The sequence below is a fragment of the Myotis daubentonii genome, chromosome 18 (genome assembly GCF_963259705.1).
Source record: "Myotis daubentonii chromosome 18, mMyoDau2.1, whole genome shotgun sequence".
Classification (NCBI taxonomy): domain Eukaryota; kingdom Metazoa; phylum Chordata; class Mammalia; order Chiroptera; family Vespertilionidae; genus Myotis; species Myotis daubentonii.
The window spans coordinates 24,149,645-24,293,823 of NC_081857.1; the positions used below are offsets into that span (position 1 = coordinate 24,149,645).

The 144,179-nt window shown below is 39.9% G+C and overlaps 2 protein-coding genes and 1 non-coding gene across 7 annotated transcripts; 2 read left to right on the plus strand and 1 right to left on the minus strand.

The window, feature by feature from the left end:
* The first annotated feature begins 6,501 nt into the window (after positions 1 to 6,501).
* COP1 (COP1 E3 ubiquitin ligase) lies at positions 6,502 to 110,974 on the plus strand. 5 transcript variants are annotated; one of them, XR_009449833.1, is made up of 21 exons: positions 6,502 to 7,167; positions 14,753 to 14,812; positions 16,890 to 16,987; positions 22,568 to 22,644; positions 23,596 to 23,715; positions 28,053 to 28,121; positions 43,148 to 43,207; positions 45,235 to 45,311; positions 52,198 to 52,255; positions 59,169 to 59,283; positions 62,876 to 63,011; positions 70,518 to 70,661; positions 73,221 to 73,329; positions 73,700 to 73,781; positions 75,455 to 75,571; positions 86,020 to 86,137; positions 88,455 to 88,579; positions 89,799 to 89,959; positions 96,987 to 97,030; positions 104,960 to 105,004; positions 106,788 to 110,974. XR_009449833.1 is itself a non-coding variant. In XM_059673962.1 (20 exons), the coding sequence occupies exons 1-20, from the start codon at positions 6,752 to 6,754 to the stop codon at positions 106,803 to 106,805; spliced, it is 2,205 nt and encodes a 734-aa protein (XP_059529945.1). In that variant the 5' UTR covers positions 6,503 to 6,751; the 3' UTR covers positions 106,806 to 110,974. The 5 variants fall into 5 exon arrangements, 4 of the variants coding, with proteins under 4 accessions (XP_059529948.1, XP_059529949.1, XP_059529945.1 ...); XM_059673962.1 differs by lacking the exon at positions 96,987 to 97,030 and having other exon boundaries at positions 6,503 to 7,167; XM_059673963.1 differs by lacking the exon at positions 96,987 to 97,030 and having other exon boundaries at positions 6,503 to 7,167; positions 22,568 to 22,632.
* LOC132221457 (small Cajal body-specific RNA 3) lies at positions 98,133 to 98,271 on the plus strand. The gene has a single exon (XR_009449999.1). It is a non-coding gene; the product is annotated as a small Cajal body-specific RNA 3 (non-coding RNA).
* A 27,770-nt stretch (positions 110,975 to 138,744) lies between the features above and the next one.
* On the minus strand, positions 138,745 to 139,316 carry LOC132221104 (large ribosomal subunit protein uL15-like). Its single transcript, XM_059675027.1, has one exon. The coding sequence runs from the start codon at positions 139,314 to 139,316 to the stop codon at positions 138,783 to 138,785; it is 534 nt and encodes a 177-aa protein (XP_059531010.1). The 3' UTR covers positions 138,745 to 138,782.
* Between the last annotated feature and the right edge of the window lie 4,863 nt (positions 139,317 to 144,179).

Sequence of the window (144,179 nt, forward strand, 5' to 3'; positions counted from 1 at the left end):
TCCAAAGGTATGTTATCTTAGATGCAAAGAGACAATAGATAGGCTCATTTAAAGTGAAGATTGACCTTTGTTAAGGAAGCTACAGATCTAGGATGTTGTTACCTGCCATGATTCACTTTTAGTTAGGAATTTTATGTTTAGATCATTTTATGTGGTTACTTTCGGTCTTTTGAGTTTGTAGGCCCTGCCATGCTGGCCTCCCCTGATCTTGTCAGGTTTAGATGTGGCTTTTTTTTGTGTCCACAAACGAAGAAATGAACAAACAAATGAGTAAACAAATGGGTAACATCAACCTGGGGTTGTGTTCCTTCCCAAGAGGGAAGAAGGCAAACAAGGAGTTCCAAAGCAAATTGCTACTTGGGCTTCTGCTCTGAGATGACATATAGTATATGAGCTGACAAGGATGAAAATATGAATCTTGAGTATATTTTTGAAACTTCGGTTGCTATGGGGGTGTAACAAATGTATCACCCACCTAAAATATGGAGTCATGATGCTAAAAAAAAAATATTTGTGAGTTCTCTGTGAGTCATGCATTAACTCTAGACTAGAAAATATCTTTATGATGTTGTGAAAAGTCAAAATCACATAGGGAAATTGAATTGGTCTCTAAGGCATCTTTAAAACATGAGAGCATCTTCATTCAACATTGATTTAGTAAAATATATGAGCCTTGCCCTCTATATATCAGGTACTTTGCCAGATGCTGGGAATAGACCAGAAAAGAAATAGTCATTGCAATCAAGAATCTGGCAGTCTAGAAGAAAGAACTGACAATTACAATGCTAAGTGTAATAACAGGAGTATGGAATTTATTGTCTGTATAACTAAATATTTTGGGTTAATGCTGCTATTGAGAGAAGTTAGCTTGACAGGCAGGCAGACAGGGCAGGGGTCCAGGAAAACAAAGGCAGGTGGAACATAGGTAGGGGCAGACAGGGCAATTTGAGCTAGCCTAATTACAGAAACCAACTATTGGCACTGTAGTGAATAATACCAATACTAATTCAGATCTCCAATATGGAATTCAGCTTCTAACTTCTTCATACAGCAAAGGAAGGAAGAATGAACACTAGTGTATGACATTTAATTTTTATTTGTAACTTTGATTTAATTGACTCAAAACTAATACTAGTATATGCTCTTGTATCAGTTGAATTATTGTCAAACAGATTCAGTAAACTTCAATTGATTTGGCCAGCAGTTTACTGCTTTGACCTAATTTTTCCAAACTGAAGATGAGATAATACAAGTTTCTACAATAAATTGACAGGTGCAAATGCAGTTGATGAACTGGTTTAATAGGAGACGCCCAAAGCTCTTTGTGGGAGGACTCAATGGGGTGAGAAAAGAAATACCTGTCATATCTGCGTAAAGCAAATTTAGAATATAAGAATTACCATACAGACTCAGAGAATAAGAGGAAACATTGTCAGAAAGAATACTTACTTTACTTTACATCACCTTCAAAGGTTAAGAATAGGCTCCCAAACTAAATTCTCTTCCAACTGGGTATAAATCTAATTATAATTATTACATCCAAATACTATTCAATCTTTATTCTAAGTTGTTTAGACAAGTTCACAATTTAGTGCTACTTTAGCATTCCCAGTTTCTTATAGAATTCAATGCGTGTAATGAATTCAAATCAACTAATTAGCTAATTCACTGAGAGGAGTGGGTTTTGGAGGTGATGTCATAGATGATTTGCCAGTAATTACATCTGAATACCCAGGGTAGTAGGCAGAAAGAAGTATCATTCACAATCTAGGGAGGAGACTTGATGCAAACTACAATGGACAATGTACTGTTTTAAACATTTCTTGATTCTAGCTTACTTTCCCAGATCACTTAATTATACCACTTAATTAAATGCATGGGTAGTCAAATCCCCCCTGCTCTTTAATATTACCTGGTCTCCATCTCATGATGACACCAATTGCTCTGTTTTTTTGCAGAATTCATTAGACCTTATTTTGTTTCTGCTTACGATCTTCAAATGGATCTAAACATACCCACAGTAACAAAATATGTATACATTCACCATATAATACAAGTAAATGTTTTTCTAGTCAATGTTGCTTTTTCCCAATGTTGATTTTTGTTTTGTTGTAGTTTTTTTGTGTGTTTTTTTTTGTAGTAAGTTTCTATTAGTTTATTTGAGCCAAACTGAGGACATATATTGGGGAGCAAGATCTCAAATACTACTTGTTTTATATGTGTGTGTGTGTGTGTGTGTGTGTGTGTGTGTGTGTGTGTGTATGCACGCACGCGCGCGCGAGCATTCGCATACATACAACTCCTCCTATATAAATCCTTCATTGTTACAATACTTTGACCAGCCAGCCTGGGCCATATTTTACAACTACGTTGGCTAAAACTGCTTAACAGTAACTTGCAAAAGAAGTGCTCTAATAAAGGGAATTAACTTCTTTTACTATGACTGACTTACCAAGTTATTAGTGCTATTAATTTATCTTCTCTAAAATGTGCTTGTAATTTTACACAGGAAGACTGGGAGAGGAATAAAAGCTAATGATGCAATTCTAACAATGAAAACAGTGTCAGAGCCATTTTGGGGAAAGAGATTGTCCTCAGATAATAACTCTAAGAAATTATAGTTCTCTATAGGTAAGTGTCTACTTCCAAATTTTAATGTGCAAGTTGGAGCTTTTCATTTTACCTGTATATTATGGATAATTTTCTGCTGGATGCCTCATTATGCTATCAGGTTACAGAAGCTTTTCTATTTCTTTCACACTGACTGAAAATTTTTTTCTCCTTTCTCTTCTCAATTTAGGCCCCCGATCCCCCCCCCTTTTTTTTTAAATAAGACAAACACATTACATTAAAAAAAATGAACAGGAACCTATTATTTACTGAGAAATTTGATGATTTGGTCAAATAGCAACAGGGCTAACAGGTAGCAAACCCTTCAGGTGAGTCAGGTAAATATAGTTTTTTAGGGAGGATCTTTTTGGGAGATTGGCTACCAAAGGGCAGGGTTAGCTGGAGATGAAAACTAGTAGCCCCATTTCCCTAAAATATTTGGATATTTCTAAGACACCTTAGAAATATGTCTGGGAAGTTCAATTCTCTAGGTAGTTCCATTTCATCTTAACTCAATTAGATTTTATTTCAGTAGCAGTGTTTTTGTGGAGGACTTTGGACTTCGTCTTGTCATTTTTGTCACTCAAAGGATCCCTGTATTTAACAACATAATGGACTTCTTTTAATTATTAGAGCTTAGTTTTTATTTTATATTTACTTTCATTTTTCACTAATGCTTTCTTCCCTTCTATTTGCTACTTCTCCGGAGTTGTCTGACTTCCTTTTTGTGTTTTGCCAAGCTTCCTCTTTTCTCTTCTGCTTCCCTAGATCTTGCCAGTAAAAACTAGTAAGGACGGTGTACTTTCAGATTAGTCCTTATACGTTTATCTGGTATTTACCAAAGTATTACAAAAGTGGCAATACTAAGAATCGATGATTTTTCCTCGGAGACTTCTAAGCTGGAGTCATATTACTTTCTGTCCTCTGAATAAAGCAACCTAAAAGAGACTATTTTATGTATTTCTCTTACATTACCTACAGTATCAATCACAGTGTTTCTCCAAGGGTTAGTCACCTGCATCAGATTCACCAGGGTGCTGGTAAGAATGCATATTCATAGGCCTGACACCAGACCTGTAGTGTCAGAATTTGGAGGCAGAGCTCAGGAATCTGCAGTTTTATTTCTCTCGTGTGCTCAACTTTTCCTGTGCCTTGGCCTGAATTTTCAATCATTGCCTGGATATGCTCACTTGAATGTATTTTCATCCCACACTTTACACGACACATCCAAAACTAAACCACCCTTGGCTGTTTCCAATTCTGTCCTCATGCTAGTATCCCTGAAGTCATTTTTGGAATCACTTCTCTTTGCATTCCATCATTTTTACTTAATCAGTTTGTTGGCCTTTGTGCCAAGCACTGGAAAAGACAGTAATGAACACAGACATGGGTCATGTCCTCAAAGACGGTAAAGATTCTTTCAGAGAGTAACGTACTCCTACAGATTCTTTTGTTTTTCTCAGGCTATTCCCTTACTTTCCTTGTCAACACCCTAATCTAAAATCTCACCACTTATGCTTGGACTGCTATTTTTTCCTAATTAGTCTCTTTGCCCCTAATCTTCCATCTCTTCTGAAAGATTAATCTGCTGAAAACTTAATCTTCAAAACAACACTTTGAATATAGCTTACCCCCACTTAAGGTCTTCATTGTTCCCAATTGCTTACAGGCTATTTTCCAAAGTGATTTCAAGGCTGTTTACAATCTGCCCCACAAGTGAATTTTTCCTGAACAAATTCTATCCCTATCAATTAGACAGCTGAACTTGATGTAGGTTATTTTTACTTATTTATTTTCTGAACTCATGACTTTAATTACATTTTCTGATCGACCAGACCATAACTTTTGCCTCTTAAGGCCAAACTTTCCCCCCCACCAGCATGGCTGACCCTCAGCACTTGTTCTTGCTTCAGCCCCTATGGCGATTCTCTACTTTCTTCATTAAACACTCTGCATATGCTCCTTGGTACTGTTACTTAACTTTTTTATATATTTTTCTAATGCTTCAATTATTTCATAAACTTCCTGAATGTAGGAGTAATGTTTTATATACTTCATTTATTTATGCACTCCATCAAAAAATTGGTTGGCCAATGTGAACCAATATGGTCCTGTTTTTCAAAGAGTTGACAATTCAGTTGTAAAGGCACACCTTCAGCAAATAATTAAAATGAGATCAACTGCTTTATTCATTTGTTAGTCAAGAAATATTTGATAAGCATCAATCATAGGCCACGTATTGTGTTACATGCTGAGAATACAAAGTTAAAGCTGATAGGCTGGTGGTGGTAGAGAATCATATATAAATCATGAAAATACAATGTTTTAAGTGCAAACAAAAAATCCTAGGAGCACATATGAAGGTGAAACTCTCTCTGCCAGAGTCAGTGAGGCTCACATTTCAGGTGCGTCTGTTTGTGTTTTTTGTCGTTCTTTCATTTACTTATTTTTTTGTTTGATTTCTGGTGTGGGTTTTTTTTGGCATTTTTTTGTTTTTGTTTTATATTTTCAGGTGGGTCTTGAAAGTGATTATAAACATGCATTGGATAATGCAGTGTTCATACACGGAGAGTGGTTCTTGGAAATCTGATAAGGCCATGCCTATATTATTTTGCCGAGTAGGAACCTGAGCTGGGCATAGAGGGTTAGCAGCTAAGGCCGAGTTGAGGAGGATGGCGGCCTTATGATGGCTCACCGCCCAGGAGAATGGCGAGGTCTTGTTGCTGGGCCTTCATCTGGCCCCCTCCCTGGTCCTGCTCCCTCAGCATGGACAGATGTGTCTAGGGAAAGGCCCTTGCTGCCCCTAGTCTCCAAAGCTTGTGAAAATTAAGCCACGGATCTTTCCTTCTAAGAATCATACAATGATAGAGTTAGAAAGAGTACCAAACACCAACCAGTTCGGTTGTTTCTAATTTATGTCCCCGAGAATATTAGGGATTTTCAAAAAGGCAAAGGAAAATCTGCAATCAATTTTTTTTTTTTTTGGTAATCAATTCTTACTATTCTAAAACGCCTACCAGAAAGTGCAAATTTTCTGGTAGCTTAAAATGCCAGATTTACTTGGTTTGTGCTAGGATTATATCAGATCCACATTAAACCGGGGTTCTGACTGAGCTGTGTTCCGATTAGGTCTAATTTGTTTTCCACTGTTGATATGCTTCATTTGGTAAATAACTTTTCAAAATGCCAAAGTGAACTGAAGGTCGAACGCATACAATTGGTAACGCCTGCTACCACGTTTTCCACTTACAAAGCATTGTTGACTGACTTCATCTTATTTTATTCCTCGGGATACTGTGGAATGGCTTCAAACAGTAGAACGTGGAGTCCCTGCCTCCCGGCCAGTGCTTCCGACTGCTCGGAGCTTCTGGGTCCTTCCTGTGAGGCCCAGTCTCCAGGGCCTTCCATTCCCTATTCGGAAGCACCTGTCGCGCCTTCGCCTCTGCGTTGCGCCGCCTGCCTCTCAGGCGACAGCCACCGCTCCCTCTCCCCATTCGGGAATGCGGCTCTCCCACACGCATGCGTGGTTCCGCGACTGCGCGCCGACACGGCTCCGGGGCCTGGAGCGGGGACCCTGGGTAACCCAGGGCGCGCGTGCGCAGTCGCTGTTTGAGCGCTTCCCCCTCCTCTAGTTAGTCCGCCACCCGGACCATTCATTCCGCTCTCCTCCGCCTTGTCGCCCATTATGAAGGCCTGCCCTCCGGTACGTCACGAACGAAAACAGCTCTCGTAAACAGCCGCTGTCGTTACTAGGCCACCGCCGTCACCGGAGGCGCGCCGTGCGTGCCTGAGCACCACCCGGTCGGCGTCTGAAGTCGTATTCCCCTGCCGCTCCCGCCCCTTCCGCCGCTCGCGCACGCGCACGCGCACGGCCGCTCCTCGGCGCGCCGGGGTTGGCTGCGGCGGCGGCGGCGGCGGCCTGGAGGGCGGTAGTGGTTTTCACTCTGCGCGATTAGTTTCCTCCGCCCCCTCCCGTTGGACGCTGTTGTGTGGTCGCCTTAAAAAAATCAACTTTATTGTTCATCGGCCCCACCTCCCGCCGCGGAGCGCATCCTCAGGATGCACTGAGGCGGAGGGTAGGGGCGGGGGCGGGTCGCGGTCCCTCTCCTCCGAGAGCCCGGCCGGAGGGGAGGGAGTCACGATGTCCGGGAGCCGCCAGGCCGGGTCGGGCTCCGCTGGGACCAGCCCTGGCTCCTCGGCGGCCTCCTCGGTGACTTCCGCCTCCTCGTCCTTATCCTCTTCCCCGTCGCCCCCTTCCGTGGCGGCTTCGGCCGCGGCGCTGGGGTCCGGAGGTGCAGCCCAGGCCGCGGGCTCCGGCGGCCTCGGGGGCCCGGGGCGGCCTGTGTTGGTGGCGGCCGCCGTGTCCGGCAGCGGCGGCGGCGGCGGCGGGGTGGTGTCCGCGGGCCTGTCCCGACTTAGCTGCCCGGCCCGGCCCAGCGCCGGCGGAGGAGGCGGCAGCTCCAGCCTCGGCAGCGGCAGCAGAAAGCGACCTCTGCTCGCCCCCCTCTGCAACGGGCTCATCAACTCTTACGAGGACAAAAGCAACGACTTTGTCTGGTGGGTGTGAAGAGCAGCCCCCTTGTCGCTCAGGTCTGAGCTGCTGTTCGGGCTGGTGGGTCCGGGGGAGGTGGCTGTTCGGTGCTGCTGGGGGATTCGAGCTGGTGGTTGGGGCTAAGAAGCGGGGATGTTGGGGGTCCCGAGCCGGGTGTCGTACTCACGAGGTAAGTGCTGGTGGGGACGTAAATGAAGGATGTTTAGGGAATAAGAAATAAGGGGGGACGAGATGGGCAGTCACATAAATGGGTGTGCACCAAAGAAGAAAGGTGGGCCTTGAGTTTTCTGGCTGCCTGGTGCATTAGGCATCCTATCAGTCCGATTGCTTGTCAAAGTGGATTAAACTTGTAAAGGAAGAGGGTTAAGCTTCCCGGGTTGCTCGAGGGTTGGAAGTGTTGGCTGGAGTTTGCTTATGGAGACTGTGGTAGATGGTGCTCCAAAGCATAGGTATGGCTGTTTTAAGGAGAAGTAGTATTTCATGTAAGTATCCGTCCTATTTCCAAGGGCGGGCCCCTTTTCAATCTACTGTTGAGGCAAGAAAGTCTGTTTCAAAAAAGAAATTTCACCTCTCAATGTCTTGAAAGAGGGAACCACATTTACTAAATCTCATCCTTGTATCAGATGTTACTGGTGTAATGCATGCAGTGGTTCTCAACCTTCCTAATGCCGCGACCCTTTAATACAGTTCCTCATGTTGTGGTGACCCCCAATTTCATTGTTACAAACTGAACATAATTAAAGCATAGTGATTAGTCACAAAAACAATATGTAATTATATGTGTGTTTTCCGATGGTCTTAGGCGACCCCTCCCCCAAAGGGGTCCCGACCCGCAGGTTGAGAACCGCTGCTTAGAGTGTCCTGGCACTTGTGCTTTGAGAGACAGTAGGTATTAGACGTTTTGTCATCATAGTTGGCATCATGAATGAAACACCGTCGTGTTTAGTTATGATATTTGGAATAGAGGGTATAGTTAGCTGTCCATAAGTGAAAGATTTAGTTCATTGTATTGTTGAGAGTGTTTTGGAATTTTCATTGGATTTGTACCCGAAATGCAGTCTAAATGGTAGACTTGTGAGGAAGGAATTGCATTTAGCTGAGTGAGAACTGGTAGGATTTTGTGCTTGTTATCTGGAGAAAATTGTATGTAGACTTAGACTATTAGTGATATAGGAAGTTGGCTTGCACTCTCATAGGGGAAGTTGATTCACTTCAGGGTCGAAGATGATCTGGGTTGGTGTCATTACAGTTGGCCATTGAACCACAGGGGTTTGAAGTGCCTAGTCCATATATACGTGGATTGTTTTCAATAAATACAGTCGGCCCTTGTTCCGTGGTTTTGCATCTATGAATTCAACCAACACTGAACAAAAACAGTATTTTCATATACTTTACCTCAGATAGAAAATAATGTTTTCCATTCCCGATTGGTTGAATCCACCATTCGAAGGGCCAACTGTAGAGTCAGAAGTTATAAGTGGATTTTCAACTGTGGGGTCAGTGCCTCTAGCCCCTGAGTTATTTAAGGGTCAGTAATAATAAATATAATAGGAAGTTATTATTTTTTTTTAAATATATTTTATTGATTTTTTACAGAGAAGAAGGGAGAGGGATAGAGAGTTAGAAACATCGATGAGAGAGATCGATCAGCTGCCTCCTGCACCCCCATACTGGGGATGTGCCCGCAACCAAGGTACATGCCCTTGACCGGAATCGAACCCGGGACCCCTCAGTCCGTAGGCCGACGCTCTATCCACTGAGCCAAACCGGTTCGGCAGGAAGTTATTGATTAGACTTACAATGTCCAGTTCTTGCAGTTAATGTCTGTTCATATTTTTGCTTTTGTCTTAAATACATCTGGATTCAGAATTAATTCATTTTTAATTGAAATTGGGCTATAAATGTGATTGTTACTTATAAATAACGGAAGTAGCTTATTATTGGGTCTAAGAGGTGTTTGTGCCCATACTCAGTAGAGAGCATCATGTGGTAAAGTAGAAGCTAATGAAACAAAGTGAGGGTTTGCAGGATTCAATTATCTTATTGATTGATTGCATGGTTTTGTTTCATCTATTTTTATTGATTTTACAGAGAGAGGAAGGGAGAGGGAAGAGAGAGATAGAAACATTGATGCTAGAGAAACATCAATTGGCTGCCTCTTGCACACCCTCTACTGGGGAAGGATCCTAAAACCTGGGCATGTGCCCTGACTGAAATTGAACCAGTAACCTCTTGGTGCATAGGACGAAGCTCAGTCCACTGAATAACACCTACTGGGCTGATTGAATGATTTTAGAGATATGAAAGACAGACAGATATCAATTGGTTGCTCTACTTATCCATGCACTCACTGGTTGATTCCCTTATGTGCCTTGTCTAGGGATCAAACCAATTGTTTTTTTTAGCCACCATTTGCATTTCACTTTTCAGTAGGCTAAAGGAACACATGCCAGCATCCAAATAAGTACACTATGTGAGAAATAAGGGAATCAAGCATTCATTCAGCAGATATTTATTTGGCACTTACTGTCTGCCAGGCACTGTATGAGTTTCATTGTACTAACTAACAGCTATTTTATAGGAAACTAGAGGCCTGGTGCATGAAATTCGTGCACGGGTAGGGTCCCTAGGCCTGGCCAGCGATCAGGGCCGATTGGGGCCTTCGGGCTGCTAGCCGGAGCCTTCCTTCCTGGTGGTCAGCGCACATCATAGCGAGTGGTCGAACTCCTGGTCAGTTGAACTCCTGAGGGGACAATTTGCATATTAGCCTTTTATTATATAGGATTGGAGAGGGATGGGGAGTATAAATAGCTGGCACTTTTTTTATTTTTTAGGAGTAAGGTTATTTCTGGTGAAGTTGACTATTCAGAAGAATTCATTAATGGGAATCTAGTTTCCCGATTCTCAAGTTAGATTTGATTTGGCCAGTCTTTTGGAGTAGGAAGATATGGATTAGGCAAGGCTCAAAGGATCCTTTTCATTTCTAATTGACTTTGGGTGTGGTTGGTCTTGTCTTGTATGCTTCACAGTCAAACTGAGTCAATCCCAATTACTCTATGCTTTTACATCTAAATGAGAGTGAAGTTTGACAATTCCTTATTCATTACATTTTAAAGATGTTTATACTTCACATTGTATTTGATCTTTAGAGCAATTCTGTGAAGTTATCTAGACTTCCAATTTTAATATAATACTAATATAATTATATTTCTATTGAGGTACAAAAATGTTAAGTAACTTTGTTTCAAATTGGACAGCTAAGGGACAAAATCAGAACTCAGATCTCATAATTCTTGACCTAGTGCTTTCTTTGTATGGAATAAGACTACAGATCCTTAGGTTTGAGTACATGTATTGATCCTAGTGGTTTTTAAATGTGGTAGATTGGAGGGAAATAACTGTTCTATAATCACATGAGATAAATGTTTTTAATCCCTAACCTCTTCCTCTCCATGCCTGTCTGCCTGCTTACCTCCAGAATTGGAGGCTGGAGTGGGCAGTCTAGTTCGAAAAAGCTACTCTGGTGATAATGACATGTTGTCATCTTCTTGAGAATAATTGATTTAAAGTCAAATGCCTAATTTTCAGTAATACATGTTGGCCTCTCATATATTTTAAAAAGTTTATTTTTAATTGCAAAATTGAACATTTAGGGATTTATAGTTTCCACACAAAGGATCAAAAGAATATATTATCAAATTGCAGGTCATTTTAACTGATTTATAGACAGAATTTGTAGTACAGGAGAGTAGTATTTAGCTTGAAGTTGGAAAAATCGTTGACATTCAAAGGAAGTCTTTGTTCCTTTCATTTTTCCAATTTTTCTTACATGATCCATTTAATTAAAGCTACTTGAGTCTAGCCTGTATTTGAAAGATGACTTCTTTTATTCTTTCACATTACTACTGCCTCTGCATTAGCTTTTCAACTACCTGAAATGCTCTTTTCTACCTCTGCAAGACCCAGTTATTCTCTAAGTTGCAGCAGAAATAAATGTTTTCAAGTAGCTAGCCCCTTGTGGGAAGATTAACTCTAGTCATCTGTCTGATAAGAAGTAGGTAGGATCTACATTTAACAGATCTGACACTTATTAAATATGTCATTGCCTCTCAAGTCAAACTATTAATAATAGACTATCCTAAAAAAAGACTTTTTAATCACATAATTGTGTCATATCCTGGCATTATTACTTCACTTAGATGTTAAATGTTTCTGAATTCAGATGTTATCTCACTGCATTGCACCTTAGGCAGCCATTATCTATAAATCATACTTAGCACTGAAGATGAAACCTGTGACCACATTGCTACAGTTTTCCAAACAATTAAAAAGTGTTTTTAAGAGATGTTAAAGCATATTCAACTACTGAAATAAGCTAGAATTCATTACATTGTTGTTATAGCAATATCAGTCAAGAACTTCCTTGAATCTGTACAACAAAACTTGGCCCTGGCCAGTGTGGCTCATTTGGTTGGAGTGTGGTCCCATACACCAAAAGGCTTCAGGTTTGATTTCGGTCAGGGCACATGCCCAGGTTGTGGGTTTGTTCCCATGTATGGGCTTGTGCAGGAGGCAGCCTATCAAGGTTTCTCTCTCACATCAATATTTCTCTCTTTCCCCCTCTCCCTTTCTTCCCCTCTCACTCCCTCCTCTCTCTAAGATCAGTACAAACAGTTATTAAAAACAAAGCAAAAAATTTTTATTTTTATTGTTGAGGGTATTACAAATGTCCCCCACATCCCACCCCCTTTGCTCCCTCCGCCCAGATCCTGCCCCAACCTAGGCCATTACTGCACTATTGTCTGTGTCCATAGGCTGTGCATATATGCATATAACTTCTTTGGTTAATCTCTTCCACATCCCCTCTTTTGTGCCCGCTTCCCTCTGAGATCTGTCAGTCTATTCCATGTTTCCATGTCTCTGGACCTATTTACTCATCAGTTTATTTTGTTATTAAAAACAACAACACCTTGATTCTTTTGTTTTATAATACATATGCTTGTTGGATGACAATGATGATGAAAGATACTCTGCAGAAGATGATATCAAGTTATAGCAGTTCATTATGGTTCTTTTATCAGCATCAGTGTCAACATAAGATTTAGGTGCATCAAATGGCAGAGAAAATGAGGTGATTATGAAGCAGGATATAAAAGACTACTATTAACTTGAATTCAGGTCTATAAATTGAGAGGGAGGTACTTGTACAGTAGTAGTTTATTACCAAAGAGTGTGCTGATTGGAGACTACCTTTTCCCTTTACAAACCTTTCCTAATAACAGACCAGTCAATATTCCTTAGGTGACCATATTCCTTCTAAGAATTGTTAAGATAACTATAACCTTAAACCTTGTTGCTCATTTTTTCTCCTTGCATATGCATGTTTGTTCTTGATGGTTATAGAACTGGTAACCTCTTGGTTCATGGGTTGATACTCAACCCCTGAGCCACTCCAGCCAAGCTATTTCTTCGTATTTTAAATAAGTTTAAGCTGCAACCCTTTATCCCAGTGGTTCTCAACCTTCCTAATGCCGCGACCCTTTCATACAGTTCCTCATGTTGTGGTGACCCCCAACCATAAAATTATTTTCGTTGCTACCTCATAACTGTAATTTTGCTACTGTTATGAATCATAATGTAAATATCTGATATGCAGGATGTATTTTCATTGTTACAAATTGAACATAATTAAAGCATAGTGATTAATCACAAAAACAGTATGTAATTATATATGTGTTTTCCGATGGTCTTAGGCGACCCCTGTGAAAGGGTCGTTCGACCCCCACAGGGTTCGCGACCCACAGGTTGAGAACCGCTGCTTTATCCTCAAAGCTTCTCTAGCTTGGGAGGAAGGCTTTCTTCTTTTTCCTGTTAAAATTTGTATTATACAAAATTTGTATTAAACAAAATTAAAATGATTCTTGACTTGTTTTTAACATATGTTGTTTCCCCATGTTGGCCTTTCACCTTGTTTGTTCTTTGCCCTCTGCCTTTCTTCATATATGTATGTATCAAGTTCTATTTATATAGGTCCCTACTATCTCAATATTTTCATTGAGTAACATGTTTTCTGTTCATATTCTCATATATAAGTTAATTGTCCTTTCATTTTTCAAAATTAAATTTAATGAACTGATTTTTGTCTCTATTTCTATGTAGAGAGAAAGGTGGATTGTAATAGATGGTCTGATTTCTGTTTATCGTATTTCTGATTTTATCTTTGGGAATCCATCCCTCTCTCTTCCTAGTCTGTGTACTTTGGGGTGGGAGCTCTTTGTCCCCAAATTCAGAATTGGAACACGTGATCCTAGGCCCAAGTAATCTAGTCATTGAATACATTGCCTTTTGTTTCTGACTTCTTCAATTTGGCATAATAATATTTTTGAGATTCACATTAAACTGTGATAAATGTATATACATAGGTGTATATGTATTTATGTATATAAATGTGTTTCTTAATGTATTCATTTTAGAGAGAGAGAGATGAAGGGAGAGGTAGAGAGAAAGAAACATCGATTGTCTACCTCTTGCATGCTCCCTACTGGGGATCGGGAATCAAACCTGTGACCTCTCAGTGCGTGGGATGATGCTCAAGCAACTGAGCCACACTGGCGAGGGCTGTGTGGTTATTTTTTAACTTATCTTGTGGAGTTTTACTCTGGACATGTATGAGTAGTATTCAGCAATGGACTTGATGAGAACCCTGTATAGAGTTGTAGAATTCTTTCTCCTTTTAGCTCCTTCTGGTGTCCATCCTGTCCTGTGAATTCTTTCCCTTTTGTCTTTCCTAGACTCAGCAAGATTGTTGTATTATGCTTGTGTTCTCTTTCATTGGGCCTGTGAATCTTTCTGTGAAAACAGAAAACTGGGTCTGTGATAGTGCTCACTTATTTATTTATTCATCTTCCATCAAAGATATCAATACTGTGCTGAGTAGTGTCCAATGCCTGAAAGCAGTTGTTTCATTTACCCCCGCCTCAATTTTCTAAGTATATGTAGTACGAATGTACGTCTAGTAATAGGTACCTACCAACACTGTGCTGTTGAAAGTATTAAGTGGGTTAATATATGTCATTGTTTTAATGGATATAGTTTGTGCTGTTTTGAGTATTAACTATCATTATCATCTTCATTACCTAGAAGAGTTATTGAAATTGGAATTGTAAATTTATCTTTCAGGAAATTAGTTTTTTTTGAGATAGTAAATAAAAGCACATTTGGTTTAGTAGATCTAGGTAGATGTTTTTTAGTACGGATGATCAAAGAAGATGATAGAACTTTCTTAAGGACTCTTGTGATTGCATTGCACTATTAAAAATTATGGGTGAGTTAAAGTATTGGGGCCATTTTAATATACTTATTTAATTCATTTTAGAGCTTGATGGCCATTAGTGCCATCTTGAACAAATTGTCATTTGACCTGCAATCCCCTGAAGTTTATTCAGCTCAAGAGAAATTTCATCTCTCATTGATAAGATGTTTGGAGATTGCAGTGTATGGAAATAGGATTTTGTTGTATTGTTGCTGACCTTTTCTAATTTGAAATCCCTCTACTTTAAAAGTATCAATTATTTTCTATTTTCTTTTTAGCCCTATCTGCTTTGATATGATCGAGGAAGCATACATGACGAAATGTGGCCACAGCTTTTGGTAAGATGATTTTACTTAGCAAAATTGCCTTTTGGTATTCTTAAATCTGTGTAAATGTAGCTAGTGAGAGTTTTTTTTTTTTTTTTAAGTAATTTTGGTTATCTTGTAATCATATTATTTTTTTGATATATTTTTATAGGTTCTTTGGCTCAAGGCAGTAAGCATATGGTTGGTGCATAATATCTGTGAAATAGTTAGGTTTACGATAGGCTTTACAGGTAGATTTTAAAACTTTTGGGTTTATTAATTGTTAAAGAGCTTTTAACTGCTCTTTTAGAAAATTGGGGTGTGGTTCTGGGTAATCAGTACAAAGCACCTTTAACTCACTTGCTGGAATAGGTATGAGGCCCAGTAAAATAGGCTAAACGGACTTTGGAAAAGAATATAGAGGATTAAAAACTTCTGTGTTCTTTTTAACACGTCTATCAGTGTCATTAATATGTGTATATTTTGTAAAATTTAGTTGTGGTAAAATACACATAATAAAATTTACCATCCTAAACACTTTTAAGTTCAGTAATGTTAAGTATATGTGCACATTGTTGTGTTCATTCAATATCCAGAACTTTTTCTTGCAAAACAGCTACTACATCCAATGGCTAGTTTTAGCCAATAGAAACATTTCTTAATCCCATCATTTATAACACATAACCCAATTTTCAGAGATGCCAAAGTGTAAAGCAGCAGTTCTCAACCTGTGGGTCGTGACCCCTTTGGGGGTCGAATGACCCTTTCACAGGGGTCGCCTAAGACCATTGGAAAACACATATATAATTACATATTGTTTTTGTGATTAATCACTATGCTTTAATTATGTTCAATTTGTAACAATGAAAATACATCCTGCATATCAGATATTTACATTACGACTCATAACAGTAGCAAAATTACAGTTATGAAGTAGCAACGAAAATAATTTTATGATTGGGGGTCACCACAACATGAGGAACTGTATTAAAGTGTTGCGGCATTAGGAAGGTTCAGAACCACTGGTTTAAAGGAAGAAAAAAATGTTCAATTCAGAAGAAAAGAAATATAACAAAGTAAAACAAAGCGAGAGAGGAGCCTTGGATAGGCCAGTGGATAAAGTAAAACACAATGAACTCACTCTACACTTGAGATAAAAATTTAACTACAAGCAGACGTACAGGAACTCTATACCTATTAAACAACTCCTCCTTTTCCCTTTCCCCAGCCTCTGTCAATTGCCATTTAACTTTCTATCTCTGTAAATTTGACTATTCTAGACCTCATATAGGTGGAGTCAAGTAGTACTTGTCTTTTTTGTGACTAGCTTATTTTACTTAGCATAATGTTCTCAAGTTTCATTAATATTGTAGCATGTGTCAAAACTTCCTTTCCTTTTAAGGCTGAATAATATCCCATTGCATGTATCTATTATATTTTGTCTATTCATCTGTCAGTGGACTCTTGGATTACTTTCATCTCTTAACTGTTGTTAATAATGCTACTTTGAACATTGGTATATAAATATCTCCTTGAGACACTGCTTTTAGTTCTTTTGGTTATATATCCATAGTGGAATTGCTGGATTATAGGTAATACTATGATTATTTTTTTTGAGGAATAGCCATACTACTTTCTATATATAGTTGCAGTACCATTTTATGTTCCCATCAACAGTGCATAAAGGTTCCAATTTTTCCACATCCTTGCCAACACTTGTTGATTTTTGCCTTTTTTTTTTTTTTTTTAAATAGTAGCCATGTTAATGGGTATGTGGGTATGTAATCTGTGTATGTTTAATTCCTGTTGTTTATTTTTTTGTTTGGGAGTAGTATATTCTACTTTCAGTTAATCATCTTTTTAAATTTTATATTCAGTAGATTTGTTATTTGAATTTATTTTTCAATAACTTTGTATACTATTGTCTAATAAATGCCCTATGTATCTTCTTTATGATATACACATATAAGCTGGAATAAATTGGATAAACTGTTTGATTGCTTAAGTTGAAAATGAGGAATAGAAAACTAATAGACATTATTTTGTGACCAGTTTATTAATCTATCGCTGACTTAATCAAACCTATTTTATTGTTTTTCTCTGCTAATAGCTACAAGTGTATTCATCAGAGTTTGGAGGACAATAATAGATGTCCCAAGTGTAACTATGTTGTGGATAATATTGACCATCTGTATCCTAATTTCTTAGGTGAGTCTTTGGAATGATTTTTTATTTTTAAAATATTTTCCCCCCCAAAGTGTATGCTAGCATTTAATTTATTCAGAAAACATAGCTTTGACTAAGCAAGTCTCTCTTTTCTACTCACCAGATGCTTTCCCCAGTCTTACCTGGGTTGTGACAGATTCCATACCTTATCATATTTTTAATTTTTTAAAAAAATTTGATTGACACTACTCTTAGATTCTTGCATAGATGGCTGGACAGAATGTGAGGCTAAAGGAGAATGCCAGATGTCCAGAATTCTTGTCTCTTTATATGGTGTTTTGTATTCCTGCTGTTTCTGCTTCAGGGGCAGAAGTAAAAAACATGGAAAAAAGGATTAAGGTAGAGGGGGGAGGACAAAAAAAAAAGCCATGAACATTCCTGCATGGGGGCAGAGAGTCTGTGACCTGGGAGGCAATAGAAAAGTAAGAAGTAGGGAAGGAAGATATGGATGTAGAATTTTTGAGAGAGGAATGGTAGCTGGAGAAGAGAGACAAAATAGGAAATGCTTAGGGTAAATAGTAAATGGTTGATAAAAATGTCTAGTCAGAGACAAGATATTATCAAGATATTCGTGAATATATAAGAACTAGGAGCCCGGTGCACGAATTTCGTGCACTGGGTGTGGGGCGGGGGGGGGGGGGGAGTATCCCTCAGCCCAGCCTGCCCCCTCCCTCTCACATACTGGGAGCCCTCAGGTGTTGACCCCCATCACACTCCAATCGCAGGATCGGCCCCTTGCCCAGGCCTGACGCCTCTGGCCTAGGCGTCCGGCCCGGGCAGCGGGGACCCACAGCTGCAGCGGCCCCGCGATCGTGGGCTCCACTTTAGGCCCAGGCAAGGGACCCCTAGCTCCCGGGACTGCCAGCTTCGACCGTGTCCACCTCCCATCGCTGGCTCCACCCCTACTTCCTGCTATCACTGGCCAGGGCGGCAAAGGCGCCTGATTCTCCGATCATGGCTGGGGGGCAGGGCAAAGGCGGCCCCAGGGCCACCTTTGCCCTGCCCCCCTGCTCTTAGCTCCCCCCTGGGTTTCCGATCACTGTCAGTGGCAGGGGGCTTCTTCCTGCTTTCCCTTTCGCCTCCCTGCATTGTGCCTACATATGCAAATTAACCGCCATCTTGTTGGCAGTTAACTGCCAATCTTAGTTGGCAGTTAACTGCCAATCTTAGTTGGCAGTTAATTTGCATATAGCCCTGATTAGCCAATGAAAAGGGTATCGTCGTACGCCAATTACCATTTTTCTCTTTTATTAGTGTAGATTCTACTTGTTGAATAGCCTAAGGTTTGTTGGAAATCTTTAGATTGAGTTTTTAGGAATGAAGATTAATTTTCCAAAGATTAATTTTTAGATATGGGTAGGCATGAAGTAGAGTACTACTGTGTATATTAGTCAAAAGTTTAATGCTTCATTCTAAAGAGTAACATACTCAGAGTTATAGTGTGATGTTTACTTGCATATTAAATTCTGACTTGCCAGTGCTCCAGTTGCAGTTTGACTTTCTCAGCTCAATGTTGGTTTATAATAAACCATGAATTTGAACCTTTTCAGCTATGGCTTTCATTTTTATCTCTGCTCTAAAATTGCATTGGCTACAATTCTTTTTTTCTCTACCATTTAGTAATTTTTCATTAAGGAAAATGATTAGATGATTGCATAGCAGAAAGGAACCTTGGAAGAAATATTGCGAAGGTTTTCTATTGGAATATCAAATTCTTCTACATAGATAGAGTTTTATGATAAACTTGGATAAGGAACTTAGGAAATGAGGAAATATAAGTGGTTTGATATTCTGCAGGACTGGACTTCATGGGCTAGGTTAAATAAAAGGGAAAACAAATCCTTCAAAGCAGAAGCCTTTAGGTTCCTGAACTTGGATTAATGCTGCCGTGTGGGCTCTAGAATCACTTTTCTATCAGTTGCATAACTTTGGAAAACTATTTCTTTTGAAATGATTAAATACGGAAGGGAATCAAATGTTCTGAAAATTTGGAGATTTACTAAATTTTTTAAACAGTATTCCTTAGTAAGTCTATAAGTTAGAAATTCTGTTATGTGACTTTCTAAATGGTGAGAGAGAGAGAGAGAGAGAGAGAGACAGAGAGAGAGAGAGGGAATGCGAATGCTATACACCAGTATGGAAGGAATGTAAAAATGTTGGAAAGTAATTTCATACTATAAATACAGTGTTCTATATGTTAGTGTGTGTGTGTGTGTGTGTGTGTGTGTGTGTGTGTGTGTTCACTAGTGAATATTGAAGTCACAGTTACTGATTTTCTAAGCTAGAAATTATCCTGGTGATGATATAGTTTTTAAACTCTTTTTGTGGATAGAAATTTTTGATTTTGAGTAATTGGAATGTAAATATTTTTGAAGTCTTAATTACAGTGCAGAGATTTTTTATGCCAGCCATGGAAATAACATTTTATCCTGATATATCTATTTCTGTTTTTCTGCCCATCTTCAGCCTTTACCTTTGTATAGTGATGGTCAGACTCTTAGGTTTCCTCACAGTAAGTAAATAGGGATTATATTTCTTATGCACTCAGGATACCACTGAGATCTCTTTCTAAAGTGGAATACCACATGTTTTTTTCTATGCTGAAAAACTCTTCTTAAGTTATTTACTTACATTATTTCAGCTCTCAGAGCTCTCTCTCTTGATCCTAGAAGGCTCATGTGGGGTTAGGGCGTTGGGTGGCAGTGTCTCATCCAACTATTCCACTTCTGCAATTCTGCATTTGTTCTCCATTCCTGCAAGGCTTCCTCACTAGTCTCCCTGTTCCTTCCTGTGTAAGATCTCTCTTTAGCTGCCCCATCCTTTCGCGGTCTCTCTTTCTCTTTTTCCCTCCTTTTGTCCCTTCCTCTTTCCCTCCCTTTCTCTCTCTTAGTTTCCTCTGTCTATAGATAAAAATTATAAATTAATTTTTAAATCTTCCTAATGAATGGCCCTCTTTTTATTTATTTATTTTTTGAATATATTTTATTGATCTTTTTTACAGAGAGGAAAGGAGAGGGATAGAGAATTAGAAACATCGACGAGAGAGAAACATCGATCAGCTGCCTCCTGCACACCCCCTACTGGGGATATGCCCACAACCAGGGTACATGCCCTTGACTGGGATCGAACCCGGGACCCCTCAGTCCGCGGGCCAACGCTCTATCCACTGAGCCAAACCAGTCAGGGCGAATGGCCCTCCTTTTAAAGTAAAGGACAACATGAATGCAAAGTTTAAAATCCCTGTGGTTGTTTTTTTTTAAGTAGCATAATGCATGTAACATCCTTACTACTGTCCTAAGTGCTTTATGTATGTTAACGCATTTAATTATCATTTGTCATCTTCATTTCTCAGGTGAGGAAAGTAAGGCAGAATTTAACTGCATAAAAGTTATTCAGCCAGTAAGTGGCAGAATAGGGATTTGGTCCTAAGCAGTCTGGCTCAAGAGTCTGTGCTTTTACTACACTATCCTGCATCTAAAGACAGTTGCTAAAAAGGAAAATTTAGCAGTAGAAATGCATTATTTATTCTTAGTACTATGGGTGTTATAAGAATCTATAAAATTATAATTATGAATATAGATTATCCTTCAGTTTCAGTGGTATATGAGATTTCTTGGTCAAATGCAATGTAATATATATGTAAAGTATTACAGTTATTTAACTCACAGTTTTTAAAAAATATATTTTATTGATTTTTTTACAGAAAGGAAGGGAGAGGGATAGAGAGTTAGAAACATCGATGAGAGAGAAACATCGATCAGCTGCCTCCTGTACCCCCTACTGGGGATGTGCCCGCAACCAAGGTACATGCCCTTGACAGGAATCGAACCTGGGACCCTTCAGTCCGAAGGCTGACGCTCTATCCACTGAGCCAAACCGGTTAGGGCTAACTCACATTTTATTCAAATGGGTAATTCTATAACTGAAACATTAAACACTTATTTACACACTCCTCTTTATTTCCCAGTACTACATTATTTTAAGCTCTCTTCGTTATCTTCCTTTGGTTATAATGATAACTTTACTTGTGAAATACATACCAGCTTCTTCAGAATCTGGCTCCAATCTAGCTACATTTCCAATCTTAGTTCTTAGCCCCTGTTAATCATTAACAAAATCACTGTGACCCTGTGTTACAGCCATATTGATTTTAAATCACTTTATCTTCTGTTGTCTTATGACTTTGTCCCTTGCCTCCCCTTCCTCTATCTGAATTTTTTCCACTTAGTTAATCTCTGTGTTCCTGTTTTGGCTCAATTCTAATGTCACCTTCTACTGGAAGCCTATTTCTTAAATTTTGATTACTCCTCTTCTGTGTTCTTTGCAAATCTGTTTCAATGATAACACTGATTTTTTACATTATGTTACAACTACTGCATCATATACATTTGTCTTCCTACTCTGAGCTGCTTGAGTCTTGGATTGAGTGTTACTTAGATTTAGTCTTACTCACTTTTAAAGTTTGGATATCTAGTGTGGGCTTGATACCTCTCTTGTTTGTTAGGAAATATTTGTAGTTGGATTGTGGTGTAGTGGAAATTTTAGATAATTGGGTTTGTATCCCAACCCTCTTATGTACTGTGTGTCATGCTCTCTAATATTCCCTCATCTTTAAATAGGAAGAACAACCAATGGGATAATGTCTGTAAATTAAAGCACCTACCTAGCCTAGTGCTAGTTTCCCTTTATCATTTTTTTAAATCAGCTAGCTGTTAAAGACAGAATAATCCAATTAAAAGTGGCTTAACCATTAAGGAAAATGTATTGATTCCCATAAAAAGAATTTCTAGAACTAGTTAATTCTGTGGTTCTGTAACATTATCAAGTTCTTTCCATCTTTTTGTTCCTCCATCCCCAGCATATGTATTGGTCTTAGGCTAGATCCCCTCAAGACTGCAGAATGGCTCTAAGCATTTCCAGATATTATCCATTCATGATGGCAGGGAATGAACTCGTTTTTCTCCTCTACTTCTCTTTCTGAAAGACAGCATTCCCCTCATTGGTCAAAACTAGGTCACAAACTTAACACCATGTCAGTCACTGGCAAGAGTATAAATGACTAAATACCATGGACCTGAGGAAGGGTCTAGCGCCTCTGAAAGTATGTGGTAATCTGACACTTGGAAAAAATCTGCTGTTATTTAAATAAAAGATGGATGGTTTGTGGATAGGTAACTGACATTGTCTGCCAGGATATTTATAGAGGAGTCAAATAAACAAAAAGAAAAAATATAATCTTTAGTATCTACCTCATAGACTCAACCAGTTACCATGGAGAGCATGGTACAATCTCACACAGTGAAGAATTGTCTCTCTCCAAGTGCCAAGCAGTGACATTATTGAAACGTGTAAGAGTAGGTACATATTCTGAGAAGAATTCTGAGTAATAATAGTAATAGTTTTACCAGTAGTAGCCTGTGACAAAACTGTTTTTAATTTGAAATTTCTGCTTAGCATCATTTTAATTTGAAGCTTTGTAAACTTAAAATACAGTTCATCTAAACAGAACAATTAGATGATACATTTAACACAATTATGCATGATTCTTGTTTTTATTTTCAGTGAATGAGCTCATTCTCAAACAGAAGCAAAGGTTTGAGGAAAAGAGGTTCAAATTGGACCACTCAGTGAGTAGCACCGTATGTTTCAACTCTTATTACTATTTTTAATACATTTTAATTCATTGTTTTTATTGCTTTAATATTAGATATTCAAATTTTAGTATATTGTTGATTTTTCTTAAAGGAAATTTGTTTACCATTGTTTTGTTTAATAAAGAACTTTCTTAACTGCATTGTTTAAAATTTACTCTAGTGATCATCTTTTGGAAGGTCTGGTGGGATCACATTTAGGTAGTTTGCTTGTAATACGTGACAGTTGAAAGATTATACGGCACAGTAAAACTATGTGTGGTAATTTGGGAAAAACTGTTGAAAGAGTCTCAATTTAAGAGGATTAGCCCCAAATTATTGAGGCAAGTGAGCTTAAATTAAGACCTTACAACTAAATACCAAGTTGAAAATATGGCTAGAAAAAGAATTAAAACTCAGGCAATTATTCTGAAAGGAATTACACCTTTAGAGATGCTGACTCAACATTTGTCTTGAATATGCCTTTCATGTCTGTTATCTAAATAAATTTAAGGGGAAAGGAGTATTTAAATGATCATGAGAAGGCAGTGGGAAGCCACTAGCTGGGGAAAAATAGGTTGGAACAATATAGTGTACTAGAGGCCCAGTGCACAAAATTCAGGCACGGGTAGGGTCCCTAGGCCTGGCTGGCGATCAGGGCCAATCTGCGGGGTGACAGGCGGGGCAATCGGGGGGGCCCCCTGCTGGCACCTGCCTTGGCTGGCCTGGGGCCTGAGGGCTGGGGGAGCTCCTGCATTGAATGTCTGCCCCCTGGTGGTCAGTGCGCCTCATAGTGACCAGTTGTTCTGCTGTTCGGTCGATTTGCATATTAGGCTTTTATTATATAGGGTTTTTGTTATCTGTGTAATAATCATATTAGGAAGTAGCAGTTAAACATTTGTTTTAGACACTAAAACAGTCTTCTTAGAAAGTTATTGTGTTTCTTTTCCTTATTTTTAGAATGGCCACAGGTGGCAAATCTTTCAAGATTTACTGGGAACTGACCAAGATAACCTTGATTTGGCCAACGTCAACCTCATGTTGGAATTACTAGTGCAGAAGAAGAAACAACTGGAAGCAGTAAGTGGTAGCTGAACTTAAAAAAACATTGATTTAAATGGTGCTGTTTATTCCATTGTAAAAGATCTAGAAATGTTTATAAATAATAGGATAGTGTCACTTAATTCATCCAATTTTATTCAGCTAGAAACATCTTCAAGGTGTCACTTATAACAGATTCCCCTTTTTCAAATAAGAGAAAGAACAAAATATTTGTAATATAACTTAGAGTGGCCAGTTTGTAGTAACAAAAGTTGAGTGTTAAGAAAGATCATGAGAAAGTACAATTTTATTTTAATATTGGTTGTCTTTCTTCTAATGAATATCTTCTTTGCCATATTGTCCCCTCTTTACATACAAGATTTGAAGGAGAAAATAGAGATTATTTTTATCTACATAAAGTACTCCCAAAAGGTCTCCATTGGTATAGTAGTAGTATATTGCTTAACTAAGTGCATTTAGAAAGATGGGAACTGGAACTGAATATATCCAGTTTGATGTAATGAAATGTAGATAAATAGAAAATTGCATTTATTTCATGTAAAAATGTAAAATGTGAATTTGCACGTATTAGGAATTGAATATGATTCATGATAAGCAATGCACCCCTTAAGCAAATACCCACTCCGAACTAGCTTAAGAAGCAGATATTTATTGATAGGATAAGGGAGTGAGTAGTTCATATACATTAAAAGGGAAGAGCTTATCAACCAAACATTAGAAAGATTGGAACCATGAATCTGTCTTTGGGCTTCCTCTTTGTGTGTGTGTGTGCTCGCTCGTGCGTGAGAGAGAGAGAAAAACAGGTATGATTGTCTTTTCTAAGATTTTTATCACATGGTAGATGATAGGTTCACTTGTACTTCCAACTTCAGTTTAAAATTTTCTGTGGATAGATTCTGATTAACATAGCTTGATCTGGATCACAGAATGGGAATATTTTAGTGGGAGAAAGGAGTAGGTGAAGTTAAGGTGACCAAAATGAGTTTCCCATTCTGTGTCTTTTCGGGGGGGACAGGGTTGTTGCAGATTTGTCCTGTTTTTATTTTTAAGGGGGCCTTAATCTTAGTGTATCTATATCTATCTATCTATATATATTCATTCTGTATTTCTCACTACATTTTAGCCAGATATAGAAGTTCAATTTGTATGCTTTTGGTCTGTTGAAAAAAAAATTTTTCAACTATATTTTATTGGTTTCAGAGAGGAAGGGAGAGGGAGAGAGAGATAGGAACATCAATGATGATAGAAAATCATTGCTCAGCTCCCTTCCGCATGCTCCACACTGGGGACTGACTCCACAACCCAGGCATGTGCCCTTGACCGGAATCAAACCTAAGACCCCTCAGTCCGCAGGCCGATGCTCCATCCACTGAACCAAACCAGCTAGGGCTGATCTGTTGAAATTTATTGTGGTTTTCATTATATGGTATATGGTCTATTTTGTTAAATGATAACTTGCTATTGAAAACAGTATTGCTCTTTGTTGTAATGCTTTTATAAAATTGATTATGTAGTTTGTTAATATTATTCAATCTTTTTTCCCTCCTAGCTCTGTCAGTTACTGATAAGGATATGTTAAAAATATAATTTAGATTTTCCATTTTTCACTGTTTTCTGTGATTTTTGCTTCGTGTATTTTGAAGCTCCTCATTAAGTGTAGATGTCCCCCCAAAAATGTATACATGTCTAGGATTGTTATGTCTTCTGGATGAATTGTTCCATTTATCATTATGAATTGTATTTGATTATCACTTGAAATATTCCTTGTTCTGAAGGTGGTTATAGTTAATCATACTACCAGAAGTGCATATCCTTTACCATTTTATTGATAGTAGATTTAAGGAAAAGAATGTATTGATATAGAGAAAATTAACCACCTAAATCATAGTAACAATTACACAAGACATGGCAAAGTGACTCTTGATTTGTGAAATGTTACCTGCTTATTTTATAGATAGGGACTTAGGCCAAGTAGGGGAAGCACTCAAAAGTTTTACAAGATTTTTAGGTTAGAATCCTTTCTCTAATACCTAAAATTTAAGTCTTGTTTTGTCTTCTCTTCTGTCTACCCCACCTCCTCCCCCTCTTGCTTTTCTTTTCTCTTCCCTTTTCTTAAAATCCAAGTAATAAATAGTACTCCTAATTTACAAAGTCAAATGATATTCCAAGATCAAAGGAAAAGTGTTATTGTTGTTTTTATCATAAAGTTTGTGGTGCTCTCCCCCTTTTTTACAAATCAGTAGCATTCTTAACCTGTTTACATGTCCTAGTTGATAGACAGAAATGAAGTTTCAAACTTACTATTTTGAAGATAGTTTGTACACTTTTTTTGCAAATGAACTGTATTTTTTATTAGCAGTCTTGGTAGTGCATGTTTCTTTTTGTATAAAGATGTGATCTTGACTCTCTAGCCATTAATAATCTGTAGACAGTTGTAAATAATCAGTGTGAAGAATTCCAAGAAAGAGTCCCAATGTATCCTGGGATACAATGTCATATTGTTGGGACACAGAGCACCTGTTTGTTCTTTAGGATAGTTTAACTTTTCAGGAATGTGTCTCAGGTTCAATAAATGCCAGTTTGTTATGCAAGAAAAACTTCACTTTAAAATCTCATCACACCATGCTTTACAAATGTATGTATTTATTTTTATTTTGAGAGTATGTTTATTAAAGTTGGGGACAGTGAAAGAAGAAAGGACTTAGGATAGAAAACCCACAGGAGAGACTAGGAAGGGCTGCTTTTGCTCTCTAGAAACATTATGGGAAAGAAGTGAACCAAGGTGGGGCTGCTGTCAGTTCACTGGAGGGTCAGAGAAAAGGGGACCTTGGGGACAGATTTAGGGTTAGCCCAGGAGGAGCTGCCTCTGCCCATTGCTCCTCTGGTCACAAGTCTTCTCTGGTCCGTTAGAGCTTAGGAGATACATGCCTGTGGGGGGTAAAGAAGAGAAAGGGAAATGTGTGGCCTTGCTCCCAGGAGGGAGAGCACACTTACTTAGTTGTGATATATTAATTCAGTTGTGTTTGTTAATTGGAATATCCTAATGTGATTATCAGTTCAGATTTGCCTCCTTTGTCCTTTTTTGTCTTGGCTTAAACATTTCATTGATCTCTTTTGCCTCTTATTCTTTAAAATGCCTTTTAAAGAATATCCCCAAAGGGGATATACTCTGGGAATGGAGGTGAAGTGGCCATGCTCTTTTGTAGTACATGTAATATCTTAGTGATTCTTCAAATTTTGATGGGCTTATTCTTATTATCTGGGGAATTGTTAAATATATGTATTCCTAGAATCTTTTCTAAAGTAATAGAATGAGGTAAAACCTGCCCCAGTGTTTATTTTAACAACTGGCTCCTATGATTCTGTTGCATAGCCAGGTAAATGCAAGTTTTATTAACCCTTTGTATGCCATAAGCATCTATAGAGGCAAGAGGGATGGTTTACGTTTTGGACACATGGCAGTTAACTGGTTAATCTCTCTTATTTATTTATTTTTGTTTGTTTTGGAAGTGTTCCACTGGGCATTTTTTATCTATTTTTCAAATATATATGAAAAATCATAATTATATTTGTTCATAAACTATCCCATTGAAATTCCATTTTTACCTTTTGATTTTCTTTGTACATATATGTATTGATTCACTTGCAATTCCTTAATTCTTTATGTGAATTTTAACATTAAAATATATATTTTTTGTGATTGTATTTTTTGATACCCAAGAAATGTTAAGCTTATAATAATCATTTATCTGTTAAATTTTTGTTTGTTACCAAGTTGGGTTATTTACCCCTTCCTTCAGTTGATGATATTAAAATTTTGTTTTTAAGTGTTTGATTTTGACTGAAATCTTTTATAAGACTGTATTAATTGTCACATCTGTGATTAGGTAATAATCAGAAATAGTAAATTTGACTTCTGATATATGGACTTCTTTTCATGTATCATGCTTCTTACTCCCCTGCAAATAAAATTTTTATGAGGAAAATTGTGTTAGTGTATAGAATCTCTACTCTGTTAGTTCTACCATGATTTTTTTTCTTCATGTTGTATTGGCATGATTGGAAATAGGAAGGCAAGACAGATAGCAGAATTGCCACTTACCATGAGTAGTTTTTTAGCAAGGTAGATGAGGAATGTAATTTAAGGCACCTTTTTCTTAAAATTAGTTTTAGTTTTGGGGAAAATGGTTTGCTTTTTAAAATTCCAATTAGCAAATGGGAAAACTGAATAGAAGTAATAGACTGACTTAAATGGATGCATTAAGTTGTTTCCTACTGATTATATTGTGGTATTAAAGAAAACGTTGATCTCATAGTTATATTTTTATAAGAACAATTATAATTTTCTATTATAGGAATCACATGCAGCCCAACTACAGATCCTTATGGAATTCCTCAAGGTTGCAAGAAGAAATAAGAGAGAGGTATATTATTTTGTGTATTTTACATAATGTTTTATTTACTGTTGTTGACTATTCCCATTTCTCCCCTATTTTTGTAAAGGCATATCAGGTTAAAAAAATTTTTTTTAATATTTAAAAACCATTTGAGTTTTCTTAAGCTTTGTTATTTTAATTTCTTTTACCTTTACAACTTGATTCTTTAAAAATCCCTTTTTTGGAGATGTGCATAGGATTGCATGCAGTGAGTTACCTCAAAGCTGAAAGAATATAAAACAGAATTCTTGAATGACAGCCCACCCTTCACCCTGAAAGAAAATTTAGGTAATAGAACCTTAGGTAGAAAGGGTTACAATTTTTGTAATGATAAAAATGCATGATGGGGTGAAAACAAGTAAAAACATAGCTACCTATTTAGAACTTAAAAGATGTAAGTCATGCAGGATAGCTAGAAGATAATTTTTATTAACAATTTTATAACTGGAATGTTCTAATTTAACACTTATAAAATTCCTTAGTCATATTGCACTTGTACTAAGTATAGAAAAATCAAAGGGAAAATCCTATGCCTTTGGTAGCATGCTAAAATAACTTTGAAAGTTGTTTTATATTTAAATTCCTATCTCAAATCTTATGTATTTTTATTTTGAGTTGTCTAATTAGGATACTTTTTACTCATTAAGAAATATGATCACCTATTATGTGCTAGGTCCTTGGCTATCTTTTATTATTTTTGAAAATTAAAAGATGAGAAATGTCTCTATTTTGATGAAATACTTTGTGCATTGCTAGAACCTTATATTATCTTAATTTGATAACTCCCCTTTTTTGATTATTCATGATCTGTATTTTTAACTTTTTAGATAAAAGCTTTGTATTATGCTAGTGCTTATAGCTAATATTTTTTACATGGCTTATGACTATATTTTTCTTATCCTTAACTTTTGTTAACAATTTTTATTTTAATGTCTGTTATCAGAAACACTATCTTCATTATAAATTTAAGATTTATTTATTCCTTTTTTTGTGGGTACTTCTTAAACTTTAATATGCATGAGGATCTTGTTAGAATTCAAGTTCTGATTAAGGGTGTGTGTGTCAGATTTTGGTAATCTACATTTCTAGCAAGCTTCAGTTGATAATGCTCTTGGTCCTTGGACCACACTTTGAATAACAAAGTTGAAAATTTTATAACATATAGAAATAAAATTATTAATTAAATATGTACACTCAACATTTTTTCTATAGAAAATTCTTTGGAAGAGTGATAATTTTCCATATTCCATACAATACCCTAGTTTTAAAACAGAATGTGCAATTGTTTTGCAGTAGTTGTACATGTTTCTTCTTGCCTTAAACTTTGAACTTATTGAGACTAAGATTCAGTACATAGGAAATTGCCTGATAATGAATGACTAAATGAAATCAGTTAAGTATCTGGGCATTAAACGAAATGGCTGGTCATTGTCTGTATCCTGAGTTATTTAAGGTTTTCATTAGCCCCTGAGGTTTTTTAGTGCTTCTCTAGGGGTCTATTAATGCTTACAATAAATTGTTAGATTTGAAATTGTTTCAGGTAATGAGAACATAGCATAATACTGTTAAAAAAGCTGTAAGGGTTCTGAGGTTTTTAATCTTACCAGCAAGTTAACAAGTTAGCCTGTTACAGTTTATAGGTGCTGGCAGCAGACGTGTGACTCCTGGGTTGGAGATAAAGCACTTAATTATATCAATCTGGCAGCATCAGCCTCTTATTTGCATCAGTTCCTTGTGACCCCCAAGTTTTACAGGGGCAATGTAGAGATGGATCCAGGTTGACACTACACATACATGGATTTATATTACAACTAAGGAAACCTGAACTTAGGAAACCCTAGTCTTTTAAAGGGGTCTGCTAGCAAATCTGTCCAACCTTGATGCAGGGACACACTTCTTATTATATTGATCAGAAAATAAATCTGCCCTGTTTCCTGGAAGAAGCACTGTTTCTGTCTTGCCGGGACATTCTTTATCCATAATTGAAAAGATAATTTAGAACAATATCTATCACAAGATGAGCAGAAGTGTGTGAGATCAATGGAGAATTGGTTCTTAACAGTAACTCTTTCTTGTGATCCTAATTTGTCCTCTCTCTAATTTGGTGTTTCTCTATGTTTGTTATTAAATGTCTGGGGTAATAGTGCTGTAGAATTTTTCAGCTTAACTTAATTTGAAGTAATGTGATCTTGTGAATGATTCATTTTGGTTTTCTTTGGTCCATATTTTATCATGGTAAGCAGTTTAACCAAGAGACATACTACTGTAGTTCCAGGTACTTCTGAATATTGGTTGCCTCTTCTGTGCACTGATTATATTGTCAATAATACATTTTGGTTTTCTTGTGTTCGGTGTATTCATCATTCAGTGATTTTTGAGTATTTCAAGCTTAATTACACATGGGACTTTGAGGACTAGGTCAGTGATGGCGAACCTATGGCACGCGTGCCAGAGGTGACACGTGAACTCATTTTTTTGGTTGATTTTTCTTTGTTAAATGGCACTGAAATATATAAAATAAATATCAAAAATATAAGTCTTTGTTTTACTATGGTTGCAAATATCAAAAAATTTCTATATGTGACACGGCAACAGAGTTAAGTTAGGGTTTTTCAAAATGCTGACACGCCGAGCTCAAAAGATTCGCCATCACTGAGCTAGGTTAACAAATTTTAAACATTTGAAAATTTGGAGCTAGGTTAACATACTTTACCTGTTTTATTACATTTCATAAATTTCTTCATGATTGGAGTTGGGTACAGTAGTGATTTGTAATCATAATAAACTTTAGTCTAGAAAATATAGTCGAATAATACTTCAAGATATAGTGTAGATGGAATAAAGTCAGTGGTTATATTTTTTGCATGTATTATAAAGTATATTTTCATATTTAATCCTCAAAATGAATATGATTGTAAAAAGTCTTATCTCTAGTAGTATAATTTGTACTTGGAGTTAACTCAAGTAAAATACAGAATGATCATGAGGCAAAGTACTGCTTTTGAATTTATTTTCCTAAGATTAGCATTCAGATTTTTTAAAAAATATATTGATTTTTTACAGAGAGGAAGGGAGGGGGATAGAGAGTTAGAAACATCTATGAGAGAGAAACATCAATCATCTGCCTCCTGCACACCCCCCACCGGGGATGTGCCTGCAACCAAGGTACATGCCCTTGATTAGAATCGAACCTGGGACCCTTCAGTCCACAGGCTGACGCTCTATCCACTGAGCCAAACTGGTCAGGGCAGCATTCAGATTTTGAAAATTAACTTTGATTTCTTATTTATTCATTCATTCCTTCCTTTTTCCCTCCCCATTTTCTCCCCTCCCTCCCTCCCCGCAAGGGTATGTTTAGAATATGTTTAGAAAGAGGAAGAGAGAGGGAGAGGTCGGGAGAGAGAGAAAAACAGAGAAACATTGATTGGTTGCCTCCCGTACTCTTCTGGGCCAGAATGGAGCCCAAAACCTTTCGGTGTAGAGGACAATGCTCCAACCAACTGAGCCACCTGGCCAGGGCTATACTTAACTTTTAATTGGGGTTATGATGAGTCTTGGTTTAGACATCGATGTATACCAAAAAGAAGTAAAATCTGCCTTTCAGATTTAACATAATAATTTCAATGTCACATCTTCCTAGTATCTTAGGGTATTAGGATCCTATATTTAATTTTCATTTTTTACTTATTTTACCCTACTGACTCTTTCAAATATTAAGAGACGGGATTGTGCACTTAGTAGACCTCTGAATTAGTTATCTATTGCTGTGTAACAAGCTACCCTCAAATTTAATGGCTTCAAACATCAAACATTTAATATCCTGGGTGCAGTGTAACTGAGTGTCTTGGCTCAGGGTTTCTTACTAAGCTACAGTCAAACTGTTGGCCAGGATGGCAGTTATCTCAAGGTCCCACTGGGATAGGAACCATTCCAAGCTCACTCACTGGCTCTTGGAAAGAAATGCCAATTTCTTGCCACAAGGACTTCTCCATAGGATAGCTTCCTACATGACAGCTGGCTTCCCTTAGGAAGCACGTGAGAAAACAAGAGAGGTTTTGAAAACAGCACATACTTTTGTAAATGAATCTGGGAAGTGACATCCCAACATGGGTACTGTTTTCTGTTCATTAAAAGCAAATAAGTAGTTCCAGCCCACAAGAAGAGAGGGAATTTAGAAGGGTATGAATACTAAGAGGTGGAGATATTTGGAAGCTATCTTAGAGCCTGTCTACCACAGCATTTAATCAGTTTATAATTGAACATGTTATTCGTCATATTCAGATTAAACAATCAGGCTTTTGTTTCCATATAAAAGCCAGTCTCATCTGTGCAAATTTGTACTAGCATTTGAACAGTTGCTTTATATTTTGTTTTATTTCATTTTTAAATGTACTTTTGGACATTTATGATACCTGTTTAATTTACTGTAACAGAACAGTTTTGATGAGTCCTGGTTTCTTTTTGGTTTGTTTGGAATGTTAATGAATTGAATTTTTCAGTGTTTTTATATAAAGTAAAACACAGGAAAGTTTATTAAGCAAATTTACCGTTTAAGAATCATAGTAGAGTGACCATCCATGTACCACCATCCTGATTAATTTGATTTGTTTTTGTTGTATTCTATTAAATGAATATACCCCATTTTTGTTGCTGATGGACTATTGAGTTTTTGGTTTGTGACTATTCACAAAAGGCTACTATTTTACATATGTAACCAGATGTATATTAGCATATATATCTGAATGGGATGCATGTAGAAGTGGAATTAATGAGTCAAGATATGTACAAACTGTTTTACTAAGCACTTGTGTTACTTAGTTACACTTCCTAGGGGCATTGTATGAGTATTCCTATCACATTGAACTTCTGGCAATACTTGGTATCAATAGAGTTTTCAGCTTAGTTGATCTTTGGGGTATATATTGCTCTAACTCTTTATGGTTTTAATTTGCATTATCCTGATGACTAATTTGGTTGAGCACCTGTGCTATGTTTATTGGTCATTTAAATTTTTTGTGTATGTGTGAAATACTTGCTTAAGGCTTTTTGCATATTTTCTGTTTAGTTAGTTGATTTTCTTAATGTTTTGTTGTTTGTATATAAGATAAAAATTCTTTGTCTTTCTTATCTGCCTGCCTATCTCTCTATCTACCTATAGCAAATATTGCCCCTCTAATTGTCTTAATTGATGCCATTTGATGAGCACAAGTTTCTATCTTTACTAGAGTCAAATTTATTCGTCTTTCCTGTTACAATTAGTATCTTTTGTGTCAGGTAAAGAATAATTTTCCATTGGAGGTCATGAAGACATTTTTGCTGTATTGTCTATTTGAAACTTTAATTCTTTATTTTTCACTTTCAGATGTATAATATTCTTGGAAATTGATTGTGTATAATGTGAGGGATAGGGAACTTTTCATATGGATAACCAGTTGTCTAAGCATCCTTAACTAAGGAGTTAATCATTTCCCCATTGCTCTGATGTACCATCTTTGTCATACATAATGTGTCCATATATGTGTGGGTGTGTTTCTCGTCTCCTTCATATACGTCTATTTGTCTTTTTTTTTTTTTGCAAAACAACATTGTATTAAATACTAGAACTTTAAAGTAAACTTCTGTTCTTCTTCAGGAATGTCTCAAGTATTCATGGGCCTTTATATTTCTACTAGAGGCCTGGTGCACAAAAATTTGTGCACTTGGGGGGAGGGGTGGGGGGCCCCTCAGCCGACCTGTGCCCTCTCGCAGTCTGGGACCCCTCAGGGGATGACCACCTGCTGGCATAGGCCCGCTCCCCAGGGGATTGGGCCTAAGATGGCAATCAGACATCCCTCTGGCAGCCCGGCAGCCCTTGGGGGATGTCCACTTGCCAGCGGGGAGCAGACGTAAACTGCAGTCGGACATCCTTAGCACTGCTGAGAAGGCGGAAGAGGCTCCCACCACCACCACTGTATGGGCAGCCATCAGCCTGGCTTATGGCTGAGCAGAGCTCCTCCCATGTGAGAGCGCCCTGACCACAAGAGGGCAGCTCCTGCATTGAGCGTCTGGCCCCTGGTGGTCAGTGTGTGTCATAGTGACCAGTTATTCCTAGTCCTGCTGTTAGGGTCAGTTTGCATATTACCCTTTTACTATATAGGATAGAGGCCTGGTGCACGGGTGGGGGCCGGCTGGTTTACCCTGAAGGGTGTCCCGGATCAGGGTGGGGGTCCTGCTTGGGTGCCTGGCCAGCCTGGATGAGGGGATGATGGCTATTTGCAGCTAGTCACACCCCCTTCAGGGTGGGGGTCCCCTCTGGGGTGTCTGGCCAGACTGGGTGAGGGGCTGAGGGCCGTTTTCAGGCTGGCAGGCGACTGAAGCTCCCAACCTCTCTTTTTTTTTCTTCTTTTTTTTCTTCTGGGATTTATTTACCTTCTATAGCTGTCACTGGAGCTGAGAGCCGGTTTTAGCTCTGAGGCTCGGCTCCAGCTCTGAGACCTCAGCTGCTGAAAGCAGGTATCTGGGTTTGTTTGGCTTCTGTAATTGAAACACTGTTGCAGCTCCAGCTCTGAGGCCTGGCTGGCTGAAAGCAGGTTTCTGGGGTTTGTTTAGCTTCTATAATTGCAACATTGTTTTTTAGAATGCAGCTCAGAGGCCGGCAGCGGCAGGCGGGGAACCTTGGCTTCCTCCAACACTGGAGCAAGCAAGCCTCCTGTTTGCTTCAGCTGCCTGGCTGCCGGCCGCCATCTTGGTTGCCAGTTAATTTGCATATAACCCTGATTAGCCAATGGAAAGTGTGTCAGAGGTACAGTTAATTACCATGTTTGTCTATTATTAGATAGTATATAAATTTTAGAACCGGCTGGTATATTTCTGTGATATACCTGTGATTTTTATTAGAATTACTCTGTAGATCAGTCTAGGAGACTATATCGTTACAATATTGAGTCTTCTAACCCATAAACATGGTATTTCTCTCCATAGAGTTGGGTCCTTAAGAATATCCTACAAAATTTTGATATGTTTCAGGGTAATATTCTTATACATTTTAATTTTAGATTTGTTCTTAGTTCTTCAATCATTTTTTATGCTATTGTAAATGAAGTCCATGTCTTTAATTTCAGTTTTCTTACTGTTGCTGGTATATAGAAATATAGTAGATTTTTACACAGACATGTTTTTGCATCCAGCAACCTTGTTAAACTGTCATTAATTCTAATAATTTGTAGATTCTTTTCTGTTTTCTGTGTACACATCATCATCTGAAAATAACAGTTTAGTTTCTTTCTTTATGATTCTTATATCTTTTATTTATTTTTCTTGTCTTACTCTGCTGGCTAGGACATCCGGTACAATGATGAATAGAAGTGGTGATAGCGGGGCATCCTAGTCTTGGTGCTGATCTCAAAGTGAAAGCTTTCGGCGTGTCACCATTAGGTATGATGTTTTCTATAGGTTTTTCCTAGGTACATTTTATCATTCAAGGAAGTAAATTTTTATTCACAGTTTCCCAAGAGGATCTTTTTTTTTTTTTTAATCATAGTGGGTGTTCATTGTACAGTCTAATCATTAGTTTGATTTAACATTAAAAAGTAAATAAACTTTGCACAAGGAGACCAACTGTCCTGATTTGCTCAGGAATAGTTTTATCACAGAATGTTCTGCATTCTAGGGAACCCCACCAGGACGGTTGTTCACCTTATTTGCATCCCTTATGTAAACCAAACTTGGTCATGATGTATGTCCTTTTATAGGTTGTTTGGTATGGTAATATTTTGTTTTGGATTTTTGCATCTTATATACATTGGTGGATTGTCATAATTATTTTTATACTGGTCTTGCCCAGTTTTGCTATAAATATTTTTTGTTTTATCAAATGAGTTATTAGGGAATAAATCCTCTACTGTTTTCTGGAAGAATTTGTGTAGTCTCTAGGAAGGCTATCTTGATTGAATGTTTAAAGATCTTAATGGAGAAGCTATCTGGACCTGTTTGTTTGCAGGTTTAAACTGTTGATTCAGTTGCTTCAATAGTTATATGCCTATTCAGGTTTTTGTTTTAGATGTCACTTTTGATATGTTATAAAGTCTCCAGAGTTTTTAGTGATGTCCTTCATTCCTGACTCTGCTGATTAGTGCTATGTCTTCCCCTCTTTTTTTATTGATTGGTTCTTGCCAGGGATGTATCAGTTTTGAGTCTTATCTAAAAACCAAGTTTTGGCTTTATATTCTCTAAGTTTTGCTTTCTATTTTATTAATGCTCTTTATAATTTCCATCCTTCTACCTTTTTTTGGTTCTTTTTCTAATTTGTTAACTTGGTTGTACATATGCAGACTTTTTTCTAACACATTGTTTGCGGGTAGTTTTTATCGCGCGCTAACAGGTGGCGCGGGCCATTTTTGCAGTTGAATAGATTGATTACCGTTATACCTGAAAGTACATACATAATTCACCATTGTATGTGTTAGAGACCCAAATTTTGTCCTTTGGAATTCGTATATCTGCATGTTAGCATCCTTTTAGAGCAATAAAAAGGTATAAAAATAAACATATTTATACGTTACCTGCATTCTACCGCTAGTCTATAAAAAAACGTATTAATACGTGTCCCGCGCTCTACTACCAGTCAACGTAAAACGTATAAATACCTTTCCTCCATACAATGTGCTAACATAGCATTTAAGGCCAATTTTTTAAAAAATACATATTTTATTGATTTCTTACAGAGAGGAAGGGAGAGGGATAGAGAGTTAGAAACATCAATGAGAGAGAAACATTGACCAGCTGCCTCCTGCACACTCCCTACTAGGCATGTGCCCGCAACCAAGGTAAATGCCCTTGACTGGAATCAAACCTGGGAGCCTTGAGTCTGCAGGCGGACGCTCTATCCACTGAGCCAAACCTGTTAGGGCAGGCCAAATTTTTTTTAAAAGCTAAACTTAATGATTTTTGTATGTCATTTTGTTTGTTATTCCTTAGTTCAAAATAGTTTCTAATTTTTATTGTAGTTTTCCTTAGGCCAGTGAGTTATTTTATAAATAAATTACTTATTACTTGGACATGGAGATTTTCTTGTTTTTTTGTTATAGATTTCTGTTATAATTTTTTTATCAGAAAATGTTTTTTTTTTAATTCATTTGAATGTTTGTGCTCCAAAAGAATGTGTTTTTTTGCAATTGCATGGTGCAATGTAAAGTTTGTTGAATATAAGGTGCCTAGAGGCCCACTGCATGAATTCGTGCACCGTGAAAGAAGCTGTGGGCTGTGAGGCTGCAGTGGGCACAGGGGTGAGTCTCAGCCCATCCTCCATGCTCCCACCTAGCCTCCTGCTGCAGCCTCCAGTCCCCTGTCTGCCGGCAGCCCCACTCCTGCCGCCGCTGCTCCCATGTGCTGACGGCGCTGGCCCCACTCACACCCGCTGACGGCTTAGAGCAATTTGGGCTGGTGCTGTCAGTGGGTACAATCGGCTGCTGCTGCCCTGATCGTCCCTCAAGAGCAGGGGGAGGTGAGAAGCCCTGAGAGGTGATTGGGTCTGGCAGCCTCCGCTCACACTCGCTGATGGCCCTGAGCAATCAGGGCCGATGCCAGGCACTGGCAGTGGGTATGAGCGGCGACTCAGGCACCAGCAGTGGGTGCAAGTGGAGCCAGTGCCAGCAGCAAGTGTGAGCGCCATGTGGGACCGTGGTGCGTGGGAGCAAAGAATTTTCAGTAACCACCAGAGATGCTCATCCCAGTGACATTGACCGGTGCCCCGTCTTGGTCTGGTGCCCCCACTCACCTGCTCCGCCATCCCGTCACAGCCAACGCCCACCATGTTTTGCGCTCTTCTGCTTGCTGCTGACGCCCGCCATGTTCCATGTGTGCCTCCTGGTGGTCAGCACACGTCATAGCGACTGGTTGTTAGGTCTATTTGCATATTAGGGTTATATATATTTATATATATATATGTATATATATAAAGTTTTCTGCATTCTTATTGATTCTTTGTTTCCTTGTTACATCAATTACTGAATCATATTCTAGGGGAGTTTCTTATACAGAAGAGGTTTGTGTCCTTTCTGCCAGAGTTCTTTTTTCTGTGTGTTTTTTTTTTGTTGTTGTTGTTGTTACTTGTTTATTTTTTTTTTGTTTTTCTCCTTATGGGTTACTTGGATGTTTTTAGTTATTGTTTTAAAAAATAGGTTTTGCCCTAACTAGTTTGGCTCAGTGGATAGAGCGTCAGCCTGTGGACTCAAGGGTCCCAGGTTCGATTCCGGTTAAGGGCATGTACCTTGGTTGCGGGCACATACCTAGTAGGGGGTGTGCAGGAGGCAGCTGATCGATGTTTCTCTCTCATTGATGTTTCTAACTCTCTATCCCTCTCCCTTCCTCTCTGTAAAAACCAATAAAATATATTTAAAAAAAATAAAATAGGTTTTTACTGATTTCAGAGAGAGAGAAGAGAATCATCCTTTGGATGCCTCCAGCATGCCCCCTACTGGGGATCAAGCTCACAACTTGGGCATGTGCCCTGACTGGGAATTGAATTGTGACCTCTTGATTCATGGGTTGATGCTTATCCACTGACCACACTGGTCTGAGCTACTTGGATGTTTTTATTTTTATTTTTTAATTTTTTTGGGGGGGAGGGGAATAAATGGAATTCTTTATTTGCAGAGTATTGTATTCCAGCGTGGTCCACAGACAAAATGAGCAGTAGTGCACTTTTAGTTTCACATTTTTATGGATCAGGACTTTAACACTCTTTAAGTCTTTTTTTTTTTTTTTTATTGTCTAAAGTTTTACATTTGTCTCCTTTTTCCCCGCTTGACTCCCCCCGACCTCAACCCCCCAGCCATTCCCACCCCGGGTAAGCCCCCACTGCCCCAGTGTCTGTGTCCATTGGTTATGCTAATATTCATGCATATAAGTCCTTGGTTGCTCTCTAACCTCCCCCTACCATTTGTCTCTGGGTCTATTCTTGTTCATCAAATTATGTTGATCACTAGAGGCCCGGTGCACGAAATTTGTGCACGGTGTGTGTGTACGTGTGTGTGTCCCTCAGCCCAGCCTACACCCTCTCCAATCTGGGACATCCCTCTCACAATCCAGGACTGCTGGCTCCCAACCACTCACCTGCCTGCCTGCCTGATTGTCCCTAACCGCTTCTGCCTGCCAGCCTGATCACCCCCTAACCACTCCCCTGCCAGCCTGGTTGCCCCTAACTGCCCTCCCCTGCAGGCCTGGTTGCCCCCAACTGCCCTCCCCTGCTGGCCCGATCACCCCTAACTTCCCTCCCTTGCCAGCCTTGTTGCCCCTAACTGCCCTCCCCTGCTGGCCCGATCACCCCTAACTTCCCTCCCTTCCCAGCCTGGTCACCCCTAACTGCCCTCCCCTGCTGGCCTGATTGCCCCTAATTGCCCTACCCTGCCGGCCTGGTCACCCCCAACTGCCCTCTCCTGCAGGCCTGGGTCTCTCCCAACTGCCCTCTCCTGCAGGCCTGATCGCCCCCAACTGCCCTCCCTTTCAGGCCTGGTCCCTCCCAACTGCCTTCCCCTGCCGGCCATCTTGTGTACACATGGGGTGGCCATTTTGTGTGTTGGAGTGATGGTCAATTTGCATATTACTCTTTTATTAGATAGGATTATATCCAACATATGAGTGAGATCATGTGATATTTATCTTTCTCTGACTGGCTTATTTCGCTTAGCATAATGCTCTCCAGGTCCATCCATGCTGTTGCAAATGCTAAAAGTTCCTTTTTTATAGTGGCGTAGTATTCCCTTGTGTAGATGTACCACAACTTTTTAATCTACTCATCTGCTGATGGGCACTTAGGCTGTTTCCAAATCTTAGCTATTGTAAATTGTGCTGCTATGAACATAGGGGTGCATATATCCTTTCTGATCGGTGTTTCTGGTTTCTTGGGATATAGTCCTAGAAGTGGGATCACTGGGTCAAATGGGAGTTCCACTTTTAACTTTCTGAGGAAAGTCCGTACTGTCTTACACAGTGGCTGCACCAGTCTGCATTCCCACCAGCAGTGCAGGAGGGTTCCTTTTTTTCTGCATCCTCTCCAGCACTTGTCATTTATTGATTTGTTGATGATAGCCATTCTTACAGGTGTGAGATGGTTTCTCACTGTTGTTTTGATTTGCATCTCTCAGATGATTAGAGTAGTTTTAAACTTGGTTGTTTTTTTTTCACTGCAAATTGAGAGGAAGGTACAGAGATTTCCCATGTACCTTCTGCTCTCACATATGCATAGCCTCCTCCTCCTCAACATTCCTCACCAGAGGGAACATTTGTTGTAGAACCTACACTGACTCATCATAATCACCCAAAGTCCATAGTTCACTTTAGGGTTTATTCTTAGTTTTATACATTATGTGGATTTAAAATGTATAATTACATGTATGTATCATTTTACTGTTATACAGAGTATTTTCACTGCCCTAAAATTTCTCTATACTCTACCTATTCATCCCTTTCCATACTCCCAAATCCTGGTAACCACTGATTTTTACTGTCTCCATAGTTTTGCCTCTTCCAAAATATCAGAGAGTTGGAATCATGCAGTTTATTGATTTTTATTTTATTTTGTTTATTTTTTCTTAGTTTAGAACCTTTTGGATTTGCTTTTTTAAATGTAGTAATATGCATTAATTTGATTTTCCTCCATGTCTTTTCAGGCTTGACAGCTCATTTTTTCTTAGCACTGAATAATAGTCCATTGTCTGGATGTAACACTGTTTATCCATTTACTTTCTGAAAGATGTGTTGATTGGCAATTATGAATAAAACTGCTATAAACATGTTTTTCTGTGGTCATAAGTTTTCAGTTCCTTTGAGTAAATACTAAGGAGCGTAATTACTATATCATATGAAAGAGTATGTTTGATTTTTTTTTTTTTAAGAAACTGCTACACTGTTTTTCAAAGTGGCTATACCATTTTGCATTCCTACCACAGAAAATGAGAGTTTCTGTTGCTCCACATTTTCTTCATCGTTTGGTGTTGTCAGTGTTCTGGATTTTGGATATCTAATAGGTGTGCAATGGTTATCTCATTCCTATTTTTATATATTAAGTTTTGCTGCTCTTTTTTTAAACCAGCTATTTTCTGAAAATGTACCAGTATTCTTTTGTTCAGTTTTGAACGCCATCTGATTGAAGTAATCTTGGAGTATTATAAAAAAAACTTAGGGTGGAGGAAAGTTTATTAGATGGAAGAGTTGAAAACATATGACAGTGCTAATTGCTTTTTTTTACACCCCACTTCAAGTTTCTAGTATGCATCTATACTAGTTTCATGGCTACCACTTTGCCCTTGATAGTTATGCAGGGTCTCCCTTTCCTTTGCCCATCTCTTAAACATTGGTGTTCCCTACTATCCAGTTCTTGTTCTCATCTCTTCTGGTTATGCTGGTTGACATTAGGGGATTTTGTTCATTGTCCTAACTTCAAATTTATTATTCCTCAGAGCTTTTTTTCTCATAGCTTTTGTATGTATTATTATTTACGCTGCTTATTCTCTATTTCCCAACTGTTTTCTACCTGGGAAAATTCTATTAGTCCTTCAAGGCTCAGCCTTTCATTTAATTTCAGATTTTCTTTCACTTATCCAGTTACCTGTCCTCTGCCCCTGAGTTTTCCATCTAGCTTAGGAGCAACCTATGTTCCTTTAATTGTGTGCATACCATCCTCCTCATGCTTACTGTGCTATAACTAATTGGTTACTTGTTTGCTGTCTCCCCTAGCCTGAGTTCTATGAGGGCAAGGGCTATAGTTTCTAAATACTGTTCTTCCCAGGGCTTAGCAAAATGCTTAGGATTGGTAAATATTTGAATAATAAGTTATCAATTATATTAGCAACCATGTATGTACTGTCACAGAAGAGACTGGTCCTAATATTAATAAACTGTAAAAGACTGTTTAACCTTACCAAACATTAAGGAAGTGAAAGTTAAATAATAAGGTACTGCTTTCAAGAAGTAGTATAGTATAGTGGTTAACAGCATGAATTCTGGAGCAAGAAGGCTGTCTTGATTTGAGCTCCAGTTCTGCCACTTGCTGAATTAAGAATAAGACAGCAACTTATATATTGGTGATAGAATTTGAAACGTATTGTACTTCTGGAAGGCTGTTTTGTTTTATATAGTGAAGAATTGCCTACTCTTTATTTTCTAATTTCATTTTTAATAATTTCTTAATAAAACTTAATTCAGAATCAAGTTTCAGATACTTATGATAGTTTGCAATAAAAACTTGGTGAGAGGGGAATGGTTAAATGTATTGAATGTGATTCAACAATTAAAATATTTGCATTTAAATGGCATGGGAAAAGCTTATGAAGCAATAGGTTACAATAGCAAAGGTAAGACATCTTAACTATGTCTTAAAGCTTTTAAGAAGGAAATGTTAAGATGCTATCTTGTGATTGATTTTGGATTGCTTTGTGAGGCTAATTTTTATTTTATTTATTTATTTATTTATTTATTTATTTTTAAATATATTTCTTTATTGATTTCAGAGAGGAAGGGAGAAGGAGAGATAGAAACATCAATGATGAGAGAGAATCATTGATCGGCTGCCTCTTGCACGCCCCCTACTGGGGATCGAGCCCGCAACCCAGGCATGTGCCCTTGGCTGGAATCAAACCTGGGACCCTTCAGTCCGCAGGCTGACGCTCTATCCACTGAGCCAAGCCGGCGAGGGCTAATTTTTATTTTTGAAATGGGTTAACAAGTGACATGCTGACATTACTTGCTGACATTGAAATGAGGTTCTTTGGGTGTCTTGTATTTTTAGTAAGTCGCATTGTCGTTTATCTTTTTATTACAAAGTCAATTCTTACATTTAAAAAGTACATTTTGTTTTCTTATGTATTAAGTCTCTTCATTTACATTTTAACATAATACTTATAGATCCTTTTGTCTACAATTTACCAATAGTGCTTACTTTTCTAGAAATCATTTTTCAAATGTGGAAGTTATTATATAATCTTGGTGCTGTCAAGTATGGTTTGGTTTAGGCTTCTTTTTTTCTCTTTTATCTGCAGCAACTGGAACAGATCCAGAAGGAGCTGAGTGTTTTGGAAGAGGATATTAAAAGAGTGGAAGTAAGATATCAAGAATTTCTCTGGCAATTTTTCAATTTCATGAAATTATCACTTTTCCTTTAAATTGTTGCATTAAATTTATGGGATTGAGCTTCATTATATAAAAAGTAACAGATGTTACTTTAATTCAGCGGTTCACAACCTGCGGGTTGCGACCCCTTTGGGGGTCGAACGACCCTTTCACAGGGGTCGCCTAAGACAAGGGAAAACACATATATAATTACATATTGTTTTTGTGATTAATCACTATGCTTTAATTATGTTCAATTTATAACAATGAAAATACATCCTGCATATCAGATATTTACATTACAATTCATAACAGTAGCAAAATTACAGTTATGAGGTAGCAACGAAAATAATTTTATGGTTGGGGGTTACCACAACATGAGGAACTGTATGAAAGGGTCGCGGCATTAGGAAGGTTGAGAACCACTGTTTTAATTTTAATTGAAAGTGCATTTTTTATAGAAAAAGCATCACTTTTTTGATGATAAATGTATTCTAAATTTGTTTTCACTGCTTTTTATTACGATAATTATTTTGGGGCAGGTTGAAAAAAATTATTCAACTTTATTGTGTGCCTTCATATTAACTTAACTCCCACAAAACCCTCAATTATTAATGTTAAAAGATGTCACAATTCCATTCTTTTACTAAGTAAATATTTTTTAGATATATCTACTGTGCCTTTCTAGGACTAGCATTAATTTAAAGAAAAGATATGAGAATATGTTACCAATAATCTTAAGAATTTATAGTATGCTGGTTTACTTATAGGAATCCATGCGAGGATCTTTGAGAGGCTCATTATCTTTAGCTGTATTTAAATGTACTGTATGTTTTTAATTATTCACAGATGTTATACTTTTCTTTTGCTGATACATGTTAATTGACCTTGAGTTGTACTATCAGTGGAATTTCAGTTTCCATGCGGCATTAACCTATATTGATGTCCCTTGCTTGGCTATATGATTGAACTGAGTTTGGATCAGTCAGAAAAAATTCTGCTTGACTGGATCTTTAGTGGCATTTTAAAATTTGCTATATTTCTATGAATCAATATAGGACATAAAAAGGAAGCCAGGTTGGTATGATTCAGAGGCATAATTTATGCAATAATATTTGATTGGGTGGGGGGTCCTTTTCTTCTGGGTTAATGATCAAAACATAGAGTTTAAGTCTTTATTAAACAAAGCTAAATTGAGTCAAGTGTTACTTTTTGTAATGTTTGCGGAGGATATTTTTAAAGAAGAGACTGACACATTCTGTTCTTTTGCACTTCAGACAATTGAACCTAATGACCCAGTTACCATACTGGCATATTTACTTTAAAATTATCTATAGGTACTCACCTGGATCAGTGGTTAGCCAGGTCACTGTTCACATAATGTACTGTACATCTCATTTAAAATACTGTTGACCCTTGAATATAGATTTGAACAGCACAGATCCACTCACATGCAGGGTTTTCTTTTCAATAAATACTATAAACGTGTTTTCTCTTCCTTGTGATTTTCTTAACAGTTTCTTTTCTCTAGGTTACTTTATTGTAAGACTACAGTATATGATACACAAAATATGTGTTAAATGACTGTTTATGTTATCAGTCAGGCTTCTGGTCACTAGTAGGCTATTATTAGTGACATTTTTAAGGAGTCAAAAGTTATAGCAGTTACATAGGGTGCTTGAGGGTTGGTGCCCCTAACCCCCATGTTGTTCAAGGGTCAACTATATTTACATTTGTCTTTTTTTTTTTTTTTTTTGCATTGGTGGCTTTATTAGTGATAAGTAATATTTATTAAAGAGTATCTAGTTTTTAAAGAATGTGTATCATAGAAAAGGCTTATCTTTTAACTTTTTAGGATACTCTTGCTTTCGCACAGGAAGCCTTGAGAAAGTTGGATGTTGATACAAAAAGTGACTGATAAAAACCTGGGGTTGAAAAATAATATAATATATCTGATTTTGATTTTTACATCTTATGTTTGGAGTACCTACTATAACTCAAATAATTATGCTTTCAGGAAATGAGTGGCTTATACTCTCCTGTCAGTGAGGATAGCACAGTGCCTCAATTTGAAGCTCCTTCACCATCACACAGGTATAAAACTTCAAACTTATAATTGTATAGGATTTATGTTTCAAAATGCACATATGGTACTAGTCCTTGGGAGCCTTTTCCATGTAATGTACGAAATCCCAGAGAAATTACTTTTGGTCATGATCTAGAAATGAGATTCAGATTACCCACCTGTTTCTTTAGTGCTTTGAATTTTCATGCCAGGTACAGTCACTGAGTAGACTATTGTTATATTACGAATTCACTGTTGGATTAAAGGTTTGGTGGATTTCTTAAAATAATGGTAGTTTTAAATATTTTGGAATAAAGTAAAACCTTAAGCTTTTCCATAACTTACTGAATTTTCTTGGGTAGATCACTTCCCCAGATTTAAAATGAGTGCACTAGATAAATTGGTGAGTTTAGATCTCTGTGGCATCTTCTCATAACTCTGTTACTAAGTTAATTAAGTATTCTTTTCTGTATACTCTTTTAGAGCAGGGCTTATATTTGTCTAGCTTGCAACTATTTCCCTAGGTTTTTGAGTGGCTGGCCTCGTTCACTATTTGTGAGGTACAGAAAATATCTGGTTCCTTCTAAAATTCTAGTTGATGAAATAAGTATGACCTAAATTTTTTGCTTGAAATACTTAAAGTAAGAGCAATTTTATCTGTTTTCAACTTGCTAATCCATTTAGGTAAAGGTCCAATAGAAGCTTTTTATTTTATTTTAAAGACTTTTTTATTGATTTTTTTTTTTTTTTTCCTTAGAGAGAGGGGGGGAGACAATGAGCCTGCCACCTGGGCATGTGCCCTGACTGGGAATTGAACCTGCAACCTTTCAGTGCATGCCCAACCCACTGAGGCACATAGGCCAAGGCCAATGGAAACTTTTTAGACAAAGAGTTTAAGGATAACGTGGGTTATCATGCAGGCTAATGCCAATATAAAAGATTATATGAGCCTTCAGAACCTGTCAATTTAGGAAAGCTATTGTAGGTCTAGTTTGGTACGATATGTGGGGAAGGGTACAGGGGATGTTCTAGTTAAAGGGCATTCTGGGATATTTGCTATTTTCCCCATTAACAATTTTATGGAGAGCCTTGTGAATTCTAGTTATTTAGGGGTCTCTTTAGCTATGTAATTCAGATTATTTTTCTCCCAGCTTATTTCAAACTCTTGGGAATGACTCAGTTTCTGTTTTTTTTAAGCTTAGCTTTCACTTTCTAATATACATGGGATCTTTGTCCATGGAATGTTTACTATGTTAGTACATGCAGGAAGGCAAAAGTTGTCATATCCTGAAATATTCACTAATAAACTAATAGTTCCCATTATCATACCCCTCTCCCTCTAATAGTAGCATGTCTTTATATCTATTGTGTTTTCATAGATTTAATGTTAAACCCATGTTACTCAGTCTTTGTTACTCAGTCTCTCACTGATGGCTTTTATTAACATCTAACAAGATAATACATTCATGTAACTGGCTCTGTTCAGTGCTTCTGATGTGCTTGACACTGTTAGATGTTGAATCTAGTTGGCAAAATCCTCCCCTTATGATATTTACCTTTTGGGGGAGTATATGTGTGGAGGTTGGGGAAGATACTAAATAAGCAAATTTATAATGTAGAAGTAGTAGATAACATGTAAGTAGAGCCTCAGGAGGTAAAATTAGGCATACTAGGGATTTGCAAAGATTCTGTTTTAGTTTGGAAAGTCGAGCTTCTCCGAAGAGCTGGCATTTAAGGTGACAAATGATGAAGTGTAAATATGATTGAAAGTCATGGGAGAGTTTTGAGCATGATGTGGTTTAGATGTTAAAATGTGTACTGAGGTTTCCATGTGGAGGTTAGAGAAAAGTTGTGTCGCTTTCAGTCCCCTGCCATTGGAAGCCGGGAGGAAAGTTAGGAAGCATTGCAACAGTCCAGAAGAGAGGAGATGATGGCCTGGATTAGGATTTTAATGGTAGAAGAGATGAAAAGTCGTTGTATTGTAAAATAAAGTAGCATATCTTATAAAAGATATAGGGCTTTCATTAAATTTATGAAAACATTGTTGAAAAATTTGTAAACTAGTATTTAAAGCTATCATCAAAAGCGATTCTGGCAGACTTAAACTGGTGAACAGTTGAAGAAGGGAAAATAGTCCAACATAATATTTTCTTCAAAAGAGTGTTTTGACATTTTATTAAAACAAGTAGTTTTAATATTCTTCAGAGTTTGAGAAAGGCATTTGGAAAAAATGATGTTGCTCTGAAATACTCTTGGAAAATGACCTTTAAGTTTGGGATGTGAAATTGAACATGCTGAGAAGAATGTCTTGTTATACTGTCAATAGTTGATTTTTCCTTATTTTTAAGAAATAATCTGTAATTGCAATTATAACTTTCCCTCATAATTATTAGCTTTATTATTTGCCGCAGTTTTAATTTTTATTTCTCACTCTAATGTTTTGATTTCTTTTAAGCAGGTTTATTATTTTAAAGTCCTGTTTATAGATTCTTTTATTTCTATACTAAGGACCTTCTTTATATGCCAGGTCATTGAATTCTCTATATGATAGATTCTGAGTTTGTAATTAGATTATATATTTAAATGAAAAAAAGAGAAAGACAAGTAGTGGACCTCCTACCCCCAGGATTTTGTATTCTATATACTGTGATCAGCTATAATTACCATATCCAGTCAATTCTCTTCCTACTGCCTTGTTTAAACTCAATATCTCATGGAGTCCAGCAATGATTTTTAACCATCCCCCAAAGCATATTGCCAGAAATTTGATTATGTTTCTTTTCTGTTTAAAATTCTTCGGTGGCTTTCCATTGTATGTAAATTGGTTTAGATCCAGCTCTGTTGCATGGTCTTTTACACTCACCTGTACTCTGCCTACTATTTTTATGGATTAGAATTTAATTCTCAAAACAGGATATTAGGTTACCTTTACATATACTGTTCCTTTTGCCTAGAAGAGCCGTGGGCAAACTACAGCCCGCTTGAAATGAATAAAACTAAAAAAAAAAAAAAAAGACCGTACCCTTTTATGTAATGATGTTTACTTTGAATTTATATTAGTTCACACAAACACTCCATCCATGCTTTTGTTCCGGCCCTCCGGTCCAGTTTAAGAACCCATTGTGGCCCTCGAGTCAAAAAGTTTGCCCACCCCTGGCCTAGAAGCTTCATGGAATCATCTCTTAGGTAGCTTTTCCCCAAGGTTAGATTATTATAAACATATCTTAAGAAATATCTGCTACACCTGCACGGAGAACTTTTGAACACAAATGATGTTTTGCTGTATTTAAAAATATATATTTTTATTGATTTCAGGGAGGGAGAGAGAGATAGAAACATCAATGATGAGAGAGAATCATTGATTGGCTGCCTCCTGCACGCCCCCTACTGAGGATCGAGCCCACAACCCGAACACGTGCCCTTGACCGCTATTAAACTCGGGACCCTTCAGTCCGCAGGCCAACGCTCTATCCAGTGAGCCAAACCAGCTACGGCATGTTTTGCTGTATTTTAATGAAGTTTATTGTGTGGGAAAGTAGTAAAACCAGTTGATTGTTTTATTGTTGGGAGTACATGGGATATTCACCTTAACTCTAACCCTGTACTATGCAAACGTGTTGAATTTGGTGTTATAGGCGATGGAGGATCATTTAAGAATTTTACAGAAATTTTAACTTGAGCTAAAACAAAAACACAAAACACAGAAATCAAACTTCCTTGGCAACAATAGAGAGGTTACTCTTCCTATATCTGTAATTTCTCATTAAATTGATAGGTAATAGGCATATATAGCAAGTTATGAAAACCATTTTGAACCAGTACACTTTCTTTATTTAGAATATTTGAAGAATTTATTCTTAGTCACTCAGCCAGTTTTGGGATTGTATCAGACATGTATAAAACACTGTTTTAGGCACTGGGAATACAGTTGTGAATATGACAGACCTAGAACCCTGCTATCATAGTTCCACAGCTTATAGAATGGAAAATAAGTTATGCTGGCAAATCAATTATTCTGCTTAAAATATGGTATAAATAGACTTTCAGTTTCAAGAGTTAAAATAATCAAAATGACTTTAGCTAAAACTTTAGTAATCATATTTGATTAATAGGCATTTCAGGATTTTTAAAAAACTTCTTTAGGTTCTTGCCCTAACTGGTTTGGCTCGGTGGATAGAGCGTCGGCCTACGGACTGAAGGGTACCAGGTTTGATTCCGGTCAAGGGCATGTACCTTGGTTGCGGGCATATCTCCAATAGGGGGTGTGCAGGAGGCAGCTGATCGATGTTTCTCTCTCATCGATGTTTCTAACTCTATCCCTCTCCCTTCCTCTCGGTAAACAATCAATAAAATATATTAAAAAACAAACAAACAAACAACTTCTTTAGGTTCTTGTTATAAGCTGGAATTGACACTGGTCAATGAAGCTATTGACAATTCCTTCCAATTCTGAATTCTGAGGTATGAATAGGCCATATTTCAATAAACATGTCCTCAGGGAGGATTAAAAAAAAAGGGGGCAGAATTAGGTTTATTTTTCAGATTTCTTCTGTCACAGTCTGTATGCAATAATAAAATTTTCTTAGTGAATAAAAGTAAAACGATATAAAAATAAATTTCAAACTGCAGATATTACTACTAAAGTACCATTTAAAACTTGTAATATCAATACCTCAACAAATTGATGAATATTTTTTAACTGAATTTATTGGGGTGACATTGGTTAATAAAATTATATAGGTTTCAAGTGTACAATTCTCTAATACATCATCTGTATATTGTGTTCACCACTCCAAGTCAAATCTCTATCACCATTTATCCCCTGCTTACTCTCTTCTACCTGCCCTCACCTCCCTTGTTCCTCTAGTAATCACCATACTGTTGTCTGTGTCAGATGAATATTTTTTATACACACTAATATATCAGTATCATTGTTCAGATTTGTGGTCAAAGAAATCTGAATTATAACACCATAAAAAGTCACATCTAGAAATTTCTCTGTTCTTTTGACCTCTACATACACAGCTACATGATTTTATTAATGTTTATACAAATGCTAGGGGAATGGATTTTATTAGTAAAAGTAACATTTTTGAATGCCTGGCATATCCTTATTTTTAGCCCTATTAGCCCTGGATGGAGTATACTGAAAATAGCATGTGATCTTGTCATACTCTGTGCAAGGAATGTGGACATGAATTATATTTCATCAAAAGAAACCCATTTTGAGAGAACCCATTATGTGTTAATTCTTCAATTTTTAGTGTAAGTGCTTAGAAGGCTCTTTCTTGTATAATTAAGTCTTACTATAGAAACAGTTAACACAATGAATTAAGATCTAGTAATATGTGTTGCTTTTGAAAAAGACTACTGTGAAGACAGTTCCATCTGATTTATTATATTTTTTTAAATGTGAGGTTCAATGTTATTGACTAATTTTATTACTAGAGGGTAAAATTAATTAAATTTTTACCATTTTTTGGCATTGCACTGAGAACTTAACATATTTATTTAAATCTCATATCTCTCTGAAGTGTCTAACTCATTTAATAGATAGAGAAACTAGAGACCAAATTAACATTAGTAACTTACCCAGAGTCATTTAGCTGGTATGGGATGAAATTCAAACCCACTTTGTGCTCTTAAGAGTGCCTCTTATGTTACAACCTTTGAGGTTATTTGAGTACTAACCTAAAATAATGATTATGTGTATTTGTGCAGAGAGAACCATTTTAATACCCTCAATTGCTTAAATTTATTAGAGTAGACAAGAATGTAAATATTTTTATAGTAGAAATAAGGAAGAAGAGTTTTTAAAATGTAAATAACTATTGGTTTATGATGGCTGGTATATATGTTGTGCCATTTTCAGGTGCTAATAGTTTTCATAAGCTAGTTTATTTTGTTTAAAGATAGGAAGGGAGTGAAAGTAATGAAGTGATAAGATAGAAATGGCAAGATAGTCTGGACTTCTAGAGGTTTTTCTTGTGTTAAGTAAGAGAATGCACACACCATATAACCAAATGTAAAGAACCAATGCAGAAAGCAAATTATGTTTGGCCAGAGCAGAGAAAACTGGTGCGTAGGTTTTGGGTACGAACGAAAGATTATTGGTATTCTACCATTTATTTTATTCTTTTGATAGCTTTCTTTCATGTGAGATGATTATAACATTTTGGACCTGGAAAGGGACTATATATGTAATAAAGATAAGTTAGTTCCCACTCATCTCACTTTGTAGATAGGAAACTGAGTGGTTTCTTCTTTTTATTTTTTAAATAGTTTTATTGATTTCAGAGAGGAAGCAAGAGGGAGAGAGAGGTAGAAACAAATAAAGTGAGCTAATCTTCAATTAGCTGCCTCTTGCATGCCCCACACTGGGGATCGAGCCTGCAACCCAGGCATGTGCCCTGACTAGGAATCGAACAGTGACCTCCTGATCCACACAGGTGGATGCTCTACCACTGAGTCACGCCATCAGGCAAAACTGAATGGTTTTAAAGTACTTGTCGAAGGACACATAGCTCTTTACTGCATAGCAGTATCTGTTTACCATCGCTTTTGATCACGTGCTTGTGCTCTTTTCCCAATACTCTTCTGTACATGGGGTTTCAAACAACTTATTAACATCTGAAAACCAAATTGAAGCAATTACATCTGTGTATGCACCTGTCCTCTGATTATTTTTTATTGATATTCCTTCATGGTGTGCATGTTTAAGGTGGTGGGGTAAAGGGATAACTTGTTTAAATATTTGCTGATTTTTTTGTTTGCTTAGTCTAATTAAATTATTGGCAATAGATATTTTATTTGCTTAGAAATTATAAATGTTGGATTCACATATTTTAGTTTTGCTTTTTTTCTTGATAAAATAATATAAACACTGAAATCACATTTTTTCTCTTTTTTTTGCAGTAGTATTATTGATTCCACGGAATACAGCCAACCTCCAGGTTTCAGTGGCAGTTCTCAGGTAAATTATACGCTTACAAATATGTTTTGGTGGTACTATGAATATAATAATTTGAATTGTAAAATCATATTGGTTTACTGTAATGTCCTGTCATAAAGATTTCTGTTTTGAATGCTGTGACATTGATTGGGACTTGAATAGGTCTGATGCATAATCAGCTATTTATTTGCTCATCAGTGATGAGTTAAAAATATATTTTTTTAACATGCTGGTAATGGTAACATCAGACCTTGAGAAGAATTAAATACTGTAAGAGGAAATTATGAATAATTAGGATATTGTTTCTCTCAGAGATAAGAAAGTAATCTGTTGATGAATTGCTCATCATTAAGTTGAAACCTTATACTTTTCTGTGGAAAGTAAACTACAGGTTTAAGTAAAATACACTCTAGCTTCACCTCTTTTCTAATTAACTAGAGGCTTGGTGCATGAAAATTCATGCACTGGAGGGGGGTTCCCCTCAGCCCTGCCTGCCCCCTCTCACAGTCTGGGAGCCCTCAGGGGCAGGAGACGACCCGGTGATCAGGGGAAGATGACGCCCCATCACACCTCTGCTGCTGCCACTGCTGGCAGCAGGAGCCTTGGCTGGCCCTGGTTACCTGAGCCTCGTGCGGGCTGGGCAGCCAACATCCGAAGCTTGCCTGCGCCTCGGGCCGGCCCTGGGTGGCTGGGGTACTGAGGGAACTGGGGGACTCTGGAGGCAGGCAGGCGGAGCGTGGGCCCTCCTGCGGGCGGGCTTGGCCTTGCCACATGCCTGCCGCCCTGGTGGGGTTGAGGGGACCTGGCGTCACCATCTTGTGGCTGTGGGCACCGCCATCTTTGAGGTCATGGCAGTAAATTAGCGTATTCCCTCAATTAGATAGGATTGTTATGATCATTTAGACACTTTAGTCTCTTCATCTGTGACTTAGGAATGCTGATATTTGTCAAATCTAATTTTGAGGCCAGATCTTTTTTTAAAAAAGTTTCTGTATTAAAATAATTTTAGACTTAGAGAAAAGTTACAAGAGTGATAAAAAAGCATTCCTTTATATTCTTTATCCAGGTTATCCAAATGTTAATATTTAATTACATTTGTTTTATTCTCATTCTGTCTTACTACATACACATATAATTTTTGTGTGGATTGTTTGAACAAGGTACAGACATAATGTTCCTTTGCCTCTAAATACTTCAGTGTGTATTTCCTCAAATCAAGTATATTGTCTCATGATTATAATATAATTTTAAAATTCAGGAAGTTGGCATTGATATAGAGTTATTATCTAACTTCTATATTTTATTCAGATTTTAAAAATGGTCTTAATATTATCCTTTTAGTAAGAGCAAAAAATGAGGTGTTTTTAAATTTGTGTTCATTTGTATATTCACTTTATGTAATAATGTAGTTATTTTTATCATAGTGAAAAGCAAATCTTTTGGATCATCTTTTTCCATTACTTAGATAACTACCTTTGTGTAACTACTCTGCACTTCTTGTATTATCTTCATATGCATGCATGTATTTGGCCTATTCTTTTTTTCTAGTAAGTTTATACATTGGTTTGTATCTATTCTTGAACAACCATGAAAACACCAGATTTGGATGTAACCATTGGAATTTATGTAAAGCAAAACTGTAAGAAACTTTAAAAAATTGATTAAAACTTAAACATGGGTGTGTGATTTAAAAATTTAGTTCAAGAAGTAATTAAAGTAGTAATAATAGTAGCTAGGTAATGTTTATTTTTGTACTTGCTATTCATGGACACTGCTCAAAGTACTTTACATGTATTAACTAATCCTTAGAACTTCCTATAAGATAAGTACTATTCCTATTATTTCCTATTTTATTTAGGAGGAAACTGGGGCACAAAGAAGTTAATAGATAGCCTAAGGTTACATAACTAATAAGAGGAGGAAACTGAGATTTTTAACTCAAGCATTATGGCTTTAGAGCCTATGCTTTCAAATACGCATTTATCCAACCAACAGATTTTTTATTTTTATTTTTTTGAGTACCTGCTATTTATCAGGCACTATTTTAGGTTCTGGGGATGCATTGTTGAACAAAAACGAAACAGATAAAAATCTTGAGTAACCAAGTTTCCAATCTAGTTGGAGAGATACTAATAAGTTATCCTTGAACAAAGAGAAGGTGAGGGAGCAAGCTCCATGCTTAACGCTGAGAAGTTCCAGGCAGAGAGATAATGAGTAAATAAGCCCTGAGGTAGGAGAATGCCTGACATCGTCCAGAAGTGAACAAGGGAGAGAAAAGTAGAAATGAGGTAAAAATATAACAAAGTTCCACTTGGTGCATGACTTCTCATGCATTATAAAGACTTGATTTTTCATTGAGTTAGATCAGTTAAATGGGCACTTGTCTCACTTTTTACTTTGCATGAAAGGATTATCTACACTAAAAGAGAAACATGCAAATTGGTGTCACTCTGATACACCCACCAGCCAATCAGGATGAGCATGCAAATCAACCCAACAAAGATGGCGGTTAATTTGCATATGCAGGCACAGAGTGAAGACTGAAGGCTCCGCCTGAGCGAAGACTGAAGACAAGACGACTGAAGACTGAAGAGGCTTGGCTTCTCTGCTGCGGTTGGAGTGGAGAAGCCTCAAGGTCTGGCTTCTCTGCTGCGGCTGGAGCGAAGACCTGGGTTCCGGGTGCCGGAGGAAACTGGGGCCGGAAGCCAGGGGATGGAAAGCCTATTGCACGAATCTCTTCGTGCAATGAGCCTCTAGTCCTATATAATAAAAGGCTAGTATGCAAACTGACTGAACGGCGGAATGACCAGTCACTATGACACTCACTGAACACCAGGGGGCAGACGCTCAATGCAAGAGCTGCTCCCTGGTGGTCAGTGCGCTACCCCAGGGGGAGCAACGCTCAGCCAGAAGCCCAGCTCACGGCTGATGAGCGCAGTAGCAGTGGTGGGAGCCCCACCTGCCTCCACGGCAGCATTAAGGATGTCCGACTGCTGGCTTAGGCCCACTCCCCTGAGGACTCATGGACTGCGAGAGGGCGCAGGTTGGGTTGAGGGGGGGACCCCCCCCCCCGAGTGCACAAATTTCATGCACTGGGCCTCTAGTAAATTGATAATATTTCTGTAGCATTTAGAAAAATGGATTGACTGCATTTTCTATATTCAAACCCTAAATAAATACTATTTAGACAGAGACAGACAACTTGGAAGTGAGTAAACGAAATACTTTCCTAAATGCCTTTGTGTCAAAGAGTAGTTTTAGATGCTTGCTACAAACAGTTAGAAAAATAGTGCTAGTGAAAATACTGAATATCAAAATTTATGAAATGTGATCAGAATTGTCCTCAAAAATTTACATCCTTAAATGGATTCTTTTTTTCTTCTTCTTTTTAATGAATGAAAGTAAATGAACTAGGCTTTCAACTCAAGAAGCTGGGAAAGGCTACAGATGGTAAAAACAGAGCAAAATACAAAAAGAGCTCAAATACAGTAAAATGTTTTGTGTGGGTTTTTAAATATGTTTTTATTGATTTCAGAGAGAGGATGGGAGAAGGGGAGAGAGAACCATCAATGATGAGAGAGAATCATTGTTCGGCTGCCTCTTGCATACTCCATACTGGATCGAGCCTGCAATGCAGTCATGTGCCAGGAATGGAACCAGGAATGGAACCATGGAATGGAACCATGACCACCTGGTTCATGGGTTGATGCTCAACCACTGAGACACATCAGCCGGGCTTCAGTAAAATGTTTTTTATTTTTTTAAATATATTTTTATTGATTTTTTACAGAGAGGAAGGGAGAGGGATAGAGGGTTAGAAACATCGATGAGAGAGAAACATTGATCAGCTGCCTCCTGCACACTCCCCACTGGGTATGTGCCCGCAACCAAGGTACATGCCCTTGACTGGAATCGAACCTGGGACCCTTCAGTCCGCAGGCCGACGCTCCATCCACTGAGCCAAACCGGTCAGGGCTTCTTTTTTTTTTTTTTTTAAAGTAAAATGTTTTAATACATAATTGAAGTTGGCTATTATAATATTGAGCAGATTAAAATAATTTAATGCTGAAGCTAATAAAATTCCAACCTTAAATGTATAATTTTAAATAAAATAAAATAAATAGATTTAAAAATATTATAGAACTACTAGAGACCCAACGCATGAAATTCATGTGTGGGTACAGTCCCTAGGCCTGGCCTGTGATCAGGGCCATCTTCCCCAGCAGCCAGCCCCGTACCCCGCTGCCACCCACCCCCCAGTTCCCCATTCACCATTGGGCAATCGGAACCTGCCAGCTGGGTGGAGGGACCAAGAGGTAGGCCATTCCCACCCGCTCGCCAGCCCCACCCTTCGCGCGTCGCTCTCTGTGTGTGGGGTGACCGGCGGGGTCGGGGCCTTGGCCTGGCACCACCCACATCCCCCGCCACCCACCCCTGGATCCCCATTCACATCAGAGATCGGAGCCTGCTGGTCGGCGGGGAGGGACCAAGAGGTGGTCAGTGCGCCTCATAGCAACTGGTCGAGCAGTCATTCTGCCTGTTCCACCATTCAGTCGATTTGCATATTACTCTTTTATAAAAATAGACTTGAATATACCAGTTACTGTAAGTATTAATTTAGTGCAATTGGATAAAAAAAATCTCAAGAATATTTTTAAGGGTGTGCAGAGTGACCAACTGACTAATTAATTGATAGAATGAATGATTCAGAGGAATAATTATGATGGCATTCATCCAATAAGTTATTAAATGTATTCTGAGACTGCTATAGCCAAATGAGCACAAAAGAAATTTGAATGCCAACTGAAAGGTAATTAAGAGTTTAGCCTGTGGTGAAGGTTGGTCAGTGCAGATTAGTGGTGAAATGGAAGATGACTGATCAGCTCCCCCTACACGCCCCACACTGGGAATCAAGCCCAAACCCTGGGCATGTGCCTGACTGGGAATCAAACTGTGACTTCCTGGTTCATAGGTTGACGCTCAGCCACTGAGCCATGCACGCCGGGCTCATATTTTTGATGAAAGTTCCAAATGGGGTAAAATAAAATAGCCAAAGAACAACAAAGCTAGAGTTGTCACACTTCCTGATTTGAAACTTTGATATTACAAAGCTACAAGTAATCAGAAGAGTATGATATTAGCATAAAAGCAGATACATAGATCAAACATTGATGTGTATGCCAAATGACCCTCACTTCCTCTCCTAGGTATAAAATCTAGAGAAGCTCTCGCACCTATGCATCAAGAGACATACAAAGATGCCCTTAAAAGCAAAAACAAAAACCATAGAAATATATCAAATGTATATAAAATGAACGACTGATTCAAGCACTGCTTTAAAATATGATTGTTACCTACCATCTAATTTGAGCAAGGGTTCATGTTAGTGTTTTATTCATAATAATGCCTTAATATTTCTTAATACATTTGCAGTTGTGGCATAGTTATTGGTGAACTTATGTCATCTCTCAAGGTCTGATGTTTCTTATGTCTGTATTTGTTTCTTTGCCTCAAGCATAATTGATAATAACCACTGTGGAAGAATTGTCTTATTCTTTCAGTTAACATGGTTTAGGTAATATTATATATAGTTGACCCTTGAACAATGCGGGGGACCACACATTTTATGTTATTATATACTAAAGGCCTGGTGCACAAATTCATGCACCAGTCGGGTCCTTTGGGCTGGCCTGTGGGATTGGGCCGAAACTGGCTCTCCGACAATCCCCAAGAGTTCCTGGATTGTGAGAGGGCGCAGGCCAGGTCGAGGGACTCCACTGGTGCACAATCAGGGTCAGGGAAGGATGCGGGAGGTTGGTCAGCCAGGGAGGGATTGTGGGAGGGCTCCAGGGCGTGTCCGGCTCGTCTCACTCAGTCCTGATTGGCCAGACCCCAGCAGCAAGCTAACCTACCAGTCGGAGTGTCTGCCCCCTGGTGGTCAGTGCATGTCATAGTGAGCGGTTGAGCAACCTTAGCATATCATTAGCATATTACGTTTTAATTGGTTGAACGGACGACAGGACACTTAACATATAGGCTTTTATTATATAAGATATTATATACTATATTCTTACAATAAAGTAAGGTAGAAAAAAGAAAATATTCTACAAAAATCATAGGAAAGAGAAAATACATTTACAATATTTATTGGCGGGGAAATTTGCATTTAAGTGAATCTGTGCAGTTCAAGCCTGTGTTGTTCAAGGGTCAACTGTATTTTTTATAGGAATTATATGCCAATATATTTCAGGTTTGTTGTCTTTGTCTATATATATGTGTTTTAGTCTGATTTTCTAAAATATATGTCAAACTATTTAGTGCATGCATATTACTGCCCCTTACTCATATTCAATTTTAACTTAAATACATATTCTGTACAGTCAAGCACTGTTCCTGTTTTTCAAAGGGTTAAAGGCTACAACATAGGGATGATGGAAAATAGTTTTCTTTTGATGATTGTCTTCTAACAATTTCTACATATTAAAATTCGTAAAATTCTAAATTTTAGAATGGCAGTTATAATGGATTTTATCTTTACTTATTTTGGAGAACTGAAAGAAGCTTCTTGTCTTACATAATAATAAAAGCATAATATGCTAATTAGAGTGTCCTTCCGGATGACCTTCCGGACGAAGCTGGGGCTGCAAGGGAAGCTTGGGTCCCAGATGCCAGAGGGAAGCTGATGCCGGCAGCCAGGAGAAGGAAGACCCACTCTTGCATGAATTTTGTGCATAGGGCCTCCAGTATTTTTTATAAAATTGGCCTTAAGAACCTATATTTTCACTTTAAGTAAAAAAATTAGAAAATGTGTAAGAACTATGGGTTTTTACCATTAGTAATTATTTTAATGTGATGAACTTTTGAAGTTAGTTATTCTGTGCAGAAAGTATGTTTTTTTCTGAGTTATGAATGTATTTTCTTGTTATCACCTTAGACTAAGAAACAGCCTTGGTATAACAGCACTTTAGCTTCAAGACGAAAACGACTCACTGCTCATTTTGAAGACTTAGAGCAATGTTACTTTTCTACAAGGATGTCTCGTATCTCAGGTACAAATTCAGGACTTCATTAATTTTTAAACTTTTAATTATATTTTTTATATTTTTATACACCCCAGTGACCAGACATTCCAAATTAAATACATAATCATCCCAATAAAATATCTCAAATTTAAATTTCAGATCCATCTTTACCTTCCTGTTCTGGATTTAAGGAAAGTCCTATTTATAAAGCAAAAGTGTGTATTTTTGACATAGGTTATCAGAGCGTTGTAAAGGTTCTTAGAGATTTTGGAGACCATTGCTTTCCCGTAGCTAGTTTTGTTCTCTTTCTGTATTTGGAATTTTTAATCTTTATATAGTGAACTATATAAAGTTAAAAAAAACACAGCCATATATATGTAGATAGCAAAAATAAGTTCCATTCAGTTGCCTTTATTATTCAACATTTATTAAATTCTAAGCACTGTCTTCTGTGCTAAGAATGAAAAGCTGTAAGAACGGTTTTATTGTCAAGGAGTAGTTTAAATGTAGTGGGAGAATGCAACAGGTAAATTGTATGGGATAATGTATGTTATATAAATATGCAAAGGGTATTATGAGAAGAGAGAAGAGTATCTCTCCCAGCTTTGGTATTGGGAAAATGTAAGAGGGAATAATTGCTGTAGGGATTTCTGAAGAGTTGTATTTAGTCCAGGCTAGTATTAATTAATTAAAAAAGGTAAGCAAAAACATGTTCAAAGTAGAGGAAATAACTTATGCAAAGACATGGATGTGATAGTATAAGATATTTTATTGCTTATTGTTAGCTCTCTGATCTTTAGCTTTTCTTGGCATCTTTGCTCACCAATTAAGTTGGGCCATTAATACCAGTCCTACGGGTTTTTGTTTTGTTTTTCAGTTTTTAAGTGAGGTATATAATTTACAGTGATCGGTGATAAGTTGGATGCTCAGTTAATTCATGTCATTTGTGGTACACCTGCTCAAGTTGAGAGCCACTAAGGATACAAATGTCCGCTATTTTATTAGTTGTTAAAAATTTGGCCTTGGTTTTCTCTTGAATGGGCATGTTTGTATTATAATTTGCACATTACTTCAAGCATATGTTCCTTTGGACAAATATGCCTCAGGATTGATGGTAGAGGAAAAAAATACTAGATTTATATAGGATTTTTCCTATGAAAAGTAAGGGGAAGCCAAACTCTGTTGATAAGTATGTTTGAAATTAACAATCAATTAATATACAGGTGGAAAAATTTTATTTTCTTGCCTCAAAATTGAGTCCTTTATTGAGCCTCTGTAATTCTATATAATCCTATACAATAAAAGGCTAATATGTAAATCAACCGAATGGCAAAACGACTGGTTACTATGATGCACACCTGGCCACCAGAGGGCAGACTCTCAACATGGGAACTGCCCCCTGGTGGTCAGTGTGCTCCCACAGGGGGAGCACCGCTCAGCCAGAAGCCCTGAGCCAGGCTCATGGCTGGGAAGCGCACAACAGTGGCAGGAACCTCTCCCACCTCTGCGGCACTGCTAAGGATGTCCGACTGATGGCCTAGGCCCAACTGTCATCATCACCGTGGCATCGCCCTAAGCTGTCCGTCGGACATCTCCTTAGGGCTCCCAGACTGTGAGAGGGTGCAGGCCGGGCTGAGGGACCTACCTGAGTGCACGAATTTCGTGCAGCGGGCCTCTAGTAGTCTATAAATTGCAACAGGTAGCTGTTAATTTGAAAGTGTTTTGAGACTTACATTCTGATTGACAGAAGGAAGGTTCATGTTAGCCCTTTCAGATGGCAAGTGGCAGACATTAAAAAAAAGATCAGAAAGATTGGGCTAGGCCAGTGGTCGGCAAACCGCGGCTTGGCAAACCACAGCTAGCAAGCCACATGCGGCTCTTTGGCCCCTTGAGTGTGGCTCTTCCACAAAATACCGGCTCTTCCACAAAATACCAACTTCTAGGCCTGGGCCACAAAGTTTCAGTCACACTTTACGTGCGCGCCTGCACGTGGTATTTTGTGGAAGAGCCACACTCAGGGGGCCAAAGAGCCACATGTGGCTCACGAGCCGCAGTTTGCCAACCACGGGGCTAGGCTATTGCTATTAATAATTTTTAACTAATTAGCAGCATAGGCATGCTGTAGGATGGTAAAGGTAATCACAAACCAATTTAATTTATTTTGGGGATTTAAGTAGAATGATAAGTGAAGACCAAGAGGAAGGTTAGATTTTTATTTTTGTGAACATGGTGTATTATACCTAATACACATTGTCTTTAGTTTTTAGGAATCTCAAGCTTATCTTGTCAGATGTGCACATTGACTACACTAATCATATTGGTGAATATGAAGTTCCTTTTAGGGTACTTAAAAGTTTGGTTGTTCTTTTGTATATTTTCAAATGAGAATCCGTCCTACATCCCTTTTCCCCACTTTTTATTTTCACCTATGAAAATGAAAGATCAAGATTAAGAAATTAATGCCTTGGTTCTCAATTGTAATTGAAAGAGGAGGTAAATTATAAAGCATTAGAAGAGGTAAAAGAGACACTGAATAGATACACTTTTATAAAATAACCTGTAATTAAGACAGGAGAGGTGATATGCTAGCAGATATGTATGGATGTTCATAAGCCAATCAAGGAAATAAAATTCTACCTTTTTATAACCACATAAGTAAAATTTAATTCCTATACTTTCATATACAGAAATGACTATTTTTAGTATTTTCTTTATTCGGTTGAAAATACGTGTTAATGTAATTAATGATGGCATGATGCAACCCTAGAAAAGGATTATGGTCTTCAACAGAACACACATTCTATTTTTTTAAAAATATTTTTATTAATTTCGGAGAGGAAGGAAGAGGGAGAGAGGGATAGAAACATCAAAGATGAGAGAGAATCATTGATTGGCTGCCTCCTGCACACCCCACACTGGTGATCAAGCCCTGACCCAGAATTGAACTGTGACCTCCTGGTTCATAAATCAATGATCAACCACTGAGCCATGTCTGCTGGGCAGAATACACATTCTTAAATACTTGTGAATTTTATGTACTTAGGGATTGATGTAAAATGAGAAAGAATAGATTAGCATTAAAATAAATTTTAAATGAACAAAGTAACTGCCTTCCCAGTATTTATTACATCATTCACAATAATAGGATTATATATGAAAAGAACTAATTAACTGTTACATCTAAACCGCTTTATGATAATTGATTTTTTTTGAGAACCAATTAACTGTACCTTCAAACCACTTTGTAGTACAGTTGATTTTTTTTTTTACAATAACCTATGTTTTACTTATAATTTGTTAAATTTCCTGAGGATAATTTTTGTGTAGCAGGAGCCTTATCTCAATAACATTATGATATTTCATGCTAGTTTGTTCCTTTTGCTGTTTTTAGAATATAAATACTACAAATTGGACCCTTTTAATGTAGATTGTTAATGAATTGGCTAAGTTTTAAATCTTTAAAGGGTTATTAAAATTGAAAGATCAGCTAAGTTTTCAATCTCTTTAGCCCTCAGTCTCTTCATCTCAAGAATGGGAAGAATTGTTGTATTTAAAATATTATTCTTAATTTGTGACTATTGCTCTTGGATGTTGCAGTTATTTTATTTTATTTATATAGATGACAGTCGAACAGCAAGCCAGTTGGATGAATTTCAGGAATGTTTGTCCAAGTTTACTCGATATAATTCAGTACGACCTTTGGCTACTCTGTCATATGCTAGTGATCTCTATAATGGTTCCAGCATAGTCTCTAGGTAAGTACTGGGCATCACTCCACTATTTATTTCCTTTTGCAAGAGTATCTAGAATTTAATTGAATTTGAGAAGCGGTTATAGTGTTATGGTTAAGACTCTTATGTTCTGCAGTCAATTGCCTGCCAATTTTTAGTTCTTTGGTCTTAGGCCAGTTTTCACTCTCTTTAACCATTAGTTTCTTCATCTCAAGAATGGGATGATTAATAGTATTCACCGCATAGGGTTGCAGTTGTGTTCTTATAATGTCCTTGACTGGTTTGGTGAGAAGGTATGCTGTCCTCATAAGTGCTTCCTCTTATTCAGTTTTCTGGACATGTTTGTAAAGAATTGGTATTATTTCTTCCTTATATTTGAGAATTCTCCAGTGAAGCAATCTTGGCCTTGAGTTTTCTCTGGGGGAAAACTTTTAAATACAAATTTAATTTTTAATATATGTAGGGCTAACCAAATATCCATTTCTTCTTGATTGAGCATATTTTTAGTTTGTCTTTTAAGGAATTTGTCCATTTCACTTAGGTTGTTGAATTTGTTTGTGAACAAGTGTTTATAATATTCCTTTATTATCCTTTTAATATCTTTAAATTCTGTAATGATGCTCACCTCTCATTCCTGGTATTGGAAATTTGTCTCACCCACCCCGCCCCTCACTTAGTAGTCTGGTTTAGAAGTTTATTAATTTTATTTATCTTCTTCAGGAGCCAGCTCTTGGTTTATTGATACCCTCTATTTTTCTGCTCTCTGTTTTATCGATTTCTACTCTTTATTGCCTTTTTTGCTTTCTTTAGGTTTAATTTGCCCTTATCTTTTTGTTTCTTTATTGTAGATAATTTGTGCCGGGGTTCTTGTCCCAGCATCAAGAAGGGTTCAGGAATTTGGAGAAGGCTGTGCGTAGATTTTAAATAAGAGTCCAGAGACGAAGTATAATTTTGAAAGGCATTTGGGGGTCAGAGGAGCTTAGCTAAAGGAGCTAACATCCAAGATCTAAATTCTCAGGTCTCCTCATCCCAGGGCCCCATGCTTTTTATTCACACAATATGTCCTGAGGCGAGGCAGTGATATACACTTCAAAGGGTCAGGGTTTCAGTACAGAGTCCATTGTCAGAATGGGGGAATTAGCCTAAGGCTGTTCAGGTGTTTGGCTAGTAGGAGGCAATAACATGTAGATTAAGATGCCCTTTAAGTGTCTGTCAGCCAAGAATCAATTTAATGTATCCTATTCATGTTTGGGGAAATGCCTTCAGCCATTCCCAGATGCAGCCCTGCTGTCTTGCTGGAATTTGTCTCCAGCAATTTGTTACAAATTTTCCTACTAGCACTGCATTGGCTGCATGCCACAGATTTTGATGTGATATCTCTTTTCTCCAAAATATTTTTATTATGGTAAATACACATACCACAAAATTTGCCATCTTAACAAGTTACTATTCAGTGATATTAAATACATTCCTAACTAATACTGTGCTACTGTCACCACCATCCATCTCCTTAATACTTGACATGTAAAACTGAAAGTCGGGGCCCATTGAAAAAATAACTCCTCATTTTCCCCATTCACCAGTCTTGACAACCACCATTCTACTTTCTGTCTCTCTGATTTTGACTAAGTATCCCATATAAGTATAATTAGGCAATATTTTTAATAACATTTCTGAAAGAAAAATTTCCAATATTCAAGCTTTATTATGCAGGACAGATGAAGACTAGTTAGTAGCAACAAAGGAAAATAGTATCTAAGTAGTAATTGAAGGGACTTGGAAACTCATAGAACAAATGATTTTTTTTGCTTTTCCTACTTTCTCACATTCAAATGCATTATTGGTAATAAGTGTGTTTTAAAGGGTTTTAATTCCTCTCAAAATAGGACCTTTAATGAATTTCTTTTGGGCCTGGCTGGGTGGCTCAGTTGGTTGGAGCATTGTCCTGTACACCAAAAGGTCACGGGTTCAATTTCCGGTCAGGGCACGTACCTAGGTTGCAGGTTTGATCCCCTCTCAGGACGCATACAGGAGGCAACCAATTGATATTTATCTCACATTGTTGTTTCTCTCTCTCTCTCTCTCTCTCTCTCTCTCTCTCTCTCTCTCTCTTTCTCTTAAAAATTAATAAACACATATCTTCAGGTGAGGATTTTTTTTAAAAAATTTTTGGGGGGGAAGTGTGGTAAGACATGTTAGAGATGACATTGAATTTGGTATATTTCATTATGTTGTAGAAGAAATTATTCTTACTGTAAAATTGTAAGAAATATATCTACCCTTGGTCACTTATTGCAGTGAGAATCTCACTGAGAGAAAAAGCTGAACCAGAAACTTTGCTTTTACATTTTTCTTCCCTTATAGGTAATTTTGAGTTAATACCACACTCATAAATCCACAAGGTGGCAGCATTTGTTCATTTTGACAGTATCTCAGCTAATTAAATAGCAGACAGGTATGGAAATTAGTGCTTACAGTGAAGGTCATAGAGAGCTCATCTTACACATAGCAGTAATGTCACTTTTCCACTTTTCCTTAAATTAGGTATTGAGTAGCCACCAGAGAGGAATGGTTTTAAAGCATAGTTTAAACTTTGACTACATAATAGCAATGGCTCTAGGACTAGGTTCTTGATTCTGGTTTGATTTTTACATACCTAGATTGTTATGTTTAAAATTACTATACATTGCACTTATAGTTTAGAGATTTAATATTTTTGCTTTATGTTTTCTCAAATTTTGTAAATAGAATGTCATCAGATATTAGTAAATTCATAAGAAGAGTATGGTTACATATTATGGCATTCTTTGTTGCTAGATCAGTCACTACACTGATGATGTGGTATTTGATTACTTTTTTTTTTTTTTTTTTTGGTTTGCTGGGGGGCGGGGGGAGACAGAGAGCGCGCTGCCTAAGGAAGGAAGGGGTGGGGAAAGGCCTGATTACTTTTTTTTAGACACCATTGTAAATATTTTACATGACATTGTAAGTGCTTCATTGACTCATTTAATTTTTTATAAACCCAGTGGAGTAAGGCATTGCTGTTAATTCCACTCTACAGGTAAGGAATTGAGGTGAAGAGAAATTTTCTAACTTGTCTAAGGTCAGTGCAATGCTAATCAGTGACAGATCTAAGATTTGAACTAGTTTTAGGATAAAGATTGATTTGGGAGAAAGTTGGATAACATTAGTTTTAATTTCCTTTGCCCCTTTGCCTGTGTTTATATTCTTTAAAGATCTGCCCCCTTCTTTTCACTAAAATGGCCAATTTCTCGACCTTTCTTTGTTTCCTTGAAGTTATAGTTACCACAGTCTCTTGAGGCATATTATCATGGTAATGAATTAGACCTTTAACAACTGTGTTCACTTTATGTAATTTTTGATAAATTGGATTCTAGTGTTCAGGGTTATGAATCTGCCTTGTTTGTCCATACCTGTTTTATAATTGCAAAAAATATGACAAGCTGTGGGAACAAAATTACCTTCTTGTTATATTGACGTCTTTGCATTGCTTTGTGCCACACTGTACTGGAAGTGTGCATTAATCAGCTATCCTGTGTGATCTGTGGCCTTGTTGCTTAATCACTTGACTGATAGCCCTTTTGACAAAGAATATAACCAGTTTCCTACATCTGAATTACATTTTTTAAAAAATATATTTTATTGATTTTCACAGAGAGGAAGGGAGAGGGATAGAGAGTTAGAAACATCGATGAGAGAGAAACATCGATCAGCTGCCTCCTGCACACTCCCCACTGGGGATGTGCCCGCAACCCAGGTACATGCCCTTGACCGGAATTGAACCTGGGACCCTTCAGTCCGCAGGCCGACACTCTATCCACTGAGCCTAGCCGGTTAGGGCTGAATTACATTTTATAACTATTTTAAATACATCACTTTTTTAAAACAGTTGACACATTTGAAGTGTGAAAGAAAATTACAATTTATTTCCATGTTTAAAGTAAGTCTCCATTAATACTATTTTTCAAGGAAAATGTTTGTATTTTAAAATTTAAAACATTTTATGAAATTGAATTTGTGATTGCAATAAACTTTCATAAACCACTTGTTTTAAGAATTACTGATGATAGTGGATAGCAGAAATGAATTTTATATAAAAAGCAAGATTTCTTACAATTCTCTTGAATTTAATTGCACAAGCAGGTATGTTTCAGTTAATTTGTTTACCTTTTACTTTGTTTTTGTTTTAGCCAAACCGATCATTGTTTACATTTCATAATTAAAGCAGTTGAAATATTATATTGTGAAATAAGAGATCATCTATTTTGGATAAGCTCTGAAAAGCTCTCTAAAAACTTCATTGTTCACTTGAATTATTTCATAATCTATTTTACATCCTAATTATGTTTATGTTTGGGAACAGATATGCTTAAATCTGTCTAAGATTGGGGACAAATGACTCAGTGTTTAAAAGAACTGTACTTAAATATCTAGTTTCAGTTATGTGGAAGTACTTGCATATTTTAAAAAGGCAGATGTTTGTGTTTCTATTTTAATCGAAATTTACTAGAAATAATAGTATTCTTTATATATTTTGGTCAGTAATCCTATTAAAATCTTATTGATTTAAACTATAAAGAACCTCAATAGTCCAGAATATAAAAAGGATATTCTGTACAGTAGTACAGGTCCTTTAGATCCCATTATATTAAGAACAAAACATAACTAGAATGTAAGAAATAATAGCAGTGGAGTCAAACCAAAAAGTTATTTTTTCAGTAAAGAATGAGCAAATGTAGATAATCTTTGTAGGAAAAGATAGCTGTCTTGTGTAATGGGGTAGCGACAGAAGAAATAATAGACTTACATCATCATATCAATTCTTTTGACAGGTAGCATTTTTATTTATATGTCAGTTTTCTCCCTGCAGTGTCTTTGGACAGTTGTTTTGATAAGTCAGTGTTTAAACTTTTTTTTTTTAAACTATAGTTTGAAAAGGGTACATTAACTTTTACTGGTACAACTTTAGAATGCTATTGATTTATTAGCCATGTATGTTTGTAGGTGGAGGAAAAGTATTTAGAGATAATATAATGGATTCTCCCATGGAGTCTGAGCTATACCAAAACTTGAATAGGATTTCAACTTCAATAACTGCCTTTTGCCAGACGCAGTAACATTTTTTCTTCAGTGGCATGAGGTTGTGGGTATAGAATGAGTCGGGATAGTTGAATAGTTGTCATTGATATAGTTATGTTGCATTAGAATCCATAGGATAGTAGCTGAGATAGCGGTCCAGTTGAAGTTGTTCACAAATAAACCTATTGCATTGCTACATAGTCCTGTTTTATTGGAGGGAACATTTGCTGAATTGTGATGTAGTCAATAGCATTTAATGAAATTCCTTTAAAATTTTTATAAAATTAAGAATTTAAAACTATAATGAAAAGTGAGACTCTCAACAAGTTTTTATGGGAAATATTTTTAATGTGTACTTATTTTCCTTATTCATCTCATCATTAGCTCAGCAAAGCTTCTTACTAAATTATTAACTATCCATTAACTGTTTTTGTGAAAGAATATCACAGGTAATCCATAAAATGACGAATCCTTCCTCATTCCCACTATTCACACATCTGTTGATATATCTGGTAAATTCAAGTGATATTCCTCTGGTTTTAAATAAGGCTGTTACTCCCAGACTGCATTTTTTTAACCATTCAGAGCCCCTTTACCTCCTCCCAGAGAGGCTTCCTTGACATCAGGGAAGCCTGCTCTTCCACTTACCCTTTTGCCTCCCTGTATGTGTCAAAGCCTGTGAAGACCAATACAAGTCTCAAGTCCTCCATCTCAGTGGTCGCCAACCGGTGGTCCGTGAGGTCCGAAAGGTTGGCGATCGCTGGCTTAAGGAAACCTTTGGAGCAGCCATCGCCAACCGGTGGTCCACAGACCACTGGTGATCCGTGAGGTCTCAAAGGTTAGCCACTGCTGCTCATCTGATTATCCAACCAGGAGGAAGTTTGCCTCGAGGTGTTCCTTAAAAGGGAAGGACAAAGAGTGTCCTTGACCAGTCCTGCAATGACTGAAAACTCAATACTGTACCGTATTTGCAGAAGGATTTAAGTTTACGAAATACTGTCACATTATCTTTGTTGGGCCACCCATCCACTCTAGGAGGAAGGTAAAGTCATTCAATAATGAAGTAATATCACCACCCACATTTTGCAGGATGAGAATACAAATAAAAAAGCAATTAAGAGCCCTGTCTGGTGTCACACAACTAATAAATGGTACAGATCTCCAGAGAGCCTTGAACTTGAGCTTTATCTTGCAGGCAGCCAGTCAGTTCATCAGCTCAGATGGTAGGGGAAGAAGCTGGCCCAATGCCAGCTCTTTTCCCAGGGCCTACTGCCTCTGATATTGGGATTATGCCTTAGTTCTGGTGGGAAAACCATTGTTTTGGATGTCCTCTCGGCCATCTGTTATGCAGTCATTTTTGTTGGGGTTCACCATCCATCATCAATCTGCTCCCATCAGCTTCATCTCATCATCTTGTGGCATCCTTGTCTGGTTTTGGTATTGAGTAATGCTGGCCTCATAAAATGAGTTCGGAAGAATTTGGAAGCGTTCCCTTCTATTCTAATTTTTGAGAAGGATTGGTATTAATTCTTCTTTGGATGTTTGGTAGAATCTACCAGTGAAGCCATCTGATCCTGGACTTTGTTGGGAGGATTTTTGTTTATTTGTTTTGTGGGGTTTTTTGTTTATTTTTTAAAAGATATTTTTATTGATTTCAGAGAGAAAGGGAATGGGGGAGAAAGACAGAAACATCAAAGATGAGAGAGAATCATTGATCGGCTGCCTCCTGCATACCCTGCACTTGGGGATCGAGCCCGAAACCCAGGCATGTGCTCTGACTGGGAATCAAACCGTGATGGCCTGGTTCACAGGTTGCTGCTCAACCACTGGCCAAGATGGCTGGCCTGTAATGATAATTTAATGATTCAACTTTTATGTGTGTTTTATCCTTTTATCTGCTTCAGTAATTCCTCTTGTATTCTAATTTATTTATTAAACTGACATTAAATAGTGTGAAATTCTATCTTGCCCACACAATGGTAGGAAGAAGAGTAGCTAGAACTTATGAAAAGATTAATTGATAATTCTCTTTTTACTTATTTTTAATATTGCAAATCATTTAAACTTTCCTCACTACTTTTACAGCATAACTTGTTAGCCTTTACCGTTGGGTAGGTTGTATTATGGTTATTAAAACAAATGAAAAAATATTCTAAGTTTTTACTAACAAAAGAACCATCTATAAACAGAATTATGTAGCTATGCACATTTCACCACCACTTATAATTTGATGTCTTGATCATGATTTAATCTGGACATAGGGCCTGGTACAATCTGAGGGCCTTTCAAGTAGATCTCTTATCATTGTAGACAGAATCACTTCAGAAATAGAATAAACCAAATTCTGAATAGTTGTCATTATAAATGTCACAAGTATAGATAAATAGTCTTACTGACCACATATATATGTGGGTTTTTTTTTCCCCTCAGTATTGAATTTGACCGGGATTGTGACTATTTTGCAATTGCTGGGGTTACAAAGAAGATTAAAGTCTATGAATATGGCACAGTCATTCAGGATGCGGTGGATATTCATTACCCTGAAAATGAAATGACCTGCAATTCCAAAATCAGGTACCTACATTATTTTCTTGGCATAATGCAGTGTATATGTAATGATTGGTATCTATAATTAGAATGAGTTTGTTATTTTGCTTTTCTATGAAACTCCTTACTTATTCATGGTGAACACTATAATTGCCTACAGAGGATACATCAGAATATCTTTCTTAATAGATATTGGTTGCTTTCCCTCTATAGTTATTGCTTTTCAGTTTGTCAAATGAAAGCTATTTTTCTTTCACTTAATCAATTAAAGGTCTTTGTTGAGATGGCCTTTCATTAGGTGTTGAATAAAGGATTACTGTAGACTATGAATATGTCTGAAAGTCAGGAATTTTTCCCCTAGCATGCACATCTCTAAATATTATAATATTTTATAGTTTTAAGAATTCTTTTTTTAAAAAATATATATTTTATTGATTTTTTACAGAGAGGAGGGAGAGGGATAGAGAATTAGAAACATTGATAAGAGAGAAACATCGATCAGCCGCCTCCTGCACCCTCCCCACTGGGGATGTGCTTGCAATCAAGGTACATGCCCTTGACCGGAACCGAACCTGGGACCCCTGAGTCCACAGGCTGACGCTCTATCCACTGAGCCAAACCGGTCAGGGCAAGAATTCTTTTCATAAGAACATTCTGCTTCTTTTCATTGAGGGCATAATATTTAAGTTTCCTGTACTAGGGTTTAGAGTTCATGAGTATGGTAAAATACTGCATTTTTAACGGTATTCAAACCTGGGATACTGTTCAAAATTGAGGAACTAGGCACAATTTCTGATTTGCAACCCAAAAATTTTAGAGGAGTCCTGGAATCTGCATTTTAAAAATAAGCTTCCTAAGCTGGTCACATGGGCACTGGGCTTAAAAGGTGATGATATACGGAAATCATCTAATAATAAATTATTTAGAACTTTGAACCTTTCCCAGTCATCTTTGTACCTTTTTTATTTAAATTAATGATATATATAGTATGTGTATGTTTAATAATGTTAATTATATAGCAAGTATTACAGTCTTTATATAATTATAGCTTTATTTTTTTGTTTCCTAATTCATTCATAAAAATGGTAGACTCGTAATTTGTGAGTCTACTCATTTATCAGTGGTGCTTATTGAGAATCCATTATAGTTTTTGTCCTAAGTCCAATATGAGTAAGAAATAATTTTAGTGAATTCTTCTTACATGGCAGACATTGTCTTAAGTGCTTTGTCTTAGCAGACCAATGAGATAGTTACCTTTATTGCCCTATTTTATATACAAGGAGGCCGAAGCACAGAAGAGTTAATGAACTTGCTTCAGATTACACAGCTAGGACTTGTAGGTACCAGGATTCAAACAGGTAGTTTGGTTCTAGAGTCTGTGCTCTTAACCATTTCATGTTCTTCGTTTATAACATGGAGAACAAAGAGTAATACCTATTTTATTAGATTGCACTTTAAATAAATACACATAATGCACTCAGTACAATATTTGGCCCATCTCAAGAATTCATATTAAATGTGACTGTATTGAAAATGTGGATTAGAGAGTTTACCCTTTCTTAACACGTAAAAACATGGCAATACTTTCGGTACCTTGGAGTAAATGGAGGATGCTTTTCAAGATAGGACGTCATGGACTTGGGACTGAAAGAATCAGTTTGTAAGCATGCCTGCAACCAATTTGGAGTACGGCAATAGTGAAAGTGAAGTAAATTACCCATAGCCACAGCTAGTCAGGGCAGATCTGGAATTTGAGCTCAGGTCTATCTGAATCAAATTTAGCTCTTAACTGTTCCATGTAATTTCACACAGAAATTCAAGTAAGTATATTTAAACATATAAATTAATTCTTCCAGTCTCTGAGATTTAGCATGAATGCAGCTAGTAGAGAGCAAAAGATTTTATTATGTTCATATGCTTGGAACTCATTTAGGCTAATTGCTCTCAAAGTGGCTTCTTCCTTAATATACTATTTGCTTTACTCTATGCATGATTCACATCTGTGTCTCACCAAAAATATACATTTTTAGATGTTGCATTTTTAATTTTGGAGTGGTTGAGAATAGCTGAAAACATAAATGTTAAAAGTTTAATTCTCATTGTTAAATGCTTTTGATTGGATTTTCAGCCACAAGATTCTGTTGAGATATAAACTAAAACTTAATTTAAACTAGTTTATTTGCTTTTATGATTTGGCACAACTGGGTTCAGGGACCTAAACAGTCTGATTAGATCTCTGCTATTCTGCCCTGCCATGCTTTGTGCCCCCTTGGCCTCTATTCTCCCGTAGGCATACTTTTTTCATGTATTCAAGATGGCCAGTGGCAGCTTTAGGTGCATATTCATCTTTCAGCTAGTGATAAGGGTGCAAAGTGGTATGGGTCATTACTTGGTAGTTTCAATAGAAAAATATGGGAATTACTTGATATCTTTCCTTCCCAGATGTGTTATGAGCAGGAAAAAGATGGTGAACTTATGTAGAACATTTCAAAAGGTTCTAATGTTTCTGGACATATAAAAATCCTTTCTCTCTATTGTTAATTACTTTTACATAAAGTACAGCTTAAATATATTGCTTTTTTTCAGCTGTATCAGTTGGAGTAGTTACCATAAGAACCTGTTAGCAAGCAGTGATTATGAAGGCACCGTCATCCTGTGGGATGGATTTACAGGACAAAGGTCAAAGGTCTATCAGGTAATTAAGGATACTAATTTGTTTTGAGAATTAAATTTTTACTTTCTTAATAATTATAAAGCTTCATATACTTCATAATTAAAATTTTAAAGGCACTATTTAGTATTTTTTTATACCTATGTAATACTAAATCATGCTTTTAAAAGCATTTTCTTAGACTTTCGCATTTTTAGAGTGTATCTCATTTTAGTAAATGTATATTATATATTAAAAGTTTCGGAACTACTTTACATCTCTTGTTTTTATAGCCTGTTCTCTCTCCCTCCCACAATAGCAGTAAATTAGTATCAAGTTTTTTTGTTGTTTTTGCTTTATTTATTTTAAGATCTATATTCTATCTGAGACTACTTTGTCTTCCTCCTACATCCAGGAGCATGAGAAGAGGTGTTGGAGTGTTGACTTTAATTTGATGGATCCTAAACTCTTGGCTTCAGGTTCTGATGATGCAAAAGGTACTATTTGAATCACCTCTCTTTCCCTCCCACCCCCTTTATTCCTTTTACTAGCAGAAACACAGATATTTATTGAAATTTATAGCAATCTTTTGTGATTACTGATTGTTCCAAAAATAACTGAACTCCAAAAATCTCTATTTCTTTTGGAATGAAAGAAAAATGGATATACTACTTCTTCATTATTATATTTTCTGGGTACATGCCACATGGTGAAATTTTTGTAACCAATTCCTTTATATATACACCACTGAATGAACTTTTTTTTCTGAAGCATTTAGACATTTTTGCATTCTGAATTATATTAAATTTCCAGTGTACGCTAAAATATTTGAGTACAGTTAATCCTGTTTTAAGGCAAAAATTCTACATCTCTTTCTGTCAATTTAATCGACCTCTTCTATTTTTTCTTGTATATTTATCTTTATTATTCTTTTCTGTTGTCCATACTGTCCTGTTTGGCCTGGTTTTTCTCACCATTAGATTTATAAGATCATATTAACAGTTATATTATCTTAGAGTTAGAAGCCTTAATTTCTTTGTGTGTTTTTTCCTACATGTAACTTATAGAAGTGGTAGTTGTTGGGACCACTTTTACTTCTTTTTATTTCTGTTTATAAGTTACTGTATTAGTATTCCTAAAAAGATTCTAAAATTTTACTATGCCTTCATTCTTAGTACTGGTTTTCAACCCCAAATGCACATCGGAATCACCCAGAGAGCTTTTTAAAAAACACTAATACCTGGACCTTTTTTTTTTCTTAAATCACCCTTTTTATTTTATTTTATTTTATTTATTTATTTATTTATTTATTTATTTATTTATTTATTTATTTATTTATTTATTTTAAAATATATTTTATTGATTTTTTACAGAGAGGAAGGGAGAGAGACAGAGAGCTAGAAACATCGATGAGAGAGAAACATCGATCAGCTGCCTCCTGCACACTCCCCACTGGGGATGTGCCCGAAACCCAGGTACATGCCCTTGACCGGAATCGAACCTGGGACCCTTCAGTCCGCAGGCCGACGCTCTATCCACTGAGCCAAACCGGCTTCGACATCTGGACCTTTTTAAAAAACACTAATACCTACCTCATCTTGGTATTGTCCTGGGTGGGACACTGAGACCAATCAAAAGATGGATGGGAAGGTTTTGTTTTTGTTATTGTTATTGTTTGTTTTAATTCTATTATGCAACCAGCATTGTGACCTATATCCTGAAAATATATTTTGTATATGTATTCTGGTGTCTACTAAGACATTTTTGTTTAAAAATAACATGATGGTTGCTGTAGTACCTCACAGGACAACAGCTCACCTTTCTGCTTGTGCTTTCAGATCTGACCTGCTCTGATCAGTCAGCTTTCTTTCTTCTCCCCATCATTACAAATCTCAGTATAAATCACTAGAATGAACTTAGTTATGGGATCATGTTACCACTCATTTTACATTGAATATCTGTTTGTTTTCTGACTTTGAAACTAAGCTCTCTTGGTTTCAATATACTGTTCTATTATTACGTTGTTTAAAATTTTTGGTCCCAGTAAATCAGAATGCTTTAGATTAACTAAAAAACCCAAAAAAACAAAACAGCTGTTTCTAGGTTACAGAAGCATTTGCTAATGATTATTTATTTTTGTTTGTTTGTTTTTATTTTCCTTTATTCTTAGTGAAGCTGTGGTCTACCAACCTAGACAATTCAGTGGCAAGCATTGAGGCAAAGGCTAATGTGTGCTGTGTTAAATTTAGCCCCTCTTCTAGATACCATTTAGCTTTCGGCTGTGCAGGTAAGAAATACAAGCAGATTGGTCATTTGATGTTGGTTGAGAATCATGTCTAAGATAAAAGTTTTAAAAATGAGTAACTTTTTTTGTAGGTTTAAATTGTGTTTTCATTGTTAAACTCTAAATTAGAAGTATGCAGTATGCCATCATTACTCATCTGTTGCTGTACCTTCATTTCAGTATTTTGTCACTAATATACAATACATAGAGAGTGTCACTAATATTCAATACATAGAGAGGAGTTTGTTGATAATTTTTGTCATTGTTCCTCTAAGTCTTTCTATGCATGAACTAATGCTTACTTATTCAAAAACTTGGGTCAATAATGATGTTTAAACTATTCAGTTATATTGTATAGACACAGGAATTTTTTTTCCTATAGGAAACCAATTAATTCAGCAATTACTTATTGAGTGTCTACTATGTACAAATTACCTATTTAGGGACAGTGAATAAAACAAAGTCTTGTATCTTGGAGTGCTTGCTAATATAGTAAGTACTCATAAAAATGTTTGCTATTTTAATAATAGCAAAGAATTTTTTGCTAAAGTATTTTTTTTAAACTAGGGTGACGGAATGTCTGTTTGCCTGAGTCAGTGCAAGTTTATACTTGTACCAATATAATTATTACTAGTAAGTTATTTTTTCATTGTCAGAAGTGTTATGGGGCAGGCAGGTTACTTATAGGAGTCACTATTAATTACTTTGTCTTCTATATCTGTTTTCTTCCCTTGAATATTTATTAAAAGAGTAAACATCTATAGTTTAATTTCTGCATTGTGAAATTTCTTTGGTTCTTTTTTTAATGATAATATCAGTGTGTGTGTTTTTTAATATTAGCTAACACCATATCACAATAAGCACAATTAACACTTTTAAAAGAGAAAAGCACAGTTTAAATCTTAATTTGTCATTACACGTTTTCCTTATTTCAACTTATTTCACTTGGATACTGACATAATTTCATAGTTAAACTCAAGAAGGATATGGACTAACATGTATGGGTGGGTAAAATTCCCTATTTTTATTATATAGACTTTTTTTCTTTATTAAGTGTTATTCTTTTTCATTTGAACTTCTCCCTTATTTAAATTTCTGTTTTGTTACTGCTTGATATGTAGCCTTAAACAAGTTGATTTACTTTTCTCCCCAAGCTTCTTATTCTTAAAATAGAGATAGCCCTTTGGGGCTCTTATGAGGATTATGAAAGAAAAATGCTATGTGTAAAGCTCTAATAGTATAGAATTCAATCATTGTTTAGTTATTAACATTTTATTAAGTTAAAATAGTTTATTGAATTTTAAAGTTCTATTTTATAAACATACTAACCATTGGCCATCATTTAAGAATAGACATAATTGTCAGTCTTTAACACAAATGCCAGATATGAGTATCTTCAAAAGTTCTCCTTTCTGGAAAAGGAAAGCCTACTTTTAAAATGTTTCAGCTATCTGGCAGGCAGTTTTGTCCCCACTGCTTTAAATTTTCATAGTTAATTTTTGCACTTACTTTTCCATGTAAGCTTTTTATTCTCATCTTAATTACATTATATTTATTTGTTAATTTTGGGAACATTGACATTATTAAGGTAGTGTGTCTTCCCACATATTTATATGAGATATTTTTCTAAAGTAAAATTTTATACTTTACTTCATTTAGGCCCTAGGCCTTTCTGGTTATTTTTTTCCTAAGTATGCTATAATTTTGTTATTTTAAATAAAATATTTTTCATTCTTATTTTAGGTACTGTTTGCTAAGAGTAGATAAAAACTGTGGGTATTTGGATATTTGTATCATATCAAGGCACTTTGTATATTTATCTTACTAAATCTGGGAGTTTTTTAGTAGAATCTTTTTGATTATCTATTTATAGTTGGTAGTGGCCAGAAATGATGTTTGTGTTTCTTCTTTTCCAATGATTTATTACACTCTATTCTTATAAGGCAGTATCATATCATACTAGTGATGGTTACTTCCCACTTCTATTTAATTGAGTGCACAGTAGTATTTTGCTATTTTGGATATCTAATTTTGGAAAACAGTCTTACTAAATTCAAATTAATTATTTTACTATTTCTTAGGAGCAACTTTAGTACTTTATCAAGTACCTTTTCAGCATCAATTGGTTTAATTTGTTGACATAATGAATTATGCTATACATTTTCTGTTATTCAATTTTGTTTGTCTCTAGATTAAGCCCTGCTTGAGCTTAATGTGGAATTCTTTTTTTTTTTTAAATATAATTTATTGATTTTTTACAGAGAGGAAGGGAGAGGGATAGAGAGTTAGAAACATCGATGAGAGAGAAACATATCAGCTGCCTCCTGCACGCTCCCTACTGAGGATGTGCCCACAACCAAGGTACATGCCCTTGACCGGAATCGAACCCGGGACCCTTCAGTCCACAGGCTGATGCTCTATCCACTGAGCCAAACCGGTCAGGGCTGGAATTCTTTTGATAAATTTTTACATTTCATTGCTGATATTTTTACATCTATATCAATAATTGACCTGTAATTCTCTTAACCATTTTTAATATCATTATTTTACTATTTTCAGTATACAAGTCTTAAATTTCTCTTTTTAAATTTATTTTTAAGTATTTTAGTACTTTTAGTCCTTTGTGAATAGAATTGTTTTCTTAATTTAAATTTTAGAGTTTTTGTTGCTAATGTATGCAATCAGTTTTTGTATATTGATTTTACATACTGCAGTCTTGCTACTTTTGTATTTTCTCATAGTTTTATGGTGCATTACTTCAGATTTTCTACATTTAAGATAGTGTCATCTGTGAATTAAAACACTTTTATTTTTTCATTTATTATGTTAATGCCTTTTTGCTTTATTGTGTGAGCTAAAAACTTACGTGAGATGTTGAATGTAGTAGAAGGGACTTCCTTTTCTTAGGGAGAAAGCATTTACTTCTTTACAGTTAAGTGGGATATTAGCTGTAGGTTTTTTGTAGACAACCTTTATCAACTAAGTAAGTTTCCACGTATTACTGGTTAGCTAAGAGTATTTATTATGAATGAGTGTTGGATTTTGTGAAATGTTTTTTCCTGCCTCTAGTAAGATAATCTCGTGGTTTATGTCCTTTATTGTAATAATATAGCATCTTTCTTTCTTTCCTTTTTATTTTATTTTATTTTATTTTTTTACCATAGATCACCCTTCCATTCAGGAGAAAAATCTCTCAGCCATAAGCTAAGATCCTATTTATAAGTTACTGGATTTGGTTTGCTGTAGCCTTCTTTTCTTATGCTGTTTTCTGGCTTTGATAGCCAATTACGAATGGCCTCATAGAATGAGTTTCAAAGTGTTTCTTTATTTACTGAATGAGTTTGTGAAGGATAGGTATTATTTCACCTTTATAAACTTCATCAGTGAAACCATCTAGATTTGGACTTTCCTTTGTGGGAAGGTTTTACATTTTGAATTCAGCTTCTGTACTTCCTGTAAGTCTATTTAGGTTTTCTATTTCTTCTTGAAGTTGGTTTTGATAGTTATTGTCTTTCTAGACATTTATACATTTATTTTTTTAAATTGTTGGCATTAAGTTGTTTATAACATTCTCTTGTAATTTTTTTAATTTCCATAGTGTCAGTTAATGTCCCTTCCTTTATTCCTGACTGATCATTTGTGTCTTCTCTCTTTTTTCTTGGTCAGTCCAGTTAAATATCTGTCAGTTTCTTTCTTTCTTTTTTTTAATATATTTTATTGATTTTTTACAGAGAGGAAGGGAGAGAGATAGAGAGTTAGAAACATCGATGGGAGAGAAACATCGATCAGCTGCCTCCTGCACACTCCCTACTGTGGATGTGCCCGCAACCAAGCAAGGTACATGCCCTTGACCGGAATCGAACCTGGGACCCTTGAGTCCGCAGGCCGACGCTCTATCCACTGAGCCAAACCGGTTAGGGCATCTGTCAGTTTCTTAGGTGTATTTGTATGTGTAGGTAGGGAAGGTGCTTCAGGCCAGAACACCACATATGCTCTTACCCAAATTTACTTGTTTTGGAAGGGTTGGAGATGTGTAGGCTGAACCTTTTGTAATGACTATTAGCTCACCATGAGTACCGATAGGCTAAAAGAACTGTTATTTCTTTCTCAGCCATTAGAACTATTGAAATCAAAATGCCCTTGCTGTAATCAAGGGCTCAGAAATCTTTCACTATATCTGCCACAGAGATAGAGACTAGACACTGGAACACTTCAACAGAGAACCTCCACATCTTTACAATGATGCTTGCAACAGAAATATCCAAAGCAAAATGACCACAAAATCTCTACCTTTCAAATCTTACATCCCACTGGTGGAACCTAAGTCACATCCAGGAGCATAACTGCAAGGGGATCTGAGCAATATAATTTTTAACTTTCTATCTTCCATAAGCTAAAAATAGCATAAGGTGGTGGGAAATGGATGCTGAGTTTCATTGACCCTAGCCAGCACAATGAGATTTGATATGAATTAAAGACTTATTTTTTGGCAGTGAAATAGGTTAATATCAGAACAGGCATTAATGAAACAGAAGGTCTTACTTTACTCACTGCCTTTATTTGTACTTTCCACTTACTGAAGCCCCATTAATCATAAGAAAAATCTTTACTACTAGAAAACAATGACTCTTGTTGAATCATCTTCATTTAGAATTGAAATATTTCTTAAAATGCAGACTATTATCTAAATGTTTCTTTTTAAACTGTAAAACATCATTCTCTCTAGCTGTACCATTTATTTTACCACTGAGAACAGTACAAGAGTTATATTCACAAGGTTGCTTATTAAATACCATTTGTAATGAAGAATTTGACATTAGGAATGGGTTATACATCTAGTTGATCTTTTTGTTGTTGATTTTTTTTTTTACATGAAAAGTTTCTCAAGATGGACTAGAAATTCACAAGCGTTTCTGTTAAAATCAAATCCTAAGTTGTAGTGCACTTGAAAATAATAGGTTAAAGAACCTTTTTGTGATTAATATTGAGAGAAAGACTTTATAAACCATGTAAAATCTATTCCTAAACCCTGAGATTATTCAAAATGTGCTTTTCAAAAGGAGAGGATAATATTTTCTTTCTTCCTTCCTTTTTTTTTTTTTAAGAGAAGGGCTTTTTTTTAAAAATTATATTTTATTGACTTTTTACAGAAAGGAAGGGAGAGGGATAGTCAGAAACATCCATGAGAGAGAAACACCGATCAGCTGCCTCCTGCACACCCCCCACTGGGGATGTGCCCGCAACCACGGTACGTGCCCTTGACTGGAATCAAACCTGGGACCCTTCAGTCTATAGGCTGAGGCTCTATCCACTGAGCCAAACCATTTAGGGCGAGGATAATATTTTCAACATAATGGTAAAGGTCTTTATTAAGTGTCTGTTATTTGTTTAACAAGGACATTTTTAAAAAATATTTTTATTGATTTTAGAGAGTAAGGGAGAGGAAGAGAGAGACAAAAACATCAATGATGAGAGAGAATCATTGATTGGCTGCCTCCTGCACGCTCCCTACTGGAGATTGAGCCTGCAATCCAACCATCTGCCCTGATCTGGAATTGAACCCTGTGACCTCCTGGTTCATAGGTTGACACTCAACCACTGAGCCACATCAACCTGGCAAGGACATATTCTTATTGTGTAGAAAAAGATAGAAAACCATTTTTCCTCCAGTTTATCTTCTCTAAAGCCAATTTGGGAGAGCATTGTAAGACTAAAGTAAATAGAACTAGCAATCTGTGGCTTTAATATGATATTAGAGTTGCTTGCATGCTAACTTGAAGCATCTTGTAATTTTTAAAGTTGTAATTAGTATAACAGATAGGAAATATGGGTATTTTTAAGGTTATTTTCTTTGAAATAATAATAGTTCTCCCCGCCCCAAAATTAGTGATATAAGTCAAAGATAAAATTAGTTTTATTCTGTTTCAGAAGTGGCATTTATGTTAACAACATATTCACTGGGAAGAAATAATGTCCCTAGAACAAATAAACAGGAATTCTGAAATATTCTATTTAACTGCGTTATCAATAAACATTTTTAATTTTGGTTACTGTGAACTCTGTTATTCTCACTAATCAGTTCACATACATAAGCACCATTTGTTTTCCCATTTTCCATACTTTCTAATTGTTATTTGGCATTTGATGATTCTTAGTCTTCAAAAGAAAAAAGTAACCTTTTAAGGGTTTGGGAGGATTTATTAATTTATTTCCCCTACTTGAATACTTTTGGAAGCTTCTCATTGCCTAAAGAATAAATACAGATAATATTGCTTTCTGTTCTACTAGTAGGCCTTTCATGATCAGCTTCAATATTTCTTATATGTGACTCATGTTGTGTGTTTTTTAACATATTCAGTAAAAATAATTTTTATAAAGGTTCTTCTTGATTCTCAGTAAAGCTGTCTGGGCTATCGTACATTTGCGGCTTAAAAATATCTACATTTAAAATTGTTTATATTTAATTAAACAAATAGTATAAGATTATGTCCTCATTCTCAACTTTCATTTGTTACAAAGTTTAAATTCCCCTTGATCAAACATTATTAAACTACCTCCTCAAAGGTACTACTGTTAATAGTTTTAAAGGTATCTTTCCATAAATACATAGCATTTCTTGAGGAGGAGGCCAATAAGTAGTTTTCTTTATTTGGAAATATGTATGATTTTAAACGAGGGTGGATTATAAAAGATGAACATCTGTACTATACAAAACTCAAATTTAGAATATTTCAGACCTCTACAGTCAATTTATGGACTACCTTCTACTTTCCTCTTATTTTCCCAACATCCCTGTCACCAAAATATAATTAGTTCCTTTCAGGTTGAAAACCTTGGTGTTTAAGGATCTATGGTACCTAATTTAATTCACAATATAGAGTTAACATGGAGAAACTTGAGTAAGGTAGATATGTAATTGCTCAGGGGACTTTTACTATATTTTCCTGTCTTATCTAAGTAATGGGAAGCATTTTCAATTTGTTAAGTTTATAAATCTGCCTTGTCTTTTATACAGCAGTTGCCAGTGGAGATGATGTCTTTTCCTTCATGTTTAAATGAATTGAATGTCTGAATATTTAATAAATCTTGATTAATATCGCAACATTCATAAACATGTGTTTCAGTTATCTATACTACCTAGATTATGAGGGTGTATGACTGTGAAGGACATTTTATTTTCAAGTTTCCAAGTAATTTGAGTAAACTCAAATGGAAGTGGCAAGCATAAAGCCAGTATTCACAAAACAAATTATTCTATTACTTTGTAATAAATAAAATCTATTTTTTAGAGTGCTAGAACCTAAAAACAACTTTGAAGCACCCAATAAATCTCTTATCTATTTATGCCTGTCTTGCCTTTCAGCCTGTAATTAGCACTCTAGCTAGATCTTTTAAAAAATGAGCTTCACAAGAAATTTTATATTTATATTAAGTGCAGAGATATTTTAAAGTCAGGCATCTTTTACTCAACTGTTACTAAAATTGAGTAATCACTACAAACATTTGGAAAGTATGAAATGCATGATACGATGTCAAGGGAAATCATTAAAATACTAGAACCAAAGAACAAAATTCAAACTGTTATTAGGGTAAGGGGGAAGGAGTACAATATTTGGCTAATCCAAAAGCAAGCAAACAAGAAAGGGGAGGTGGGGAAGCATAGAAAACTTGGGTTAATTAAAAAAAAAAAAAAAGCTCATAGATAGAAATTCAAATATATCTAATTATAGTAAATGGAAATGGATTTAATAGGTCCAAATAAAAGGCAGGGATTAACAGGCTAGTTAAAAATGTTCAGAATGCAATTCTATATTCTTTATAAGAGACACATTTAAAACAAGGATAAGGAAAAGTAAATAAAAAGTTTTATTGGGTGCAGTAGAAGATACCTGACAAAGATTATATTGCATAGGAGTTTGGAAAATATGGAATTTTTAGACAATTGGTATGGGAAAACGACAGTGTAATTCTAACTCATGAAATACACAAAACTAATTCCAGATGATCAAATGACCTAAATATGAGCAGCAAAACTATAAACTGTTTATAAGACAGCATAAGAAAGAATATCTTCACAATCTTGATTCAGGGAATGCTTTAAGATACCAGAACTGTAAACTTTAAATGAAAGGTGGGTAAATTTGGCTATTATAAAATACTAGGGGCCCGGTGCACGAAATTCGTGCACTGGGTGTGTGTGGGGAGGGGAGTGTCCCTCAGCCCAGCCTGCCCCCTCTTACATACTGGGAGCCCTCAGGCGTTGACCCCCATCACCCTCCAATCGCAGGATCGGCCCCTTGCCCAGGCCTGACGCCTCCGCCAGAGGTGTCAGGCTTGGACAGGGGACCCCCATCTCCCCCCGATCACTGGCTCTGGCCCCCGCCCAGGCCTGAGGCCTCTGGCCCAGGAATCATGCCTGGGCAGGGGACCCCCATCTCCCTCTGATCGCTTGCTCCACCCCCCGCCCAAGCCTGACGCCTCTGACCCAGGCTTCAGGCCTGGGCAAGGGGACCATCATATCCCCCCAACCCCTGGCTCCGCCCCCCGCCCAGGCCTGATGCCTCGGCCAGAGGAGTTGACCCTCATCACCCTCCGATCACCAACCACCGGATCGGCCCCTTGCCCAGGCCTGACGCCTCCACCAGAAGTGTCAGGCTTGGACAGGGGACCCCCAGCTCCCCGCGGTTGCAGGCTCCGCCCCTGCCCAGGCCTAACGCCTCTGGCTGAGGCGTCCGGCTCGGGCAGCGGGGACCCGCAGCTGCAGCGGCCCCGCGATCGTGGGCTCCGCTTTAGGCCCAGGCAAGGGACCCCTAGCTCCCGGGACTGCCAGCTTCGACCGTGCCCAGCTCCCATCACTGGCTCCACCCCTACTTCCTGCTATCACTGGCCAGGGCGGCAAAGGCGCCTGATTCTCCCATCATGGCTGGGGGGCAGGGCAAAGGCGGCCCCAGGGCCGCCTTTGCCCTGCCCCCCAGCTCTTAGCTCCCCCCTGGGTTACCGATCACTGTCAGTGGCAGGGGGCTTCTTCCTGCTTTCCCTTTCGCCTCCCTGCATTGTGCCTACATATGCAAATTAACCGCCATCTTGTTGGCAGTTAACTGCCAATCATAGTTGGCAGTTAACTGCCAATCATAGTTGGCAGTTAATTTGCATATAGCCCTGATTAGCCAATGAAAAGGGTATCGTCGTACGCCAATTACCATTTTTCTCTTTTATTAGATAGGATAATACTTTGGTTCATCAAATAACACCTGGAATAAATAATTTTTAAAAAGTCATTAATTGGGGTGAGATATTTAGGACACATATTCAGAATACATGAAAAACGCTTTCAAGTAAATAAGAAAATAATAAATATGCTCTACAACCTTGTTACTCAAAGTGTAGTCTGCCCAGTGGAACAACGTGAGCGCCCAGAAACAAACCCAAAACAATCACGTGTTGTAAAATGGTACAGTCAATAGTTTGTCAGTTTCTTTAAAAGTTAAACACAAAATTATTACATTTCCCAGTAATTACATTTTATAGGTAGCTCCTCAATACCTGAACATATGGCCACAGAAAGACTTGAATGTGATTGTTGATAGCAGCATTATACATGATAACCAAAAAAAAAAAAGGGGAAGCAAATATCTATCTACTGGTAAGTGGATAAACAAAATTGGTATATCCATACAGTGGATACTCTTCCACAATAAAAATGAATACGCTGCTGACACATGTTAAAACATGGATGAACTTAAAATACATTATGTGAAGTGTAAGAAACCATGCAGGGGAACCAAGTATTATAATGATTCCATTTATATAAATTGTCCAGAAAAGACAAATTTTTAGATCGGTAGGTATAGTGATTACATAGGGCAATGGTTGATAGATGGGCTTGAGAGATCTTACTGGATGAGGAAAACGTTCTAAAACATTTATGGTGATGGTTGCACCACTGGGTAAATTTAGTGAAAATCACTGAATATTGTACTTAAAATTTTTATGTAGTGTCTCTCAAGAAAGTGTTTTTACAAAAGCAAATGTAGGATATATAAAATTATATAGCATTATGTTTAGCCAGAATGTCAAAATATTTATATTACCTTTTTAATAAAGCCATCAAAATTTAGAGATTTATTTTTAAATTTCCAGTTATTTTGAACCTTTAATTCTCTATTTCTGGAGCCAGGATCACAGGAATTGTCAGTGGAACTCTCTTTCACACTGACATTCCCATATGTTTAATTTTTTAATGCAACCTTATTTTCTTAGATTCATAAAAGAAAACCTGTTATATCTATCTAATCATTTTGAGTCATAGCCCTTCATATTCTGGCTATTAACAGGTTGACATTACCAGTATCTGTGAAACATTTGATGAAAAAAACCAAAACCAATTAAAATTAACTTTGCTTTCTATTTCTTCATTTACTGCATTTTTTCTCTGTTTTGTTTTGTTTTAGATCACTGTGTCCACTACTATGATCTTCGTAACACTAAACAGCCAATTATGGTATTCAAAGGACACCGAAAAGCTGTTTCTTATGCAAAGTTTGTGAGTGGTGAGGAAATTGTCTCTGCGTGAGTATTACTCTTTTCAGAGGTTGAACTGAACACAGCTCTGTCATCCTTTACCATTTTGTAATGTTACCCCTGCATATATATATAAATAATAACACTGTGGTGGTATGTGTACTTTTAAATTAATTTTTTATAACATCTGATTAAAATGCATGCATATTCTGATCTGTATTACTCACTTTAATATGTTAGTTGTGAATAAAATCCTGATTATACTAATTTTTAATGTCTCCCCCTTAAATATTTGAACTTCAGATTGAGTTTCAGCCACTGCTTCTCCATAAGAAGAGACACATAGTTGAGGGAATAAAATGCGAAGTGTTTTGTTTAATTCAACTAATGTTATTCTATATATATCTACATTGCAGTACTGTAGTGTATTTATTTCAAGTTATATTTGATTGACTTTTGATTATATGTTATTTGATCTCCTTATGATTTCATGGTGAGTTTTACATGTGCTTTGAAGAGAACTTTCCAACTATGAATACTTATACCCAACAAATATCCTTTTAGAAGCTTCTGACCTAGAGAGTCATAGTATAGCTTTTAGTTGTCTTTTAAGAGGTCAACCAGATACATAAATCTCATCTGCCAAAATATTGTTGACAAAGTTTTTCTGCTAACAGAAGCAGTTCCTTCTTTCTGTGATCCATTTTATAGTTCTCTTCATTTTATATTAACCTAGTAAATACCCATTCTTTAGTTCTTTCTTTTTCATATCTATTATTATCAAGGTAAATGATATATTGTTTTCTTTTCTTCACTTAGCTTCTAATCTCTCAGGAGATTTTTAATGCCACGGATTTCTGCTTGGTATTTCTCACCACATCTACCTTCATGCCGGTTGCCCTCGATAAGAATTTGGCAATTTGAATTGAGTTACAAAGAAGGGAACAAAAGAAAGTAGGAACTGAGCTTTAGAAGGGCAAGTAGTATAGGTCATTGGTTCACAAATATGAATTAAGTAGTTACAAGTCAAAAAGTATCCTACTCCCACTTTTCTAGTACTACCTAAAGAAAAGATTGGTCCAAATCTTTGACCAATCTAAATATAGAGTTAAAAACACAGGATGGGTTGATATTATAAATCAAGATGACTTTTCTCTTGCACATTTTGGAGTTTAGAAGTATTTAGAATAAATTTATTCACAAGTATATTTAGAAATATTGAAAAGTAAAATTAAAATACACACATTGTTGCAACCTCTGAATTGTTGGCCAGTTTAAAAATGTGTGTGTGTTCATATATATATAAAGGGATATTCACTGCAACACTATTGAACAAAAAAAAAATTTAAGACAACATCAATACTGAAGAATAGATGTTATGTTGAAAAATGATGAGAAGCAATAGAGAAGTATTTCAAGAGTTTGATGGCATTTGGCCTCTGAAATAAAGATTCAGTCTTGACTCTACTGTTTACTAACTGTGGTACCTTGAAAATGTCCTCAACCTCCTGAATCTCAGTTTGTTCATCTCTAAATAATAGTACTAATCTTTAAATAAAATAATGTATGTAAAATACTTACCATGGTGGTCTAGTCTATGAATGTTAGAGTAAATAAAAAGATTTATTATGTAGTCATTAATAAAGGTACAGAAATGAGTTATTTTACAGACAACAATGTAACACAAATTTATGAATGGTGGAGAATCAGTTTACAAAATAATGTACATGTTATGATCCAATTTTTTAACAGAAAGAGAAAAAACATGTAGTTTTAAGTCCCAGACTGTCTCTATATAATAATTACCAGTGATTTATATAATTACTTTTTGGTAAATAACTGTGTCTGCATATTATTTCAGTAAGATAAACTACTTTATATAGATCATTCAACTATTTACAGTATTCCACCTCTGCAGGTACAATTAAGCTTTGAATATAGTTTATATTCAGTATACTAATACAATTCAAGAGTTGAAAGGTAAATCAAAACAAGTGGAACAATTGTGTTTTGATGGTGGTGGTATGATGTTACCAATGACTAATGTTTATTAATGCCCATGGACTATTGAAAACATTTTAAATGAATTAATTTAATTTTTAAAATATAAGATTCATAACATCTTATAAATTTTATAGTGTAAGAATCATTATATTTCACATTTAAATGATGAAAAAAAAGCAGGCCAGAGAGGTTGTATAACTTTCCCAAGGTCAAAAACAAATTATCAGCATACTGAGCATCCTAACAGTCTGGTTTCAGATTCTGCATTTTTAACCACCAAACTAGAGTGCCTCTAATTAGTAGTGATGAGTTTCATGCCACGACATCTTAAATATGCTCTAACTTTTTGTGTTTATTTTAGCTCAACAGACAGCCAGTTAAAACTGTGGAATGTAGGGAAACCATACTGTCTACGTTCCTTCAAGGGTCATATCAATGAAAAAAACTTTGTAGGCCTCGCTTCCAATGGTGATTACATAGCTTGTGGTATGTGAAACCATCTTTTCCTAAACTTTTTTAACAGGTATCTGTCACCAAAATGCATTCAGTGGAACTATATGTATTCCACTATAGTGGAATATATTAATTAATCCTCAGATTGGACTGCATTAGTCCTTCCCTTCTCTACGGAACACTAGCAAATCCTAACCACATGAAATAGCATAATATTTTTAAATATGTTTTTGGTTGTTCTCCATTATAACATAATTTCTATAGATATGAAGTAAAAGAGAAAATATTAATGTTTGCTAATATCCTAATTTTGGAGACGTTATTTGTGTTCTTGAGCTTGTTATTTATTTTCCCCTATAAAGTGTTCTCTTCATTAAGCAGTCTATTTGGGTAGTCTTTATCTGATCTTCTGGGGCTTTTTTTTAATGGTAATTTATATAATTACTTTTTGGTAAATAACTGTATCTGCATATTATTTCAGTAAGATAAACTACTTTATATAGATCATTCAACTATTTACAGTATTCCACCTCTGCAGGTACAATTAAGCTTTGAATATAGTTTATATTCAGTATACATTTTTAAATCAGAAGTAGAAAAATCAAATTTAGTATTATTTAACTTTATAATATATCTAATGCCTGAAGAAATGAACTTTCATCAATACCTTCAAATGACTTGGCCTTTATTGAGTAAAATTGACTCTCTCCACATGTATGTGAACCTAAACCCTGCCAAAGCAAGTCTCTGCATAATTATCCAACTTCTCATAGACTGCTCAAAAATGTAGGTTTCTAGACTGCTTACCTAATAGAGTAATGCCTTCATTAGGGATTGGGAAATAAGTTTTTTAGGTTATTAAAATTTGCCTTCACAGGTGCATTAACTTTCTTTTTTCTCTCTAGATGAAATTGTTGTAAATGTAATTAAAGATTCATGCATATTAACAGTGTTTTTATTCTTCTGGAGACCTTTCCTAGAAATGATTTTCATGTGGTAATTTCAGCCTTAGAATTCCCAATGTTAAATCATTTAACAGTGATTATGTCTTTAGATTAGTAAAGTGTAGTTTTTCCTATGAATTCTTTTCTGACATGATTCCCAAAAAGTCCCATGCTCTGTTCTTTCAAAATTAACCATAAAAGATATTTAGTCTTGGAGTTTAAACTCTGAGGTATAAATTATCTTATGAATGTGCTGTCCTAGCTCTGAATTATCCCATTCTAAAAAATTATTTTTTAATTTTTTTTAGGAAGCGAGAACAACTCTCTTTACCTGTACTATAAAGGACTTTCTAAGACTTTGCTAACGTTTAAGTTTGATACAGTTAAAAGTGTTCTTGACAAAGACCGAAAAGAAGATGATACAAATGAATTTGTTAGTGCTGTGTGCTGGAGGGCACTGCCAGATGGGGTAAGTTTTCATAGCAGTTTTTTTTCCCACCTTGGTGTTCTATATAATTCTTTATGTTTATGTACACACAGGTGAGTTTTTTTTAATGTTTAAAATATAAATTGATATGTGATATGCATTTTATTTTTTTGCTTAGCCTTGCATCGATCACTAAAGGAAACAAGCATTTCAGGTAGTAATGGAAATGTCACTGATAGGACAGTGTCATACTGACATAATGTTTCTCCTATGTACCCATAGCATTTTGTGTATCCCTGTGTTACAGCCATTAAAACTTTGTCTCTATATCTATTCAATAAAACTGGAAATTTCTCCAGAGTATACACTGTATCTTCTTTTTCTTTTTCTTTTTAATATATATTTTTATTGATTTCAGAGGGAAAGGGAGGGAGAGAGAGAGATAGAAACATTAATGATGAGAGAGAATAATTGATCAGCTGCCTCCTGCATGCCCCACACTGGGGATCAAGCCCACAACCTGGGCATGTGCTCTAACTGGGAATCAAACCATGACCACCTGGTTCATAGCTTGATGCTCAACCACCAAGCCATGCCAGCCGGGTTATATCTTAATGTTCTTAGTGATCACATGCAGTATATGCTCAAAAGACATTTAGCTAAACCAGGTATTGTATTAGGAAGAAAAAGGTTTGATGTAGATAAAGGAGAATGGCCTACAACTAACTAAATTTTATTTCAGGGCAGAATTACTTTCTACAAAATATATTTTTCAAGAATATTTAAATACATTTAATTTCTTAAGAAAGTTGTACTTCTAGGTTGCAAAAAAAATGTTTTCTCCAACTTGTCACTTATTTAAAGTACAAGCTTTCTAATAAAGTATATGAAGAAATAATTTATCTTGATTTTTTTAAAGAGTAGTCATTCTTTAGTGTCATTTTTTCAAAAAATAGCTTTTTAGTTGCTTACTTGGTTGGTTTTATTGTTGACACAAAAATTCTTAATTGATGAGTATGTTAAGATATTTGAGTTCCAGCCCTGACCAGTTTGGCTCAGTGGCTAGAGCGTCGGCCTGCAGATTGAAGGGTCCCGTGTTCAATTCCGATCAAGGGCATGTACCTTGGTTGCGGGCACATCACCAGTGGCAGGTGTGCAGGAGGCAGCTGATCGATGTTTCTCTCTCATTGATGTTTCCAACTCTCTATCCCTCTCCCTTCCTCTCTGTAAAAAAATCAATAAAATATATTTAAAAAAAAGATATTTGAGTTCCAGGTATGGTTGAACTTTAATTAGATATACTCCATTGCTATATTGTTTAAAGTTCTCTTATTCAATTTTCAGTATTGGTAATGGCAGACTAAGTGTTGGACCAATCTTTCCTCTAAGTCAGTGGTTATCAACCTTCCTAATGCCGCGACCCTTTAATACAGTTCCTCATGTTGTGGTGACCCCCAATCATAAAATTATTTTCGTTGCTACTTCATAACTGTAATTTTGCTACTGTTATGAATCGTAATGTAAATATCTGATATGCAGGATGTATTTTAATTGTTACAAATTGAACATAATTAAAGCATAGTGATTAATCACAAAAACAAAACGTAAGTATATATGTGTTTTCCAATGGTCTTAGGCAACCCCTGTGAAAGGGTCGTTCGACCCCCAAAGGGGTCGCGACCCACAGGTTGAGAACCGCTGCTTGAAGTAGTACTAGAAAATTGGGAGCAGGTATATGTATTTTAAAAACAAAAACCTGTTTGAAGGCATTGTAAAGTACACAAGATAGAAAAGAATTACCAGCCTAGAAATGTGACCCTGACTTTTGAGTATACTTTTGCCTGGGAGCATTTGCCAATTTTGGTGGAGTGGCTGAGAGCACTTAATGGTAGTTTCAAAGGGGCACAGGTATTGATGAAAGACATCAAGGTAGAGATTCAGGAAGTGCTTACCACTGTGGAAGATAAGCCTCACAGTGATTGCAACTCAACTTCAAATCATATCAATCTTGAAATTAAAGGGAGGTGATTCTGGATTGCTAGAATCCACAGGATGCAATATTAAATCCTTTATGAAAGATCCTCTAAAGAAGATCATCTGAAAACTTCATTTATGTTTTTTAAATTGCAATTGCAATAATTAGGGCACAATAAAAAATAAACAGACCTAGGAAAAAGCAAGGCAGCATGACTAAATCCAGCAGAAGCAATGGAGAGTAGAAACAAATCACAGCATCTCTGGATATTAGAGTTATCAGGCATCGCTTGAAAATACCCACGCTGATGAGATTAAAGAAAATATTGAAAATTTAAACTGGGAACTAAACACTTTAAAATGAAAATTCTAGAACTGAAAATATAGAGCTAACAAAATTAAGAACACAGGATGGGTTGAGTGGAAGATCAGACACAGTTGAAAAGAGAATTAATGAACTTGTAGTTAAATTAGAAGAAAACATACAGAAGTAAACATGGAGAGACAAAGTGATGAAAAAAATACAGAAAGGAAATAGAAGATGAAGTAAGAAAGTTCAATAAATTGGAGACCTAAAAGGAGAGATGAGAAATAATGTTGCTGAAGCAAATATTAGAAAGGATTGTTGTTAAGAACTTGACAAAATTGATGAAAGACATCAATGTAGAGATTCAGGAAGCCTTTGTATCCCAGAGAATAAATGATTTGCAATCTACAATGTGAGTATAGATTTAATATTTAACCTAGACCTCTTGCAGACCTAGGCCTGCTTAAAAATTTAACTTTGGTCTGCCTTCTTATAGCACTATTTTATGGAAATAAACTGAGTTTAGACAAATATGTGCTAGGAGCTAGTTATCTTAAATTTACTATGAAACTTCATCTGTGGTATTTCATCTGGAGTGAGAGAACTGTGAGTTGGCTTATAGTCCTTACATCTATTCAAAGTGAACAGTATAAGACTGGCAGGAAAACAAGGCACATCTCTGTATGGGGATGAACCACTTGCACCCTAACTGTCCTTGGCAACTCTTGAGTACTCTTTGTGTGAGTTGGGGAGAGATCCAAGAAACTATGCCTGTAAATAGTTGCTTGGCCCCCTGATGAGTTTGAAGGTGCTGTGCATGATGAATTTCCTACTCTGTATCCCTCTATAAAGCTAACTTAGTGCTGTATTAAAGCTAGTTGTATATGATACTGTGATCCCCCTCCTAGTAGTGGGGCAATCATACCTTGATACATAGTAAAACTGAAAATAAAATACAAATGGGGATTCTTATAAAAAGGCATCACCCAGGAACTTGCTTTCTTTCACAATAAAAAGATTTAAAGTTCTGTAACTCATTTCATTACTACTCCAGATATGTTTTAAGTATCCTATATAATAATCCTCTATAATAAAAGGCTAATATGCCAATTGTCTCCTCGACTGGGAGTTTGACAAGGGGCGGGGCCAGCCAGCCAACTGCCCGTGGCTCCTCCCCCTGGCCAGCTCGCCCCGATTGGGGTGGGCCGGCTGGACCCCACCCGTGCACAAATTTGTGCACTGGGCCTCTAGGGGTTTTTATAATAACTTCCCTTTATTAGCCACAAAAATAACTTTCTTTTCTTATTTTAGATGAAGCGGAAGGTGTGAAAGACTCTCTTGTTCATTTATTCAACCAGTATTATGTGCAGCCACAGTTTAGATTCTAGAGATAAACTGTGAACAAAACTGTAAAAAAAGCTCTGGCCTTCATAGGAGACTTACAATTTTATGTGCTGGAGAAGACGGAAAACAAAGTAAATAAGTTGTTATAGTAGGAGCGAGTGCTTTGGAGAAAAAACACAAAGCCCAAAAGTGGGAGAGTGCTGGAATAGACGGAGTGCTGGAGTAGTTTTCAATTGGTGGTGACTTAGAGCAAAGACTAGAGGAGATGAAAGCATAATCCATGTTGAAATATAGAGGAGCTTTCCTGGTGAAGCAAACAGTTCGGAAGCCTTTAAGAATGTGATTAGTGTTCAAGGAACAGAAAGAAGGCAGTGTTATGTGGACTACAGTGAGCTAGGTGGAGAACAGCAGATGTTTCAGAGTGAAGAAGAGCCACTTCAGTACAGCATTGTTTAGCATTGTCATGACTGTTTTGGCTTTTACTGGGAGTTGCGAGTCAATGTTAAGATGTTCCTCTTTCCCCCTTCTTCCCTCCTTTCCTCCCTCTCTCCTTCCCTCCTTCTCTCCTTCCCTTTCTCCCTCTTTCCCTCTCTTCTTCCCTCCCTCTCTCCCTCCCTTTTTCCCTCTCTTTCTCTCTTCATCCTCCCTCCCTCTCTCTTTTCCTCTTCCCATTACCTCATAAACAGTAAACATTGTTTAAAAATGTGAAACATTCAAGAACTTATGCTTCCATATGCAGTAAAAGTCAACATTTTCTGAATTTTCATTGTGTTAACCCATTCTTTACCCCAGTTTTACTTAAATCCTTTGAATGTACAATGTCACTTGATAATGTGGGCAAAAGTTCTAAACTGCATTTTATGAAGTTGTGCAGACTTCATGTGTTTTACTTTGTCATAACTAGTTTTAAAACATGGGAATGAGAATATGAAAGAAAAGAATGGGACATTTTGTAGTATATGTAAACTGCACTAGTGTAGGTAAACAACCCCCAGCTTTCAGCTTCCCTTTCTAGTTTATTTATTTTAAATTCTCATAGATCTCCACTTGTGAAGTTTAACTTTTCTACTAAATTTCTGTGATTCAAATATTCAAGTACTGTGTATCTTTTTTAACTAAATAAATTTATATAAATTTATAAAGGTGTTACAAATAAATTTTTACGTGTATAATCATTCTCACTAAACTTAAAAGCCTCCCTAGGTTAAAAAGTCTCGTCCTATTAATCTTGGAATTCTGTTGTTCTTGTGTGAGATCTATAAATTCAAGTTATTTAAAAAAAGAAATAAGTAAATCTTTTCAATTTCCTCCTTGTCACCCAAAGCAGGAAAGTACAGATTTCTTTTTTCTGTGGATTCAACATTTATAGACAGTTTTCAATATCTATACCAGTTTTTTTCAAAGTATGGTCTACTAATATTTACTTCAGTATTATTAATTTCCTGGAATATGTATTTTAAAAGCAAATTGCTAAACCCCAGACTTATAAGTCAGTTTCTGAAGGTAAGACCCAGGAACCTTAATTTTTGTGTGTCTTTAATAGGACACATAAATCTTTTATTTTATTAAATTGCCTAGAATTACATGGGAGAAGGAAGTAAAGGTCACATCCCTGACACATCCATTCTTGGTCCCACTTGTTGGAAATTTGTAGAGATCCAATAGTGTTTGCATGTGAGAATGAGAAAAAAAGCGTTCCCAACAATGGCTACTACAGACCTCATCTTCATTTCACAGCAGTAATAGGCACTATCTCAAACCCTTTCACGAGCCACATAAGAAGGCTTTCCAAGGTCCATTTGGAAGTTGGTCACTTTGGAAGAGGTTATAAAAACCAATTCTAAGGGGTAACGTTGGTAGTAAGAGGCTGGGGTTCTTTTTGATCTCATTGGCAAAAGGAAAGACTAGAATATTCTTGTATACTTGTACTAAATCAGGATCTTAAAGCTGGAGCCCAAGATCTGTCTCCCAGGAAGCAGCATATCTTGATGTGTAATCAGCCAAATTTGATCAAATGCTTACCAATTTATTATAAAGGCTATAACCCAGGAGCAGCCAAATGGAAAAGATGCGCAGAGGCAGGTATTGATGGAGGTGGTGTGACATGGGGCTCCCATGCCTTCTCTGGGCAAGCCATCTTTCTATTTCCATCACTTCAGTGTGTTCACCAACTCAGAAGCTCCAGAATTTCTATTTTTAAAACATTGCCCATGGGATTCATATATAATCAAGTGCTATAACATAATCAGGTTTTGAGCTTTTTTATTTTTACATTGCTTTGTAAGAAATTTGTTGAATTTTTAAGTGAAATTTTACTTAATTAAATGTTCAAAGACCCTACCTAGCCACAAAAAGAAGTGAGGGCAATTTAAATCCAGCAGTGAGCTCTTTGGGATTTTATTCTGAAATGCTATTCCTTTGATTTTTCCTTTGAGCCTATGTCAGATTAATGTCCTTGCTTCCTTTTGGCTTTATCATTCGTTTAAGTCATTTAAGCCCAAAATTCCTAAATCATCATTGTTGCATCTCTTTTATCTTCAAATATTCATCCAACAGCAATAATACTTTGTTTTCAATATCCTATATTTATCTTTTTTTCATTTATTTATGTTTTTCATCTCCTCATTCCTGTTCCTCCCCTGCCTTCATAGATTACTTCCAATGGCTTTATACTCCCTTTAGTTTAGCTTTTGTATACTGCTATCAAATATCCTTAATCATTACATGTAGGAATTCACAGAGTCAAACATTGCTCATTACCTTTAATTGATCCTAGGTCATTCAGAAAACTTTCTTTCAAACTCAGTATTTGCAAGTAACTCCAAGTAGTATATTTGACCATCATTAAAAATTAGGATATAACTTCATAAATATATTTCTTCAACTTGATTATTTTACCTATTTCACTTCAGGTGCCTTTATCTCATTTAAAAATTGTATTTTTACCCTCACAATTAAATAAGATTCTTGAGAAAATCCAGTTTCAATTATAGGAAAAAATACCCAGAAGAACTGATTTAAAGGTAGCTCAGATTTCAAATTTAAGTAATTAATTAGAAGTCAGCCTTTAAAATTAAGTATAGAGTAATCATAGATGTGAGTTTAAATGTTACTCTTCTTTATTTCTCTTTCCTCATGTGTTTGATCTTAGGTATTAAATCTAAACTGCTAGCAGTGTTCAAGATTTTTAAGAATTTGAAGTAATGCTACTTGTCCAACCTTATTTTTATTTTCTAGCACAAAACATCTATTAAGAAAGTTTCTTTATTGCCTCCATTCTATTCCTAATGTTACCTCTGAACTTGTGTTCATGTTGTTCCCCATGTATTGCCTTGTTCTCTCCCTCCCACTTATCTAAATTTTCTCATCCTTTTTTTAACCCAACCCCTACTTTTCTATCCCTTTCTTAACCATTTCATCTCCTTCATTTCTGGCTTCTCACAGCTGCTGATACACCTATAGAGTGCACTCCGCCAGCTGCCATTCAGGTATATTCTTCTCTAATTGTACTTAATTAGTGTGATCCCAGTTATATTCCTCGCTTCTACTTTAAGAGCAAAAAATATCAACACCAGCAGCTACTTAGTTTTTTAGGAGTTAGAATTATGTTAAAATTTAAGGCTACTTAACTGGAGAATCTACTTTATGGTTTTAATCAATTTTATAAGATCATAACTGTAGTGACTAGAATGATATAGTGGTAGTCATAGTTGCAACAACTGTAAAGAAATTGGTATTTTAATTATAAAGAAATGGGTATTTTAATAAGAATAACTGCCACGTATTTTTTGAGTGTCTATAATATGCCTGTTCATTTTTGGTTAGATATTTTACTGTGTTTTCTTTGAGTTTTTATAAAAATTCTATAAAGAACCTAAGATTATTTATTTTATAGTTGAAGAAATTGAGTCTCTAAGAAGGTTAAGAAATACTATGACAGACCCCAAATGCAGGTCCAAGTCTCCCTGTCTTACATTCATTGCAGTTTCTACTGTTACATGGTATAACTAAAATAGTACAGAAGTCTTGAAACAGCTTTGCTCAGAGTATTCTGGAGGAATTGTGCAAATAGCACTAGTAACTAGATATTCACAGTTCCATGCTCAGAGGCCCTCTTCAAGACAGAGTCTTTTTCCCATCAGATGTGCCTTGCAAGCACATGGTTCTCCAGCTTTATTCAGGAGATTATCCGAAAGCCTAGAGTTATTGTCCTGCGAAGGAAACTAGGTGTCTGGAGGTAATATTTGAGTGCTGTGTGGTAAGGGAAATTAAGTTGATTAGGTTCTTGATGAGAAGGGAGAAGACTTTGGAAAGCATTGGGAATGAAGGAAGGGTGGTGAATGTATGGAATGTTTTTGTGTATCTCAGTCCTCCTTCCCTTGTACATGTTTTTTACAACCTTTTCTCCCTGAGTAAAGATCACTTTGAGTTTGTATGTTGTGTGTCTTTTTAATGGTTCTCAAATCCTGTTTATTTTCCATAACTTGTTTGAATGCATTAAAGTGTACTTAAATGAGAATCTGATGCAGTCAGGAAGTTGATATAGAAAAGACTGGATAGCAAAAGGCTTCTTAGTAATGAAGCACACCAAATGGGACCTGCAGGTACCAACCGTGTGGACAAATGAAAAATGCCTTTGTCTGCAAATTGCAGTGATCCTACATAAACATGGAGGTCTCTGTCTGGCTTAGCACAGCTGGCTAAGTTTGATCGTTCCCCTCCATACAAGCTGAGAAACCTGCACTCCAGGTACTGCTCTCTTTGCCATTTGTTAATATCTGCTGATTACATGTACTGGGTTTTTAAAATTTTTAAATTTTTTATTGAACTTATTGTGATGACATTGGTAATATATATATCTCAGGTGTACAATTCTATAATACTAGAGGCTCAGTGCATGAAATTTGTGCACGGGGGGGGGGGCGTGTCCCTCAGCCCGGCCTGCGCCCTCACACAGTTCGGGACCCCTCACTCCTTACCGCTTGGCTCGCTGCTCTTTGCGCTGCCATGGAGGTGGGAGAGGCTCCCACCACCGCCACTGCACTCGCCAGCCATGAGCCTAGCTTCTAGTTGAGCTGTGTTCCCCCTGTAGGAGTGCACTGACCACCAGGGGGCAGCTCCTGCATTGAGTGTCTGGTCAGTGCGCATCATAGTGACCAGTTGTTCCACCGTAACAGTCGCTTAGGCTTTTATTTATGTCGATGGAACTACCTGACAGTCGATGTGCCCCCCTGAGGGCCCGGATTGTGAGAGGGCACAGGCCAGGCCTAGGGACCCCACTGGTGCACAATCAGGGCCAGCCAGGGAGGGAACGTGGGAGGGCTCCAGAGTATGTCTGGCCTGTCTTGCTCAGTCCCAATCAGCTGGACCCCAGCAGCAAGCTAACCTGCTGGTTGGAGCATCTGCCCCCTGGTGGTCAGTGCACATCATAGCAACTGGTCAACCAGTCAACTGTCTGCTCCCTGGTGGTCAGTGATGTCATAGCAAGCAGTTGAACAGCCTTAGCATATCATTAGCATATTACACTTTGATTGGTTGAACAGACAACCAGACATTTAGCATATTAGGCTTTTATTATATAGGCTGTCATCTGTGTCATATGTGAAGGAACTCATCAGAGTTGGCTTTCATTAAGTTTTTCTCATTAAGAATTGATTTGTCATTAAGAAAGTGCGTTTTCCAAAATATAATTTATGTATTCTTATACTTGTGCCCAAATTTCCAAAATGACCACTTCCAGGAGGAAAAGTTGGCTATTAATTATTAACTTCTTAGTACTAAATTTAGAATTTAGTTTTTCATGGAGTATGTTCTGCTGTAGGTGTAGGACGGAGAGGGAGTGGCAATGGCATTTCTAATGCACTGACATGTTATATACAGCACCAGGGTGTGCTAATAAGCAAGCCACAGCTGGGAATTTATTTATAACTGATTGTGTGAGAATCCTGTTTGTGGTTTTGAAAACCCTATATCTTTTACTCTGAGCAGTTATTGCATCAGACAGTTGTTGAATAACTAGTCTTATTTCTCTAGGCTCTTTAGAAGCCCTTAGTCTATTTTAATCTTCATTTTAATGAACCATTTAAAAATTTTCTACATACTTGTATTATTTTTGCTCTGTTTCTTTGTATGATAAATTCAAATCTAGATTCAAGACCCTTCACTAAAATGACCTCCAGCTAAAAATTATTAACACAGGGGAACAGACTGCTTTATGACTGAACCTATCTCAACATATGTGTCCAATATACTGGAGAGGTTTTGTCACTGCTTGTTACCACTTTCTAGAACAGTGGTTCTCAACTTTGGCTGCACATTAGAATTACCTGGGAATCTTTTTAAAATCCTGATTTCTGGGCCCCATCATCCAGAAATTCTGTTACTTTGTTACTAATGTTGTGGCCTCACCCCATAACAAAGAAACAGAATTTCTGGAGGATGAGGCCCAGAAATCAGGATTTTAAAAAGATTCCCAGGTGATTCTAATGTGCAGCCAAGGTTAAGAACCACTGTTCTAGAATGTCTCAACCAAGTCCAAGAAATGTCCCTGGTTCTTTTTATTTTTTGTCAACTCTTTTTTTAAGTTAATTAATAATTTTTATTGTTACATGTAGTAAACATTGTCCCTGTGTTTTTAAATCCTTTTCAATGCCTCTGTCTTTTTGAGTCTACTTGTTGCCATGTTCTTCCATGTAACTACATGTATCTTTATCCTTTCTTGCAATGTCATATCCCTTACAATTTTCTTCTGCACAAAATTCAGTACATCTAGTAGATGACAGTAGGCTTCTACTCAAACCAGATATATGAAGATAGGAATCAAGTGACCCCTTGATATCAAAGTGACCCTTGATATCAAATCAAAGCTGATTATCTTAATTAAAGGTGGGCTTCTTTGAATATAAAGGCAAGTGAGTATTTTTGTATACTGTACCAACACCTTAAGTTACACATCTTTCTTTGCTGTTTGAAGCTCAGACTTTGATCCTCATTGTATAAATTTTAAATCCCATTAGAAGATGGATGTTTACTATCTCTTTACTGTTACTACTATATTTAAAAATTGGATGGAACTGTAACTACTGTGGTCAAGGATATGCTAAAATCAGGGACAATCAGATATGTAATGGCATAACTGTACTAGTTTTTATGACTGGTGACTGTGTCTGAAATATTTTTAATATCCATCCCTAAAAGAAGCTTATAGTATGTATTCCCTAATTGCGAAAACAAGTTCCTTTGGATACCTAATAAAACGATTATGTCTTAACAGAAAAATTTTAAGTTGGGTGCAGGGAGGAAATAGGAAAATCTATGCTACTTTGCTGTACAAATTCAAGCTGCCCTACAGATACCCTGAACTTACATCTCTGTGTCCTAAGATGTGCTTGGATTCCTCTGTGCTCTATTTGGATTCTCCTTTTTTTGCTATGTGGTTCAGAAATTGCCTCCAAGCAGAAAGCCAGGGCAGTTATAGGACTCACCTCATTTGTTTCCCTTCTCATAAGAATCACAGTCTTGCACTGCTTGTTGTCCAATATTGTCTTACATATGTTAATTTTTTTTAGCTGATAAGAGAGCACATTTGTTCTAGTTATTCTGCCATGGCCAGAAATGGGAGTTATTTGGGATTTCTTTTAACATATTTAAATCTGTAACAAAATTAGTTCACATTTAAAATCAATTATATCTATATCTAGGAATAAGTTCTCTAGTTACAAAGTAGTGAATAATTGTTATTTCTCAACTTGCTTAAGATTTTAATATATTAGCTATGATGGCACTTTTATAGGCAAGCTAGCATTGTATCAGTGTGAGTATAGTATTACCCACTTTATAAGGAAGGTGGTTTTTGTGCATGTGTCTTCTATTTTTATAAAACATTTGCTGTTAATTTTTCCATTATCTTACCTTAATCTCTTTATATTAAGAAGAAAATATTAGGTGCAATATTAGCATAACCTTGAGGAGAGTTCATAATAAAAATGTCAGTTTCCAAGCAAGAGGGAGAAAATGAGAATTATTGGCTAGGGTGTTTATTTCACTTAGCAAGTGAAAACAACTCATTAAACAAGAACTTATTTACATTTGGGCTCTAGCAGACTACAGCTGCAGCTAAGAGCGACCAGTCATTCAAAATGCAAACAAAAATCACTTGAAACCTACAGTAATAACCTTATACTTATCACTTTCATAACTCTTTGCTTAAGTAAAATGCCAGGTTTTATTGTATTGTATTGTATTGTATTGCATTGTATTGTATTGTATTGTATTGGTTTTATGGCCAACTTTTAGCAACCTTTCGTTTTTTTGTGTGGAATATATTGGGTTGACATTGGTTAATAAAATTACATAGGATTCAGGGATACGATTTTATAATGCATCATCTGAATATTGTATTGTGTTTTCACCACCCAATTCAAGTCTCCTTCCTTCACCATTTATAATAACCTGGTTTTATTTTTCTGTTGCATGCAAAAATTAATTTAGCGTCAGCCAATACCTGGTTATCTGAAAGACAGTTTTATCCTAAATCTCTTTTTTATAAGTTCATGGTTTTTTCAGGAAGGGGGTATACTGAGATGTAGACTTTTTTTTTTTTTCATTGTTTGTTAATATGAACAGTTTTGAGTGTTTCTAAGAATTCTTAGGACAACACTGTCACCTATATGTTAGTCCCAAAAGACAGTTCCAACTGGGCCCTTTCTTCCTGTGTTATCTTATTTGTAAATAAGATATTTATCTGTCTCCACAGGAAAATATGTTTAGTGTTAACCCTCTGGTAGCATCCGATATGGCATCACTTGTTAATGCCACAATAGTTCTGAGGTTACAAAAGACATTGTTTGTTCCTGTTGAATAGTTATCAGATGTCTTCCTACTTAGGTTTAGTGTAGTAATTATACAGACTTCAGACTCCTCTTATGTGGTGATGTATTATTTAATTGACCCTAACCTTTCATACTGTATGGTAATATACTACACTTTTCCAAGATTTTCTTCTACTGAGAATTAGAAGTTTGAATTATGTAATTTATAATCTCTAAAACTGGCAGAGAGGGTGCACCTTCATCTCTACCAGGTTGCACTGCCTTCCTTCTTTGTATTAAATGGTGACTAGAGCCTGGTTGGTGTGGCTCAGTGGTTGAGCATCAGCCTATGAACCAGGAGGTCACGTTTCAATTCCCAGTCAGGGCACAAGCCAGAGTTTTGGGCTCGATCCCCATTAGGGGTCATGCAGGAGACAGCTGATCAATGATTCTCTCTCTCTCTCTCTCTCTCTCTCTCTCTCATATCATTGATGTTTCTATCTGCCCCTCACTGAAATCATTTTTTTTTTAAGGGGACTAGAATTAAAATGGCAGAAAGAGATAGAGCTTTGGTCATAAAATTTTCACCATCCCATCATTGTATGTTCCCACAGCAGAGTGAGCAGCTTTGGGTGACTGCAGTGTATGATGGTGGCCGGGGCTTTCTTGGAGACCTGAGTTTTTGCTCAAACAGAAACTAGATCAGTCAGTGCTATTTGTGGCTTCATATCTGGAAGCTGTTCACAGAAGGATCATGTCTGGGTCCAAAGTGGATATTGAAAGTAATTCTAATAGTGAAAACTGTATTACCCATGTTACTATTTTCAAGATTACATGTGCTGATTTAAGGGAAAACCTCACCTAGGGAAATACTGGGTGAGGGGAGGAAAAAGTTTTCTTTAACCTTCTTAGCATCCCTGACCAGGTCTGAAAATTAAATGTCAGTGACTTATTAACAGGAGAAGAGCTGTATTTAAGCTTTATGTGACACAGGAACCTTCACAAGGAAATGAAGACCCAAAGAAACAAGCCTGAGTAATTGGTGCTAAGTTTGAGGAAGAGGGGCAGTCCTGTAGAAATGTGGTAGGTTACAGAGCATGGAGGAAACAGCAAGTTCTGTTTGTTTGGATTCTTTTTGGCATCCCTTTGTCTTTGGAGATAAAGGTGTTGCTTTCTTCTGTGTATAGGGTGGGCACTTCTCACCTGAGGACTTTATGGGTTGCGGGGGCGGTAAGGGTGTCAGAGTGACCTTCCTGCTTCTGTTTTTTTCTCAGATTCCTTTAACTTAAAGTATATAATATGCCAAGGTGCCATATTTTGAGGGTTTTTTTTGGTCCCCAAATCCCTATTGGGAGTTCCCATGTCCACCCAAGCAAAAACATGTCTTTTATTCCTTCTTGATATAATTAGGACCATGGATTTTATCGCCACCAACTACAACCAAAGAATGTTCTGATACTATAATTTTGAGGGGTTGTGGAAAAAATTATTTCCTATCACACCAGTAGCAAAAACATGAGCATTTTCCAAAAGTAACTTTACTAGGAATCAAAGGGAAGTAAAAAAATAGAAATGAACAAGTTTATAGAGTACAGATGCCTGACTTTTGCAGATATAGATCAAGAGTTTTCTTTCTTGTCTTCATCACTTTGTCATGAAGCCTGTAGGATATACAAGCAGACCCTGCTCTTCATTGAGGTTTTGACTACATTACCTGTTTCTCATAGCTGTTGTTTGGACTTGGTCGTTCCATCAGCCATGTGGCCTCTGTGGCATTTTGAGTCTGTCTACCTCCTTTTAGCTGCCTACTCTGAAAAGCAGAAAGACTTTATACACTTCCAAGCTCCAGACTCTTCATTTCCAACAGGAGACATGTCCCAACTCTTCCTACTTAATGCGTTTCCTTAAGTAAATGGACAGTCTTGTCCATTTCATTCCTACTCTTCCTACTTGCCAGAGAAATGATTTTTTCCTAAAGTTTAGAATATAAAAGATACATTACCACATACATTCTATTTCAAGTAATCACCGAAGTTATAAAAAATGCATATACTGAGTGATAGAATAATTAAAAAGAAAGACAGCCTTCCTTTTCCCAGATGAATATTCACACTTGTTTGTTTTCCTAGTACTGAATAGCTGTCCATATTCCTAATACTGAATAGCTGTCCATGTTCTTGTATGACAAGACTCTACTGTAGCATTTACATCAATTACTGGTATTTTATGGGAGAAAATGAATGAAGGGGGAGTTTTCTATGGAAAGGATTATGCTCTTTGTTTTTCTCAAGTTTTATTGGTGTTTTCTTCCAGTCATTATTTCTTTTAGCTTTCCTTCTACTAGTAATCTGTTCTTTTATTTTTCTTTACATTTGAAAGTTTCCTACTCTGCTTCCAACTTTATTATTTTTATTAAAACTTAATTCTCAAAATAAGGAATTTTGTGTTTAAAATTTTTAGTTAAAATCATTTTAAAGTTGGTTCCCCGCTTTAGATTCTATTAGTTTCTTGGGGTGAAGGGAAGAAAGAAGAACGAAGAGGAATCTATTCTCTTGGACTGCCCTCCAGAAAATCCTCTATACTTTAAAAGTTCTTATTCTTTTCTAGGAGTCCAATGTGCTGATTGCTGCTAACAGTCAGGGTACAATTAAGGTAAGCTATTTATTTTATACATCTCCATTTTAAATTCAGTTTCATTTTTAGACTGTAATGGAATATAACTGTAACATGGAAATACAGAGTTGTACTAGCCTTAGAGGTATTTCCAAATCATGAGTCTATGTCTACTTGGAAATGGTTTTGATTGAAGGGGAAAAGAATAAGTAGCTTGCAACCATGGAGAAGATGATAGTACTTGTTATAGGTTATATGAATGCTCAGTGGATCAATGAGTGGTCAGAATGAAAAACAGGCAATGGCTGTTAAGCATTTGCTGTGGGCCAAACGCTGTTCAGCTTTTCTATGCCAGTCCAAAGACCCTCAGGGCATTCTAAGATAGAGCTGGAGATGCTTAGACATTCACCAGATTTAAAAATATCTTACTCTTCTTCATGTCCTCTTCCCTGACAAGTGGGTTTTACTTCAGTTGCCAAGGAAAGAAAAGGTATTTTAGTGTTCTGTTGAAAATTGATCAATCATGTGATCTTGCCATTAGTTTGATCCAAAACTTAAATGTCTCTGGGCACACAAGTTTCAGTGTCAAATTCATACATAGTTTTCCACCTGCTCTTCTTTGTAGTTAGGAGCTTACGGAAATAAAAATTGTATCTAATTATACCATTGGATATTTAGCACTTGGGGCACAGTACATTGGACAAATAAATGGAATCTCTGTTTTAAGTGGTTCTCTGTAGTCTCTCAGTCTCCCTTTCTCTTATTCTCATGACAAGCCATTTATTGAAAAAACTGCACCTTATCCTTCTGTGAGTTTGGCCTTTGAGGCAATTAGAATTGCTAAAGTAGCTACAGAAGCTCAAAGTTATGCACTTATAGAATCTTAGTGACAAATCTAAGATTTTGTTCAACAGCATTGACCTCTTATGTTAAGTAGCCTGCTTGCTAACCAAAAGACAAAAACCATTATGGAAGCACAGGTATAAGTCAAGCCTTAGCACTAACAGGAGGGGGAATCGTTGCTCCTTTAATTCTTTGCCACCTAGAATTGCACTCTCCATTTTACATTCTTTTTGACAGTGGCTTGTAACTTTTCTCATGTTCTATGTTCTTTCTTAGCCATTTCTTCTATTCTTTTTATAACTGATCATTGCTTCTTGTCATTTTTAATTTTAGCAATCTCTCACTTTTCTTGTATGACAAGACTCTACTGTAATAACTAGCAAAATATTTTGACACCAGATGATAAACTAGAAAATATGTGAAATAATAGGCAAAGGCAAAATATTAGGTCCTGTATACCTTGATACTGCAAACTCTTTATCAATGGGAGAAATAAATAGCTTAAAATCCTAAACAGCAATACTTAAACTTTTCTTAAGAATATGGAAAGACACCAAAAGTAGTTTACAGTTGTGTCCACTTTTGATTACAATAATTAATAAATAAAAATACAAGAATAAGCATAGAGTTTATTCTTGTATTATTATTTAATAATTTAGTATTTTCACAAGTGGATACAACTATGAACCTACTCTTGCCACACCCTGTATACGTTCCAAAAATGTTATATCCATGCTGTGCATCAGCCAGTTTCTTTCTAGTTAACTCTGGAGATAACTAATCTCAGAGCATTGATCCAGTTGTTGAATTGAAAGCAAGAAAGGATTAATGACTAATTCCTTCAAATTCTTTGGCATTTTAGCCGTGAGCGAAAGTTTTCCTGAATTAGTTCACCATTTACAATATAGTAAAGATGCATTAAACTCTTTGTATGTTCTTAAACTTTTTATTAAACTGATCCTTTTCTCCCCCTAATTAGGTGCTGGAGTTGGTATGAAAGGTTTACTCAAGTTAATTTGTACATGGTCCTGCTGAAGTATATCTGCAGCCAACAGTGAATGAAGATAGAGACTATCACGACAAGTCTCTCCCCGACATCATTATGGGTTTTGAATTTGTTTTGAGTATTTTTTTTCTTTTACTTTTTCCCCTCCTTTATGCCCTTTGGGACATTGGGAATGCCCAGTGAACTCTGCACCATCAATGTAACTCTGTGGACTTTGCTGCTGTTGATGGTGTAGTTATCTAATTTTTGTGATAGGGAAACAAATTCTTTTAAATAAAAGTAAATAACAAAAAGTAATAAAAGTTTATTGAGCCATGGTTGAGCTGGGAAAGTTTGTATCAGTTGTGGCAAGAGACAGTAATCTCAAGACAGCACACATGAGCTATAGAATAAAGTACCAGTGAGTAGTTTTTAAGGCCCATATTTCCCCACCTCTTTGAAATTATGCATGTCAACATAAATATAAAAGTACGTGGGTTCCTTTCAGTGAATTTAATGTTTACAGTAGGTGGAAATATTAATAACTTTACCATACAAATTCCTTTCTTCATTCTCTGACCAGATTTCTCTTGTCAGCAAGTACTATACTCCTCAGTCCCTCTACTTCTGACCAAAGATCTAAAATTTTGACTCGTTAAGACCACATTCACACAGAAAGGGAATGTCAGTCTGTGACATATCTCTGCCTTTGAAGTGTCACACATACTAGTATATGTCATAAGCTCTAAATGCAGGCAAACCAATTTATTTCACACAATCATAGCTATTAGTACCGTCCTTGGCAGAATGTATACTTAGTTCAACCCTTGCACTTTCTTTAAAGAGCCAAACAGTAAATATTTTCAGCTTTGTAGGTCATAAGGTTTGTGTCACTATGCAACTCTGTCTTGTAGCAGGAAAGCAGCCACAGACAGTATGTAAACAAGTGGGCATAACAGTGAAATGGGCCAAGGGTTGGATTTGGCCCACAGTCCCTGGCATATAGGTAAAGAATTAGAAGCTCTGTTACCAAAATGTCTAAGCCATGTAATCTCTTAAACTGTCTAGTTACTTTTCTGAATAGTTTTCAGTTTGTAGAAGGAAAGAAGTTAGTAGAATAGCAGGTCAAGGAAAAGTAACGTAAAGCCTTCTGTTTGAGCTACTTTAAAAATCTGGCCCTAGCCTGTTTGGCTCAGTGGATGGAGCGTCGGCCTGTGGACTGAAGGGTCCCGGGTTCGATTCCAGTCAAGGGCATGTGCCTTGGTTGCGGGCACATCCCCAGTGGGGGTCGTGCAGGAGGCGGCTGATCGATGTTTCTCTCTCATCGATGTTTCTGGCTCTCTATCCCTCTCCCTTCCTCTCTGTAGAAAATCGATAAAATATTTTAAAAAAATAAAAATTAAAAAAAAAATCTGTATGCTTTTTAGAAAAAGATATAAACAAAATTAACTCCATATATCTTTGAAAATAGACACTTGGAGAAACTTGGTGTGAATAACTATATGAATGATAATACATTTTGTAACCCCTCCAATAGAGTCTGGAAAAATAAATGTGCTATTCTCAAACACATTAATATTCTGCGGCAAAAAACCCCAAAAAACAACTTTCACCTAACATGGGATTAATAAAGGCTAAAATTAGTCTTGCATCAATTCAGATCAGTTTTTTTTTTTTTAATCCTTAACCCAAGGATATGTTTTTATTTTTTTATTTTTTAGAGAGAGAGAGAAAACAACATTGATTATTGCCTCCCACATGCACCCCAATCACAGATCGAACCCACAATCTAGGTATGTGCTCTGACTGGGAATTGAACCCACAACCTTTTGGTGTATGGCAGAATGCCCCAATGAACGGAGCCACCCAGCCAGGGCCAGAATAGTTTTTACCATCCAACGAATTTACCGCAAACTTAGGTGAAATTTTTTATTTTCAGCTTCACAGTTATATCTTACTAACTTCTGAGAGTTGATAAACTTTTGGACTCAATTCTGAGAGAAAAGGTCACTGTCACTCAAAAGTTATGCCTGTCATCAGAACAGTGTTAGTTGACCTTTGTTTCTAAGACTAACGAACGACATTTTACAGAAGTATAGAAGGAATATTCAAGTGTAGGTTCTTCTCTTGAAGAACTTCACGTAGGCAGATGGGTCCAGAAAAATCATCAAAACAGGAAGCAGAGACTTCATGTCTCTGAATGTGCTAAAATAGAAGCAGATTGTTGTGGTATTTTATGTGATCTGATTTTTTAAAATATTTTAGTTTGGGGGGTGGTCATGTTAATTTTCATGTGTTTGGAATGATGTAATAAGGTACTTTAGTTATCAAAGGGACTGAATTTTTTTAATCAATTATTTTAAGGCAATACTTTATTTAAATTTGTGTTTTAACTTCTTGTAAATAGTAAGAAACAATTTTTAAATTTGTGGTATTTTTTGTAGGATGTCAACATCAAACTATTACTATTTCTTGGAAAAATAACATCAGTTAAATAAAGCTTAAAGATAATGTACATTCTAACACCCCCCAAAAAAACCACTTTAACTCAAGAAGAATTTGGGTTTTATCTTTCAGTCTAATCTCTATTTCAGCAGATTTGTAGAGGGTTTCTTAGACACAACATGTGCATTTGAAACATTAAAGATTGAAGAACTTTGTAAGTTCTTATAACAAGATGGAGTTACTAGACATCAGAAAATTTATGGGACTGAGCCACAGCTTCAGAAAGATGAGCATGGCTGGCATTAATAAACAAGGAAGAGACACGTATGGGGTGAGTTTGAACAAGTAGAGGAGCCCGCTAGATATGTGGAGCCTTTTAGGGCATTGTTGAGAATTTAAATTTTGTTATAAAAGCAGTGCCAAGGAAGGGTTAAATGGAACAACATGATCTCATTTATTGTGAGTGGATGGATGGAGCAAGAGTACAAGTAGGAAGGTGATCAGTCAAGAGTTAATGGTGACTTCAACAAAGATGATAGCATGCTCTAAGCTAAAAACTGTTTCACCTTAATAGTTTGCCACAGCATTAGTTCCTATATCTGAGAAAGTCTTGATTAATTTTTAAAGTCATTTTCTCATAAGTCCTGACAATGAAGAATACAACTCAGCAAATTTATTTCTTCAGTGGTTATGCAATTCCGAACTAGCACTAAGTCACTTGGGAAACTCATGACCAAAATGTCTGTGTGCTATTTTAGGGACACCACTTCTCTAAGGTAAGCAGTGCTAGAAACTACCTAGCCTTTGGTTCTAAACAATCAGATAATTTCATTGCTTTTAATGTAGTTATGCAAATATAACTGGGATTAATGGTCAGGAAATAGGCTTACTTAGAAGTGAGACATGAGGAAGTGTAAACTTAGATCCTGAGCCTGTTGTGTTACATGACTGATTAACACAATAGTAGCACCTTGTAGTTCCTCCCAAGGCAGTTATTTACCAGCTTCTGTGTGGCTTCTGGTTAATATGTTAGGCATTCCTAGACTAAAGAGAAAACCATAATGATCATTCTAGAAATATATTGTTGAGCTCCTGCTTTGTGCAAGTGAGGCACTATGTACTACATACAAAATAAATAAGATATGATCAAAAAGCTTATTGTCCAGAGGGAAAGATGGATAAGTTTACAGTGTATAAACACATAATGTAAATTTTAGATGTACGGTAATGGGAAAAATTATAAACTAAAATGGTAGGAGATAAAGTTCAGTGGGAGTAGGGGTGGTTCCATGAATTTTTTTTCCTTGGAGGAGGTAACGTCTCAGCTGAATCGTGAAAAGCAAGGATACATTCAAGACCAAAGGAAGCAAAGAAGAAGGCATGAGTAGCTCCTACTGACCAAAGGTGGAATAATTTGAGCAACAAATAAATGATATAAATGATTGAATGAATAAATAAATGGAAAGGAGAGAAATTTTTCATGGAACATAATTGCCACTTCTAAATATGGGCTGTGCATAGTGATTTCCTTCCACAAAGTCCAGTAAGGAAGAAAAGAAAAAAATTTGTAACCTGACAGTGGAGAAACCTGACAAATATTGCCAGAGGCAGTTGATCGGTGTCATCATGAAAAGTTGTAAGTCATGGTGATGCTAGTATATACTCTTGATATGAGGTACTGAAAATGGCAGTTCAACTTTGGGATCTTCCCAAAATTAATAACCCAATCTAAATTTTTTTAAAAAATCAGATGAATCCCTACTGAGGGGCTTCCTACTAACTAGCTGACTGGTCGTCCTCAACACTGTCAAGGTCATCAAAACAAGGGAAGGGAGAAACTGTTACAGCCACCAGGAGCCTAAGGTGACATGACTGAATGTAATGTCCTGGATGGGTCCTGAAACAGAAAAGGACGTTGCATGAAAACTAAGGAAATCTGAATAAAGTACTGGACTCAAGTTGATATAATGTATTAGTATTGATTCATTAATTGTAACAAATGTACCATACCAATGTCAGATGTTAATAATAGGGGAAATGGGGTGTAGTATGTATGGGAACTCTTGATTTCTTTGCAATTTTTCTATAAATCTAAAAAAAAATTTTTTATCAAAAATAAAGGTATGAGGTTAGCTTCAACATATACCAAACAAAGTTCAAGCCAGTAGTGCGAGTTCAAGCTGGAGAAGTACATGGACTAAATCAGCGATCTGTTTCAGCTATTCCTACAAAGAAAGGCAAACATGGAGCTTAGGGGAGGTTTACAGTCTCCACTTTGTCTACAATTATACTAACAAATTGTATAATTTTGCAAGATCGTAAACCCCTGTACTCTGTATTTATCCCTAAGTTCTAATGACTGAGAATAATACTCTCATCTTAATAAATAAGGTTATACTATATAGAGTCCTTAGTTATCTTGTGTTAGTCACTCAGATATGTGAGTGCCTGCAATTATTTGTTTCTTTTTCTTTGAGATCATTACAGCTCAATATGAGAATCAAGAAATTTGTTCATTTGCATATCATTTTAATTTGTTCTTTGTGAATCATTTGCCCTTCATCAGTTTCAGAAGCAAACTCCCTCGTGCCCAAGTTCTGAAGGAGATCTTCGCTTGGAAGTGGGTAAGGACTCATGAATTCTAAGTTGAAGTTTCCAAAGATGATAACAGCCTAGGTTCACCAACTACTGTGTAGAGTATTTGCAGTGTCTCAGGATGATTTTATGGGTTTTCCTATATGCCCTGTGTTTTCACTCTGTTACTGCTAGTCTGTGATTGGTGGTTTAGGAGCCTTTTGGAATAACCACATTAAGAAAGAGTCTTAAGGATTTTTCAGAGAAAAAAACCAAACAAGGCAAACATAAATAATGACATACTTCTAGACTCAAAATTTAAAGATTCATCTTTAATTTTATACACCTGAAAGAATGCCTTATCTCAGAAATGTTTTTGTGAGTGAGCTTCAGTGGAGTAGCAGCCTAGTAATAACTCAGTTCAGTCCCGTGGTTGGAATCCTTAGCTCGTGGCCTCTAATGGATATGGGCTATTCTCAAAAGGAATGGATTCAAGTCCTATTCATGCAACAAAATTGGAGTGCCTGTTAAAAGGTGGTCTAGTCTAGGCTAGGGGTCAGGTGACTTATAAAGAGCCATGTAATAAATACTTTAGGCTTTGTGGGACATACAGTCTCTATCACTACTCAACTCTGCCTTATACCATGTGAAAACAGCCCTAGCCAAATGTAAACAAATGAGTGTGGCTGGGTTCCAATGAGACTTTTTGAATGGACACTGAAATCTCATTTAATTGTGTCACAATATTTTTTAAAATTATTGTTCAAGCATTAAAAAATGTAAAAAACCTTCATTGGTGATGAGCCATAAGAAAAGTTTGGTTGGATTGGGCTTGCAGGCCATGATTTGCCAACCTCTGTTTAAGGTGTTCACCATGTGGCAGTGGCAGGAGGAAAAGAAAACCCATGAAAAAATCCCATCTCTCCGGTTCATTTGCATATCATTTTATTGCATATCTTTTTCCATAATGGTGTGTGTCTAGCACAGGAACCTGAAAGGCCTGGTAACTCAAGTATTTTTGCAGCAATGGTGTTCTCTCTCTCTCTCTCTCTCTTTCTCTCTCTCTTTTTCTTTATTGATTAAGGTATTACATATGTGTCCTTATCACCCCATTGCCCCCCACCCCCACCCCGCTACTCATGCCCTCACCTCCCTGGTGTCTGTGTCCATTGATTAGGTTTATATGCATGCACACAAGTCCTTTGGTTTATCTTTTCCCCTCCCCCCACTCTCCCCTACCTTCCCTCTGAGGTTCGATGCTTATCTGTCTCTGGATCTGTTTTTGTTCATCAGTTTATGTTCATTATTTTCCATAAATGAGTGAGATCATGTGATATTTATCTTTCTCTGACTGGCTTATTTCACTTAGCATAATGCTCTCCAGTTCCATCCATGCTGTTGCAAATGGTAAGAATTCCTTTTTTACTGCAGTGTAGTATTCCATTGTGTAGATGTGCCACAGTTTTTTTAATCCACTCATTTGCTGATGGGCACTTAGGCTGTTTCCAAATCTTAGCTCTGGTAAATTGTGCTGCTATGAACATAGGGGTGCATATATCCTTTCTGATTGGTGTTTCTAGTTTTTGGGATATATTCCTAGAAGTGGGATCACTGGGTCAAATGGGAGATCCATTTCTAGTTTTTTGAGGAAACTCCATACTGTTCTTCACAGTGGCTGCACCAATCTACATTCCCACCAGCAGTGCACGAGGGTTCCTTTTTCTCCGCATCCTTGCCAGCACTTGTCATTTGTTGATTTGTTGCTGATAGCCATTCTGACAGGTGTGAGATGGTACCTCATTGTTGTTTTGATTTGCATTTCTCGGATGATTAGTGACTTTGAGCATGTTTTCATATGTCTCTTGGCTTTCTGAATGTCCTCTTTTGAAAAGTGTCTATTTAGGTCCTTTGCCCATTTTTTGATTGGATTGTTTATCTTCCTTTTGTTAAGTTGTATGAGTTCCCTATAAATGTTGGAGATTAAACCCTTATCGGTGATAACATTGGCAAATATGTTCTCCCATGCAGTGGGCTTTCTTGATGTTTTGTTGATGGTTTCTTTTGCTGTGCAGAAGCTTTTTATTTTGATGTTGTCCCATTTGTTTATTTTCTTTTTAGTTTCCAATGCCCTAGGAGCTGTATCGGTGAAGAAATTGCTTCAGCATATGTCTGAGATTTTGTTGCCTTTGGATTCTTCTAGTATTTTTATGGTTTCCTGTAGTACATTTAAGTCCTTTATCCATTTTGAGTTTATTTTTGTGTATGGTGTAAGTTGGTGGTCTAGTTTCATTTTTTTGCATGTATCTGTCCAATTTTCCCAACACCAAATAATGGTGTTCTTTTTCCATAATGGTGTGTGTCTAGCACAGGAACCTGGAAGGCCATTTTGGAGGGCACACCACATAACTAAAAGCTTTTCTTGTTGCATTGCATAGCAATTTCCACAGGAGTGCGCACATGCAGTGTTGATGTATATTGGTATGTGCATTTTTGGAGAACCAGGGGACACCTTTCTGTTAAAGCTCAGTAAACAATGCGACACTTTGGACAATTTATTGAAAGGAATATAAATATCTTTACGATACTCTGGAAGGTTTGTGCTTAAGGTAGCCTGTTGAGTTGGGAAAGCAGAGGGTATTTTGCAAGATTGGCTCCCCCACAACCGCCCACTTTGGTTCTTTCATCCTGAGTTATTAAAATTTCCTTTCTGAACATAAAAGAAGCTTCTCAGCTCACAGCACTCACCAAAGATGTTTTCTTGGAATGACTGAGTCTCTTACTGGTAATCATACATATGTTATGGCTAATGTTTGAACTCTGGCTCATTTGGAGGGGTTAAATTTTGAAAGATGCAACAAAATTACTTTCCCCCCCCATATTAGCCACTATTAAAAGCTAGCTCATTATTTTTTCAATTTTTTTTTTCATGTTTAAAGACTATGTTTGTACTCCCACTTCTCAGACAAAGCAGTCCCAGGAGAGTCTTCTCACTGAGGTGTGGGCTTCCTGTGCTGTTGAAGTGCAAAGCTTTGCAGTACAGTTTCAGTAATATATCTTGGGAAAGGCCTCAGCATTCTTGGAAATTAAAAAGCACTCCATGAACACAGGGCAACATTAGCATATGCATAACAAAATTTTAGTCACTCTTTATTATGAATACGAAGTATAAAATAAATATTGGCAACAACAAAAGATAGGAAGTTGAAAGGTTAGGTTAGCTATTCTGGAAGTTTCACTGCGCCCATAAAATGGTATTACTGCGCATATTCTCTGCATATGGCATCTGCTTATGAGCTGACCTGCCAGTAGCCACCATCACAATGGCCACGAAAAGCTGGCTTGGGGAAATGCACAAAGTGAAATTTCTGAAATGTCCCTTTTCCTACCACATGCCCAGTGCATTCTCTCCCTGGAGATTTTTAGTAGGAAGTGACTATGGGCTGAAAATCTGCATCATCTCTACAGGAGTCCTTTTAGTTTTATTTCTCTCCCAGGCTACATGAGTAGAGAGGGGAGAAGGAATTGTGACTATTGGTAAAAGAAAAGATTGGTTATCAGGGGAACAGTCACACCCATAGAGCCGCAAGTGGAGGCCCAAGATGATTTCAGATGAAAACTGGGCAGGTTAATGTGCATTAGCCCCAGATAACAGCTATTTACTGGCAGAGCAGGAACAAAAAGGCCTGCCTCCCTGGAGGGTCTCCTTCCTCCACACCCTGAGACCCTCCTTGGCCCTCTGGGCTTCCTGAAGCAGAGCTTTGAAGCATTCTCACCCCCAGAGGAGAGTTCTGGTTGGAGGCTGGAAGGGTGACTCACAGCCTTCTCTCTCCCCTCAGCCTCCATCCAGTTCAAGGGCCCTGGATTCCAGAGGTTATAGAGAGGGGAGGAGGGTCAGCATGCTCAGGACCCAGCCTGGCTCCACTCTCCCATGGACTCCTTCCTGCTGTGGCTTCTGTCTCCTGCCCACTGAGGGGGGCACTTCTGAGTTCAAGTTTGAAGAGGGATAGTCCAACTGACTTGGTTAAAAACTAACCTCTCTGTCCATGTTAGGGCCACCAATCACACTGTGGTTTGGGGACCCGGGCTCCAGCTGCTCAGCCCCAGTTGAGTCATCTGTAGCTGGAGGTGAGGGTGAGGACAGAGGTAGTTGGCCAGGGGTGATCACTGGCCAGCCGCTCTCCACAGGGACTGGTTTTATTTTCCTTCCTTCCTTCCTGTAAAGTGGCAGAGGGGGCATTCCAACTCCAATCTGCCCTGTCCCTCTGGTTCCTGGGCCCACACACTTCCTTCTACCCTATCCCCACCCTCCTCCCTCCACTCTACCCCTAGATTAAAGGGAAAGGGGCCCCAGCACTTGCCCATGATCTGCCAAGGGAGGGCCTGTCTTAGGACTTTGAAACAAAGGAAGAGCCTCTAAAAGCAAAAAACACAAAGCCCTCCTGGTTCAGATGACTGGCTGTCAGGTCTGCCTCAGTTGCACCTCCCAGGTGTCAGGGAGCAGTCAGTTTACAGCCATCATTAGGGCATTCCATCTAGGAATGCATGCACATTGCCTTAGCCATCAGTGCCTTCTGAGTTGGGAGCAGAGAAGCCAAGCCGGGGAGGGCCCGGCCCACCCCCTCTGGATTCTCTCAGGAGGCTCCAGGCTGCTCCCCTGCCCTCTCATCTGAGCTTCCCTCTGCTTGTCCTCCCAGCACTTCCTAAGCACCGCCCCTTTAATCCCACCCTCACCTCCAACAGATGGGTGGGGCCTAGGGAACAAGAAAATGCTACAGATAAGGGGGGCTCAGGTCTGGAGTCTTGGAGACCATAGTAAACTGTGAGATCAGGTAGGGGAACCCCGTGGGTGGGGGCATGGGGTTAGGTCAGTCAAGTTCATCAAACATTTTAGGCACCAACTCCAGGTCATGTTCTGGACTGGATGCAAGGAACATGAACCTGTTCGGTTCTCTCCTGTCCACACAGTGGCTATTGAAACCCTCACTTCTGTCCTCAAGCTTTTGTCTGAGTCACCACCCACCCCTGCCTACCCCATCATCACCCACTGGGGGACTGTTGTTTCCAGCACAAAGAAGATAGGGAGGGTGCTGTGTCCTCTCCTCATCCCTCACCTAGACAGGACCCACCCTCCTCCCTCCTGCACCGGCAACCTCTGCCTCTGTGCAGGATCCTTTTCCTCTGTATTTAATTATCCTCAAGTGCTCCTCACCCAGAAAAATAGCAGCAAAAACCAAATCACGGTAGCCTCTGTTTTATTTCCCTTCTTTGTCTTGAAAATGTTGTCCACCCTGTGTTTCTGCTTCCTCTCTCCTCCCCTTTCCCTTCTTTGCTGGGAAGCAAGCCTGGTGGAGGGCAGCAGAGGACAGCATGACTGCATCCCACAGGTCCCTTGCACACTCACAGCTTCTGCAGAGCTCTTCCTGCCTGGCCCCACTGCCTCCCTCTGCACCCAGCACTCCTCTTAGGACACATCCTAGTGTAGGAAGCTGGTTTCTTTCATTGTCTCTGCCACCCGGCTCTGCCACCACGGGCTTGTCAGTACCTCTCTAGGGACACTTAATCTTAGTCCCTAGCTCTGCTCCTGACCCACAGTAAGCATTCAGAAACATTTAAGTGAAGTGATGGAAGGCATGCTGTCTGCTTTGGGGGCGTGCCTTCTCTTGCAAGAGACAAGCTGTAGACACGTGTTATAAATATAATGTGTAAAGTGTCGGAAAAGGTGCGGATATTATCTGGGCCTGGGAGTGTGGAGGAGGAACCCAGAGTGTGAGCTTGACTTGTTATGGGAGTGACAACCCCTTGCCTGTGTGAGGCTGCCTGCTGGTGGCAGTGCACCAAACAGTCCCTGGGACAGACAGCGCCGGCAGCTGGTTAATGCTCTGCCAGCACTTGGAATGTAAATGCATCTGTGTTTGTATGAATAAATATACAATTCAACAGTTATATGTGACACTGGAGAGGGAGAATGGCCTGGTGGCACCACCATCTGGCAGCTCCAGCACCAACAAGTGCACGGTGCCACCTTCTTTTCAGTACCGGTCCTGGGCCCGTTTTTATAAAAAATGAAGTCCATGTCACAGGCTGGGGGGTTGCTTTCATGTCCCAGATCTGCTTGGCTTTGTCCTCCTTAGCTGTTTGGTCTCAATTCTCTGTTTCTCAGGCCCGTGACCTGTAGAGCAGGGGTAAGAATAGCATGTACCTTATGGGGTGGTTATGAGCATTAAATGAATTAACATGAGTAATACAGGTCAGCACTTAGGACAGGGCCTGGCCTATAAAGACCTGGCAGGCACCAAGCTTTTACTATCTCTGCGATCTGGGGCCTTTGTTATCCTCTCTGTATGGCGCCCAGCTCTGTACAGGTACAAACCCTTCTATAGGATGTGGAAAATGCCAGTTGGTGGCTTCCTAGGGGCCATGGATTAGGGATGGGTGCCGCTTGGGGTTAAGGGTGCCAGATGTAGCAAATGAAAATACAGGACATGCAGTTAAATTTTAATTTCAGATAAATGGCAACTGATGTTTCAGTATAATATGTCCCATGTAATATTTGGGACATATTTACACAAAAAAAGTGTGTTGCACACTACTGCAGGTTTCTCAGGGCCTGGCTGTCTGACCTGGTAGCCTGTGCTTGGCCCTGGTGGAGGAACAGGCAGGAGCCAGGATGTAAAACCTAATGGCCCAGCTCCAGTCTCTAAGCCTGGCCTCTTGTGGCTTCGAGCCTTAGCCAGGACTGTTCCCTGTGTCTCTCTAGCGCCTGCCCAGCATCACCTGACACAGAGCAGGCATGCAGGGGAAACTGCGTTGATGCACTGCCTGGCTGGCTGAATGAATGAATGAGGTGGGCCTGTGGCTTGTGGGGTGTGATTTGAGGCCATGGAAGGCTTCATCCTCAATATTCTAGCTCAGGTTTCCCTGGAGATCTCTAGACTTTACCACCAGAGAACCAGTCCTCTGAACCTTCTGTCCCCGGAGCCTCTTTCAAAGTAAAGTGGCCTGTCCACAGACACTAAGCCGCCAGCAGCCATCATGTTGGCCGACTGTGTGGGGATGTGCTTAGGTGGGGGTGTTGGGGGCTCCAGATTCCTGGATGTGAGTCCCAGCTCCACTCACTGAAGTAGACGTTTATTTTCCCTATATTTTTTCCATCTTCCATTTTGTCTGGCCGCCTCAAAGCAGTTCTGCATGCCCTGGTACAAGACTAAACACATGACAAGCGTGTGCCATTGGGACCAAGGGAAGGGAGAGAGATGGGTTCCCCCAGAATGAACTGGGCCAGAGTGAGGAGCTGGGAACTATTTGGTGAAAGCAAATTGGGAAAATAGCAGCAGGTCAAATGAGCTTTCTGGCTTCTTCCTGAAGTTTCCTGGGAGCTAAGGGTGATGTGAGCCTGGAGGGACCACGGTGTCTCAGTAGTAAATAGTATAGACAGATCAACAACAACGCCATTGTTTATTGAGTGCTCCATGCCTGGCACTGTCCCATGCACCTTACAGGAATTATCTCACTGTGTCCTCAGAGGGGCTGCTTCTGCTTTTCCACGAGAAAGCTGAGGGCTGGACTGTTGAACTCAGAAACCACCAGAAGGTTTTCTTTGAAGCTTCAGTTTGTGTAAGGTCCTGGGTGAGAGACAAGGCTTGTAGAGTGACTGAGGGTAAATTTATTAAAGCCAGAAGTAATGGAGCCTTGAACTTGAATTTGAGTCAATTTAAAGAAAAAGAAATGTGATACTCGGTTTGCCAGCTTAAATGCAGACTCCTGTGCAGCACTCCTTCCTTATGGACACTCCGTGTTTTGACTCTACTTTGCTCGGCCTGACCTGCCGGGCAGGTGCCAGGAGGATAGTGCCTGCCCTCCCAAGGCAAGGCTGGAGGAGGGTTGAACTGGACTTAGCCCTGTCACCGTCAGCTCCCCCGGGGTTGGGAGAAGGAACAGCTGCTTATGTGCAGGCACAAGTATGCGCCCAGTGCCCAGAGCTGCGCCTCCCAGCAGGGCTCTGAGTAGTATCTCTGAGGCCACGAGGGCAATGCCAGCCTGTGGGCCCCGGGCCAGCCTGTGTGCCTCCTCAGCATCCCGAGGAGCTTATCTGGTGCAAATGCTGAAGGTTCTGGCTCAGTGGGCCTGGGCAGAACTCCAGGAACCTGTATTTTGGAAAACACCCCCAAAGATTCTGATGAGGGGTAGGTAGGTTTGGGAGCTACTGATCCAGGCCCACCTCCTGCCAGTGCAGGCTTCCTCCCTGCCCCAGCCCCCTGCCCATAGCTCGTCCATCCTTAGTTTGAACATTTTCAGCGACAGGGAGCTCCTTGCTTCACAGGTTTGTGCGGTCGGCTATTCTGATTGCTAAAAAGTGCTTTCTTACACTGAGCCAAAGGTTGTACTCCCACTGCCATTCCTGACCCACGTTCCCTGTCCAGGACCAGGCTGCACTGCCTTCCCCAGCACCGCTTCCCCTGCTAACCTTTCACCTGAGGGCCAGTGCCCGCAACCTCCTCACGCAGAGGACTCCCAGAGAGAACTGCCACTGGTGCCTGTTTACAGGTTGACAGCCAAACCTGAGCCTTTCCCCACAACGGGTCTGGTCAGGAGAAGAGGCGGAGATGCCGCCCTCTCCCTGTGCAGACACTGCCCTCGGGGAGGCTGCTGAGGTGGAAAAGCCCGTAAAACAAAAGGACGTGCAGAGTAGGCCTAGCCTCACCCAAACAGGAGCCTAATTCCAGAATGGCTTGGGCTTTTTTTGTTTTAATTATCTTAACATTTTTATTCAGTTGCAACCAGTGCTTTATATTCTGCCATTTTCATAAAGCACCATTTTTTTACATCTCTGCATAGTCTTTCTAATTATCATTATAATGAGCACACAGCTTGGCATCCTGTAGCCTGGGTTCCAATTTCCAGCTTCTGCCAACACACTGCGGGCGCCCAGGCAGCCACTGCTCCTCTCCATTAGCTGGTCGTGTTGGGCTGCACCAGACCCTTATGTTCACTTTCTTGCTTTACCCTCCAGCGCCTGTGCCCTCACCATGCTGCTTCCCTGCCACTTGGAGCAGTGATAGAATGTCACACCCTTAGGACACTGTCCATGGGGACCATAAAAGCAGCTATTTTAGATGTTACCTGTTAGACCACCCTTGGCCAATAATCACCACCATTTATGGAGCTAGGCTACCATGGCCCACCCTGGGCTGCACATCTGGCATACATTATTTCAGGCCATTCTCAAGGCAACCTATGAGACAGTCATACACAGCTCCACGTTACCAATGGGAAAAGTGAGGGTCAGAGAGGTTCAGCAAGTTATCCGGGATTACACAGCCATTATAAGACAGAGCAGGGATTGAGTTTCAGGTCAATAAAACTTCTAAGCCTAGGCTTATGCCCTGCTGACACGCCAGGAGTCTGATCTGGTCCCTGTGTATTTGCCCTTATAAAAATTAGTTCAGCAAACCTTGATGGTTTTATACTTCTCCACTCCAGGCTTAGAGACATGCTTTCTCTCTTACGGGTGAAAGACATTTCTTCTCAGCCCACTCTTGCAGACTGAGCAATTGAGGCACAGGCACAGGAGGTCGCTGGGCCAGAGAAGGGTGGAGGACGAGAACTCAGACTTTACAGAGAGCAGGTAGAAGGCCAAGGTGAGAATGGGGTCATCAGAGGGAGGTGCCCGTGGTGGGCAGGTCTGGCTGCAGTTCAGCTCCTGTGAGCTCCTGTCACCAGACTCAAACCATCCCACCTCTGCACCTTCTCCAGGAATAACCCTTCGCCCAGGCTGTGTCCACGCCGCCCTCCTCCCCGGCCTCTCCTGACCATACCCACCACGGCAATCACGCGCTCCTCTGAACTCCTCAGCAATTATAGCTTCAATAATTCATTTGGCAATTAATCATACCCTGCCTCGTGACATCTCTTCTGTTCCGTGTCGAGCTGTTATTTCGAAGTGCAATTGTTTAACTTCCCAGGAGCAGCACATGCCGCCTTGCTAATCTAGATTTTTTGTTGTTGTTTATTTCCTGGCAGTCAATCAAACCAGGGGGATAAGTTTGAGGCCTCCACAGGGGTGGGGAAAGGGAGGGGGGCAGCAGGGGTCCTCACTGCAGAGGTGGTGAGAGCCGAGCTAGGAACCCTGCTGACAACAGTTCCTTGAAGAGTTAGATAGCCTGCGACGCTCCTCGGCATCCTTTCCTCCTGATTCCTGGGCAGTGAAGCAGCTCTGGATACAAACAGCCTCAGGAATTTTCCATGCGTTTGTGCAGTCCCCTGGACTGCACTGCATTTCCTGTGGGCAGAGGCCTTTCATTCTGTTTCCACTGAGCCTTCTTAGCATGATGTGGCCAACTCTGAAATTAGAGAGTCCGGACTGGAGCCTTGGTTTCAGCTGTAAGCCTGGGTACATCATTTCCCCTACAGACCTACTTTACCTTCCAGTTGCTAAGGCCACATCCAAAGACATATCATCAACTCTTTTTTTTTTTTTTTTTGCACCCCCGTATCTGAGCCACCAGCTAACCCTATTGGCTCCTATCTTCAAAATACATTCAGGGTCCCCCTGCCATCTGCTCTCCCCAGGTTTCTGGTGTAGCCTCCTGGCATTAATATTACTTTCAGCACATGTATATTTCAAACACACATCAGAACTGGAACCTTCTTGAGCAATCTAGCGGCCTTGTTGCACTTGGAAGAACAGCCGGCAGTTACAGGGGCCCATAAACCTACAGGGTGTGGTCTCGTCACCTCTCCAGCCTCACCTCCTGTTTGCACTGCCCAGCTCAGCCGCAGGCACAGTGCAAGCAGCTCGCTTTCTCTGGGTTGCTGTGCCCCCAGGTACCTGCACGGTTTGAGTTTTCACCTTCTTTCACATGATGTTTAAACTTTCTCCATCATCCCCCACTCCAGGACTCCTTTTCTTGTTATATTGTTGTTTTTTCAGTTCACTTAACACTTTTCATTTATTCTGTAACTTATTTATTCTCCCTTCCTCATGTTCTCCCCCATCTCTGCCATATCCCTGATTTTTAGAGCCATGTCTGGCTTGATGAATGAATGAATGAATGAATGAATGAATGAATGAATGGGAGTGAGTGCCTGAGGCCCCCACAGCACTCAGACCTGCTTGGGTGAGTAAAGGCATGGCAGTCCTGGGGAGGGAGGGTGGTCGGCTACCATAAGAACTGAGCTTGCTGCTGCTGAAACCCCGAGACCTTTCCCTCTCATCCTGTATTGTAAAGACACATCTCTCCCCTCCCAGCACTTTCAGTTCAAAAATCAGTGAAACAGGGCATCTCTCTTGCTCTCTGAGAGCCATGGCTTTGAGCGAATGCTGCCAGGCCAGCTCTCCCTGCAGGTTGGGAGGATCTGCACCCTGGATTGAGGCTGGAGACTTAAGGGAGATTTTCCTATCTCAGTCAGAGCAAGGAGCAAGGGTGTCTGCCCACTGGCAGGGGCGACCTGTGCTTCTAGGTCTGATGGGAGGGCAGACAGGGTGACGGGAGGGAGGCAGAGCCAGCTACAGATGGGGCCTCCCAGAACGGCCCAGGGAGACAGGTGTGGGGAGATGGGACAGGAGCACATGGAGACATCTCCCCCAGACAGGTAAGATGGCAGTAGATTGGGGCCATCTGTGCTGTTGTAAGACATTCTAAGTAGAGCCAGATTCCCAGCACAATGAAAACAACCCTTCGAAGGGAGGAGAGAGAGAGAGAGAGAGAGAGAGAGAGAGAGAGAGAGAGAGAGAGAGAGAGAGAGAGAGAGAGAGGAAAACAAACAGCAGCCAGCAACCTGCACGCACACGCACACCTCATCTAATCATGAAAACATATTCCAGACGGTTCCAGAGCTGCCCTTGGGAGAGATGTTTGAAATGTGCATGTACATCCTGAAATGTTAGCTGTCAGGCCTCTCGGGAACTGGCTCTGCCTGAACAGACTTGTGTGGATCTTCATCCCATGAATGTTGAAAAGAGAATTTTTATAAGACAAAGCCAAACAGAACTGGTGACAATTGTTCTTGAAGGCCCTTCCCTGTTTTCTCTTCCTTATGTCTACCCACACCAGCTGCAACTCTCTCACTCCCCCAAGACACCATGGCTCTTCTGGAAGCTTGGAGGACATTCTTCTCATTACATGGGGTCAGGAGTATAAGGAGGGAAGACGATTGTGGGGACAGGCCCGACCTCGGGTGTCGTAGGAGAACACAGAAGTGTGGAGCTGAAGAGCCACAATCGGGAGTCCGCTTCCTACAGGGCTGGTGAGCTCATCCTTGAGCACTTCAGGCCTCAGTCTTCTTGTCTGTGTAATGGGAATGATAGCAATCACATCTCAGGGCTATGATGGAGGTAAGCGGATGATGAGAATCAGGTCCCGAGAAAGGCTTTGACATGAGGACCCTTTTCTTCACGAACTTGGACCTGGGTCAGTCCTTTTGACAGGAAATTGAGGAGCTGAGAGGTTAAATGACAAGCTGGGGTGCCCCCACACCACTTGCACCAGCTATGAAAAAGTCAGGGTGCCAGTGTGTACCTGGCTGTGTGACAGCCCCTGTAGCCCTAGTCACCTGCTGCTGATGGACCCCGGCCCCCAGGCACCAGCACAGGCGTTCAAGCAGGCAGGAACTGGGTCAGGGCAGGGCTGCATGGGTCCTAGCTCTGACCCAAAAGCTTGTTTCTGGTGGAACATTTCCTTCCAACTAACAAACAATCATTATTTTTCTCCAGGCAAATGGAAGCTGGCCCCTGAGTGTCAGCAAGAGATCAGTAATAGTGGGTTATCGACAGACAGGGAGCGCTTAATAGGCCACAGACCCACAGGATCCCTGATGGATGAGGGCTGTGCTATTGATTATTGGAGGCCCTTCGAGCCTTCCCAGGGGGTATCCCTGCTCTATTTCTCCTGGGAAGGGCTCCAACAGCACCCAAGCCATCAGCTGGACTGCAGGAGTGCTGTGCCCTGTGCCCCAAACCCCAAGGGGAAGAACCCATAAGGAACGTGACAGACCAGCCACAAATCCTGGATATACAAGTCACAGCTCTTGTGTTTGCAAAACAGCAAACTTTGTGTCAGATGGAAAACAACCACCGCAGAAGTGCTACCCCACCCGTTCTCATCCCTTGGGAGCCAGAGTCCATCTGAAAGAGCTCTCTTGTCTGGCTGAGCCCAGGGTCCTTGTGGCAGAAGGAAGAGGGTGACCACTGTCCACTCAGGCTGCACTGCACGGCTGGGGCCTGGAGTGACAGCGCAGAGGGACCTGGGAGGCCAGACAGGAGGATGGACCTAGTTCCATCGGGCCCTGGAAGGTCAGCCACACCCATAAATTTGTGGGGGAAATCTTGTGTGTGTGGTCCATAGCATTTATGTGATTTTTCAAAGGGGTCCATGCAAACTGAGTACCAGGGTCTGGGCCTCTATTTTGCCTGCCTCCCCCCCCGCACCCCCCCAACCCTGCCCTCAGCCTCTAGTGCCCAGTGAGCAGCAGCTCCATGCCCTGTTTCCCTGGCACAGTGCTCAGCCAAGAAAGCCCACAGGGCCTCTCCCAATGGCCCATCAACCCATGATACTCCTCCCCACTCCTGCCCACCCATTCCCAATCCTCAGGGCACACGAAGAGACAACTGGCCCTGCAAGCACCACTCCTGTGCGCACGTGCAGCCCTCATACTGAGCGTCCCCAGGCCCCACTGTGTGTGCCCAGGCCTCACGCCCGCCAGTCAGGCAGGGCCTCTGCCGGGCGGCCTGTGTGACCCATGGGCAGTGGTTCTGGATGAGGAAATGGCCAGTGGCTCTGATGCTGAAGAGGAATCACCTCCTTGAAGGGATCCTAAGGCAGATTGAATGGCGGCCTTCTGGAATCTACAGAGGAAACAGCGTGATTAGGGGGCCCGGAAATGGTTTGGGGGGATGGAGGAACTGGAATTAGCCTGGAGAGGGGGAGGCCTGGGGGGTAATGGGGTGAGGGGCTGCCAGTGTGTGGATGGGCCAGGAAAATCTTGGTTTTGACAGTGAGTTGGGAAGTCAAAGCTTCCTTGGGGAAATATTCACTTCTGGGTGGGATCAATGAGGTGAACTGCAGTCTCCCTTTGGGGTCACCTTAAGCAGGCGAGAGCACCATTGTACCAGAAAGGTGTGTGCACAGGCCAGGCAAGAGACGGGCGTGGACAGGATGAGCTCGAGGCTTCTGTCATCCTGGGACCCTAAGCGTTCCTGCTGGGCTGTGGGTTAGTGAGCGGCAGCTGCAGGAGCCAGAATGGCCAGAAGGACAAGTCCAGGTGCTTCCAAGGGGATAAGAGGCAGGGAGAGGCAGGGAGCCTGGAAGTTAGTCCCACTGTGTGGCTCTGAGCCTGAGTCTGGAGGAATGTGCAAGGCCCAGAGGCTGAGCCGAGCAGCTTGGCTGGGCCACAGGTACAGAGAGAGAGAGGAGGAGTGGGGCCCAGAAAGAGAGGGAAGGTGGTCGGTCCAGCATTAACTCATTGGTAATGGGGAAGGTGAATTGACTCATGATGTTGGTGGAATAATGAGATGTTGCGTCAGGACCCCAGTCAGAGCTCAAGCTGGGTTTTTCATTTCCCCCCAATGATGAAAAAGTTTATTAGATGCAGAACCAGCCAGCTAGACTGTTAGTCCTTGGTTTTTGGCACCCACAGCACCACAGACGGGTCTCCTCGGCTAAGCCATGTGGTGGGCTCTCTGGAGCTCACCCACCCAGTGCCTGTTCCATGAAGAACACCAGCATGTCATGACCCTGACCTCAGCCTTTTGCATGGCCCACAGTGTGTGCAGGGTCGGGCAGGGGCAGGCGAGGGAGGGGAGCTGGATTTTCATTGACCCCCAGAGGGTCTCCCTGCTCTATTTCTCTCCTGGGCAGGGCTCCAATAGCACCCCAAGCGACCAGCTGCTCTGCAGGAGGTCCTCCGGGGATGGTCATCTGAGGGCATGTCGAGTGTCTCAGATGACTGGAATGAGTGATACATGGCTGTCTTTCTCCGGGCTCTAGCCCCTTTCTGAGTCCCTGAGCCCACCTGAAGACCCTCAGGAGGTGGTCTGCAGTGAGGGCGAAGCTGGCAAAGGACCAAGGGGCTTTCGAGCCACCTGACAGGAGGGGAAGGCTGAAGACATCCTGGCTTAGCCCCACACTGAAGGCGATGGAAGATGGAAAGGAGTCTGCAACTGAAGCAGAAGCAGCTGTGCCCCAAAGTCCTCTGTGGGGAGGGCAAAGGTCATGTCCCTGGCAGTGCCATGGGTGGCGGCTGCTCTCGGGAGCACAGGCTCCGGAGGACTCTCGGGCCCAAGATTTATGGAGAGGAAGGCCCTGGAGATCTCGTAGAACCGTAGCCAGCCCCACCCAGAATGTGGCGCCACAGGTACCAGGGCTGTGAGGGAGCACGTCACATTGGGGTCCTCTCTGTTTCACACCTGAAAACCAAAGGAGGCCTGTCACTCTTCCAGGCAAGAACATGAATGAAGTGCTTTCTGGTCTCTCACCCAACAAATCCATTACCTGGTCACTTGCTCCCTTTAGGCTGTGCCTCAGTCCCAGCCATAAGTGGTCATTAATGAGCTGTGAGGGGGTCAAATCGCACAATTCTGACCATCTGTACCCGGGAAGCCAGCCACAGACAACACTTGGGACTTGGACCCACAGGTCCTCCTGCCTCCACCCTCTGCCCTTCCAGGTCGTTCTTTGCCCTGACCTGTCACCACTGGAATCCTGGCCTCATCTCCTCGTCTTGTCCAGATTGCACAAGGAGTGTGCTCTACTGCAGAGTGGGTTCCAGCTAGACCCCCCTCTTACCCAAACCCGAGATCTGGTCCCATATGGTCCCAGAACCTGATGGAGCCCAGTCAAGGCTTTGTAGTCCTTCCTGATGTCAGTTCCTGCCCCAGACTCTGCACCTGGATTCTCCACCTGCCATGTGACTTGATCTGATGTGCACCTGGCCCTCCTGGCCTGGGAGCAATAGACAGGCTGGCGCCCCCGGGAACAGCCATGGTTACACAGGGAGGGCTCCAAGATACATGCGGACACTTCAGCTTTGGGGTCCAAAGTTCAAATCAGAGAAGAGTTAGCACATTTCTTTTTTATTGTTAGATCTTTTTCTTTAAACAATTTTAAATTGAGGTGACATCAGTTAATAACATTATGTAAGTCTCAGGTGTACAACATTGTAATTTGCTATCTGTGTGCTCACTATCAGTGTCGCGTCTCCACCTGTCACCTTAGTTTGCATGGTTCTCATTGCTCTTTCCTACCATGAACCACAGGTGCAACCACGAAGCACCCGCCACCCACACAGCCACAGACTGCACTGGATACAGGGGCACGAGTGGGCAGTCCAGTCGGGAAATGGAAGAGCTGTGCCCGGATCTAACACACTCAACACTGCTAGGCATGTCTCTGCAGTTATTGTCTTATCAATGACTTATATCTGTCTCATAAATGCCTTTAAATCCTGGTCTCTTGTGAGGCCTAAAGTCAAGAATTGACATTTCTTCAATGTAAATAGGAAACACTACAGAGTGAGATGAGGTCGGTTTTATAAAAAACTAGAGGCCCAGTGCACAAAAATTTGTGCACTCGGGGGGTGGGGGGTCCCTCAGACCGGCCTGTGCCCTCTCGCAGTCTGGGACCCCTCGGGAGATAAGGACCTGCTGGCATAGGCCTGCTCCCGGGTAGCAGAGGGCAGGCCCAATCCCTAGGTGCAGCCCCTGGTCGGGCTCAGAGCAGGGCCGATTGGGGAGTTGGGGCGCTGCCCCGTCATGCACAGAGCAGGGCGGATTGGGAGGTTGTGATGCCACCCTCAGTCACGCTCAGGGTAGGGCCGATTGGGGGGTTGGGGCACCGCCCCCTGTCACACTCAAGGCAGGGTCGATGGGGAGGTTGCGGCGTCACCCACTGTCACGCACACAGCAGGGCCCATCAGGGGGGTTGGGGCTCCGTACCCTGTCATGCACAGAGCAGGGCCCATCAGGGGGTTGGGGAGCTCCCCCCTGTTACACACAGAGCAGGGCCCATCAGGGGGTTGAGGAGCTCCCCCTGTCACTCACAGAGTAGGGCCGATAGGGGAGTTGGGGCACCGTCTCCTGTCACACACAGAGCAGGGCGGATCAGCGGGTTGGGGCACCGCCCTCTATCACCCAGAGAGCAGGGCCAATCCGGGGGTTGGGGCGCCGCCACTCTCACACTCAGGGCAGGGCTGATGGGGAGGTTATGGCTCTACCCCGTCACACACAGAGCAGGGCCCGGGGGGGGGGGCGGGGTTGGGGTGCCGCACCCTGTCACACACAGAGCCGCAGGGCAATCAGGGGGTTTAGGCGCTGCCCCCTGTCACGCTGATCCCGGTGCCAGGAGGCCTCATGGCTTTCGCTGATCCCGGTGCTGGGAGGCATATTACCCTTTTACTATATAGGGTAGAGGCCTGGTGCATGGGTGGGGCCGGCTGGTTTGCCCTGAAGGGTGTCCTGGATCAGGGTGGGGGTCCCCACTGGGGTGCCTGGCCAGCCTGGGTGAGGGGCTGAGGGCTGTTTTCAGGCTGGGGGTGACTGAAGCTCCCAACTGCTCCTTTTTTCCTTTTTTTTTTTTTTTATTCTGGGCCAGCTCCAGCTCTTAGGCTTACAATGTTGCAATCCTGCTGGCTGAAGTCCGGTGGTATTTGTTACAGAGTTTCTTAAACTTCAGGCTCAGAGGCCTGCAGCTGCAGGTGGGGAACGTGGGGAACGTTGGTTTCCTCCGTCACTGAGGCAAGCAAGCCTCATGTTAGTTTCAAGCTGCCTGACTGCCGGCCGCCATCTTGGCTGACAGTTAATTTGCATATCTTGCTGATTAGCCAATGAAAAGGGTAGCGGTTGTACACCAATTACCATGTTTCTCTTTTATTAGTGTAGATTGCTTTCTTGACTTTTAACCCTGCCATCTTGCTGACTATTTAATTCTACTTGCAAGTCTCTCGGGAACCAGCCTGTAATTTCTTCAGTGTGACACAGGGGTTTTAACGCAAACCATCCAACTCTCCAAATGGTGGCTCAGGTGAGCGGTGCCACGTCACTAAGTGAACCCCAAAGTTACCTGAGGGAGGGTCCCATGGCTGTGGGCGGGTGCAGCGCCCCTGCCTGTGAATGAATCAGCCTGGCGCTGGGCACTTGGAAAGCCTTTCCCAGGGAAACCACGTTAGTGACAGAGCTGGTCCCTGGCCGGTTCCCAGACGCATACTGAACCCACAATGTCTTCAAGGTAGCTCTGTGCACCTGCTCATCGCACTGCCATTTTAGAAACATCTCCCCTGGATGTCACAGCTGTGGGCTGGCCTCACGATGCACACCGAGGCCCAGGGAGGCCGAGGGCTACAGGAGTCCCAGGAGTTGGACCTGGCGAGCAAGGCCCCGGGAGGCCGGCCCCTGTGCTGGTTCTTGGTCTGTGGTGCGGAGATGGGATTCCAGGTGGTGGGGATGGGGGCGGGGGTGCTAGCGGCAGAGGTCGGGCTCTGCTCAGGAGCAGAGAGAGGAGGGGACTGAGGAGATGGGCTGCAGAGGAAAAGAAGTGAGGACCACGACCTCCCTCTTCTCCTGTCTCACGAATCCCAGCTTTCCGTTCCTTGTCACAAGCCTCCCTCTCCCTCCCGCTCCCCTCCCCTCCCTTCCCCTCCCCTCCCCTCCCCTCCCCTCCCCTCCCCTCCCCTCCCCTCCACCCCTCAGCTGCTGCCCCAGCCTTGGGCCAACTCCAGGCGAGAGAAGGAGGTGGGAGAGGGGTCACCCAGGCACAGCTGACGCCCTGGAAGGGAAGACACGCCCTCCTTTGCCGGCTCACAGGGGAAGGAAACACTCCAAGGTGCAGGAAGGAGGGCTCCCTTCTTCAAAGAGGCCCCGCCCCCGGCAGGCCGCTTCTGGAGGCTTACAGAGAACCTTCTAGGTTGCTCAAGCAGTTAGAGTGTGAGTGTGCGAGTGTGTGTGCAAGTGTCTGAGTGTGCGTGTTTGTGCGCGAGTGTAAGTGTGCATGTGTGTGTTCGCTAGTGTGTGTGAGTGTGCATGTGTGTGTTCGCGAGTGTGTGTGTGTGAGTGTATATGTGTGTGTGTGAGTGTATGTGTGTGTGTGTGAGTTGAGTGTATGTGTGTGTGTGAGTGTATGTGTGTGTGTGTGTGTGTGTATGTGTGAGTGTCTTCGCGAGTGTGTGTGAGTGTATATGTGTGTGTGTGAGTGTATGTGTGTGTGAGTGTATGTGTGTGTGAGTGTATGTGTGTGTGAGTGTGTGTGTGTGTATGTGTGAGTGTGTTCGCGAGTGTGTGTGTGAGTGTATATGTGTGTGTGTGTGTGTTCGCGAGTGTGTGTGTGTAGGGGGCACAAGTAGCTTCATCACAGTCATCTCACCTAGGTTACCTTAAACCCAAGCTCCCCTGGTGCCTTCAAAGTGTTCAAATGATAGACACCCACTTGACGCCGACGCACAGACCCGGCGACGCCCAGACACGCCGACGCACAGACACGCCGACGCACAGAGACGCCCACGCACGGAGACGCCCACGCACAGAGAGGCCCACGCCCAGAGACGCCGACGCCCAGAGACGCCCACGCACAGAGACGCCCACGCACAGAGACGCCCACGCACAGAGACGCCCACGCACAGAGAGGCCCACGCACAGACACGCCCACGCACAGAGAGGCCGACGCACAGACACGCCCACGCACCGACACGCCCACGCACAGAGACGCCCACGCACAGAGAGGCTGTGGAAGGGACAGGCACGGAGGCGCTGTGTCGGCTTCTTTGCTTTCCCTGCGACTTCCCTGCTCGCTTCCTCCGGCTCATTTCCCCAAACCACGAAGGTGTTCCGGATCGGCTCCTCAGTGAGGAGAGAAGACCCCTGCATTGCCCTCGTCTCCGCGGCTGAGCAGACTCCCCTCCCGCGGGCAGGCCTGTGTCACTCGTCGCTCAGAAAACAGTCGAGGTAGGGATGCCCCCCAGGCCTCCCACGGAGGCGGTGCCCTCTGCCCTCCCTGCCCCGTGTCCCCTCTTCCCTCCACCTGCTCAGGACCATGGTTTTATTTTCTGTCTCTGCTTCGTCCCCTTCCTCCCTGCTCACAGGACACGGGTGAGGTGCCGCTGGCGCCGGGCCTTGGGGGACGCAGCGGAAGTGGACAGACTGGCCCTGCGCTGTCCAGCGCTGCACGGGGCTCGAGCCCAGGTGCTCCCAGAGCTGCCGAGAGCAGGGATGTTCGGATGGAAGAGAGCTGCTGAGGCCGCGGGGACGTATTTATAGAACCAGGCCCAGAGGGCAGCACGCTCGGAGCCCCGGAACCTTCCCTCGGTGCGAAGTTTCTAAACACAGAGCCGGGTGGCATCTGGTCCGAGGCAAGGTACGCTAATTCCCTTTAAATCCACTGAGAATTTTCTAACAAATGCTGACCAGTCCCAGCCCTACTTCCTCTCACCACCTACTGGGTCCTGCCGCTGGTCTCAGTGGTGGGTAGTGGTCCACCGGCAGGGAAACCCGGGTGCAGGCAGGTGAGCCACTTGCAGGTGACACAGCCTCTCTGTGAGCCCGTCAAGGGCTAGAATCAGCGGCGGCGGAGGAAAGGGGAAGGCGGCTCGCACTTGGCGTTCATGAACACGGTGACGGTTAGGTGACGTCTGGACTGTGGCGTCGCACCTCCACGAAGTAGGGGTCAGAGCGCCCATTTTACAGGTGAAGAAACGAAGGCTCAGGAACTTGCCTAACATTACTCATAAGTGATGGAGTTAAGACGCTAGGAAGGTGGAGGACGGTGGCCCCTGTCTCCAGATTTCAGATGTGCAGTTAACTCATTACCCCCAAAGCTAGTGGGCTTTCAGGCTGTGCTTGGTGACGGCTCCTTTCTCCCATCTGTGCACACAGCTTCCTCTATCCCGAGTGCGGGACTCCTCTAAGGTAGTTAGGAAATGCCTCACCCCTGCCTGTCCGTCACCCTGCACGAAATGAGGCCGTAAAGGAACGGTGGTGTGTGCTGACACCCTCTCTGTCTCATGAGAAGGCACGTTGCTCCTTCAGCCCTGTGATGTGTGTTCTCTCCTGTGTGAGATGAGGACGTTGGGGCTTGTTGAGGCTGAGTGACTCGCTCAGTGTCCCACAGATGGTGAGAGGCCCGGCTGAGACCCCCACCTCTGGAGTGTCCGCCCGGGCAGTGCTATTGACTTCCTGCCCTGGCAGCCTGTGGGCGTGGTGGTGAGATCAGCGCTGCGTGCTCAGTCTGGTGTGATTTCACCGCTTCTCAATCGACTGCTCCACATCTGACGGCCTGGCCAGTGCAGTGGTAATAGGATTTGAAGGGTAAGGTGGCCCGGCTTGGCCCAGCCCATTCGTCCCGCCCCCAGCACACGAAGCCTCCTTCCAGCCTAGTGGGTTTTTTATTTTTATTTTTTTATATATATTGATTTCAGAGAGGAAGGGAGAGAGAGATAGAAACATCAGTGATGAGAGAGAATCATTGATCGGCTGCCTCCTGCACGCCTCCCACTAGGGATTGAGCATGTGCCCTTGACTGGAATCGAACCCGGGACACTTTAGTCCGCAGCCCGACCACTCTATCCACTGAGCCAAACCGTCTAGGTCCAAGCCTAGTGTTTGAACATGGAGCTGGGTGGCCAGGGTGCTAGGTGGGAGGCCTGCCCCTCTCTGACCTCTGGAGGCCGGGACCACTGACATGGCCCTTCTCCTGGGAAGTCAGAGCAGGAGGCCAGGGTGGCAGAACCAGCCACGAGGAGAGGAACAGTGTTGTCTGAGAAGGTTCCACTCTCTGACAACTTAAACTCCTCTCATCCTTAAGGGCCTGTCTGAGGCCTTTCCTTCTGGGAAACTCATTTCTCTTTCCCGCTCCCTTCCAGAGCACGTGTTGTGTGCTCTAAACACTCTGGAACTCCATTCGATGAGCTTCAGAGAACACAGTCCAACTCCTGGCCAACTGAGGAAATCCTTCTGGTCACCCCTACAGTGTCGTCTTCTGCTTGGCTGCTTACCTCTCAGGCCCATTCCTCGATGAGTCAGCACTAGGCATTCAAACATTCCTCCTCTTTCTGACCAGAACTATGCATCTGGTAACTGCCTGTCTGAGACCCACCCTCTGGACTTGGCCCATGGCAATCTCCAGATCTTTGAAGAGACCACTCAGGGCCCCAACAAAACCGGGGGAACCTCAGCGAAACCCAGGAAATGTGTTTACTAGAGGCTGTGCCTTCAGAAGGCTATTTGCAATTCCATTGGGGTGTATCCGTTTGAGGTTTAAATGGCATCGTTTTAGCAGCAACTCATAGAATATTCAGATCATCTCATTAGCATTGAAAACGATGACCAAGTCTCATTAAAAACAAAATCAACCTTAGAAATATACAATGTATCCAACTGTAGATTTAAAAATCCTTTTCTTGCTAACATTACATGTGCAGGGCTAGAAGCTTGATGTTAGAGGATGGGGCGTGCCATCCACCTCTCCCTCCCACTCAGGCTACCGTCTAAACCAGTGGTCGGCAAACTCATTAGTCAACAGAGCCAAATATCAACAGTACAACGATTGAAATTTCTTTAGAGAGACAAATTTTTTAAACTTAAACAATATAGGTAGGTACATTGTTATGAACTTAATTAGGGTACTCCTAAGCTGGCCTTTGCTAAAAACGTCCTCAATCTGATTGAGGTACATTCGCTGAGGTCGACCCCTTCCAACTCTCCCATCCACACTCGTCTTGTATACTTGTTTCGTCTATCTCCTTTCTGAAAACTGACTTCTGCGCATGGGCCACGAAGTTTCAATCGCACTGTATGTGCGCGCCCGCACGTGGTATTTTGTGGAAGAGCCATACTCAAGGGGCCAAAGAGCTGCATGTGGCTTGCGAGCCGCGGTTTGCCGACCACTGGTCTAAACAAAGACCCTGTGCAGGTCAGGCAGGACTGATGCATGTCAGGACTGGTAGGAGACATGCATCTTGGCTTTCCAGGGAGATGCTGGTATGAGAGAAACTGGACGGGAGGGAGTGGGAATGGGCAGTGGGTGTTGTGGAGGCTCGCTGCTGCTTCTGTGTGCAGCCTACAGTGAACCCTTAGCCACAGGCAAAGGAGTTATCATCCTGTGTAATGAATGGGGGACAGAGGCTCAGCAAGGTTAAGGCACAGGATACAGCAGGTCCAAACCACACTCCTTCCACTGTGGCCCTTGCTTGCTCATTCCAGTTTTATCCAATGTGTGGAAATCTCAGGTCACTGGGTGGTCCCCAGGCCCAGACCACGCCTCTTGACCCTCCCACCTTCACCCCACCCAGGGCCAGGCTGGAGAACCAGAGGCCCTTGGCAAGGGTGCTGAGCTGAGGTGGCCTGGTTCCCAGTGTGTGACCCCCTGGGATGCAGAGGGAGGAGCAAGGATTCAGTGCCTCACTCACCTGCTGCTCTGAGGCGAGAGACCTGCCCCCTCTCCCAGAGGCTCAGTGCCTGGTGCCTCCGGAGCTGGGAGAACATGTCCCTGTCCCTTCACCCTGCCTGGACTGGTGATCAAGGTGTCCTTTCAATTTAGCAAAGAAAGGGTGACGGCGGCCCCCACCTACTGGTCAGGGAGGCGCTTTAAAGAAAGGTACTGGGTGTAGTGGCATCTTTCCTCTCATTAAGAGTCATGATAGCCCGCCTGGCATGGCTCAGTGGTTGAGCATCCACCTATGAACCAGGAGGTCACAGTTCGATTCCTGGTCAGGGTACATGCCTGAGTTGCAGGCTCAATCCCCAGTAAGGGACAATGCAGGAGGCGGCCAATCAATGATTCTCTCTCATCATTAATGTTTCTATCTCTCCCTCTAGCTTCCTCTCTGAAAAAAAAAAAAAGAAGTCATGGTAATTTTAGCAGCAGATTATACTGGGGCCCCACTGTCACTCAGCAGTCTCTCAGCCTCGCCCTGACCTGGGGCTGGCTACCCCTGTGCCTGCCCGTGCGCTTGGCTTGGTCACTTGAGTCCAATCGTGCAGGAGAGTGGCTGGGGTGACCTGGGGTTGTGGCCCGCTGCGCAGATTCAACCGGCAGCTCCATGGTCCTGCATGTGGGGTTTCTGTTGTCATTTCTGTCCTCAGATGTCACTCCCTGCCCACTTCTAGCTTTAAATAGACTCCCCCCTTAACCCTTGCAACAACTTTTATTCCCATTTTACAAATGAGGACACCGAGGCATAGAGTTTCAAGAAAGTACAGGGTCAGAATTCAAATCGCAGCCTGTCAGATTTCAGGGCTAGAGACCCAAACACAGCCCTATTCAGCAGCTATAGTCCATGGCAACACGTGTTTGGTGAAGGAATAATGGGACACACGAATGAACCCGTGAGTGAGTGAGCAACAGGCACAGAAGCCATCCTCTAGGGCTGCTGTCTCCCTGAAGGGCGGTCACGTGGGTGGGAGGTGATTGCAGGGTCGAGTTAGGAATGGAGAGTGGCCTGCTCTGGCTTGAGCATATTAAGAAAAGGCCCGAATTTGTGAGAGGGAGGTAGACCTTGAAGGTGGCGTTGCTTCAGGCACCTGCTCCATCCTGGGCTCTGGTGTGTGAGCTTTCTGAGAGCAGGGCCTGTGTTGTGGTCTCACTTTTTCACCCGATTCCTGGGAAAAAGTGGGTGTTAAATGGATGCCCACACAAGTCACTCATGAAATCTGAGTTTGTTCATTGTTCATGGGAGGCCAGGCCTTGGTTTCACAGTCTGCCTTTGGGGAGGCTCTAGCTGCCAGCACGTCCTGCCCCTCCCCTTCTATCCACCGCTGCCCTCCTCCCCCAACTTCCTCCTCCTCCTCCTCCTCCTCCCCCTCCTCCTCCTCCTCCTCCTCCTCCTCGCAGAGAAACAAGGTGGGTCCTGGCTCTGAGGGGAACTTCTGTCCACGTAAAATTCCGCAGTTAGACTCAGTTCTCTGAAAGCCTTCCAGGGATGACATTCTGGAGTGAAGGGTGCAGCCAGGGTGGGGTTTGCCCCCTCCTCCCTGGGACACCCAGAAAGCCACTGAAACCCTGTCCCGTGCTCCTCTCTCCAGCAGGTGACTGCTAGCACAGCTGGCAGAGTGAGCTGCTTTTTTTGCCCAGACAGCAGGCGCTGGAAATTATTCAGGAATAACAAACAAGCCAGAAACATTTGCATACGGAATCACGCAGAACAATACTTGTTATTTAAACCATCTCTGGTTGGCAACTAGAAGCAAAAAGCAGCTGCAATAGATCTGCAATGCAAATCAGCCTGATTTGGAGCTGAGCCCTGGCTGGTTTGGGGGTGGGGGCTCTTCTAGAGCCGGGGAGGGAAGGAGTGTCTTGTCTCCAACCCCCCAGGACCCCTCTCCTGTTCTCCCACATTTTCCCATTCTCTCCTTTCCTCCCTTCCTCGGCGATTAATGGAAACAATTTGTCTTGTAATGTGACTTTAGCTTATGAATTCTTTGTCTCACTCTAATCCTTGAAATTATCCGCATAATAAAATATGTATCCAGTGATTTCAAGTCATAATTTGATCTAGGGAAAGTGGGGGCGAGGGGAGGTAGGTGAGCTGAAGGGAGCCTTCTCATAATTTGTACCTCTTCATTTGCCATCCATCCATCTATTTATTTATTTACTTATTTATATATGTATTTATCTTAATGATCTTCCTCTTGCCTCCCCTCCCCTCTGCCCAAAGCACTTCCTTCTTGTGCCTGGGCTCGGGCCTGAGCAGGGCATTGCAGGGAGGAGGCAGGCTAGGTGGCCTCCCTCTTAGCTGCAGCAGCAAGGGTGGCAGTTCAGGGAACTAGGCCTTGACTGCCTCCGTCTCTGAGATGTAAACCCCAGGTCTGCCATCCTCTGCCGGTGGGCATTAAAGGGGTGACATTTCAGTTCACTGGCCTGGGTGGGTGGTGCCTCTCATCTGCATACCATCAAATGACAACTCACTGCAAAACACCAGCCAGTCCTTCTAGGGAGTCTGCACAAGCTTACCACCATTTCCCCAAAACCTTCCCTACTGTCCATCCTGAGACTGGTTTCTCTGGAGCTGCAAACCCCAGTGGGCCATGCACTCAGCCCACCTTCCTCAAAGCCCCCCGAGTTCCCCATGGAAGTCCTGAAGGATCCTCCTCTGGGCCAGTGTATAATTGTGCATCTTGAAGCTTGCACACAGCCCTGAGCCTGTACATGACACAGAATCTGCACACGGCACTGAATCTGCACATGGCACAGAGAGTGCACACGGCACTGTATCTGCAGGAGACCCTGGGACTGAACACAGGTACTGAGACATCACAGGGTACTGACCAGCGGATCATCTGGATCATGGGCCTTCTGTTGTGCTTGCCTGGAGTGTGTGTGTGTGTGTGTGTGGGAGGGGGGAGGTTATAATTTCCACAAAAGCACCATAGGATACTTGGCCCTGTCCTCATACCATTCTAGTTTGCATATTGTGTGCTATTCCCCAAAGGAGCTGTAACTGTGCTCCTAGGACAGGGCGCACACCCTCGTCCACCATGCAGGCAACACCTGGGTGAACACTGACCGCTTGGTGTGCCGGGCATCTTCCTTAGTCTCCTCCAACGATTATTCTGTCCCAACCAACACCATCTTCACCTGACCCACCTTTAATGTGTTGACTAAATGTCCAAAGCTGTAGAAAACTTTTGTAAAAATTTGAGTCAAACAGAGGCTATACCTGGAAGCAAGATCTTAACAGACTGAGAAAACTGCTTCTGAGAATAACAGTTTTGCTGTTTCTTTTATGCATTTGAGATTCAGGAGAGAACACAAGGAAGATTCCATAAAGGTGGCTGAGGAAGCAAGGGGGGTTTGGGGTTACAGGGTACTCTCTGGGGGGTGGTCATGCTCTAGAGAAGGGGTCCGAAAGGGGGCATTGCAAAGAGGCATTCACCTAGATGCGCAGAAACAATGGGCAGAGCTTGCTTTTGGCCAAGGTAACCTTTCTTTTTTTCTTTTTTTTTCTTTTTTCAAAAGTACTTGGACATTTTAATGAACTCCCCTCCATGTAGCTTCAGGCTACCAGGACACAGGCCCCACCAACACCCTTAATCTTCTCCTGGGCTCTTCTGCTGAAGAACTTGGCCTTCACAATGACAGGCTGCTTTGGGAGCTTTCCCTTCCCCAGAACTTTGTAGTAGCCCGATCGCACCACATCAATGATGGGAGACACTCCAGTCTTGCTTTTGGCAGCATTCACCCGTGTCTGCTCACTGACCAGGGTCCACAGTTTATCAAGGTTGACAGTTGGGCAGAAGCTCTGGTCCCTCTTCAAGTGGTAATGCCTCATACCAACTTTCCCAAAGTAACCTGGGTGATATTTGTCGAGGTTGATCCTGTGATGATGCAGGCCGCCAGCATTCCCGCCGCCCCCCGGGTGCTTCCTGTGCTTGCTGATGCGGCCGTGGCCGTGGCTCACGTGGCCCCGAAGTTTGCGGATCTTCCTCAGTCTGGATGGCAGGTTGGCGGCCGAGTTGCAAGAGGGAGGCTCTTCCGAAGCCTCGCCCCAAGGTAACCTTTCAGTAAAGAAGTTGTAGGCCTGCGGCATGGCTGCCCACACTGACCTTCCAGTGAGGAATTTATGATCAGATCACTGAGGTTACTTTCCGTAGAGCCCCTTTATCACCCACAAATGTAAACCCGTGTGCCACAGGAAGACGACCCCTAGCTTCCTGCTCAGTGGAGTCCATGAATGAGATGCCAGGGAGGCCCAGGAGCCTGGCACTTGCTGGGGAAGAGCCGCTGAGGGAAGGAGGGAGCAGGATGTGGCCTTCCAGGGGCAGTAGGGGTCTCTGAGCAGATGAGCAGCAGGGACTCTGTGGCCACGTAGGGAGGTGAGGCCAGGACTGGCAGCGAGGCCCTCACTCTTTTATCCAGCGTGACTGTGTAGCTCATTTGGAGGCAAAACCAGCCCTGAGCTGAGGCTATTTATAATCTTTTATTTATTCCGTTATGCGAGAATATTCATGGTCCTTCCTGAAGGTGGATTCATGTGCCTGGTGCAGAGAGCTGGCCTGGACCTGGCAGGGCTGTTGCATACCAGGGGGATAAGCGGTGTCCTGTTGCCTCCCTAACACCTGAAAACCTTCTGAATTCTGAGGTTCAGGATAAGGCGCTGTGTATGAAGGGGTGGCATCAGACACAGGAGGGCAGGGACAGACAGGCAGAAGTTGGAATGGCGGTCTGGGTAGACCAAGGAATAGGAGCTTGGGTGGCATGTTGGGCATGAGGGAGGCTCAGTAGAATGACTGGAGAGTGGGTGCAGGAGCTCTTTACTAGGAATGGTGATGAGTTTTGAATGAGACATTTTCCTTTTGGAAATTTAATTTAGAAGGAAAGCCCGACTGTGTGGTCTTCCCTGGGAAAACGGGCTGAGGCCGCAACAGAAGAGGTGCCAGGGGGAGCTGCTGGGGTCCTGCGTGTGGAAAGACCGATGGCTCAGGGTAGTGGTTTTGTGTCTGGGCGCCCAGGGCTGCTGCAGCCTCTCCTTGGCCTCTGGATGTGAGGGGCTGCCCCCTGTGTAGGGCTGCAAGGAAATCCTGTCAGTGGGGCAGGACGGCATAGCCCCAGGTCTTCTGCTAGGGACTCTGCACAGCTGTCTGGGGGTTGGGCCTGGGCTCAGTGGATCTCACCTTGAAAAACGGCTTCAGGCAGCACCCTTTCCAGAACCAGGATTGCATCCTTCCCAGGACACCCCTCTCCATCCATTCCACCCCTCACTGTCTAGGCTGAGTCTTCTCACCCTGCAGTCCCGGGAAACCAGCGACAGTGCAGAGGCAGGGAAGCCAGGAATGATGGGAAGCCACATGGCATGGTTGCGATACCCTAGTGCTTGATATGCTCACAGGAGACGGACAGACAGTGCCCTGCTGTCTGAAGAATAGTGGAATTGGGCAAACCTGAGAGTAATATTCAGTCCACCTTCCTCACTTTATAAGGGGAGAAACTGAGGCAGAGTGAGGGAAAGTGGTTCTGGGCCTGACTTCCAGGTTCCTTTTCCCTCCTGAGTCCTGCACTCTGGCTCCTCACCAGCCCCACCACCTTGCCTTCTTCCTCACTCCAGGCTAAAAAAAAGTCCTCCATCCTGAGGACTCACACATTTTAAATATTTGGAGACTGTTGTCACTCTGGTTGTTGCTAGCCAGCAATCCAGCATGCATATTTAGAGACTTACCTGCTCCCTCTCCCCTCCTCCCACCCTGTGATCCTGGGGCTGCCCAGATGGGCTCAGTTCTCCCACCCAGGAGCCTGGGCATCTGGAGATGTGTGAGGGTGGGAGGGGTGGTTTACAGGGAGCTGAACACGGGGAAGAGCTTCTTGCCCACTCTGAGCAGGACTGGAGTCTATGCCCTCCAGCTTTCAGCCTGGACAGTGGCCGTGGGCAGCCCAGTCAGTGAGGCCCCCTCACTGGATCCAGGGCGATCCTGGGCCAGTTATTCAACACCTGAGCCTCAGTTTTCTCATCTAGAAAGTGGTATACCAGTCACCACCTTAAAGGGAGAGCAGGACTGGAACCTCCATGGTTACCTGATCTGTTACTGGTGGCATCTTCTGACCCCTAAAGTAGGACAGGCCTGACAAGGCAACTTGGGTTGACAATGGGGACATTATTTAAAAATAATCCATGAAAAATCCAGAATGCTTAGTTGGGTTGTTCATTGGTGAAAATAGGTATTATAATTATTAACTAGTAAATGTAAATGCCACCTATTTGGCATGTTTTAGTTTAGTTTACATACTATATTTTCATTGACTTCCCATAAGTATTAAGGTAAGAGTTATTATTGTGGAGTTTCCCATTTTATAGATGAGAAAGCTGAGTTCAGAAAGGTTAAGTGAATTTACCAAGGTGATCTAGTGGGCAGAACCAAGACTCAAATCACCCAGTCTTATCTTCTAACCTAGTTAAGGCTTGCTCCATAGTAAGCTATTCTAAAACCAGGAAGATAACTTGTGTCCTTACCTACCAAATCCATTCCCTTGTAAAGATTTTATGCCTTCCAGAATTAGAATCAGATGGAAAAATACACTGTACTATATTCATGCAATGGACACTACATATCAGTACAAATCAATAAGTTAGAGCTGTGATATTCAACCTTTTCATCTCATGGCACACATAAACTAATTGATAACAGTCTGTGCACACCTTGACGATCTGACAAAAAAAAAATAGGTATAATTTTGGTTGACTTACAAAAGTAATAATAGTAATTACCTACTCTTTTTATTTCAAAGTGACATTTTAAAAACTAGGTGCCTATACTTGTATATAAGGATTTCTGGTACCAAGAATTAACCAATCAGACACAACCTTATTATGAGATGTGACCAATAAGATGCAACTCTATTATATGACCTGTATTTATGGTTCAAGACAGGGCATTCATATGGGATGGCTATTGTTGTGTTGGCTGTTGTCATTTTTTTTTTTTACAATCTAAGGGAAAAGAGGTCAGTGCTCCTGACTAGTCAGGTACTGCGGGTTTTAAAATCCTTGCAGCACACTAGTTGAAAATCGCTGAGCTAGAGCTATATATATATCTCAACGTGGGATTGAGGGAACATATGTTGAGAGAGAAATGAGTTGCAGAATAATATACATATATGATACCAGTATATGTTTAAAAGGATCAGAATCATGTTTTAAAAGTTATAGTGTGTGCTCACCACACAACTCAACAATTACCGTCTTAGCTACTCCCAGCAGCAGAACAAAAACTTATCTTTACTCAAAAGTGCTACACAAATATTCAGAGCAGCTTTATTTGTCATAGCCCCAAACTGGAAACAACCCAGGTGTCCTCCAGTTAAATATACCCTGATGCATCCAGACCATTGAACACTAGTCAGCAATAACAAGGAACAATCGATAGATGCAACAAGCCGAATGCATTTCAAGGGTGTTCTATTTAGTGGGGTTGAGGGTTAAAGCCACCCTTTAATGCTTATATGCCATGATTCCACCCACATAACTTGAAATGGCAAAATAATAGAAATGGAGAACAGATTAGTGGTTACCAGGGGCTGTGGCTGTGGCTGGGAAAGGGGTCCTTGTGATGGAACTATCTGCTCTGTGTCTGACATTGGTGTGGTCCCCTGAATCTTCACGAGGTAGACTTGCACAGAACTAAACACTCGCACATGCTCACACACAGGAGTGCTTGTAAACCTGGTGAATTCTGCGTAAGGCCAGTGGGTTGTCTCAGCATCACTTTTCTGGTTGTGATCATTGCATTACGATTTTGCAACATGGAAGAAACTGGGTGAAGGGTATTCAGACTCTATTATTTCTTAAGCACTGTGTGTAAACCTGCAGGTATCTCAAGATAAAAACTTAAAAAAAAATAAACCTAGAGAGATAGGAAAGACCCAGTTTAGCATGGTGGTAACAACTGGGGTGGGAAACAAGAAGAGAATGGTGTTGACTTATGCTGGTAGTTTTCAGCGCATTCGATACTTCCTTTCCTAAGTTGGGTGGTAGATACATGGCTGCTATGATCTTTGGTATTTGTTTGCCAAGTCTGAATTACTGGTATCCCATAGTTAAAGTAACAAAAATGACCCAAACCCTCTGTTTTGAGAAGGAGAACTAGAGCAGAGTCACAAGGATCAGTGGTGAGTGTGTGGCGTCTTGTGTCTGTGTCCAGCCTTTTTGAGTGAAAAGCTGCCGTCTTTGGCTACTTGGCATAGAGTTTGAAGAACGCCTGGAACTCAGTGGCATGACAATGGTGGCTCTGCACAGTCCATCCCTGTCGACCACGGCTTCGTTCCAGCCACTGGAGGAAGGTCTTAAACAGGTGATGTTATTTTAAGCAGCATAAAGCAGGGCCTGTGCTCTGTCTGACCGGCGTCTCAGAGCGCTCTTGCAGCTAAACTAGGTCTCCCCAGCTGAAGCTGGACAGTGGGCAGGGAGGACGAGAGGGGGAGAGGGGGAGGGCTGGAGGGCATGGACTGTGCCCGGCTGGGGATTGTTGGCAATCAGTGAGGACAGCTGAGCAAAGCCCAGGGAAGCAATGGAGTGTTTCCCAGGAGCTCTGTGTTTTGTTTGGAAATTGCAAGGATTTGGTGTCTGTCAAGTGTCATTAGTGTTGGGGACCTGGGCTGGCCTTGAGAGCCAGACCCTGTCCCTGCTCTGCAGGCTGACCTGATAAGTGACTGGGGGATTATGACTCAACAACACTTACATCGAAATAACAGCAGCCACTGTCTCCAGGATTTCTTGCTCCAGCTTTGCTGAGAATAAATTACTCATGATCCCGCAAGGTCCTTTCTCTACCTGGTGGCCACTGTAGCCTAACTAGGCGCCCAAGTACCCAGGCAAGAGCCCAGGCCCAGGGCAGGCAGCATACTTTGTCTCCTGAAGTCAGCCACTGGCCCTAAAATGGGAAGAGACTAAAGATTTAGGTCA

Excerpts from the sequence above, each read along its gene's own strand:
- LOC132221104 (XM_059675027.1), bottom strand. The coding sequence starts at position 139,316 with ATGCCGCAGGCCTACAACTTCTTTACTGAAAGGTTACCTTGGGGCGAG.
- COP1 (XM_059673962.1), top strand. The coding sequence starts at position 6,752 with ATGTCCGGGAGCCGCCAGGCCGGGTCGGGCTCCGCTGGGACCAGCCCT. Across the intron at positions 28,122-43,147 it reads CAAGAAGAAATAAGAGAGAG|CAACTGGAACAGATCCAGAA; the intron begins GTATATTATTTT and ends TTTTATCTGCAG. Across the intron at positions 89,960-104,959 it reads GGAGGGCACTGCCAGATGGG|GAGTCCAATGTGCTGATTGC; the intron begins GTAAGTTTTCAT and ends ATTCTTTTCTAG.